General features: G+C 43.2%; 1 protein-coding gene and 1 long non-coding RNA gene across 3 annotated transcripts; one reads left to right on the top strand and one right to left on the bottom strand.

The window, feature by feature from the left end:
* Nucleotides 1–20,004: 20,004 nt before the first annotated feature.
* LOC130117695 (plectin-like) lies at nt 20,005–110,834 on the bottom strand. Of its 2 annotated transcripts, XM_056285853.1 has the most exons (35): nt 108,945–110,834; nt 74,630–74,691; nt 69,761–69,775; nt 68,949–69,038; nt 66,683–66,760; nt 66,382–66,474; nt 63,790–63,956; nt 58,898–59,013; nt 58,298–58,401; nt 56,665–56,784; nt 53,531–53,626; nt 53,315–53,442; nt 51,452–51,545; nt 50,628–50,782; nt 48,541–48,862; nt 48,101–48,178; nt 47,751–47,912; nt 47,492–47,596; nt 47,118–47,213; nt 46,850–46,975; nt 46,457–46,609; nt 46,146–46,300; nt 45,432–45,558; nt 44,649–44,832; nt 43,019–43,176; nt 42,743–42,921; nt 42,498–42,636; nt 40,893–41,249; nt 40,689–40,772; nt 40,506–40,610; nt 40,247–40,345; nt 34,904–38,257; nt 22,035–29,153; nt 21,705–21,818; nt 20,005–21,055 (listed from the first exon to the last, which is right to left on the bottom strand). In XM_056285853.1, the coding sequence occupies exons 1-33, from the start codon at nt 110,602–110,604 to the stop codon at nt 22,974–22,976; spliced, it is 15,141 nt and encodes a 5,046-aa protein (XP_056141828.1). In that variant the 5' UTR covers nt 110,605–110,834; the 3' UTR covers nt 20,005–21,055; nt 21,705–21,818; nt 22,035–22,973. The 2 variants fall into 2 exon arrangements, with proteins under 2 accessions (XP_056141828.1, XP_056141829.1); XM_056285854.1 differs by lacking the exons at nt 34,904–38,257; nt 69,761–69,775.
* On the top strand, nt 88,867–92,972 carry LOC130117697 (uncharacterized). The gene is made up of 3 exons (XR_008810708.1): nt 88,867–88,922; nt 92,223–92,331; nt 92,898–92,972. It is a non-coding gene; the product is annotated as an uncharacterized LOC130117697 (long non-coding RNA).
* Nucleotides 110,835–123,667: the final 12,833 nt, after the last annotated feature.

The following is a 123,667-nucleotide window of genomic DNA, read 5'->3' as shown; positions in this document are numbered from 1 at the left end:
GCTAGAATGTCATGAAGAAAAAAATGACATCATGTTATAACTATGTCTTCTTTTTCCAACCTGGGTCTTTTTTTGTTTTTGTTTTGTCTTTGCCATTATGTGCATCAGTAATGATATCATTTCTCTCAATAGCTTCATTTTAGAGATGTTGAATATGGGACCTCTGCTGGTCCTGTGTTAAAAGGACAAGTTTACACCTTGTGTTCTGTGGTAGTACCATAAGACGGCGTTGTAAGGCGGTGTCCACCAGTGGTCCCGTGTCCAAACTCTCCACACTAAAACCAGTGAGTAAAGTGATATCATAACTGATATGCACAATGGCAAAAACTATGACACAGGTTGTAAAAAAAAAAACAAAACAGAATTATTATTCGTTAAAGAGGTGTGATAGAAAGTGCAAGTGATTGAGTCCATGGACTAAAGATCAGAGGATTAGCGAAAGAATATAATGGATGAAAAAAAGGAAAATTAGCTTTGTGAGTGTTATTGACCTCAGTGAGTTCTTCGGCAACTCCATTCAGGACCCTTACAGTTCGGGTGACTATGGGGTCCCCTCCTTTTTCTGCTGAGGGATACTCAACAACCTCTACAATTTCTGTCACAATTGTCTCTGTCACCTCAGTCACCTCAGTGACCTCACGGGATGCCAGGGTCTTCCAAGACCAAGGGCTCCCTTCTCTAGAGTCTCTCCTATGAAAGCTAGCCCTTCTCTCAGCGGGGCACTTATCAGAATGAGCAAGAGGGGACCTGCCAAACTCTGGCGCCACTGATTTCCTTGTTAGTGTCCCATTTCGGGATGTTTTCATTGGGGAAGGGGTGCCATTCCAGGCATTATCCAGAGTACTAGTGCTCATAATTGTGGGGGCAGGGGAGCTGCGGAGGGTTTTGTCCGAGACAGGTGTATGGACAGATGCCTCCCTTTCTTTTTGCATTTCCCGCACCGCCATCTCTCTCTCCATCTCTTTTGTCTTTTTGGCATCTTCTCTGGCTTTGTCTAGGGCCTCTTCCTCTCTTTTGGCCTCCACGTGATGTTCTGAGGGCTGCCACTCTTTTCGCTGTTGGTAACATTCCTTCAAGAAATTCGCATCTGACTGCACATGCTTGGATTTCTGGCCCAGGCAGCTGGGCCGGCCGATGAGGTTACCCATAATCCTTCAGCCCAGGGGCTAGTGAGGTAAGAGGTGAGGAAAGGCCTCTTGGCCATGCATGCAGACGGTCCTTCAGCTGCCTAGAACAAGACAAGGGGCTATGGGTCATATCACAGTGCAAAATTGCTTCTTCTGTCTGTAGAAACTGACATCCCACAATGGATATCACATTTGTATTAACATCCCTATAACAAACTCACTCTTAGAACTACAGTTTGCAGCTATTTTTGTTGTTAACAAGGTTAATGATGAAAATTAAGGCTTAATTTCTACCTTTATTTCAGCAATCTGAGTGGCAACATCAAATCAAAACAAACACACAGCTTGGTCCCTCCTTCAACAAGCAAGACAAGCTCAATTTGAAAGGTGACTGATACACAGCTAATCTGCCAACATCTGCCATTTTCAAACACTCAGTAGATATTAGTTTGCCCTGATTTTGGTGTCATTCTCACAGAGGACTGTGAGTCTGAGCCAAGTCTTTGGCGGGTGGAATGTCACGGGCCTTCAAACAACAACAAAAACACTGGCACAATCTGGGGAGTGGGGGAAGTATGAGCTGTTTACTTCAGGAAAGCAAAGATTACTCCTTGCATCCTTAGCTAACGCTGCATCCTTTATCTGCTTATCATCTGCCCCAGTGCTGTCCTATTCTTGGCAATGAAAGACAAGGGGAGACACTTGGCCGGAACCTCCCCTGACCCTTTGTCTTCCTTGAGACCACATGCACAGATGCTCCCCTATCTGTGACCCCTGTCACCAGCTAAAATATTCTGGGTAAAGAAAACTGTCTGACAGGCTTGTCCATGGATCCAAAATCCTCTAAGATCCCACTGCTGAGCCTGGCACCCTCAACTAACGTCCTTTGCCAGCTCTGTCTGATCCAGACTTGTCCTGGGAAACCCATTTAAGGATATGATAAAATATGACAGCCATTAAAACTCTGACATTGCCTTTCTTTAACTGTGATGGGCACATTCTGGTAGGGGATGAATAAACATGGCCATACAGGGCAGCTGTGTTGGAATTGACATACTTATACACCTACAAAGAGCCCCCAAAGACCAATAGCGTTACCAAGAAAATGTCACTGAAGTTTATCTTCTCCATGATCTCACAATGATCATGGAGAAGATAATGATCAACATTTAAGGTCTCCTTTGAAGTACCAATCAATAAAATAATTGATAAATTCAATCTGAATTATCAGCAAAAATTGCACTTGGCCAAAATGAGTTTTATTTTACAGTTAACGTTAAAATATTCAAGTTAAACTTAAATTTTAAACAATGACTGTTCCAAATTTTGTCACCCCTCTTGCTTTACCCTTAAATCAGAGTCTTGATTATTTTGACAGAAGGGTTAAATGTGATTGTAATTATCCCGGTATGGAAAAGCTCGGTGAAGCCAACAGGACTAGTTAGAATAGTTCCCACATGTCACCCCATGTTGGCCTGGTCACAACAGGTCCATGGGGGGTTAATAGGGGTCATCGAAAGGGAAATTGGGAAGTTGGCTCCTCAGTCTACAAAAGGGTTTTATTTCTGGCTTGACAGACCAGAGGAGGGCAGATATACAGTGATATGTTTATGTGCCCCTCATTGATTTTGGTTACAGTGAGTTATAACTTCACAGGGTACCCTCATGCTGGAGGCAGTATAGATTATGCTTCACGGATGAGTGAATCCTTCAGTCTCTACTCGACATTAGACACAAAGAAAGTCTGCAGCACAAGAAAAACGCAGCATTATTGTGCAACTGTCAGCAATTTCTCATTAATTCATCCCCTCGTGTAAGCCTCGCTGTGAAGCCTCACAGCTATGAAACTACAACCTCACATTCTACCATTTTAGATTAAATGTAGGTGCAAAATGACTTAGTTTGATTAGCAATCTTCGTGTACATTAGGCTGGTAATTGGCTTCCTCATGCACATCTCTGCAGACCAGATGATGCAGTCATGGGATCCACAGGGGAGTACACAGTTAGATTAGAGAGTGGTGCCCAGACAAAGCCCCCAGCCCAAAGATCAATGATTAGCCAGTTATCTCAGATCACTGCTCAGCAGTCCTCTGTGCAGGGCAAAGAGAGAGGGTCTGTGCTCATGTCCACATGGGTTAACAATTCAACAGCAAGGGCGTGCCGTGTCTGGTTACTGCACCTGATGTGTGGTCCTACACTAAATGTAAATGACTTGGTTGCCAACACGAGCTAATGAGCGGCCTTTGGAATGTATCATGCTTAATTTTCAGTTAGATGCCATTTTAACAAATTAATACAGTATAGATAGGGTGTTATATGCTGGAGCATGGTGCACATATGTTTATATATTTTATTCTTATTTTATCTTCTATTTCTATTTATTTCTATTTTCTTGTTATCTTGTTAGTTTTTCTTTACTAGAGTGTGAGTGTCTGTAATAGGACCCAATTTCCCCTCTGGGATGAATAAAGTATTTCTGATTCTGATGTCAGCCAGCCTGGGACAATGTAACCAAGTAATGTATCATTATAGTGGAAGTGATTCAATTTTAGACAAAGTGATTCAATCGGTTTTTTTTGGGTTTTTTTTTTTACATGAAGTTATCTTCATCTACATCAAATAATAGAATAAAGCAACAGCTTCCATTATTCCACAACCAATACAAACCAGAAAATCACTCTCGAAAAACACGATTTAGACCTGTATCTGCCATGCCCACGTTCTGCATGCTGAAGCAGAAGCGTACTAACTAGTCTTCCATTTAATCCATATAGCACATGACCTAGCCTTCCCACTACTTAACCTGTCTTGAAATGGCCTTTGTTTGAAACCCAGCCCTTCTCCGCTCTCAACAATGATTTACAATATAGCACTGCAGTCCATTTACAGATTAATCTAATTACAGCCATGCTTCACAGGCTTTCTCCTCGGTCTGTTAAGAGGAACAAACAAAACAAAAACACCTTAGTTGGACTTACTTGGAGAAACCAAAGCTCATTCACTGCATCTTAAATAAATAAATAGATAAAAACGAACAAAGCTTTTTTTCAGTTGGAATTCTGTGCATGTGTGCTTACATGTTAACAATATCTGTGTTGAGCCTCACAAACAACCCCAAGATGCTCTGCAAGAAGACTGAAGCTTATGTTTCTGGTTTCTACTGGCTCATTTACATCATATAAACCCCAAATGCTTCTTGTTAGCAGCTTAACCATTAAAACAGGAGACACCCATATTGTTTTGCCAGACTCTCAGGGAGGTCCTACAGTAGTAATCACAGTAGTGGTCCTTAATCAACGATGACAGCTGTGCATTCACCCATGAGACTCATAACATCTCAGGATGAATGTCAAACAAGGTCACAAGTTTGACAACAAGACAGCCCCTCTGAGCATACACCACATACTACAATAGAATAAAATCAACTTCTGTACAGCAGCGAATGAAGAAGACTACACCTGCTGATGCATTGTTGGATATGTTCTCAGGATGTTTCTCAGGATCATATCCTGTCATATCTTAAGTTTATTAATAAATACTACATAGCATTAATTTCCCAAACTATGAGAGCCAAAGGAGTCGCATATAGCATGAAGATACTGTTTGCCTAGCAACATACTGGTGAACTGAAGACATAATGATCCATTCACACACTAATGAAGAAGTTAAACAAACAACAAAAAAAAGGAAAACTTCAGTAATTTCAGTGTTTGTAAAACTTTCATTTTTCTGAGCTAACCCCAGTGAATAGAGGACCTCAGAAACAGACTCACATGCTCTGATCACTGATCAGCAAACTCTAAAACCAGTGTTTTTTTTCTGCACCAATTCTGACCTACATCTTGAGTTTATACAAATCATACTTACCCTGAGGCAGATTTGGGCACAACAGCTAGAGTTAAGGAATTCAACTAGTCCTTAATCACCGTTCAAAATGGGGGGAGAGAGAGAGAGAGAGAGAGAGAGAGAGAGAGGGAGAGGGAGAGAAAAAAAAATCCAGCGTTGTTTGAGCATCCTTTGAACGGCCTCCCAGCTCTCTCATCCCAAAGTGAAGACTGCTTGTACACATGCATATTTCCCTCCCACGCCGCACTCAATCTAGACCACTCATTCACACATGCTCACACATACAAACACTTTTCCAAACACACTCGCACATGTCCTGATAACTCATGCTTTTCCGTTGCCCACAGCCACAGGCAAACAATGTCCTCCTCTCCCCTCACAGCGCACCCCTCCCCTCCTCTCACTTCTCCTCCCACCAGCTCCGCTCCTCTCTTTCTTCTTTGTTGTGAGAGCTGTGATAGAGGAATTCCTTCCTTGTTAACGCCGCCAATGGGACAGTGCGCCCAGATGGAGACAATGTACTCCAACGGCTCAGTGGCACTCCCACAGTTTGCCAGCCAAGAGTAGTTTTCACATGGAGGTCAGTTTGTGCCGGTTCCATATAACAGCAGGGCAGTGGCATTCTCCCCTCCGGACTGCTCATGTGGCTCTTGTACCGGGCAGTTAGGCGGCAAAGTGCACCTTCACCTTCACCAGTCTCTCTGTCGCTCTTCCCCTTTTCATCCAAAGCCCCTCTCCTCTAGGTTTTCTTTGGCCTCAAAAACTCCATGCTGCTCCTGGTGAAAAATGGGGGGAGCAAAAGAAAGAGTTTTCTAAAGACCCCCGGGCCGCCCTCGAAACATTCACATGTTAAGTGACAGCTGCCTCAACCCCTTCTCTCTCTCTCTCTCTCTCGCTCGCTCGCTCTCTCTCCGGCGCTCTCAGCGATGGCCAGGGAGAGCAGCGCAGGCCACAAAAGGAGGGATCCCCACCCACCCACCCAATCCCCCACCCAACCCACCCCCCATTTCCCCATTCAGATTCAGTGCAGCAGTCGTCGCAGCAGGAACAAAGACAAGTAATTACTGTAAAACATCTCACATTACTTTTCAACTCACTTGAAACCATTATAACGCCAACCCACAAACCAAGAGCCTGGCAACCAACAGAAAATAGAAAGCATCAGATAAATGAGTCTTTTCTCCGCCCCTGCAAAAGCAAAAGCAGGACCCCTAGGGTGTAATACTATCATTCTCTCTTTCTACAGTCAAAACATTTGCCTCATTAATGATGCAACATATGAAAATAAAATTAGCAATTCTGTGACCTAAATAATGCTTTTAGTTTTAAATTTTTTTTTTTTTGGATGAATCTATTTCAGTCATATGCCGCCACTGGTTTTGCCACCGGTACATCTCTTTGTTATTGCGCATGGTTTAAGGTCTACTGGGAATCCTTTGACTGATACTGGGAGAACAGGTGTGACGGCGGCTTCCCTGAAGCCCAAGAGAGTTGCACAATACAGGTGACTGTTTTATGCAGGAGCGTTTATGCCCTCTTCATCCCTCCGGTCTTTGTCTCTTTCCAACCAGCCAAATAATCCATCAATCAACCAACCCGCAAACCACCTGACCCACCAAACTCACAGTCAGCGCATGCTAACTCTCTCACGCTGTCTCTTCCAATCTGTCTTACAAAAAATACACACATGCTACCACATAGCCCGCCCCTGCACTTCCTTTATGGTCCACAAGGCCATTCATCTAAGCGTGAGGATTAGTCTGAGGAGAAAGGAGACCGATGAACCACACTGATTTGATTTGTAATTCACATTATGCTGCTCCAGGTTATGTTTTTCTTTCCAGATTTTCATATTTTTTATTCTTTTGTTTTCTTTACTGTTTTTTCATATTTGGTAAAGATATGCATTTATGTCAGACTTTTTCAGCCATCCGTACACCAACCCAGCCCCTTAATATATGTAAGGGGGAGGAATAGAAAAAGAAGAGTGGAAAAAACTGAAATGTCTGTCATCCTACCAGCAGAGAGAGAGAATGAACTGAATAGACTTGACCTTCGTGGGGGTCAAGTTACTTAATCACACAAGAGTACTCCAAACCCTCCCCTGTCTTTCTCAAGTCGTACTACATAAGGTTTCCCTGCACCTCAGCGGTGACTCCTGCACAACTGTACCATGCCCGAACACAGATAGCAGTTTGCTGGGCTCCTATGGGAGCTAATGATTTTAGCTGTTTAATGAGCAGTGTCAACCACATCCCCATACCCCCTCTTCCTCTCTTGTCTCAGAGGAGCTGGCAGAGATGGGACACCGCTGTGCCAGGACAGCATTGTTGAGAAACAACGACACCTGATCCTGGCTCTCAACATCCTCCAGCCCTCTCTCAACTAATTAAACCATTTTGCCAAAACCCTCTGTCCTCTCCATTTCACAGTAACCACACATGAGGTTGGTGCACAATGCTCCAAAAGACTAGAGCTGATGTAGTTGAAGAGCCACTGGCACAATGATTCACCAACGGGCCCCGAGCTTCACGGTAGTCAGTAAACACCATCCCACATGCTGCTCCTAGTGGCACTTTTCACCGGCTGGACTGATTTTACTTATGGTGAAATCAGTTCCTCTCTGTGAAGTTTTTGCTTTTTCTTCAGTAGCATCTATTGCCCTTCCAAAATGGAGTGACTGTAGGTTGTGAGATAGTAGAGTGAAAGCCCAAATAAACATGATTTCCAATTAGCTTCAAATTGGAGTCCAGATCTGATCACAGACTCCATGTGCCAGAGGAGCTGAAAACTCTGAGAGAGATTAATCTCACAGGCTTGTTTTCCTCCTCCTCCACCATTTCCCTCTCTTCTGCCTTCAAATTAGATAAGACCTCAATGGCTCCTCCACACAACATGTTAATTAGCCCTCTTCATGAGAGATGGAAAAAGGAAGGAGGTCCTTTTTTAAGGGGTCAAACCAAGAAGCACCATTCAGCACGCACACTGTCATTTATCACCGAAAGACATTGACGGTAGAGAAAAGTAGTGGGTTTGGGTGAAAGGATGATGGGCTTCCCTACTGGGTTGCCTGTACCCTGCTGGGTTGCTTGAATACTGGAAATCACCATCATGGGGAGGGGAGGGGGGGTTAACCATTTGGGGATGAAGGAAATAAACTACATCATAAAGCCCACATCTGACTAAGCAGTTCCCAGGAGGAGAGGATTTACAGCCATGAGTCCATATATTCTCTTCAGCAAGGTAACACGCCGGCCCTAAAGGGTCTCATTCTGAAAAACCCTGAAAAAATGTACGTGAATCGAAAACTTGATTTGAGGAAATCAGCTGTTTAAAGTACTTTCGAATTAGAATACATGTTTTATAAACTTGTCAAGCCCAGCAAAGGAAAATAATCCATTTTGAGGTTACATCTAATCCTATCTTGAGTAAAAAAAAAAAACAACCTTTATTTTCCTTCCCTCTATTCACATATTTATCATCCATTAGCTCTTGGTGATTCACAGAAACAGAGATGGGTCCATGGAGGAGTTACATCGGTGTCAGACAGCAGGGACGATGTTTGCTTGAGTTGTCATGAGGAGAGAAGAGGAGCTAAAAGGCTGTGCACTTTCACTCCTCTTCCTGGGCCACAGTGCAGGAGTTGTGTATACAGGCTCATTAGGGATGCAGCATCTGCCACAGGCCCGCAGAGCCACACAGCCTTCACACACAGACAGCCTTTATCCAGCGGGTCCTCATCAGAGGAGCTGCACTGCAAAAGCAGAGGAACTTCTGACCTCACTCTGCTGTCTGAATGGAGACTGCTTCATTTATGTCTCACTGACATCGTGCAACGTGTCTGACAAAAGGAAATGCAAGGTGATGACAAAGATTAAAAAAAAATAATACACAGACAAGTAGAAAACTTCACATTCCAGACTAAGTATTTCCTCTGAAATTGACATTACAATTAAAGATGTTACTGTTAAAGGTGCATTCTGACTGTAAATCTGCTCTTTGCATGTGTCAGGATGACACAGTCTGTAAAAGTAAAAAAACCCTTCTTTCTCTCTTAGTGAGACAGATAACATGGAAATATAAGACTGTGACAGTATCCAGGATGATTTTCCTTGGCACAACTTTTAAATGTCAAACTTATCGCACGTTTACAACATAAAACTCATTTAGATATACAGGTACCAACAAAAATTAGCCTTGGCTCTTTAATGTTTATGTTTATGAGAGACCTCTATATTGGAATATTCTTGTTTCATGTGATGTGCATTTTCAAATAAAATAATGTTATAACTAGAATGACCGGGATTTCACTCCTACCTAAAATGACCATGGGCAGTCAAAATGACCGCCGGTTTTTAAACTCCATATTCTGTCAAGATAAATACCCAATTGAGAGATTAATGCATTACATAGTATGTTAGTACGTCTGTTAAGAAATGACTGACACCAAAATTAACATTTTAATAAGTTTAATACTATTTTTTCAAACAATTTAAAGTGGCCGCAGTCCAACGTCTGTAAATACCGCAACGCCTCGGTGGTAGTCATGGTGCGTCTGAAACGGTGTCTGTAACCAGACATGTTGGCAATAATCAAAAGTCAAATTTAGACTAATACTCTGCACTGGAGGACGCTAGTGTGTTTCTAGGACAGAGCAATGAACTTCACGAAGGAAATGATGTGACCAACACACGTCATAAATAGTGACATGACGTGCACGATGACACACAAATTACGCGCAGCCATTTTAACTGCTCATGGTCATTTTAGGTAAATCTTACCATAACTTTTTTTTTTAAATGCAATTGATCTAAAACTAATTTTAATGCAATTTTTTGCAATTTTAAGAGCATTCAGGGAGCGGCAGGTCTGTATCTTTTTTTGAAAATCCAAAACCGTCAAAATCACCAGCTTGGTCGTTCTAGTGTAAACACTCGTGTTAATTTTATCCAAGCTCCGAGCTGCTTGACAGCCCTCAGTTTGGGCCCTTAATTATCTGTCGTGGTGCATATGGGATTGCTTATGGCTTATGGGAAAAACAGGCTAATGTGATGTGCCAGCAACGCCCTGTGTTAAAGAGAGAGGCAGGTGTGTGTGTGTTTTTCCCCTGTGTATTGTTGTGAGGGCTTATACAGGTTAATACAGTATATGGAGTGCGGGGGGGGGGCTCAGTAACCCACCCAGCTCAGTAACGAGTCCCACAGGCCCAGACTGGAACCAGCAGTGTACAAGTCTAACATCATTACCATGAAAAAGGTCCATGGCCAGACGCAGTATGATAGTGGCATGGAAGACACAAAAGACCCCCTCCTTTATTTCACACACTTTCACAGGGGGGGTGTAACTAAAGTTCCACAAGCACCCAGTCCTTCATAATGCAACAAGACATGCCCATGCACCATACACGTTAATCACAAAATGTAAAATTATATTCAACATCAATTAGCAGTTTAAACAAACACACTGCTAGTCAATATTTCTGTCAAATTCCTAGAATACTGAGTAGGTTTGCTTTTAGGCTCATTAGGTTGAAACACAAATGTTGTTGGATCATAGGGATTTTCCTAACCACACAATTAATAAACGCTGAAACACAAAAACAGGAAAATCGAACACATTTACAAAAGTGGACCATAGAACCTAATCACCCAAAAACAATTAATCCCAACTAAAAGATCCGATGACACATAACCATTTTGTGTAACGATTTTACAAAGCCGTAGAGAGGGTTTACTCATCGCTCATCATCACAGATATGTGGCCAAGTAATTCTATATCTCACATTCTCAGTGTGCAGCTGAGCTGTATCATCTCAATGTTGTGATTTAGCTGGTTGTACGGTGGATTATCTCAAATGAGAATATTTTCCATCTACAGGCTTGAATCCCTGAATATTAAGGTGTAACATCGCACACATGTATTCTCCCACTATCTTATTGGTATTAGCCAACATACAGGAAGAATCAGCAATAAATGAACGGATGGCCAGATCGGAGCATTCTGTCTGTAAGAGCCTGCCTTTTTTTCCCCCCATTTTAACTTGGCTCTTTTCCTCATCCTTCCATCTGAGTTTAATGTCTTTTCAGCGTGCTCGCTCATGTGTGCAGAGGGCCTCCAGTGCTGTGCAGCGCTCCACCCTGGTGATCCAGGCTTGCTACAATGGAGGCAGATTACCCAGCGCCTCTATCCCCCCTCGCTCTCCTTAAGAAGCCTCACTGCAGGACGTTGACGAGTACTACCTCCATATCCCTCTGAACATGTCTGCTTGTGCAAACCTCGACCATCCCCCTGCTCTTTTTTTTCATACTGACTACGTTGGTTTGTTGACTCATATCAGACATCACGCTGACTTTGTTGATTTCAGGGAACTGAAATAAAAATGGAAAGCCAAGATCAACAGTGCTGACCATTCACTTTTGCAGTACGCTTGTATTGCTGCACTGAAGCACCAGTGGTCAGTTTTGGGGCCCACAGAAGAATTGTGGGTGAAAAGAAGTCCCATGGGTGAGAGCTGAAGCTGTTGCTAGGACAGGTCTGTTTCATCGCCACCCTCAACTCTAATCAATAATGTCTAACTTTTGCTTCAATTCTCTGATTATTCAAATATATCGACATTTTTACTGTTCTATAATAATAAATAAACTTATATAGCGCTTTTCTAATACTCAAAGTCGCTTCTATGGTAACAGTTCTGTGGCGATAACTCAATGCATAGTTCATCAGAATAGTTAATCACATGGTTGATCTTATTTGATTTGTTAAAGGTTGCTCAAGGTTCAATGTCAGTATTGCAGGTGGTTATGATAACATAAAACAAACAATAAAAGCCCCGTCTCCCCAGTGTACCAATGTGGCTGTGTGCGTGAGAGAGAGAGACAACGGGGGGGGGGGGGGGGGGGTCACACTGGTGGATCTGGATTACTGTACTTTTAATCTCATACCATGGCTGGGCCCTCCACAAGAGTGTGAGTACATACACAGTAAGTGTGTGCCACAAATATTTGATTGTAAAAGTTACAAAAATATTAAAACAGGTATTTAAGTGAAGTTCAGTCTTTCTCTGTCTCTTACACACACACACACACACACACACACACACACACGCGCACCTTCCCCTCGCGCACACACACTCTGACTTTCTCTTTTTCCCTTTGCCAGTTTTCTATTGTTTAGACAGAATTTTTTGCCATGGAGTCTGGAACAGATTTGACAGGCATGCTCAGCCTTCACCATGGGGACAGTGAATGAGGATGAACACAACAGACTAACCCCGCTTGAAGTTTTCCTAATTTTTAACCTGTCCATGCAACAAGGCCTACATTGCAGCCAACATGAAGCAACACGAGTATTTGATTTACTGACCAGTTCATCACCATGGGTACAACATATACAATAATTTACATTACATTATTTAAGCACATTGCAGATTCTCTATAAAAATATCTCTTTTGTCCACATAGTATGACCCAGAATGATCTGGGCTCATTTCAATGAATCCTGAGAAAACAATGTAAACTGCAAAGCTATTTGTATTGGATAGTTAATGAGTATATATCTGCTGTTGTGTCAGGAGGAAAATGTGTGGGATGAAACTTAAATAAGACATTTAAAAATATTTCAAAGATATGTGATGGCACAGAAGGATACAGAGACAGAAAGTGGGGGATAAAGTAGAGTGACAGACTGAAAGTGAACTAACCATATGGTCCAGATGAGGCAGCCTCATCTCCATGCTCTTCAGCCATTGTCTCAGGGCTCTGATTTGACCCCTGAACTCACACTGCCATTGGCTCAAGTCTTCTGTGTGGCTCCTAAAGCAGAGAAACATTACATAGCATTTGCTGTGTCTTTACATGCAGGACTGCATGCTACTTAGGGTTGACCAGCACTAGTCATTTGTGGAATGGCTTTAGGACTTTGGATGCAAAATATTTGCACTCCTTTTTTATTTACTAATTCATTCTTAAGAGAAGCAAAACAAGAGAAAATAAAACTTTAATAATCCATAGATAATACAGCAGCAATTATGTAGAGACGCAGTGACATGTCCATGAATAATTATGAGACGTTTATTGCTTAAAGAATGTTCCTGGAGAATTGTCATTGTAAAATGACAAATAAGCCTGAGATCCTCAGTTGGAAATGTTAACAAGAGGCATTATAAGCTTGGTGGAACCTGCTGTCTCTGCTTGTTGGGCTGGAACCATGACCCTGTCTGACTGTGTTTCACCAAGACCATTTGGACTGTGTGTTCATTTCACATTTGTCTCCGTCTTTGTGCTGCTGGCAAATCCAGATGCACTGGTCCATAAAAGACGAAATGATTGACTGTCATCAAAAGTTGTTTATTTGACATAACCTAACTTCTTGGTGGTCTCAGGAAGCCCTTCAATGACTTGCTCTTCAAACATGACCGTTTCCACAGAAAAACGTTAAATTCATCATGCAGTGGCATGAAAAAGTAGCACATTCTATAGTCTGAATCATCTTATTCTGTCAACAAAAGGTCCAGACAATTTATTAGGCCAATAGTTTAAAGGTTTCCTGATTTATTTCAATTTTACTTTTCTTTTGTATCCTATGGCAAACCTGTTGTGGCTCCCCGTTAGCCAAACTCAGTGCCATGTTATTTGAACTGTGTACCCTATGCACGCACACGGGAGACGTTTGCCTTCAGGGTTTCTGCCAGAAAGCTTCCGGTCCAACAGAAGCATTCGGATAGAATTAGATTCGGTTAGGATTAGGTTGAAGGTGAGGTTAGGTTTACGGTTAGCTATCGGCTAAGGTTATGTTGAAGTTAGGTTAAGACTGTGTGAGGTTAGGTTAAATTTAGGCAAGTTCAATAAATTTGGCAGAAAGCCCTGAATGTTTCTGGCAGAAAGCCCTGATGGCAAACTTCTCCCAAGCGCCCAATTCCCCTTCACCTCGCCGCCATGTTTGGTTAGCTGACATCATGAGGGGGGGTTAACGCAGAAGTGCCATATCCACGGGCGGTGGGCTTGCAGCAGGCCCAACCTCCGCTATAATTCAAGAGTAGGATTAATCACAGTCACAGCTGTAAATCAACTCAGTAGCTACAATAAAACATTTCCCATTGCTGAGCTATGATTCTTACCGTTGTTTTATGAATGAAAGTCAATCAATCAGCAGTGTAGTATATGGGTTTGAACATACTGTAACGTGCATGGATAAGTAGACACGTTGGCCCTTGACTAACGGGTCGGACCCTTTAGTCGACCGGTTAACGTTGTCGCTTGCGGGGCAGTACCCGGGTTGCCCCCCGAATTCGCTACAATATACAAACCCATATACTACAAGCACAGCAGCCATTTGCATTGATTCACGTTATATAATGAAAACCGCGACGGCTAAACACATTTGAAGTATTTTAATAGGGGCTTTGAAATTATAATAATCTGATTTCTATGTCATTTTATTCAACATTACACTTGAAATAGTAATTTTATAGCAGAATTTTAACTTTGGAGTCTATAGCACTTCCGCGTCTAAGCCTCCTCATGACGTCAGTCAACCAAACATGGCGCCGAGGTGAATAAAACGTGGGATATTCACCATATGAAAGAAACGGTCTCGTCTCCTTTCTTTCATCCAGCCATGGAGAACGAAGCTAACGCCTTCTCGCTCAAACTGCGCGACTTCTGGGAGACGGCTGCAGCAGCATGGACCGCTCACATCGAAACCCAGTTCGCTATTAGGAACGTCACCGTGGATGAGACCAAGTACTGCTACGTCGTGGCGGCACCCGGAACATCTACGGCGTCGCGGATATTGGGCCTGCTGCAAGCCCACCGCCCGTGGATATGTGCGCTACAATTAAGAGACACTTGCTGCAGGCGTTTGAGCTAGCAGAGGTGGAGCGGGCGGACTGGTTGTTTTCGCTGCAAGGCTTGCGAGACGGCAAGCCATCGAAACTAATGGACAAAATGCTGGGGTCGTGCGACCCCGCCTTCCTTTTCGGCAAGCTGTTCCTCCAACAGATCCCCTCGCCCGTCTATGCTGCTTTAGCTAGCTCCAAGTTGTCCACCACCACCAACTTTCGGGAGTTGGCCGCGAAGGCTGACGGGATTTTTCTGGCCAGCCGACAGCAGTGTGCGGCCGCGCTGCTGCCTGCCCACGCTCTTGCACAACCGCCGGTTGAGGCTGCGGGCGTCGCCGAGGCAGCAGGCCTCAGGGGGTGCCGTCTACCATGCTAGGTTTGGAGACAAAGCCAAGTGCAGCAGGAACTGACGCGTGCACTCCTCGTGTCCTCTGGCTTTCCAAGTCTGTCAAAATAAAAGTCCTCATGGGAGAGCGTCACTACACCATAACAAACTGACATTTAAACTAGCCAAAAATATTACCAAATAACATTATGATTTACACACTTCCTCGGGCACCGACTTGCAAAGGACGGAGCACACCCCCCCCCCCAACAAGGTGGATGCCGTCGCCAGATTCCGACGCTCGAACACGGTGAGTCCCTGCATGAGTTCCTGGGCATGGTGAACTTTTACAACCGGTTCGTTCCCCGGGCGGCTCACCTAATGCGCCTGCTGTATGAGGCTTTGAAGGGTAAGGACCCCAAGGGCCCAGTGGTCTGCTCGGAAGAGAGAAACCAGGCATTTGAGAACACCAAGGCTGCGCTGGCTGACGCCGCCATGTTGGCGCACCCGTCAACAACTAACCCAGTAGCACACACCACGGATGCCTCAGATTACGCCGTGGGGGCAGTGTATGAGCAGTGGGTGGGCGGAGCCTGGCAGCCGCTCGCTTTTTTTCAGCCCACCAGCTGCGCAGCAGTGAGAGGAAGTACAGCACCTTCGACCGGGAGCTTCTTGGCCTGTTCCTCGCCACCTGCCATTTCCGGTTCCTGTTGGAAGGCCGCCGGTGCTCTTGTGTTTGTGGACCACAAGCCGCTGACGTTTGCCATGGGCAAAGCCACCGAGCCGTGGTCTGGGCGCCAGCTATCTTACATCTTGGAGTGTACTACAGACATCCGGCACGTCGCCGGCAAGGACAACTTTATCGCCAACTTCCTCTCCCGGGCGGCGGTGGTGGGGGCTCTCCACTTGGGACTCGACTACGCTGCCATGGTTGCAGACCAGGCTGCTGACACGGAAGTGTAGGCCTACCGGACCGCTGACACCGGGGTCACGCTTCTCTGTGACATCTCCGTGGGTCAGCCCCAGCCCATGGTGCCCACTGGCTGGCGACGGCAGGTTTTCGACGCCATCCATGGCCTTTCACACCCAGGCATGAAGGCGTCAACAAACATGGTGGGGTGGGGTTCAAGTTCGTGTGGCATAGCCTCAGGAAGGACGTCAAGGATTGGGCAGGCACCTGCGTGGCGTGTCAGCGCTCCAAGGTTCACTGCCACATCAAGGCACCCCTGGCGCTGTTCCTGGTGCCCGGGAGGCGTTTCGACCATGTCAATGTGGACCTAGTGGGACCCCTTCCCTCCTCTCATGGTTTCACTCACCTCCTCACCATGGTGGACAGGACCACCAGGTGGCCGGAGGCTATTCCGTCGTCATCCACCACGTCTGCTGAGGTGGCCCGGGCGTTCATCGGGTAGCCCGGTTTGCCACGCCATCTGACCTCACTTCTGACCAGGGCCCGCAGTTCACAAACGAGCTCTGGACTGCAGTCACTGAAAGCCTAGGGGTGAAGCTCCACCGCACCACGGCGGACAACCTGCAAGGCAACGGTTTATCTGAGCGATTTCATCGTTCGATGAACGCTGCTCTTCGGGCCAGCCTCACAGACAGCAGCTGGGTCGACCCATGGGTCAAGCTTGGCCTGCGGACCGCCATTAAGGAAGCCCTTCAGACCAGTCCTCGTCGGCCGAGCTGGTTTACGGCCAGCCACTGCGGATCCGGGGAGAATTTCTCCTGGGCGGCGCGGCACTCTGGTCTGCTGCCCGCCAACGGGCTGTGTTCCAGAATGTCACCGGCGTTTTCACTCCAGTCCCAACTTCGTGGCACGGCCTCCCTCAGTCTTACGTCCCCAAGGACCTTCAGTCGGCCGGGTACGTCTTCATCCGGCATGACGCCCACCGTACCCCCCTGCGCCCCCCCCACGACGTCCCCTTCCGCGCCATGGCGGTGGGGGCTAAGAACTTTGTGGTGGACGTGGGGGGTAAGCCGGAGCGGGTTTCGGTGGATCGCCTCAAGCCAACTCACCTGGACTTGGACAGGCCAGTTCAATTGGCCCAAGCCCTTCGGCGTGGATGCCCCCTGCCCCTACACCCTTCAAGAGGAGTCGTTTTGGCCGAATTATGCGGCCACGTTGATTTTTTTTTGTCATGGCGAATTCTGGGGGGGGGGGGGGTGCGTGTGTAGTGGCCTACTTTGCGGTTAGATATTCGCCATGTGAGAGACGGTATTGTCTCCTTTCTTTCATCCTCCACAAATTGTATATTTCCTTCTGTACCGGAAATGAACTCCTCCAGTCTACCTGTATCGCAACGAAGGAAACCCGAAAAACATAAAACATCTCATCGCCGTGTTGTTGTTATTTTTTTAATAGCTCTTAGCAAAACGCCAGCCGTTATAAAAACACGACTTCCACGTTGAAGCTAACTCCCGTCCACACCTGGGGCCTCATTTATCAATCGTTCGCACGGATAAATTTGTTCTTACCCACCCTTGGAATTCTTTCAGCTCTCAAGATTGTCTGACAGAGGAGGCAAAGCCTGATGTTTTTGTGTAATTATACAACATGTAGTTCCGACCAAGCAATCTGATTGGTAAACTAGACATTTAGATAGTGATCAAATCAATAAGGCAGCACACCTAGCCGCGCTCAAATTGAGAAGAAAAAAAAGCATCACTATAAATATTACTACGCCATCGGCGCTACTACCTAAAAATGCATGTGAATTTCGTGGAGGTAGTAGCTAAATCTGTCCATGGATTAAAAAAAAATCAGATATTTGAGTTACAACAACATTGAGCGAGCAAGAAAGTTTTGTGAAACTGGTCTCTGAGACAAACTTCAGGGCTAAAAATTCCGTAGGTGTGTCAGAACAAATTGGTACGTACGAACCGACTGATGTGTTTACCAGCATGCCTTTTCAGGCCGACCGCCAGCGGCGCTGTTTCGCACCTGAGGCAGTTTCAGTACGCAGTAAATCTATTTAACCTGCTGACGGACTGTTATAGTATCCTTGATTAAAAAGTGTAACATACTAAACCTGCCTTCTTCGGTAGATTGTACAAAAAGTTTACGCAAAACTGCAAACTCATTCGCATTTTGTACTTGCCCACTGCGGCTACCCATTAAAAACGAATGGGTTTACTTTATCCATTTCTTCTTGTTCATATTTAATTTTAATGTTATTTTATGATTCTTCTGTTTTACTTTTATTCTGGCCATTGTAATACATTTTGTGTATGAAATGTGCTTTTTGTATGATACTGCGGGAAAAAACCCTCATAATTACATGGCTGCTGGTGAGAATGTTGTATGACTGCTTATGTTTTTTTTTATTTTAACCATACCCATATCTCTGATCCTTTGATGAAGACGTTATTGGTCCAAATGAGGTGTCTCTGTCTTCCTGAAAGAGACAATTTATACAACAAATTAATTGCTAGCCTACATGCATCCTTTTTTTTTGCCCCCTGGCAATGCCATGACGAAACATTTCATCGAATTTCCCATGGCCAGGGACAGCTTCTTGCTCTATTTGCCCTGCACCATATTCTTTGTGCTCTTACCTCCCTGCTTGCAGCCTCGGACGCCGTGTAATATGGCAGGGAGAGGGACAGATCTGAGTAGCCAAGGGAGCTCAGTGAAGAATTCTGGGAGGTGGGTTTCCCATTACTGGTGATGGCAGGCTCTTCCATCAAGCCCAGTGGCTAACAATGGCACACAGAGCAAATATACACACAAGTGCAATAGAGAATCAAAGAAAGTGACTCTGAAGTATGCACACTGATGAAGAACAGTGTGCCAAGATTAAATCTAGCTTTAAACAACTGGCTTCATAGTTAAACTCAAATCTGTATTTTACTTGCTTGTCACGTTATATTTTATTTTGGTCTCAGGCTTTGAGAGATCAACCGATGTAACACTGCCCCCATGTGGAAACTACCGCAACCAACTCATAATCACGTTTACTAAGCTGAAAAATCACTTAATTGGCTAAGTATGATTCATTTAACAGAATTTTCAAAACAAGGATTTCATGTTTGCAATGGTGATGGACAGGTTGATGGATGAAATCAGGCAGGAGTCTCTGTGGACTATGATGTTTGCGGATGACACTGATCTGTGGCGAGAGTAGGGTGCATGTTGAGGAGAGCCTGGAGAGGTGGAGGTATGCACCGGAGAGAAGAGGAATGAAAGTCACTAGGAGCAAGACAGAATACATATGCGTGAATGAGAGGGAGGGCAGCGGAATGGTGAGGATGCAAGGAGTAGAGGTAATGAAGTTGTATGAGTTTAAACACTTGGGGTCAACTGTCCAAAGTAATGGGGAGTACAGAAGAGGTGAAGAAAAGCATGCAGGCAGGGTGGAGAAGAGTGTCAGGAGTGATTTGCGACATAAGGGTACCAGCAAAAGTTAAAGTGAAGGTTTACAAGACAGTTGTGAGACCAGCTATTTTATATGGTTTGGAGATGGTGGCACCGATGAAAAGACAGGAGGTGGAGCTGGAGGTGGCAGAGTTGAAGATGCTAAGATATTCATTGGGAGTGATGAAGGACAGGATTAGGACTGAGTATATTAGAGGGACAGCTCAGGTTGGATGGTTTGGAGACAAAGCAAGAGAGGCAAGACTGAGATGGTTTGGACATGTGTGGAGGAGAGATGCTGGGTATATTGGGAGAAGGATGCTGAATATGGAACTGCCAGGGAAGAAGAAAAGAAGAAGGCCAAAGAGGAGGTTTATGGATATGGTGAGGGAGGACATACAGGTGGCTGGTGTGACAGAGGAAGATGTAGAGGACAGGAAGAGATGGAAACAGATGATCCACTGTGGCGACCCCTAACGGGAGCAGCCAAAAGTAGTAGTAGTAGTAGATGATTCATTTAACAGAAGTGTTTTATCACCATTTAGGTCAGTTGTAAACGTTCATGTTTTGATTTCTTATTATGTTGTGAATTTTTAGTGTCAACCAAGAGACTGTAATGACAAATGTATAAATAGATATCCAGTAACACAAATTGTTTTCTTTTGTCTACTTATTGCAGCATGAATGACAAGATGACCTCATCATAGCACATTTATTTACATTGTAGTATCAGTGTTATCTTCAAACCATCCAATACAATCCACTCACCATGCCATTTAAAGCTATTATTTGCCCATGAACAAAACCAACATGTTAGTTTTTGACTAAATGTGATATTAATATTTAAGTCAGAGCTGAGCAAAAAAGAAAAAGAAAAAAAAATCTGAGTCTTTATATTTAAATTGTATCTCACATATATTTTCTCCCATTTTTAAGGTAAAGAACATATGCAAGGCAGACTGATATATCAAAAACAGGATGGAAAAACAAAAACAAAATGATTCACAGAGGTAAAACACATTTTTTAAGAAACAGAACACAAGTACTTGGCATGAAAAAAGAGCTGTAAGCCATATAATGATAAAGCTTCACGCTAGTTTTCGGTTCGCAAAGTAAGAAATCTGTAGCAAAATGAAATATGAAATGGAAACATTTCATATAATACATACATTCATGCAATGTCTTGTTGCACCAAAAACATTTCTCAAAATGTCATGTAGCACTTTGGTTTTGACTCAATTTACACAAAATAACTGCTTGGAATTTTGAACGTATTATAGAAGATACGCTACACTAGCCCTGTACAGTGATTCTTCATAGGCAACCATATGAAAGAATTGTACATACACACAGTTGTGTTGTATGTGTGAATTACTAGTGTTTTCCACAACATGTGGACATAATGGACATAACTTTTAACATTCAAGCAACATAAATGCAGAAAGATCACGACTGAAGACTGTTCCTATCAAAGCACCCCAAGTAGATGTCAGGATCACAAGCCTCATTTCTCTTCAAATGTGATGTGCAATGGAAGAAAGGACATACTCAATGGCAGATCTAGAAATGAAAGAAAAAAAATCATGAATTGAAACAAACCAACCCATGCAGCTGAAAATAAGAACATAAAAAATGAAAATGAAAAGGTAAATGATGATGGTAGTGAAAAGCTACTGCAAATAAAATGAAAATGTTGTGTTAAAGCCACATTAACTACATTTCTGACCACTGGATGTCAGGACAGCAGCGCTACAGAGAATCCAAAACAGACACTCACAGCCAAACCACTCCTAACCCTTCCCTTCCTGTCTCCACAGTGGCTGAACTGTAACAATGGGCTGGCTCACAAGACATTTTTTCAGCGGGATAATATTCTCAGATGATTTGAGAGTGACAGTGATTTTTCTCTATTTCTTCTGGAAATGTGTAAGTACACAGTTGTCCGCAAACATATTAGCCTAAGAACTTGCTAACGTCATACATGTTTCTATCTGATCGTGCTTGCTTCCTGTCCCTCTGTGAGCTTCACCCCAGACCGCATTCTGAACTTCTGAGCTTTGAGCAGTGCTGATTCTCAATGTGATTAGCAATACAAGCAATCCTTTCACATTACAGGGAGCCACTTGATTTACTATTAATAAGTATTCTGATTCTGATATCAAAAGTATTGCTAAATACATCTTTAATGTTGTGTTCAATGTTAAGTTACCTGCATAGCTGGATGATGATCCATATTCAGAAGACCATCCAAGCTGACTGGATCGTATTCTCTGACAAATTGAGTATTTGCACTACTATGTCTAATTCTGAAGGGCTGCAACACCTGTCAAAAAGACAAATAATCAATAAACAATATTTAGCAATGATAAAGAAATAAAATATCAGGTAAGTTGTAACAAAGAATTAATGGTAAAGGGAAAAGATACAAGGTAAAGAACATAATGAAGAGGGTCTGCAGCATGATTAAAATAAATGTAAATAAGTAAAAAACAAAACAAAAACAAAGCATGGAAAAGTGAATGAACTCATCTCAACTTACAAGGACCAAAACAACAGCAGGCAGCTCTGTGAGGGCGAACAGGATCAAGACTGACATCTTGGGAGATTTTATCAGGAACATCTGACTAAGGGGAACTGAGAAGGGATCGAGAACTTTGGGGTGTGTAAATTAAAGATGAAATGAAGGGGTGTGAAAATCCACTGAACATATGAGGCTATGAGTGCAAGGCAATAACAAATGGGAAATTGGTGTTGGAAGAGTCCATATAAATTTCATTTTTGGACTTGATCCAGTGTGTAAGGTCAATTTTTTAGAGTCTCATAGATGTATTCTATACTGCAACTAACAACCCAGATATTAATAAAACAAAACAAAATCTGGTCAGGCTCTATACAAATATTCAGAATTCTAAAAACATCTACATATTTTGGGAAATACAACACCGAATGTGTTTGCAAATCTCACTGAGTATTGTTAAAAAGATAAAAAAAATATAGGAATATAAATATTCCTAGGGGAAAAGGGAATATTGGAAAAAAAATCGCTTTTCAACATACATACAGTATATATTAGTCTCAGAGAGCACAAGTGTACAAGTTTAAACAATTGCAAAATGAAAACTATAAAATCAGTAATGGCGACTAAAAAAATGTAATGTTTTTGCTTTCAAAAATATAAACTGACTTGATAATCAATATTCATGAAAAGGAACAGAACGTTTGATTCAGCTAGTTCTTATTAGTTAAGGCTTGATATGTAAGGCATGTAAGATATGTTTAGATATCTACTGAGTACTGAAAAATGCATTTCTAATAATCTAGCCATTTTTATGTGAGAGAGAATAAATAAATTATGCTTTCTTTTTTATTCTAAACTATTATTTTCCGGTGAGTTACACAACTGTAGTGCATTGTCATGATTGGTTCTGAATCTAATGGCTTATCGAAATCTTTTAGGGGCAGGGTAAGCTAATCCTGGTTAGAATCTGCGACCATAACTGGTTGAGGAAGATGTGAAGGAGGAAGAGGAAAAGTTCATGCTGAAGCCAGAGCCAGCATCAAAGCTGCCTCTTCGAGAGCCTGATCTAGATCCAGTCCTGGATCCAGTCCTTGAACCAGCGGCAGATCCTGTCCCACTGACGTTGTAGGGACTGTACAGGCCTTTGCTAGACTGTGAAGAGGCTTCAAGCAACCTAAGGCCAGATCCTTCCTCCACCATGCTTCTGTCCATGGCATCTTTGAAGGAGATTTTGAGTTTGGTTTTGGGACATGTCAGATATTTGGAGTAAGCACTGACATCTCTAAGCTTCTGGGCAGTGCGGGCATCAATTGTGCCCTTCCTGATGGATTCGTCTAGCGACACCCTCCCCTCAACATCAGGCTCAATAAGCCCACCAGTGAGATACTGGACCTCCAGGAAACGTTGCCCAGCCTCATAATATAGCCAGCCCTTCTTTAGTGCCTGGGAGGCAGACATCTTTACTTTAGTTCTAGGATCTTCAAATCCATTGAATGCTTTTTGAGCCAAGTTAATGCGATCAACCATGATTTTATCCACAAGGTTTTTTCCAGTTGCATCTGTGACAGAGAACCTTTCTCCAGTTGTGGGATCAATTATTCCACCTGTGCATGCCTGGGCTTCCAGCAGTCTTTGGCCTGTGATGTTATCTACCAAGTTTCTGTGCATGGCTTCAGTGATGGAAACTTTCTCCAGAGTGTCTGTGTCTAGGATTCCAGCTACGGGGCCAGTCTCCTCTGTTGGGTCATTCCATATGGTTGCAGGGGGTTTAATGGAGGGTATGGGGCTCATAGGATAAGAAGAGGTGGAGCCAGTGGTGGAACCAAAAGAGGAAGAGCGAGAGCGGAAACCGCCCATGTTTCCAGAGAGCATGTCAGCAAATTCAGTGATAGATAGGTTTCCGGAGCGATAGGAATCAAGACCATTCTGATCAATGAAACCACGTGAAAGAGCATCATCAACATCATACTGTCTTCCTGACCGCCGGTCTATGATAATAGATTTTACAGTGCCTTCTGAGGAGGTTATTGTGATCTCTTCCCATTCACACTCCTGCTCGGCGAGCTCCAGGTAGGTCTGATGGTCAATGAGTCCTTTCCTGTAGGCCTCATACACTGTCATCTCTTTTCCTGTTTCTGGGTCGACAATAACAACTCTGCGTTTACGAACAGAGGATTTGGAAGATGTCTGCTTTTCACGCTTCTTCTCCTTCAAAAGTAAAAGCACTAGGCCAGTATCTGGGTCAGTTATGCACCTTTCCATGAGCTGGAGGTAGGTTAGGTTTTCCTCAGTGTTAGGGTCAAAAAAGCCCTTGGTATCATCAGATGGATCTGTTAGAATCTCATTCATTTCCTCGTCAAAGAGGCCACGTTTGTAGGCTACCTCCACTGGAAGACGGTGACTTTCCTCTGGGTCAATAATTCCACCAGTTGCAATCTGGGCCTCAAGGAGACGGATACCATGGTCTTTGAGGATGAGCCCCTTTTTCATGGCTTGGAACAGGGAAATTGTCTTGCCTGAATAAGGATCTCTGTATCCTGTCACTGCACGCTCAGCAGAGAAAAGCTTATCTTTGAATTCTGGGCCTACAATTCCCATCCTGACAGATTCATTAACAGTAAGTTTCAGGTTTTTGATTGGATCGATGACATACCCTGTGGCTGCCTGGGCCTCAAGCAGTTCAAATGCAGTGCCTGGCCTGATCATGTTCTTCTTCATGGCCTGGTAAATTGACAGACGCTCTTTGGTGGACTCTACAAACACTCCAGCAATACTGCTAGTGCCCTCAAGGTATCTTGATAGCCTAGTGCTAACCTCTTCCACTGAAATAAGCCCTTCATTCAGCTGAGTAACAGTTTGCTGGTCAATAATCTGTGAAGAGAGAAGCTCTTCCAATGTGATTTGCTTCCTCAGACCTTTAAACATCAACCTCTTATCTCCAAGGGAGAGCAGGCGTAGTCCAGCCTCCAACTTGCATCTCTTGAGCAGCTGAGCATAAGACAGTTTCTCCTCAGTGACAGGGTCAATGAATCCTTTGACATCATCACTTAATCTTTCATTAGTTTCCTTGTTGATATACCCCCTCTGCATGGCAACATCTCCTGGAAGGTGGAACTGAAATTCTGGATCTATAATGCCCCCAGTGGCAGTTTGAGCTTCTAACATTTTCAGAGCATAATCCTCCAGAACAAGATCCTTCTTCATGGCTTGGAAAAGAGAGATTATTTTCCCACTGTATGGATCCTTGTATCCTGTAACTGCCCTTTCAGCTGACAACAGTCTATCATGGATCTCAGGGCCAACAACACCCTTACGAACAGCCTCATCAACAGTGAGTGTTTCATTTTTCACTGGATCAATAATAAATCCTGTGGCAGCTTGAGCCTCTAGGAGACTGAGAGCTATTTCAGGCTTCATAAAGCCTCTCTTCATTGCTTGGTAAATACTCATCTTGGAGCTGGAGTCAGTCATGACACCAGCAACACAGCCTGTGCCATAGAGATAATTCTTCACACTGGTTATCTCCATTATGTCAAGGATTTCTCTCTTTCCCTGTTTAAGTAGGTTGTATGTTTCCAGGTCAATAATGCGGGCATTGTACAGCTCATCAATAGTTATCCTCCTCCTGATTGTCTTACATGTCATTGCACTCTCCCCTCTGATAATCTCTCTCTGTTCCATGATCTCAATAATGATAATGATCATACGCTCCTTGGTGATTTTACCAGAACGATAATCCTCCATGAGCCTCTGTCGCTCCTGCTCTGGAAGCAGATTTGAGTTGATAATATCCCAGAGATTTGTTGACTTTCCACCGAGGCCTTCAATTGGAATGTCGAGTTGGGTGTTGGTCAACTCACTCTGTGTTTGTTCCTCAGTGTAAAGATATGTTTTCTCCACAACAGTTGGAGACTGAGGCTTAGAGAGTGGGAGGAGATACAGGCCTGTCTCTTGATCTTTTGTGCACTTGTCTTTCAGCTGTTTATATGTTACATTATCATCAGTTTCAGGGTCTATGAAAACCTTATTGTCATCAGATGTCTCAGACAGGGCATTTGCAATTTCTTTGCTGAAAATGTCCTTCTGATATGCAACATCAGTTGGGACACGGTGGTTGTTAACAGGGTCAATTATTCCTCCAGCTACCATCTGTGCTTCTAACAATGGCATGGCATGTTGTTTCAGGATAAGGTCTTTTTGCATTGCTTTAAAAAGTGAGATTTTGTTGCCTGTAAATGGGTCTTTATATCCTGTGACAGCTTTTTCTGCAGAGAGGAGTTTTTCATGTAGCTCAGGGCCAACAAGGCCAGTTTTCACTGCCTCATCAACTGACAGATACTGGTTCCTCACTGGATCAACCATGAAGCCAGTGGCAGCTTGGGCCTCAAGGAGTGGAAGGCCTGTGTTGTGTCTAAGGAGCTTCTTCTTCATAGCCTGATAAATGCTGATTTTCTCCTTTGTTGGATCCAGATAGATACCAGCAATACTATCAGAGCCCCTAAGATATTTGCTGACATTGGGGTTTTCACTGACTTGTGTAGGTGTTGTTTTTCCTTTCTGCAGGAGGTCAAATGTTTCTTTGTCAATAATGCTGGAATCATACAGAGAGCTAGCAGGAACTGGAGCTCTGAGTCCCTTAAAGTTGGACTGCTCTTGTTTCATTGCCTCCTTCTCATGTACTATAGTGATAATAATCTTTATGATCTTTTCAATTGTCACTTTTCCTGACCTATACTGTCTGAGAAGGTCACGTCTTTGTTCTTCAGTGAGATATTCAGAGTTCATTATTTCCCAGATGGTCATCTTCTTTCCTTTGAATGGCCCACAGTCAAGCTCCATGGTTGCCTGAGTCATAGCCTCTTTAGTCTGGGCCTCAGTGTAAACCTGCTCTTCCTTTGAACTGATTGCTTGGTCTGACAGTGGGAGAAGCTGGAGACCAGTTTTCTCATCAGTGACACATCTTTTGAATAACTGGGAGTATGTGACATTTTCCTGTGTGTTGGGGTCAAAGAAGCATTTTGTTTCATCAGTGGGGTTGCTTAGAATCTGGTTCATTTCATCATCAAAACAGCCTCTCTTACAGGCAACGTCAAGTGGGATGTGATAGCTTTTGACTGGATCAATGATGCCACCTGTGGTCAGTTGTGCATCAAGCAGTCGGATTCCTTGTTCTTTAGGGATGAGTTCTTTCTTCATGGCCTCAAACAAAGATACAGTCTTCCCAGTGTAAGGGTCTTTGTAGCCTGTTACAGCTCTCTCTGCAGATAGAAGCTTTTCATGTAACTCAGGACCAACAACACCTGCTTTGACAGCTTCATCAACAGTGAACTTCTGATTTTTCACAGGGTCAACTACATATCCTGTTCCTGCTTGTGCCTCAAGCATATTCAAAGCAAGCCCTGTCCTCATAAATTCATTTTTCATAGCTTGATAAAAGGACAGTGTCACTTTGGATGAGTCAATAATTACTCCTGCAATGCAATTTGTGCCCTTTAGCGCTTTGTGGACTGGGTCCATTTCAGACACCTCTTTGATGGTCTTATTTCCTTTTTGCAGCTTGTTGCAAAGATCTTTGTCAATAATTTTGGATTCCAATAACTCAGTAACAGGGACAGGTGCTCTCAAACCATCAAAGGTAATTTCCTTCTTCTTCTCTTTTTCCTCTGCCACAGTAATCACAATCTTAATAATTTTTTCTATTGTGATTTTGCCTGTCTTGTATTGACGGAGGAGGTCTCTCTTCTGATCCTCAGTGAAGTACTCAGAATTGATAATTTCCCATATGGTGACAGTCTTCCCTTTGAATCTTCCAAATGGCACAGACACAGTTGTTTTGCTAAACACATCCTTGGTTTCCTCTTCTGTATATATACTGGAGCAGTGAGCAGCCTTTTCAGTGATTGGCAGGAGTAGGAGGCCAGTGTCAGAATCGGTGGTGCATCTCCCCATTAGCTCAGAGTATGTCAATGGTTCCTGTGTGCTGGGGTCAAAGAATCCCTTCGTGTCATCTGAGGGGTCCTCCAGAATCTTGTTCATTTCTGTGTCATATTGCCCTTGTTTGTAAGCTGTTTCAAGGGGTACACGATGACTATTGATAGGGTCAATAATACCACCGGTTGCCAGTTGAGCTTCAAGGATTCTGATGGCTTGATCACGTTCAATCAGACCTTTCTTCATAGCCTCAAAGACAGAGATCTTGCCTCCAGTGTATGGGTCTTTGTAGCCAACAACAGCCCTTTCAGCTGAAAGCATTTTGTTGTGCAATTCAGGGCCAATTATGCCTTCCTTGACAGCCTCACTAACGGAGAGTTTCTGGTTCTTGATGGGATCAATAATGTAGCCTGTGGCAGCTTGAGCTTCAAGAAAGATCAGCGCTGTGCCTGGAGTAATCATTTTCTCTTTCAGTGCTTGATAAATTGTTGCTTTCTGATTAGATGGTGTCAAGAGGCCAGCAATACAGTTATCGCCTTTTAGAATTTTTCTTAACTTCTCAAATTCGCTGAGCTCTTGCACTGTGGTTTTGCCCTTTTTCAGCTTGTCAAACTCTTTTTTGGTCAAAAGGCCAAGGTCATGAAGCCTGCTTGCAGGAACAGTGTCACGGATCCCATCGAAAGACAATGGATCTTTTTTCCCATCAAGTTCGTCTGCTAAATCTCCAGCACCATTAAACACTTTCTTTGTTGTTCCAACATGGACTGATTCAGTTACTTTATCAGTCTGAATGTCAATTTCTCTGCTGTGTTGTTCTTTCTGAGCATCCTCGAGCTGCTGCAACTTCTCACGCAGTTTCTGGTTTTCTTCTGCAAGTATCCTTTCTTGCTCAAGTCTCTTCTTTTCCAGATCCTCCATTTCTTTTTGTTTATTATACATATCTTTCTCAGCCTCTTTTTGCTTGCTCAGAGCAGCATCCATGGTGGCCTGGAGTTTCTTCTTCTCCTCATCCATCTGCTGCCTCTGGCGTTCCTGTTCATCTTTGAGAGCTTGGGCCTTTTTGACTTCCTCTTCAAACTGGCTCTCCAGCTTCTTTTTCTCATCTTCAATGAGCTTTTCCTTCTTCAGTAGCATCTCCTTCTCAGTCAGGAAGCTCTGCTGGAGCAGTGTCTTCTCTTGTTCAATTTGTTTCTGCTGGGCATCAGCCATCTGACAGTGGAAAAGTAAGAGAAAATAATAGTTACAACAAGTCTTGTTTGAAGCATATTATATTATTTACACACTTTGTTTTATTTTAATGTGATGAAATGTATTTTTGCAGTGCACTCTGCTTATACATGCAGAGATTTAAGGCAAATTTGTGCTTAAAATTTAAACGTAAAATTTTATGATTTCCCCAATCTTGTCATTTTCGCAATTACAGAAAGCGGTCCTCGAAGCTGTTAAATTCAGTAACCATTGTGTCTGAATTTTTTTCTCAATTATATATGTTCATTCAATATAATTTTGTGTTTGGAATATCATTCCTATAAAGATGTGCCATACATAATCAATTTATAATACCTTTAATTATCACACTCCTCCATTACAGTGAATCAGTTATATTAGCCCTTTCAAGATGGCCTTTGTACTATCAGGAAAGTTTAAATGAGTTTTTCCCCCCCTTAAATATACCACCAAATGTATCCTTATCTATAACAATTACAATGATTATCTCCGGAAAAAAAAAAATTCTGGATGAAATAGGTGCCACATCTACCAGTCACTAACATGGTAGGACATGGAGAGGTCAGTATTAGATACTTTGTCACCTGATGTATCAGATGACTGCACTTATCAAATATGTTTTAACAGGTGTGAATGACCACACACATGTGCCTCTTCATACTAACAGAAAAAGATTTACTTTGTTTGAAGTAAAACAAAATGGTCATAGTGTAGGTAAGCTTGAAGGTCCCATGGCATTTAGAGCACAGCAAACTTCCACTATTTGATGTATATGACAAAGAACAGTCAGGGGGAAGTTTATAATGGAGGGCGTTTAAGTTGATAACCAACCACAGCCGGGCATTTTTAGACAAATGTGGGCATTGATATGCTATTGGCTGGTTTCACTTTGGTGGTAGATCACCACTTGTCTTCCTTCCATTGGGTGGCACGGTGGTGCAGTGGTTAGCGCTGTCGCCTCACAGCAAGAAGGTCCTAGGTTCGAACCCCGGGGTTGTCCAACCTTGGGGGGTCATTCCAGGTCCTTTCTGTGTGGAGTTTGCATGTTCTCCCCGTGTCTGCATGGGTTTTCTCCAGGTGCTCCGGTTTCCCCCACCATCAAAAAGACATGCATGTTAAGGTTAATACTCCTGTCTGTGCCCTGACTGAGGCATGGCAAGACGAACTGGAGTTGGTCCCCGGGTGCTGCACGGCAGCCGCCCACTGCTCCTAGCTACACAGCTAGGATGGGTTAAATGCAGAGGAAGAATTTCCCCACGGGGATCAATAAAGTAATAAAACAAAAATAAATACCACACCCCATTCATTGGCCATTTTTTGTGCACTCCCACAAGTGCAGAATGACTTAACTAAAAATTAATGCATATTTCAGATAGAGAAAAACGCTATCTTTATGAGCGCAAAAATACCTTTTTTTGTTAATATCTGGAACATAGTGTTAAATATAATTAAGTGCAGATAAAAGAGTTAGCAAGAATTAACGTACAATTTTCATTTCATTTCAAAGAATTAGCAAGAATGAACGTAAATTTTTCTTTCCTCAAGAATAAAGTGTTTATCTTAAAATATAAGCAAAATGTTAAATCAAAGCGTCCCAAAATAATTCGTCAAACTAAAATTTTAGTGCTTTTAATATGGGCCTAATAACCAAACCAGCTAAAGGGATTTCACTTGAAATTACATAATGGACAACCCAGAGAACCTCTAAACCCATCCATTCATCCATCCATTATCCAAACCGCTTATCCTGCTCTCTGGGTCGTGGGGATGCTGGAGCCTATCCCAGCAGTCATTGGGTGGCAGGTGGGGAGACACCCTGGACAGCCCGCCAGGCCATCACAGGGCCACCTCTAAAAACATAGGCTTTTAACTAACACATTTGAAGAAAAATTTTTCCCTTTCAGGGATTGATCAAATTTGAAATGATGCAATCGAAAATAGGCAGAGATAAAATAACTCACTGAGTAATGTTAATGCCCTGTGGCTTCAGTTTTTTTTCTTAACACAATAAAAACGTAACTACATATTATGGTTTTTGGCACCTACATTATCAATTTCATCTATACCTATTGGATATATAGTTCCTTACCATGGCCTGGGAAAAAGCGTATTAGTTTTTTTTTTTTGGTTTTTTCGTTTTTGGCTGGAGGGTAGCCATTAACTTTATTTAAATTATGGTATAGTAACACAACTCTTACACAATTGTTTGAGAACTATTGTAAAACCACACAATTGGAAAAACTATGTTGATTAAGAGTTCGGTCTTTGTCTCATCCTGGGAAATGCGCCAGATGAACACATCAGTACAAAACAGCACAACAGCGCAACTTTCAGTGTACTCCTGGTGTCAGAGTTCTCTATACTTGAATGAAAGTAGCTTTTCAAATCATAGTAGAGATCAGGCACGTTGTCTCTCTATAGTTCAGCAGAAACAATGTCACTCTCGGGTATGTCTGGTAGTACAGTATTTTAGGAAAAATAATAACATATTTTTCACCAGTATCCCTTATAAAGAATTAAATATTGGGTTGTTGGCTGGTTATGTAAAAATTCCCCCTGTCAGATCATATCAAATGATTGGCAGTCAAAGAAAATGCAAAATAGTATCATGCTAGCTAATTTAGGTATTAGAAAACTCTCCATTGCAAGGCTGTTGCTTAGGTTGTTCTGTTAATGGAGTATTAACCCAGCGTTTCTGCTGTACGAGTCAAACAGCTCATTAGATATGATTGTCCTGCAGGTGGTAGCGTAGTTACCGGTAAAACAGACAATGGCAAAGGCAAAGAATGACCAAGAGAACTTAAAGGAAGTCTGCACTCAAAAACAACAAGCGGTTCCATAACTAGAGCGCGAAACAATCACAGACAATGCTGATTCGTTTGACCAAAGTTACTCCATGTACATAGACTAAACTGTTTTCTGTTAGCACTGCCTAAGGATAAGGCATCAAATGACGTCACATACTAAAAGACTCTACTAAAAGGGCTCTAGTTTCCGGGTCGTAGCGCAGTCAAAAGCGCAGGCACTAGCTTGCGGCGCAAATCAATCTAAATTGTGGCCAATACTTTTTTGCTAATTTCGGGATACGCTGCGCTGGCGGTAATTGGGCACAATGGCGGCACATTTGTAAAAGGGTTGGATTAGAAGGAATAAATGATCAGTAGGACTGGTGGGGGCTGTCTTCAATTATGGCCAATCAAATCAGTTCTTCTCATTCCCTTTAAAAAGCAGCGCGCGCTCTGTTATGGCGAACTTCCAATTTTGTGATTGACAGTGCAAGTCCAGACCAGCTAAAGCAGAAAAGCTTCTCCCGGGAAAACTAATGTCCTTGTTCGGGAGGTGCAGAGTCACCAAGTGCGCATACAACAGGCATTAACACCAATTCCAATGTGATATGAGACAGCACACAAACATGACTTCTTTTTTTTGTTGTTTTGATTTTCCCCTTTTCTCCCCAAATGTACCCGGCCAATTACCTCACTCTTCCGAGCCGTCCCAGTTGCTGCTCCAACCCCTCTGCCGATCCGGGGAGGGCTGCAGACTACATGCCTCCTCTGATACTCGTGGAGTTGCCAGCCACTTCTTTTCACCTGACAGTGAGGGAGTTTCGCCAGGGGGACATGGCGCGTGGGAAGGTCACGCTATTTCCCCCCCTCCCCCCAAACAGGCGCCCCGACCAACCAGAGGAGGCGCTAGTGCAGCGACCAGGACACATACCCACATCTGACTTCCCACCCGCAGACACGACCGATTGTGTCTGTAGGGACGCCCGACCAAGCTGGAGGTAACACGAAGATTGGAGCTGGAAATCCCCTTGTTGGTAGGCAACGGAATAGACCACTATGCTACCCGGACGCCCACAAACATGATTATTGGACAGGCTTATGTTTAACGTGTCTTCATTCTCACCAACATCTTTCTCTCTTTACTGCGCATTCTATGAATACAGCAGGAGACCTTAAATAGTTGTGATCACGGATCAATTAGCTGAGGCAATCAGCTCATTCTTTCTGGTTGAATGAGGTTAATTGAAATACTGAAATCTGTCACCATGCTGTTTTCCATGTGTAACGACACACATTGACTGTTTTATGTTGGAAGACTAAGAAAGAAAGAAGAAAGCTACTTTATTTTTGTCATTGTACAGTTGTTTGGTTACGATACATTTTTGTCCTCTGCATTTTACCCATCTTATTGTATAGGAGCAGTGGGCAGCTGCAGCGCCCGGGGACCAACTCCAGTTCTCCTTTCCATTGCCTTGGTCAGGGGCACAGACAGGAGTATTAACCCTAACATGCATGTCTTTTTGATGGTGGGAGGAAACCGGAGCACCCGGAGGAAACCCACACAGACAGGGAGAGAACATGCAAACTCCACACAAAGGACCTGGGGTGGCCTGGGGTTTGAACCCAGGACCTTCTTGTTGTGAGGCAACAGTGCTAACCACTGGGCTACTGTGCCCCCCCCCCACAAACAATAATAATAATAATAATAATACACGTGCAGAGTTTTGTTTTGTGATTAAAACAGGTAAGGACAGTAGTCATTGATTAAAATTGTTCGCAAAATATGGCAACATACACAAAAGTGGCCTGTGTGATTTTGGATGTCCATGCTTAGTGCACCTTCACTTAAAGCCCGGAAACTAACACACAACGCCTGCATCTGTGCTAAGATGTGGTCTAACCTGGCAGAGACGCAGGAATAATATTTGGTTTTATTTGACGCCAAACTATCATTGCGCCACCGTTTTTGACTGACATACCCTCTACTGTGCCCCCACACCCATTTCGGTGTAAGCAATGTTATGGCGAGCCAGGAAATTAGCAAACGTGTCCAGGCAAGAGAAAAATAACCTTGCACCCAATGAAATTGTCACAATGTCTGTGTTAATGCTTCCGCTGGAGTTGCACTGTCCGGAAACTAGAACCCTAAGAGACTACAGGAGAGAGTGAGAGTGTGCGAGCGTATTAGAAGCATTACAGCTGTGGTGGCCTGTCAAGACAGCTGCATTTTTGCAGTGCTTAGTGGAACAGGAAGACCATTTTCTCTGTAAATATGAGTTACACCAAAATGGTTAAACTAATAGACAATACTGACCATCGGTACATCCCAGATGTGCACATTGCGAATGGTAAAATGTCCCTTTAACTAGAAATGAACAATTTCACATATTTAAAAAAGGCCAACTTTGCGTGTCAATTCAAATTATTTTCCATACTAATTGATCATTTACCAGAGGTTAGAGATGTGTGACATACTTTGCATTAAATATTTGGCTGCAAACATCTTATTACTGTCTATTCCATTCTTTTTACTTACCATAATTTATATCAACCTATTTATAAGATGAAATGCAATGATTTAAATTGATGTCAAAACTTTTTTTTTTTGATCAGAGTTCTAGCTTTTTCTTTTCTTTTTTTTTTGATCGGAGTTCTAGCTTTTTTTTCTTTTTTTTTTTTGATCGGCGTTCTAAGTCAACTACACATGACATGAAAAACCTGCAGGGGACAGAAACATTCCAGGAAACAACTTGCATATGCACAGTGCACTGTAAAATGTTAAATTAAAGTTCAAAATTAAAAGGAAGCGATTTAATGATAATTAGATTAGGGAAGAAAGTAAGGATATCAGAAAATATTAAAATATATTTCAATAGAGTGTTAGTATTCGTATAGAGGGTGTACAATGACATAAGCAGCTCTGTTATGCCATTTTTGACAAAATACCTCTTTAGACTTATTCTGAAGTTCTTCAGCCTCCATTTTCAATCTAGCCTTCTCCTTCTCTAGGTCTGCAATAGCTGTGCGTAAATCCTCAGCCTCTTTGTTGCTGCTTAGTCTCTGGATTTCAAGTTTTTCGACTACAGTCATTTTCTCTTGGGTGGCTAGTTCTGTCTCATGAAGACGGGAAGCGATTGCATCAGCTTGCTTCTTGAATTTTTTAGCCTCATCCTCAGCTTTGCTTTGGGCTTCACTGAGTTGCGAAACCATAAGCTTGAGCCTTTCAGCCTCAGCTGTGATCTCCAATTGTCTCTTCCTCTCTGCCTCAAGTGACTTCTGGTATCCTTCTGTTTCCTCGTCAAGACGCTGTTGCATTAACTGCTTGTCCTCCAGAAGCTTTTGGGCCTGCTCTTGAGCTAAGTCTTTCTGCTTTTGGAGCAGTTCTGCCTCAGCTCTCAGTTTAGATGCCTCCTGTATGGCCTGCATCTTCTCCTTGAGCATTTTTTCTGCAAGGGCTCTTTGTTGATTGAGGTCAGCCTCGGCAATCTGTCTCATACGTGCTGCCTCTTGGGCCTCGACGCTAAGTCTAGCCGCATCCTCTGCAAGTCTTTTCATATTCTCAGCCTCTTCTGCAAGGAATTTTTGTGTGTTGTCTTTGTCTTTCTTGATGAGGCGCTGGTTTTCCTCCTCTATTCTGAGTTTCAGTTTGAGCAGCTCCTCCATCTGAACTTTGACTTTGAAGAGCTCTTCCTCCACCTGGGCCCTTTGTTTGATAGCATCACCAACTTCATCCTTCAAGCGTTGTAGCTCTTCCTCAAGTATACATTTCTGCTCGTCTGTGTCATCAAGCTGAAGTTTAACCTTGGTGAGCTCTTGTTCTACTTGGAATTTCTGCTTTAATGTTTGCTCTGCCAGTTTCTTGTGCTTTGCCATTTCCGCATCCGCTTGTTGTTTCTGTTTAAGTGCAGTAGCTTCTGCCTGTGCTCTTTTAGCAGCTTCAAATTCAGCCTCCTTCCTGAGCCTCTCAGCATCCTCCTGAGCTTTGGCTTGGTTTGCAGCCTCTTGTTCAGCAGCCAATTTTTGGCGTTCTGCTTCTTCTGCTTGTTGACGGAGAAGACTAGCCTCCCTTTCTGCCTTTTCTTTAGCATCTTCAGCCTCTTTTGCAAGCTTTTTTGCCTTTTCATACTCTTCTTTGAGCTTTTGCTGCATGAGGTTGTCTTCCTTCTGTTGGACAAGAACACTTTGGACTTTCTGCTCAGCTGCACTGCATTTCTGGGCTGCTTCTTTTGCCACAAGAATCTGTTTTTCTGCTTCTTTGTCTGCCTCCTCCTTCTGCTTCCTGGCTTCTTCTGCTTTCTTTTTAAGACGCTCAACCTCTTCCTGGGCTGCCCTGCGTTGTCTGGCTGCTTCTTCTTCTGCAGCAGCAATCTTCTTTACCTTTTCCTCTGCTTCCCTCCTCCTTTTCTCCTCCTCAAGGGCAAGCTTTCTTAGTTTCTCTGCCTCCTCCTCTGCTTGGAGTTTACTTTGCTGAGTTTCATCTGCAATGTTTTTCAGTTTGTTCAGTTCAAGCTCTAAATCAAGCTTTCCAGATGAGGCCTTTTCAAAGTTAAGCTTGAGAATTCGTATTTCTTCTTCAACAATCCGCCTCTGTTTGAGGGTGTCATCCACAATTGCCTTTTGCCTTTCCATTTCAACCTCCGATGATTTTTTAAGCTGGATTATTTTTTCATCAATGTCTTGCTTGTGTTGGTTGGCTTGGTCTTCAAGAGCTTTTCTCTGGTAAGCTTCATCCTCGGCTTGCCGCCTAAGTCTCTCATTTTCTGCCTCCTTCTCTTTCAGGGCAATTTCAGCCTCTGTTTTGAGGCGGGTGGCCTCATTGATTGCAGCTAACTTCTCTTTGAGAATCCTTTCGGCCTCTGCTCTCTGGCGAGCTGCTTCTTCCTCAGCAACTTGCCTCTGACGCTTAGCCTCTTCAGCAATAGATCTGAGCTTGCCTGCCTCTTCAGCTAACTCTCTCATTTTTGCAGCTTCAGCCTCAAGAAGCTGTTTGCTCTTCTCTGTATTGGACATGGTCTCTTTTTCTGCCTTTGACTTTAGTTGTAGGAGTACATCCATTTCACTCCTCACTTTGGCCAGTTCATCTTCCAGCTGTTTCCTTTGTTGTTCAGCTGCACTGACTTCATTCTTCAGACGGTAAAGTTCATTTTCAAGGAGGGATCTCTGCTGTTCGGCATGGTCAAACTCTGCTCTTAGACGGATTAGTTCTTGTTCTGCATTGAGTTTCTGCTGGGCTGTGCCCTCAGCCAGCTTCCTCTGCCTCTCAAGTTCTTTCTCTGCTATCTCCTTCTGCTTCAGGGCCGAGTCCTCAGCTTTAGCTCTCTTTCTGGCCTCACGCTCAGCATCCTCTTTTTGTTTCTCAGCCTCTTCCTGGGCAACACTCTTTTTGTGAGCTTCTTCTTCAGCTTTGAGTCTCAAACGAAGCGCCTCATTGGCCTTCTGCCTCCATTTTTCAAGCTCTTTTTCTGCCTCTTCCCGAGAATTTTCTGCATCCTCCTGCTGTTTCTTAAGACGTGCTGCCTCTTGTTGCAGCTGGAGGACAGTGCCGTGTTCCTGTTTGAGTGATTCCTCCAACTTTGAGGTCTTTTCCACAAAGGACATGCGCTTGCTCTGGAGCTCAGCAGCAGCACTTTTCTGGGCTGCCTCTTGAGAAACCTTGAGTTGCCTCTCCTTCTCTACCTCAGCTTGTTTCATTTGCCTTTCAGCCTCCTCTGCCTGCATTTTGAGATTTTCAAGGTCCTCTAAGGCTTTTTGCTTTTGTCTAGCAGCTTCCCTCTCTGCCTCAGATTTGAGTTTGAGTTCCTCTTCTGCCTTGCGCTTTTTCTGTGTCTCCTCATTGACTTGTTTACGGAGCTTCTCAGCCTCTTCTTGGGCAGCCTTTCTAAGTTTCTCAGCTTCAGCTGCTTTGTCACGAAGTTGCTTGAGCTCAGACTCTGCTGTACACTTTTGTGATACAGTTGTCTCAAGTTGGATCCTGATGAGGTGGATTTCCTCTTCAATCTTGACACGGCTTTGAAGAGCCTCTTCAACCTGTTGGCTTTTGTTCTTTATCTGTTGCTCTGAAAGGTTTTTGAGTTCATGCAATTCCTGCTGGATGTTGTGCTTTTGCTTCTCTGCATCTACAGCAACAATTTCTCTCCTGCTGACTTCCTCCTGCATTTTGAGCTTGAGCTCTTGAGCTTCTTGTTCTGCCTTGGCAATGGCTTTTGCATGAGCTTCAGCTAACTGCTTCTGTTTGTCTAACTCGGCCTGCATCTTGGCCATTTTTTTCTGCTCTTCCGCTTTGAGTTTCTCAGCGGCTTTCTGTATTAGTGGAAGCAAATGGCAAAGAAAGAATTACAATTAAACATGACAGGTTAAAGTTGGGTAACACTTAACATTAACCAGCTCAAAAGACTGTGGATTGACTATGTAATTACTATGGTAATTACAGCCTAATCACACTGAAATATGAGCAAATCAATGTTGTAATCAAAGTATTACCTTGTCAATGTTAATGTTAAAAGTTAGCTCAAAGAACAAGTCAAATATGGATGCAAATTCATGAAGGTGTTAAACTCACGATGCAGTTATAGTAATCATCAAAAGCAAGAAAATTCAAGCAAAATGGATAATGGTCATGTGTCAATTAATGTATGGAAACAAAAGATCACTTCACAACACAGCAACGAAATCATATGGCATGCAACTATAACTTTTTTGTAACACTGCCCTCACACTTTAATGATAAATGTACATGAGATCAACTGTACTGACATCATACTACATCAAATCAAGAATGCTTCATTGTAAAAACTAAATTGATAAATAGTAATGTGATGATACTGTCTAAATTATTATAGTAGCATTTAGATTTTTTTGCAGCACATGTACTAAACATGGCCCTTTCTACCATGCACAGTATTTATTACTTACTGAACTTTTCAATTTAAGACATGTATGTCTGCAAAATACTCTTGTTAGAAAACATTAACTTTACTTTCATACTTTCAATAACTTTTTTTTTACAATAGCTAACTGGCCTCAGTGTGTGTATAAGGGGTTCTTTTTAATCACCATTCACCATGAAACATGGTGGAGAGGAAAGGCAAGGTGAGAAGGCTAGTTAGTTTAGATTGTGTTAATCCAAGTTAGGAAGCCGATAAAGATCTTGGCAGTCTTTTCAAATAAAAGTGGCTATTGTATAGTAATGAAGTTTATAATCTTCCCTGGTATGATAATGGTAGTGAGAGATGGAGAGACTTGAGAGGTAAATTCTCTAAACTGTGAAAACCACAAGTAAATAAGTTATGTACCATGAGTGGAACTCATGTAAACACTAGAATAGCACAGAAGAAGAGAAAAGTGAAGGTGAAGGTGAAAGACAGAATGGGAGATATAGGTACCTGAAGCAGTGTATATAATTTACCTCTTTAATGCCAAAAACTGTTTAACATTCATCATGACAAAGTACTGGCAAGCAATTAAGAGAAGCAAAGAAAAAAACATTATGGTTAGAAAGGAATGTACGACTTTAAACTTGCGTTAATTCATAAAGGAGAATTGAGGACATATAGTAAGTAGCCTGAACCTTCCCCTGAAAATGCTGAAGACAAAGACAACGCGAGCAGTAGGAAAAAATAAATTGAAAGAAAGAACCCCTTATTCTGGATTTAGAGTGGCACATGACATAAAATGAATTGAGATGGAGTGGCTGATGCTAACATGTATTAATGCATAACTAATCTTTGACACTGGGGGTGCTCTGTAGCTTTAGAAAATATTCCATTTCAAGCTAATGTTAGAACTGATAACTTCACTTCAATGTAACTGCACCAACAACTTATGCATCATCTACATATGTTTGAAATTATGATTGTAATTAGTGTTTTTATTACAAGCACTTAGAAACCCTGAAATAAAACCCTAAAATTAAGCAAACCTACAAACCCTATTTCAACACAATCAAAAATATAATCAAAATAATAACATTTTGTGTCTATAAGTGATTTAAATCTCCCTCCAAAACAAACTCCAGAGCTAGCCACAGCATGCCAATGTTTCATGTTTTCACGTCACTGCAAAGCAACAACTTGTAACCAGTACATTAATTGTTTGTGCATGTGTATGTTGTTATCAGGTCTGTGTGAGGAAAACAGAGAGAAGTGAGTGTGTGTGCATGCATGCATTTGGTGGGTCAGCTGATTGGTTTGTTGTTCGACTGGTTGATTATTTGATTCAGTGGCAGGAGTTTTGGTTAGATCAATGTTAACAGTTTAGTCTGCAAATCATCTCCTGTCAGTTGTCACGCACCTCCTCATTCTCCAGACGACGCTGCGTGTCTGTGATGAACTTAATGTACTGACTGGTCAGAGTCATCAGCTCGCTGTAACGGGTCCTCAGTGTCACATACTGGTGGAAAAACCACACACATTAAAATGTTGATTAACTTTTTTTCAACCTGAGCAAAGCTTTGTCATCTCGATAGCTGTTGACTAGAATGGTCTCCATTATAATTAGTCAATTTTTTTCGTAAATTATCAGCATATCCAGCATATCGTAAGAAGCAAACCTCCTGAATGATGTTATCAGAGGCTGAATCCATCTTGGTTTTTTTCAGAGGAGAGGCAAGAGGTTCCACTTGAGCTTTGTACGCCACCAGCTGGAGTTCATAATCCTGACAAAACAAAGAAAAGCATTTTCCTAATACCACTTACAATAAATCAAAGTAATTCCTGTGTTGCACCATGTTTACCTTGATAGTGTCAATGTATGCCTTGGCATATTTTTGACACTCATCAACTTTCTCCTTGTTCTTTTCAATCTCCTCAAGAAGTTTCTGTTTTGGAAAAAGAAAAAAAAAGAAAGATTTGTTTTTTAGATTCTTTTTTTTTTGCAAAGGTGGCGGTCCTTAAGGATAAACTATATAAAACCCATCATGACTTAAAGCATTAAATACCTTCTCCTGAGCTAGTTGTTCCTTCAGAGTTTTGCTGTTGCTGATGGGCACAGCCTGGATATTCTCCTGCCTCTGCTTGGCATCGGCAATCCATCTAATGAGCCAGTCATAGCTCTCGCGATAGTAGCCCAGATGGCGGCCAAGCTGCTCCAGCTCCCTCAGGCGCAGGTCGATCTGAGTGAACACGGCCTTCCAGCGGTCCTGCAGTCCGGACAGGTGCTGGCGGTAGTGGTCCAGCTCAATGTCACGCTCGTTATGCACGCAGGTCATCTTGTTGCTCACAGCAGATGCCTTCTTCAGCTCAGCCTCTAGGGAATCAAACACTGGCTGCTCACCCTCGGCTTCAGCTTTCATTGTCTGCAAGTTTGCCAAAAAAAAAGAAAAAGAAAAAGAAATGAAAGAAAGAACAGTGTTCAGTTATCATAAATGCAAATATGTCAGTAGATTAATTTCAAGTGAGGCTATTATTATTATTATTGTTACATAAAATGTACCAATATCACACACACTATCAATACCTACAGGAATGTAGAGTAGTTGAAATCATGCTGTATTTTGTCATAAAGTTGTATAATTTGGCACACATTTGTGAACCCAAGTTGATAACATGTATTTAAATGACATGAGAATGTCTCTTTTCTGTTATGATCTAATATTGTATTGTCTTCTCTCTCTCATTCACTCACTCATTCACTCTCAATTCAACAAAATAGGTCAACAGAGTACCAAAAAAAAAAAGAAAAAAGAAAAAGGAATAGATAGAATTGGCAGAAACATAGAACGGCACTTGAAAAGCAACTGACAGTAATTGAGAGTGTTTCGGTTACTCACTGACCCTTATGTCCTCTCCTAAAATAAGTGGCCAAGCGCTTTGAGTGGCTGTTGCAGCTACAAAAGTGCTATATAAAATGCAACTTGATTGACTGATTGATTGTTCTTTCTCATCCAGGTGTAGAAAATTTGGAATATGATTTTCAAATTTCTCCTGGTATTTTTCTCTTATGTTCTGGAATTTCTCACAATTTAGGAAGAAGTGGATCTCTGTCTCGACCTCACCTGCCATACAGTGACCACATATTCTTTGCTCTTTTGATAGCCAAGATTTTTTTGTGTCTGCCCATTTCAATGGCTAGACTGTGGTCACTGAGCCTGCACTTGGTAAGGATCGGTCTCTGCTTACTGTCTCTGACAGTGGAGAGATAGTCAGTCAATTTGTATTCTCTTTTTAGGGCCCGATAACATTCTAATTTGTGTTGTAATTTGGTTTCTATGTCCCAATGTTCCAAATATGAGTTTTTGCATTGTTTGATCATTTGGTTTACTCTAATCTGTGGTTGGTTTGCAGTCACTCACTCACTCTCTCACTCACTCACACATACAAAGGGATGGGGACAGATTGGCTTCTGCGGTATCGAGCCCCTTATGATGTCAATAAAGGGCCTCAAACATTTGATTTTGAACAGTAAACAATCTCACAGGAAACTGGAGAGCAGTGCTATTCTCTCTGACTGCAGAGAAAGTGAATAAAGCCTCTGCAATTGATGGGAGTTGAGAACAGATTTACAAAAGTGAGACAAGGAAGTGGTGCTGACTAAATCTATTCACCTTTAACTTGGTGCGGAAAGTCTCCACTTCCTTGACGTCACTGGGCACAGTGTGCACCTCACGTAGATGATCTTCGTATTTCTTAAGTACTCCCTCAGCACCCTGTGTGTTACGTATGACCATTTCCACAGTCTTAAGCCTGTAAATGGGCAAGAAGGAAGGGGAGCGGTGGAGGGATTAGGAAAGACAAGATGCATTTTAACCAAACTGTTAAGATTGGTTTGGTAGGAGTAGCAAGAACTCACTTCTCCAGATAAACAGAAGACAGCATGTAGGCATGATCCATCTTCTGTACGGTGAGGTTGAGCTCAGACCGCAGGACGGGGGCCGAGACGGACTTCTGAGAGGAGGCCAAGACCTCCTGCGTCTTCACAGTCACGTCGTCGAGGTCAGTCTTGATGCCCTCAAGCTCCGTCTGCACTTTCTGTAAAACCAAAGGCATGGGTAAAATCAGTTTAAAATTAGTCATACAGTGAGAGAAAAACAAAGCACATTTGGATGTTTTAGAAGAAGTACAGTACCTTCTGATCTTTGGTCTTCTGAGCACATTCTTTCAGAGGGTCCTTGTCCACAGGTTGGCGTATGCAGGCCACGGTACGAGCATCGCAGTCTTCTATACGCAGACGCAGGTCTTTGAGCTGGCTGATGTATCTCTTACACATGGATTCATCCTGTTCACCTATGTAACAGCATTAGTTATTCATTAGAGGAGGAGAATTGAATATATGGCAAACTATCCCCCTGTGAAGCTGAGTATGGATGAAATTTCAATAAATTTGCCAAGAACATGGAAATTCTAAATAAAAATCAGAACAGATAATACAATATTATGTCAAACAACTTGAGGGGAAAAAAAGTTTTCAGTGAATTATACAGTATGACATGTTTTTGATCTACTGTTGTGGAAGTTTGGTTAAGCAAAGTCCATATTCTTTCCAGACAGTAATTACATGTCACACCACTGTAGTTAGTTGTGACCTCACAGATCTTTCTAAATGTTTTTAAAAGTATTCTTACATGCATATCATAATATATCATGTCAAAAAAAAAAACTGTCAGCAGACGTTCCAAGCATAAATTACACACATGGTGTATTTCCGTTCTTTTTGTTATTTCTCTCCAATTGTACTTGCCCAATTATCCCACTCTTTCAAACTGTCCTGGTCGCTGCTCCACCCCTTCTGCCAATCCGGGGAGGGCTGCAAACTACCACATAACTCCTCCGATACATGTGGAGTCGCCAGCCGCTTCTTTTCACCTGACAGTGAGGAGTTTCACCAGGGGGACGTAGTGCGTGGGAGGATCACGCTATTCCCCCCAGTTCCCCCTTCCCCATGAACAGGCGCTCCAACCAACCAGGGGAGGCGCTAGTGCAGAGACCAGGACACATACCCACATCTGGCTTCCCACCTGCAGACACGGCCAATTGTGTCTGTAGGGATGCCCGACCAAACCGGAGGTAACACGGGGATTCGAACCGGCAATCCCCGTGTTGGTAGGCAATGGAATAGACCATTATGCAGTCTATTCCATGATCTATTATGCTACCTGGATGCCCTACATGGTGTATTTTCAAAACTGTACAGTAACATGGATTTTGTGCATGACAAAGCAACTCAGATATACGTTCTTCTGAGCACTGTTGTGCCAAAAGAAAGACAAACTACCAAACCATTATGGAAATCTAAACACACAAATAAATAAAATACATATAGCAATTAAGTCTCACATTACTAAAAACAACAACAAAAATGTATCGTGCAGTCACTCAAAACTTTAAGAGCTATTGAAAAGCATAGCATTAGGTATGAACTCTGCCAAATGCTATGGGTAAAGTGAGGAAAAATATTAACTTTGGAGCATTCAATCCTTGACTAAAAGCATGGCCATACACTGGTTTGTTGAGCTGTAAGCTTAGACTAGTTTCACTCAGCTTTGCACCACTCACCTGGCTCTTTTACAACCATCAGTCCTGAAAGGTGAATTGAAAGTTAACTAATGTACCTACATAGGTATAATGCCTTGTTAGAAACAGGGGACATAGAAAACCACGAGTTTATCTCACAGGTGTTCTATGAAAACACTGTTAGATGTCTTTCAATGAAGTTCTGTTAGCTTACAACAAAGACAGATTGTTCGGAAGAGGCTCACCTTTCTCCATGGAGCGGAGCAGGTTGTCAAAATGCTGGGTCGTCTTGGTGTAGTCTCCCTCGACCTGCATGCGGTCATCGGGGCCGAAAAGCTCAGAATCCTGGCTGTCACGCATGAAGTCCTGATAGTGGAGCTCCAGGTTCCGCATTATCAGTCTGTACTCCTCAGACTTCATGGTCTTAAACTACAGAGGAGGAAGAAGAAGGAAAAACGGGTGGTTGGAGTTATTAAGAGAAGGGGACACATTAAACTGCTTTTCAGCTTTATGTTCTGAAGAATGTGTTACAAAAGTATCACAGACTTTCGTTTCTTTACAGTTATTTTGCTTTTGATGTAATTATCTATGTAGTTGTCACTCTATTACAACGTCATAGCACAAAGATGTCCTTAGTGTCCTTGCAGATCTTATAAGCTTTCTCTAAGGATGGAGAAACAGATTCTCGTGTGGTAATTCAATTTGAAAGATTTCTTGACCTCAGTAATGTAATAAAACTCTTTTTGCATGCCCTATTCCAAATACAATTGATTACAGGATTCTGTTCGACTCCAAAACAGCTGAATTACTTGTTGGTAAATAGATAATAAAGTAATTAGATGAGTGTGAAAACAAACACAAAGCCATGTTAAAAGTGCCTCAAATTTGCTTCAACGAGTCATTTAGAAATTGTTACTACCAAATTGTGCTATTGGTTTTATTTTGTGGCTAATAACATCATGTGCAGTAAACACATGCCATAACTAAAAATATCATCATTTTCCACACAAAGAGGTGATAGCACTCACCATGATAATGTTCCAGGAGCGAATCTGTGTGATGTCTCTCATCAGGTACTGCCAGGACAGCAAGCTCCTCATGTCTATGTGTAGCCTCTGCCACAGGGACAACATATGCTGGTGACCTGTGTCCAGACTGTGATAAAAGAATTCGGAGAAACAGCAAAACAACGGATCAGTGAGGAGGAGAACATAGTTCAAAAGCTCTACCAAACCAGAATGTAGGGCATAGAGTAGAAAGCATCAGTAATTAAAAACAATGGTTAATGGATTCCCTGCGACCCTGAGAGCAGGATAAGCGGTTTGGATAATGGATGGATGGTTAATGGATTTATTTACAGAGTAACTAAACCTTAGGCCATTTTTGTGAGTTATCTGACATCTACAAGTTAAAAACCATGTAAAGGTTACAACATGGAAGGCTAGTCTTGGTACTGTGTGATGTTAGTATAGCAGGATAAACTCAGCTACAGAACATTAAAAATGGCTCTGTATGACGTGGCGTCTCAAAGAACCAGCATTGACAGTGCCATTGACAATTGTTAGTGTTGGCTCTGTCTGTCCATTATTAATGTTATTCTCTGCAGCTGTGCTTACATCATAGAGTACTAAGACCAGCCTGCCATGTCTTTAACCTTTGCATGGTTTTTAACCTGTAGATGTCAGCAGACTCACTAAAATGGTCTAGGGTTTAGCAAGTCTTTAATGAAACTGTTTTCCCACCTGGACACAACGTCCATGGCCTCCTTGTTAACTGGTGGCACAAGGAAGCAGATGGAGGGAACAACCGCCTCATTACCAGAGCGGTTCAGCACCTTCCACTTGTATGGCTGGGAGTTGTTAAGGAGACCACACTCATCTCCTTTATGAACAGTGATCTGAAACACAGCCCAGGAATGATGGGTATTAGAGCCTGGATTAAAGGTAAAACTAGTACAGTATTTAAATTCAGTAGAGGCTCTGCCAAGGCTGTAACCATTCTTTGCATTATATTGGGTAATATAAATCTTTGCATTGGTGAGCCGTGTTCTAACCTCTGTTTGCTTGAAGTCACAGACAGCTTGAATAGGCAGTTTGCCTTTGATAGGGTTGGTGGGGTTGCGAGGTTTCAGCTGGATGATGGTCTTGGCTCTTTTGTTTAAGCTGGTCACGAGAGTCTTGAATTCATTCAGCTGCTCCTTTTCTTCCTATTTAGATCAAATCAAACCAGATCAAGATGAAAGATGACAATGGTGAAGGCAAAGAAGGGAAAGAAGAAAAAAATCCAAAGAAAATTAAGGAAGAGGAGGTGGGGTAGAAGACAAATAAGAATAAAAAAAAGGAAAAATGAGACTATAAAAATCATCTTCCATATTTCAAACATATGTCAGAGGAATTGGTCACCAGGCCTGTGATCTCCAGGTAAAAGGTAAGCAGTTATCACTCACCACTGCATCCTGCAAGAGATCCTCCAGACGTGTGGCTGTGGTGGAACGATCGCAACTGTACTTCTTTTTCATGTTCTCGTGCATCTTCTTCATTCTCTCCTGAGCATCTTTGGCATCAGCAAAGAACTGCAGGGCAAATATATCACAGGGGAGAGAATCTAACTGGCAGCCTCACTTCACAAAAATATTGGCACTTTTTCTGAATTATACTATGGCTGTCTGTTAAATAGCGTTTATTGAGGCACCTTTTAATGTCAATGCTCCATACCTGATAATAGGCAGTGTTTTCTTTGAGATGTGCTTCTATGCAACAGCACAGCTGCAGGATCCAACTCCACTGAGTCTGCAGGGCACCTGTGAAGGCCTGCCGGGGACGAGGAAGCCATTATTGGCGGCGAGTTAAATAACAAGTTAAAGCAGGCCGTGTTAATGCATATGAACGCCACTAGGGGGCAGTATCGCATTAATGTAGAGAACGTGTTAGAAAACAGAAGCTGGTCTTTTCATCTAAAAGGCTGATTCACACGCACAGAAGTAGTGTCAGACGTTGTCGAGACAAATTCTTTTTTTTTTTCTGCTTACGCTCGGGGACAATAGGAATGCACATATTCACTCCTTAGTTGAGAGCAGTGGCATAATCACCTCAACTGTCTTCCTCCCAGGATGTCCTTCTTTCAGAAGTTTGTCACCCATGGCCTGGATGTCATTGACCCGCTTCTCCCTCATCTCCAATTCACGCATGAGACCCTAAAGAATTAAGACATGACCACTAATAATTACCCATAGAGAATATTCATTCATTTCTAGACCCACTAATCCCTTAGTTTATTCAGAGACAAAATCATGAGGCCAGGGAGAAGCCACAAGAGATGCATATGAGAAGTACACTGCTGAGACACACCGAGTAGTTGTCTTTCTTGGCAGTCATGTTGGTATTTCTGTCACTCCAGTCGAAGTTGACCTCCTCCTCCTCTTTGTCATTTAGCCACATCAGTTCCTTGGTGGCAGCACTGACAAAAGCATGGAGGGAATCCAAGTTCCTCAAGCGAGACTTGGATGAATTCTGTGGGGAAAATGATGCAATCTCTAATTTCCAGGTAACTGAGGTCTTACTTTTGCATTCAGTGTAATTACTTTACAACACAATTCTATAATGTGATTTCTAAAATCTATTCATTCAATTTTGAATGTATATACAAACATAGAAATAAAATACATCCATCCATTCATCCATAAAAAAAATATATTTACCAGTAGTTTAGCATATTGAAGGTCCAGTTTACCCAGGTACTCTCTGTATGTCCCCTTGCTTACAGTAGATAACTGAGTCTGGAAAAAAAACCCAAAGAGATAATACATAAGATATACATGTACATTCATATATATATTAATAGCTCAAAGTTGTTAAATGGCAGAACAAGCTTGTTTTGTGCTCAAGGCATAAAAAATATATCTTTGCTTCTAATTGTTGAGCTCTTTTTTCTACATTGAAGGTTTCATTGCAACATCCTGTGGACATATATATATATATATATATATATATATATATGTCCATGTGTGTGTTTGTATGTATGTAGATGGGAAATGGTACACAGATGGTGTGCACAAATAATGCAGTCCAGGTTGGTTACTCTGAAGTGCTTGGATCATTAGGAAAGATGTGTGTGGTGGACTCTTTGATGGTTCACTACCTCGTCGGTCTTGGCCCGTTCAATCTTGTTTCGGAAATCCTCCACACTTTGGTGCAGACCTCTGTGACTGCCCAGGTGGGACTCAACTGAGGGCAGGTCAGAACCCCACTCTGCATCATCAATGCGGCGCTGGTTCTCCTCCACCCAGGCCAGCAGGTCTTTGGCGTAGCGCAGGGTCACCTCATCCAACTCGGGCCGTACCTTCATGGTAGTGCGCTGGCTGACTTGGACCATGGACACTTGGGAAGCTGTTACGGCGGACTTCAGGCGCAAGTTGTAGTCACTGCGCAGGTTCACCAGACGCTCATGGAGGCGATAAACCCTGTAAGAGGAGTGGAGAAAAACCTCCATTGTTACATATTGTCTTTCTTGCTCAGATGCAAGGTCCCATTTTGCTTTCAGTTCAAATATATTGTTGCATGTGATTTGATAATGTTTGAGGTGTGTGTAGAAGGATGACTTAGGGGCCATTCAGTTGTTGCATCTAAAAGAGAATGGAAAACACTAGCTGTGCTACTTTCATTTTTTTATCGAAGGTGCTTGGGAGGTTGCGGTACTGTTGCGCCTGCCGTTGCTATACAACCAAAAGTTTTGCGCTGAGATGACATTAAGTTATCACGACATGAAATGCAATAATTGGTCCAGTGGTCTGTGGCAGTCTGCTGATTTGGCCGTTTCATGTGGAAAAGTTGCGGTAATTTAGCAGTAAGTCTCACTGACTAAACTAACTTAACAAAGAAAAAAAGTCAAAACAAACATAGATGTATTTCCAGCACCGTAACTCCCTCACAGTACCTTTACTGCTAGATTTGTCCTTGGACGGAAAGGGTGAAGCAAGTCTTGTGGAGCTGATTAGTTAATGCTTGTTATTTATTCAACTATAGGGCTGAAGTTTAAGTTACTGTGACGTTTTTCATTCTTATCGATGACAACACACAGGTATGTAATCGTGTCCTTCACAGGGATACCGTTCACTTCTGATAGGTCAGAGGTCATAAGTGTATCTATCACTTTTACTTTAGCACTGGTTTTACTCTTAGATGCTTGTTTAGATGCACTTATGACCTCTGATGACTAGTAGTTCTCCTGATTTCCTACGTTAAATGCACTTATTGTAAGTCGCTTTGGATAAAAGCATCGGCTAAATGACTGTAATGTAATGCAATGTAATCTAAACAAGCATCTAAGAGCAAAACCAGTGCTAAAGTAAAAGTGCAAGAAGGAGATTTTTTTTTTAAGAGTGAATACAATAAGTGCTAAGAACAAGTAACGGGGTAGTAGTTCGTGAAGAGGTGAGTTTTCCACCTGCGCCGAAAGATGGGCAGCGACTCCGCTGTCCTGACATCAGTGGGGAGTTAATTCCACCACTGTGGGGCCAGGACAGAGAAGAGCCGTGACTGGGTTGATTGGCAGCAGGGGCCTCTAAGCGACGGGACAACCAGGCGTCCTGAGGCAGCAGAGCGAAGTGGTCGGGCAGGGGTGTAGGGCTTGATCATGGCCTGGAAATAGGAAAGAGCTGTTCCTTTCACTGCCCTGTAGGCTAGCACCAGAGTCTTAAACTGGATGCGAGCAGCTACTGGGAGCCAGTGTAGGGACATGAGAAGGGGACTTGTGTGGGAGGACTTAGGGTGGTTGAACACCAGATGAGCTGCAGCTTTCTGAACAACATTATATCCCTTGATGACATGGAATCCGGTAAATGGCAGAAGGCAAACCGGAAGTCATTATTGTGGATGAGAGCAGGACGGTAAAATCAGATGACACCAGCAAATTATGCCAACAATGGCAATGGCAGATGACACTGCCATCCAAAGTTAAAATATTTACAACTGCATGTTCTGTAGTACATCACAAAACAGAAAAGATGGCGGATTAATTTCATAGGTGTACAACTGACAGAATTGCTGTATACAGTTAAATAAAACAAACAAAAAACATGTGTGTATAATTTATTTTTTCACCATAGCAACCTATGTATATATTTTTTTAAACCGTCCTGCCTTTCCATTTGTGGTTTTCCCCGTTCCGTTTTGCCAACTGCCATTTATCGTCTCCCGGATTCCATGTGACTGCAGCATAGCACTTACCTGCGGTAAATCTGCTCAGCCTGCAGGTGACGCCCATCCTTGAGTAGCTGGACATCATTGAAGAGCAGTCGGATCATGCCATCTGCCTTGTCCAAGTCCCTCTCCATCTCTGCTGTGTTCTGAGGTGGTTTCCCAGCATTCAGCAGGCGAATGTCCTAAAGGAATATGAACAAAAGTATATTCCTTTTCTATTTCTCATGCAGACAGCAGCCAGAAGGCGAAGGAAAAGGAAAAAAAAAGGTAATGACAACAAGTGCAAGACCAGGGGGTTTGGTGGATTTTTATAACCCTTATTGTTTAAACACTATTAGGATTAGGAATGTTTATATAAGAGGGACCGCTCAGGTTGGATGGTTTGGAGACAAAGCAAGAGAGGCAAGATTGAGATGGTTTGGTCATGTTTGGAGGAGAGATGCTGGGTATACTGGGAGAAGGATGAGGAATATGGAGCTGTCAGGGAAGAGGAAAAGAGGAGGTTTATGGATGTGGTGAGGGATGACATGCAGGTGGTGTGACAAGAGGAAGATGCAGAGGACAGGAAGAAATGGAAACGGATGATCTGCTGTGGTGACCCCGAACGGAAGCAGCCAAAAGTAGTAGTAGTAGATTGTTTAAACGCTATTATCAATTTCACAATTAACTTAAAATGAAGCTTGTGTTTTGGTAGGTAACTCTTTGCAAAACACGGTGTAATTCACAAAAGTCCGGTGACCTGACAAATAATCCTTGTCCCACTCTATTAGACGCTTGTGTCTTGTTTGACGAAAAAAACAAAACAGTTTTTGTCTCTTCGATGTTGAATGTAAGACTAGTCTGGGACTCACTGTCTGCAGCAGAGTATCAAGCTGGTTGAGCTGCTCCTCACATGACCCAGATTCCATTTGAACTTTGCTGAAGATCCGCTGGAGCCTCTCGAGTCTGAAGGAGCAGAAGAATATTAAGACTGATATTGACACAATGGTTTAATTATCACAGAAGCATGCTCACATTGCACTATTTTAAAAGATAAACAAATGCATTGGATGTTTAAAGATGTCAGAAGATACAGAAATCTGACTAAACACGCCAACCCACATGAGGCAGCTCCATCCAACCTCCCAATCCCAAATCCATACAGTAAGTATAGACAGTTAGCCATGACCCTTCCAACATGCTGTGGAGCAAGTCACAAATGCTATGTCTAAACTTTCTTCTGCAGAGTTGAAGTCAAGTCAATTTTATTTGTCCAGCCCGATATCACAAATTACAAATTTGCCTCAAGGGGCTTTGCAGCAACAGAGCATCCTGTCCTTAGACCCTTGCATTGGATAAGGAACAACTCCATAAAAAAAAAAAAACCTTTAACAGGGAGAAAAAATAGGAAGAAACCTCAGGGAGCGGGAGAAAAATAGGAAGAAACTTCAGGGAGAAAAAATAGGAAGATCCCTCCTCTGTTGCTCTCAGGGAGAGCAACAGAGGAGGGATCTCTCTCCCAAGACGGACAATGTGCAATGGATGTTGTGTTGTGTTGTGTTGTGTTGTGTGCCTCTAGTAAAGGCATTAACATTTTGGAAGTTCAGCACTAATCGAGGTCACCGCATATCCTCCTTTCCCATCGCTTACACCACCCTCCCAGCTGATGTCCCACAACATAAGAGCTTTATCTGGGCTGGTGTCGTGTGAGACCTCTCCTGGCATTGGTGGACTGCCTCGGCTGGGCCAGGAAAAAGATGGCTTGGCCAGACTGGCTTAGCCTTTCACCAGTCACTTTCTGATGTAGCGCCATTCCCATGTTGGGGAATGGCTCTACATTAACTGAATCGCCTTTCTGGGATAAATAAAGTTATCTGAATCTGAATGTTGTACCATGCACTTTACAATGCTTTTGTCACAGTACCATTGTATCTTTGGAATATTCTCTGCAAACTGATGGTGGTTCAGAATGAAGCAAGCCTCTCTGTTTCCTGAGGTTGATTGACTCTCTGCTTATTCAGCCATTCCACATCTCTGAACCATCAATGAGACTCTCAGTTTACCAGACAATCTTGTGACATGGATGTGCCCATTCTCATGCATAACACACCACTACTGCAAAGCTACACATTTAACATATCCGAACTGCTCAGGTTATGGGTTACTCAAACATACAGTAAAAACACATACTGTTAGCTAAATTACCCATAACAAGAATATGGTAATGCATGCTCACAACTGTCGCTTTCTTTTGAAGTTGACAATTTTTCACACATGGATTTGAAATGACCTTATCTGACTAGTTTGATTTGATTTTTTTCTTTTTGATTTTGACATACTTTAATGATCCCCGTAGGGAAATTTTTCTCTGCATTTAACCCATCCTAGCTGTGTAGCTAGGAGCAGTGGGCAGCCGCTGTGCAGCACCTGGGGACCAACTCCAGATCGTCTTGCCATGCCTCGGTTAGGGGCACAGACAGAGTATTAACCCTAACATGCATGTCTTTTTGATGGTGGGGGAAACCGGAGAAAACCCACCGCGGACACGGGGAGAACATGCAAACCCCACACAGAGGACGACCTGGGTTGACCCCAAGGTTGGACAACCCTGGGTTTCAAACCCAGGACCTTCCTGCTTTAAGGTGACAGTGCTAACTACTGAGCCACCATGCCATATATCTAGAATACATGATTGCTATGATGTCATATATCTGGACATGAACCACTTCACTTGCCTTTCAAACTCTATCCTGAGCAGACGCTCTCTCTCCAGGATGGCCACATGCAGTCGGCCCCATTCCTTCTCCACATCGATGGGATGATAGCCTGGAGGGACCTTCACCTGACCAGCATGGACAGCACTCTGCAATCGGGATGAAGTCAAATGCATAGGTCATTATCAAATAAAACAAAATAGAATAGAATAGAAGCAAAAATTAGAAGCAGCTTGCCTCGAAGGATTGATAGATTTGTTTGGAGCGGTTCTTGTCAAACTCTTTTGCTGGGAGTTCAGTCTCTTTGAACTTCAGGAACTGTCGCCACAGAATCTTAGACAGAAAAAAAGAATACATACAATTAGGTTAACTCATCTTCTGTTTCAATAATTTTAGGATTTAACATCTAGTTATTATTTTATTTTCTGTCTTAATATGAAACTACATTTCATACTTTTCTTTCGAACCCTGCATTTTTTTCTGAATTGAAACTTGCTTCCCAAGTCAGTTTAGTTTCCCAAGTTTCCTAAATTGATCAAGCTAAGTGTGTTTATTGAGATGAACTCACAAGATTTGTCTGGCTATCAAGGCAAAATAAAGATCTAATATCTAAGATCTAATATTGGTCTAATATAGTATGACGTACACTATATGTGATATTTCCCCTTTCCTTATTCGTATGACTAGTAAATATCAGCTGAAGTTGCTGAATGACACTGATTAATACAAGATAAATGACTCACAACCCCTCCATTCCCCAGATTTCTATATTCAAAACCACATGAGCCAGATTTGATTTGTACTCGCAGACCGCTGCAAATAATGGAGAAAATGCTGTGTAATAGAGGTATTAGAAAATGGCAGCTGTCAGCAAACATGCTGTGTATCTGCTACTTTTCTACTTGAATTTGTTTGTTTTGTTTGCTTCAGATGTTGTTGTTCACATGGCTGATGGTCAGGATTCATGTTTAAACCCAAACAGCATCTGTAGAAACCCAATGGACCTGCTGCTTTCACTATGTGGGTTCTTTGTTGCTCTCCCTGAGACATTCATGTATAAACACATATACACTACCGTTCAAAAGTTTGGGATCACCCAAACAATTTTGTGTTTTCCATGAAAAGTCACACTTATTCACCACCATATGTTGTGAAATGAATAGAAAATAGAGTCAAGACATTGACAAGGTTAGAAATAATGATTTGTATTTGAAATAAGATTTTTTTTACATCAAACTTTGCGTTCGTCAAAGAATCCTCCATTTGCAGCAATTACAGCATTGCAGACCTTTGGCATTCTAGCTGTTAATTTGTTGAGGTAATCTGGAGAAATTGCACCCCACGCTTCCAGAAGCAGCTCCCACAAGTTGGATTGGTTGGATGGGCACTTCTTTGAGCAGATTGAGTTTCTGGAGCATCACATTTGTGGGGTCAATTAAACGCTCAAAATGGCCAGAAAAAGAGAACTTTCATCTGAAACTCGACAGTCTATTCTTGTTCTTAGAAATGAAGGCTATTCCATGCGAGAAATTGCTAAGAAATTGAAGATTTCCTACACCGGTGTGTACTACTCCCTTCAGAGGACAGCACAAACAGGCTCTAACCAGAGTAGAAAAAGAAGTGGGAGGCCGCGTTGCACAACTGAGCAAGAAGATAAGTACATTAGAGTCTCTAGTTTGAGAAACAGACGCCTCACAGGTCCCCAACTGGCATCTTCATTAAATAGTACCTGTTAGAGCCTGTTTGTGCTGTCCTCTGAAGGGAGTAGTACACACCGGTGTAGGAAATCTTCAATTTCTTAGCAATTTCTCGCATGGAATAGCCTTCATTTCTAAGAACAAGAATAGACTGTCGAGTTTCAGATGAAAGTTCTCTTTTTCTGGCCATTTTGAGCGTTTAATTGACCCCACAAATGTGATGCTCCAGAAACTCAATCTGCTCAAAGAAGTGCCCATCCAACCAATCCAACTTGTGGGAGCTGCTTCTGGAAGCGTGGGGTGCAATTTCTCCAGATTACCTCAACAAATTAACAGCTAGAATGCCAAAGGTCTGCAATGCTGTAATTGCTGCAAATGGAGGATTCTTTGACGAACGCAAAGTTCGATGTAAAAAAAATCTTATTTCAAATAAAAATCATTATTTCTAACCTTGTCAATGTCTTGACTCTATTTTCTATTCATTTCACAACATATGGTGGTGAATAAGTGTGACTTTTCATGGAAAACACGAAATTGTTTGGGTGATCCCAAACTTTTGAACGGTAGTGTATGTATACATGTATAACATACATGTATAATGTATCTGTATATATGCATAATATACATATATACACATATAAAATGTATACATATCTGTATACATATTATACATGTATGTATACATGTACTATAAACAAAGTTTCAGAGGTCTTTTTTTGGTTGACATTTAGAAAGTGGGGTAACAGTTTACACAACCGTTATTCTGCTTTGCCCTGTGTCTAGTCTTGTCCACCTAAATGAACAGCTTCTTTCACCAGCCTTTCTTTTTCAGGAACACCTGCAGCTAACAATATCTAATTGAAAAGATTCAGTGTGCCATTGCCTCATAGAAGTTATTGGGCTTTTAAGTCAAGTCTAGTCAATTTTATTTGTATAGCCCAATATCACAAATTACAAATTTGCCTCAGTGGGCTTTACAACAACACAACATCTTGTCCTTAGACCCTCACATCGGATAAGGAACAACTCCCTCAAAAACCCTTTAACAGGGAGAAAAAATAGGAAGAAACCTCAGAGAGAGCAACACATTCATGTATAAACACAAACAGCATCTGTAGAAACCCAATGAACTGGCTGCTTTCATGATGTGGATTCTTTTGACTTCAAGAGAAACAAATTAGAAACACCTACTGAAGTGAAGGCTTGTTTTATTTCTATAATTGCAAGCTTAAATGGGATGTGGCAAAGGAAATATCACAGTATATATATAGAACAATATCTGACTTTCAGCTGTTTTTTTCCTCAGCAAAGAGTTGTTAAACCCAATGTCTTCAAACTTATCAGACAATGAACAGCTTAGATTTTTTTTTTCTCGTCAAATAGTTCTATTACAACATCCATCCATCCATCCATTATCCAAGCCACTTATCCCAATTGGGGTCGCAGGATGCTGGAGCCTATCCCAGCCGTCATTGGGATAGGCTCCAGCATCCTGCAACCCCGATTGGGATAAATGGCTTGGATGATTTACAACACATTAATATTAATATTACAACATATTTCAGTACAAAGTCAACAGTGCACTTAAGACTACACACCCATGGGACACACACACAAGATAACCACTGTTAATTATCACAGCCTTTATCTCACATTGTCTAATGGTGCTCTAACCTCTATCTCCTCGTAGCTGGTGGGGAACGTCCTCTCTTCGAAGATCACAATATGGTGGCGGATCCACTGGAGCAGGACGGTCACCAGCTCGTAGTACTCCTGCCAGCGCAGCTCCAACTGCTGAGAGCAAGCACAGCACACAGAGAGAGATGACGTTAAACCACAGTAGACAGGAGGACGCTTCTCCTCTTGCTGCTCCACGTTCAGCAACTCCAGACACCACGCTACATCAATTAAGCACTCACAGCCCCGGTTCTTGTGTAACTGGATAAGGAAAAAGAATGTATGGTAGGGGGTGGGGGGGTGGGGTGTATGGTGGGGGAGTCCTCTGGTTGACTATTTGTCCCCAGGTGTGTGTGTACTGCATAATCGTTCCAAAAATATGCTCGATGTCGAGAACATACCGCAATATTCCCTACATCTGTGTAAACTTTTCTTTTTTTTGTGTGGATTTCCCCCCCCTTTTTCTCCCCAGTTGTATTTTTGGCCAATTACCCTACTCTTCCGAGCCGTCCTGGTCGTTGCTCCTTCCTTTCTGCCGGCTGCAGACTACCACATGCCTCTCCTCCGATACATGTGGAGTCGCCAGCCACTTCTTTTCACCTGACAGTGAGGAGTTTCGCCAGGGGGACGTAGCACGTGGGAGGACCATGCTATTCCCCCCAGTTCCCCCTCCCCCCTGAACAGGCTCTCTGACCGACCAGAGCAGGCCAGGACACATACCCACATTTAACTTCCCATCCACAGACACGGCCAATTGTGTCTGTAGGGACGCCTGACCAAGCCGGAGATAACATGGGGATTTGAACCACCGATCCCTGTGTTAGTAGGCAATGGAATAGACTGCCATGCCACCTGGATGCCCACATCTGTGTAAACTTGCTACCCTTTCTTCTTTACCATAACTTTCTTGTAATGCCGTGAGTACTGTACACTGCTGTCCCAACAAAGTATATTTAACTATTGTTAACTTCTAACACTGCCTTGTACAGTTCACATATAGATTTTGTTGGCATATCTAATATCCTTAACAATTTTACACATACAGAAATCTGTTTTTTTTTATGTGATTAACTTGAGCAACCTACCAAGTCAAATTATTGGTATGTAAAAATGTACTTGATAGATTCCCTATAATGGTTCTTACAATGACAAATAGAATTTTTTTTTTTATTCAGATGCAATTCCAGTTTGGCATCCAAGAAAAGGGACTGCACCAACATCACTAGAAAGGTGCCAGCTATAGAAATGAGGGGAAGGATGGCATCCTTCATGTTTTCAGTAAGGTAGATGACATGGAATAACAAAACACTGAAGTTCCACCGATTTGTGTAGGAGGAAAAAAAAAAAACACATGTTGCTGATGATCTGTCGTACATAGGCTCATTGGACTTCTATTTCTGTTTCAACCGCTACTTGCTTTGGAAAAAAAAACCACTTCTCAAAAGCTTATTTATGGGTTCAGTCATTAGCCTTTATGTAGTTTTGATTAAGTCTGATCAAACGTTCAATCATTTTAAGTAGGTTGGAATCGTAGTAACTTCTTTTACCACCAGGGAGAAGCATACTTCATTAACAAACTGGAACTGTGTAGCAACAAAGAATCATGCAATGAAAGATAGTTTCCACTAACATGAGCGACGCCATCCTGTGCATCAGGAACACGAGGCATGGCATCATACAAGGATGACACATAGGTGATAATGGACTTCTCATCCGGGTGTGGAACATCAACATCTGGAAGAACAATATGAACATCTGACTTATTAAAAGGTCATTATTACACTTTGCATATATGATCCAAAAACGGTATTTCACACACACACACACACACACACACACACACACACACACACACACACACACACACACACACACACACACACACACACACACAAAAGCTGGATAATAACCAATTCCTAACCATTCCCATGCAAACATCTTACACCACAGCTTCCAGCTAGGGGTAGGATACTAACAATAAATGGTTTCTTTGCACATAATTGAGTGTGGTACTGATTTAGCCTCAGTTTTTCTGATCTGATCTTCTGACCAGTTTATCTTGTTTTCCACACTTTCCTCTTTTGTAAGACTAATGCCATTAGTAGAGGACACCTAAAATTGCATAACAAATCTTAAGGAATCAGGGGAAACTGATTCATGGACTTAAATGAGGCTGGCGGTACATGCGTATTGCCGGTCAGTTTGAGGACATGTTTTGTCGCAGTCTTACCCTCAGGGTCCAACAGGCGGGTCACTCCCAGGTCTTTCTCAGCCACAGTGAAAGCCTGCTCCAGGTTCTCAAGGTTGGTCTGCCGATACACTCTTCCCATGTCAATGAGTCTGGGACTGGGGGAAAAGACAAGCACGGGATGTGGGTCACTAATAGTGTTTCAATGAGAAGATGAAACTCACCTTAAGGGCCACTTCAGTCACAAATGCTTACTTATAGTACAATAAAATACAATATGATACCTGTAAAAGTTTGTTTTGCATGATGAAAATGAGAACATATTCCTTTTGCATATTGTATTACTATTTTACCTTGTTTTGATTTGTAACTAAGATTATTAATTACAGGAATTACAGTAAAAATGAGTCATTGGTTAGTAGGTTTACACACTAGACATCAACTCATGTTGTTAGTTCATATCCTTCCAGACCTTCTCACTTATGTGCTAGGCTCTAAAACCATTAGCATAACCCCAAATGGACGGTCTGAGTTTAGCTGTTTGTGAAGATCCTATACTCAAAGCTATGTCAACAGTGAGGTTTTTTTTTTGGGGGGGGGGGGTTCCCCCCCCTTTTCTCCCCAATTGTACTTGGCCAATTACCCCACTCTTCCGAGCTGTCCTGGTCCCTGCTCCAACCCCTCTGCTAATCCGGGGAGGGCTGCAGACTACCACATGCCTCCTCCGATACATGTGGAGTTGTCAGCCGCTTCTTTTCACCTGACAGTGAAGAGTTTTGCCAGGGGGACGTAGCACATGGGAGGACCACACTATTCCCCCCAGTTCCCCCTTCCCCCGAACAGGCACCCCGACCAACCAGAGGAGGTACGAGTGCAGCTTCCCACCCGCAGACACGGCCAGTTGTGTCTGTAGGGACACCCGACCAAGCTGGAGGTAACACAGGGATTTGAACTGGCGATCCCTGCATTGGTAGGCAACGGAATAGACCGCCAGGCTGGTGGTGGTCTATTCCGGGGGGAATAGTGGGGGGAATTGGCGAGGTACAATTTGGGAGAAAAGGGGGTGGGGGGAATCAAAAAAATAAAAATAATAAAAAAAGAAACCTTCCTGCCCTCTCATGAATTCAAGGTAGCACACCTGCCGCAGGTGTCCTTTAGATGTTTGACTACTTCTTGCAAATGTCAAACCAGCTACTGTAGATATGTAATGTTTATAACAGCAAAAGGTGCTATATAAATAAACTCTTACTACTTACTAACTTACTTACTTACAGTAAACACAAAAGGTTGACACATTTCTGAACCATTTGCCAACCACACAGTTTAACCCCTGGATTCCATGAGAGAGGGAACAGAACCGGAAACTGAATGCAACATAAAATCCTCAAACATTGCTTGTTATTAAAAAAGTCACTTAACATTCAGTTTCTGTGAACTAAACTAAACTGAAATCCAGTAACATTTAAAGTCATTGAATTAATCTCAAATGTCCCATGAAGCCCATTATCAGGGTTGGTTCTCAACGGAGCCACCGATGTTAGAACAGTATGTTCTAATCACATTACATCATTACATCACATGTTTATTCAAGCTCTATTGTACTAAATTAAGTATGAATACTGAAGAGGACTGGAACAACAACCCAGGATGGGAACAGACTCAACTGTTGTCTTATTTGAAGAGTAGAATGGGCAGGGGGCCAGTGGGCACCCTTCCCTAAAGGGAGGCTCCTGGAGAAGCTTTTGACGACCTGGTCATCTTTGCCACTGGGGTCACAAGACATCCATTTGTGGCTGAGCTCATGGTCCCCTGAATGATGCTCATTGCTGGAGCAGGCCCCTGTCCAATGGGACCCATGAACTGAGTCCCAGGAGGAGCCCTCTGAGGGGATGTCCTCACACAACATGACCACTCGCTCTTCTACATCACTAACAGAGCCTGAACTGCTGCCCATCAAGCTGTGTCTCTGCTTCTTCAGCTTCTTCTTGAAACCAAGCATCTTAGTATTTGACAGGAGCAAAAGGTCCTCTTCAAATAAATGAGTCAATGCAAACCGTCTTGTCTAGCGGTGACATACACTGACATTTAAAAAAAAACCTCTTTAAAGTCTTGATGCTTAAATCTGAATCCACCAGGTCTGGACATGGATCCCGTTTGCGATCTCAAGCCTTCGCTCTCAGGATAGACTCCTTTGATTCAATTCCTCTGCAGGGAGTTGTTGCTGAGATTGAAACAAGCCTTCCAGTGGAAAAGCCAAGGTACTTTTGTCATCCTGCAGTTTGTCGTGTTTTAAAATCTACATCCATGTGCAAGATGAAAACCTCCACAGAGCATTGTCTGATTTTCCAGGCTGAACATGCAAAGTGGACATGCTGCAGCAGGATGCCTTGGAAAAATGGTACTACTGTAGGTAAAACAGCACTATTCAGGTAACAAGCACAGCACGCTACAGCAACACCCACACACCACACCTGGAAAACCTTTATAAGGAACAGACGCACTAGTCCAGCCCCACATGGTGACTGAAAAAACAAAAAAGAGAAAAGTCTCTCTCTTTTTGAGCTGCAGGTACACGCTGAGAATTAAAGGAAGCTTCTCCTGCAGGCATGCTGTGAGGCGACAGCGCTAATGGTTGAAGAGTCATTTATAATGACTCTTCAACAAGAACCACACCTTGCTGAGCTTTTATACTTCATCTATTGTGCCACTTTCTGCTCTTCTCGTGTTCTTCTCATCTTCACTGGACAGTGCGACTATTCCTTTTGTTAGAGATTCTATAAAGAAAGTCAACTGATAGAAAAACCTACAAGAAAAACCCCAAACCATCCATAAGCAGTCCATCAAGTTGACTGTGAGGACACAGAACAGCCTTGGGACATGTAGCATATTTGATGTTCAATATAATTTTCAAGTTAAGGCAAAGTACAGAAATCTGGTTTTCTCTCTGAAAGAACACAATCCATCAGTTTAATAACCTCATTACATCTACTACAAAAATGTTGGAGAATGCATCCATCATAGAGAGCCAACACCCACTAGTGGTATTCCGAGGTTCTGACAAGTTCAGGGAGATTTAATCAAAATGTATTAGAGCCTACAGACCCGTGTTGTCAGGCACTGTAAGTAAGAAGACAAGATAATAATGATAATTTTTCTTCTTCTTCTTTCAGCTTGTTCCCTGTTTCTCAGGGGTCACCACAGTGGATTTTACAGTTTCCGTCAGTACCCTGTGAGGGCACAGCACCAATGGCGGCCGTTGTTAATGGGCCTCATCCGATCCCACATGGAGCCTCAACTGAACCGGTATGGTCAATAACAGTCAATACCGGTCAATAACAATATGGTCAGTATGGTCAATGCCGTCAATAACAATGATAATACATTGGATTCTTAAGATGACTGTACTGTCTGTACACTACCAGCATGAACACCAGTGCTTTTATAGCAAATAATCTACCAAGAAGCATCAATGAAAATGTCATTTTCAAATTAAGAACTCTCTAAAACATGATGTGATGCTGGATTGGCCAACTAGTCTGCTAACTAATAACAGGGCTTTCGTTTTAAATAATTTCCAAGAAAATTTGGAATGGGTTTTTAATACAGATACTGTAACTGAATATAATGTAACCATAGAGGAGGTTTTAACTGGCAGGGTGAACTACTTTGCAAGCGTCCTGATGTGCCGCTCCAGCCCCAACACACACACACACACACACACACACACACACACACACACACACACACACACACACACACACACACACACAGTGTAATGTGTCATGACAAGCCCCTGCTGGTAGTATCAGTATCACTGTCTGCAATGAATGAATGAATGAAGGTTCCTTTATTAATCCCCTTGGGGAAATTCAGTTACTGCAAATTAACCCATCCTAACTGTGATCTGTGTCGCTAGGAGCAGTGGGCTGCTGCCTTCATACTGCCCCCTGGGGACCAACTCCAGTTCTTTTCCCATTGCCTTGGCCAGGGGCACAGACAGGAGTATAAACCCCAACATGCATGTTTCTTTTGATGGTGGGGGAAACTGGAGCACCCAGAGAAAATCCACCGCAGACACAGGGAGAACATGCAAACCCCACACGGAGGACAACCTGGGATGACCCCCAAGGTTGGACAACTCCGGGTTTCGAACCCAGGACTTTCCTGCTGTGAGGCGACAGCGCTAACCACTGGGCCACCATGCTGCCCATTAGATCAACTTACATGTAATGGGTTGAAGTAATATTAAGGTAGAACAAGTGTTAGTTTTGTATTCCTGATATCTGAAAAAAATGCATATTAAGGAGCTACAGTGTGTGGACCTTCATTTAGCTTCATTTTTGTTTCATTTTCAGCCCAATAACGTACATAATAGTTGTATCTGACATGCTTTTTGCTGGACTTGTTCGCTTCCATCCATTATCCAAGCTGCTTATCCTGCTCTCAGGGGCGTGGGGATGCTGGAGCCTATCCCAGCAGTCATTGGGCGGCAGGTGGGGAGACACACTGGACAGGTCGCCAGTCCTGTCCAGTGTGTCTCCCACACACACACACACACACACACACACACACACACACACACACACACACACACACACACACACACATTTACACCTAGGAACAATTTAGTACGGCCGATTCACCTGACCGACATGTCTTTGGACTGTGGGAGGAAACCGGAGCACCTGGAGGAAACCCACGCAGACACGGGCAGAACATGCAAACTTCACACAGAGGACGACCCGGGAAGACCCTCAAGGTTGGACTACCCCGGGGTTCGAACCCAGGACCTTTTTGCTGTGAGGTGACCGTGCTAACCACTGCACCACCCTTGTTAGCTTCCTTGTTTAAAAGATTCATGATATCGTTTTTCAGTCATATACTGCTGCCATCTAAGAAGGGGTCCAAATGCACATTATAAATCGACCACTCACTGGTGTTTGTGGATGACGGCATTAAAGAGTTTGCCATCCCTCCAGCTGGTTGTGAAGTTGTCACAGCGGATGCCCTGGTAGCCCTCCGTCATCCTCTGCGACCAGAACAGCAATTTCTCCTTGGCGGACATGTCATCTGACTGGCCGTTCACCTGGATATCCGAGATCTGAGGAGGATAAATGCACGGTTAGCAGGCAAAGGGTGGGACATGATGCAGAATATATTAACTATATGCCATGAGGAAATATGGAAGAAATTAATCATTAGTGGAAATCAGAAATTGGAATTTGAACTTAATCACAGAAAGCCATGTGTGGTTAATTTATTTGTGAAATAAAGAAGAGTAGATAACCATGTCTTTAAACTAGGGGGGAGGAGGTGAATATGCTGCCATTGTTGCAGCATCATCAGTTAGGAGTCTCAAATCTAATTGAATTCCCAAGGCTTAAAATCTGCATGTGACCAAGTGATGGAAGGCAGATGTAAAAATGAACATTGTATAATCTATGTTCACTTTTAGATCACTGTGGTAAAATGTTACTGTAGAACACTTTTGTTTTAGGTCACAGGGACCAGCAACGCTTCTGTCTGCTCATACCTGGAAAACTGCCATTGTGATCTCAGATTACTTTTTATATGGGCAGTTTGGAGATCAGAAACGGGATGAGTCATAGTCACCGGGGCTCCCCTTTAGTGTTTAGTTACACAGCTTAAGTGCTCTTCTCACTGTTCGTGTGTGTGTGTGTGTGTGTGTGTGTGTGTGTGTGTGTGTGTGTGTGTGTGTGTGTATGCAGTAATTAAAATCCTCCGCCCTACAAGGTTCCACCCTATAACCCAAACTCTCTTCTCTCTGACAGAAGGCAGTCCAAAACCTGCAGATTTTTGAGCCTTCGTCGACCATTATAGCCACTGTCCACCTCGTTATCTGGCTTAGGCAACATAGCAGTTATTTTGCAGACACAATAGTGTGCTATCTTCACAGCATACTTCACTTCACTCCTTTTTATTTCGTAACATTGCAAAGGGTGTGGCACCGGCTTAGTCACTCGTTGAAGAGGGATTTCTGGCTATGGTTCGGGCACAGTCAGGAAAAGGAGTAGGCTTGTCCTGTATGGTTTAACAGGAAGTTGCTGGGCGTGTTGGTTGTCGTTATATTGTAGCCCTGACCACCCCCCTCCCCCGAGTGCCAGGCACAAGGAAAGTTACACATGCACCACCTTAACAGAAAGTAAAACTGTATACAATGGCACACTAGAATGACCGGGAAATCCCTCCCACCTAAAACGACCATGGGTGGTCAACATGACCGCAGGTTTTTAAACTCTATATTCTGTCAAGATAAATACCCAATTGAGATATTAATTATCGATTAATTAACATATGCAACTAGCTTTGCATATATTAGTATGTCTGTTAGGAAATAACTGACACCAAAATTAATATTTTAACAACTATAATACTATCTTTAAACTATTTAAACTTCAGAGAGACATGGTCGAACTTGAATAGCAAAATTGAAAAAGTGAAAATATTACCTGAAAAACAAAATGGAAAACACACATTGCTAATCTAACAAACGTAACAAGGCCTATAAAACATCAACTGTAAAAAGAACTGAAAATAACCATTGAAACAGTCCCAAACAAGGATCGGAACTTAAAAACTACTAGAACGACTGCCCACGGTTTTTAAACTCTATATTCTGTCAACATAAATACCCAAATGAGATATTAATGCATTGCATATGTTAGTATGTCTGTTAAGAAACAACTGACACCAAAATTAAAAAATGTTTAACTTTAATTTTAATTTAATTTAATCTTTAATACCATCATTCAAACAATTTAAAATTGCTGCTGTCCAACGCCTGTAAATACCGCAGTGCCTCGGTGGTAGTAATGGTGCGTCTGAAACGGTGTCTGTAACCAGACATGTTGGCAATAATCAAAAATCAAGTTTAGACTATTTCTCTGTACCTGAGAACACTAGTGTGTTTCTAGGACAGAGCAATGAACTTCACGAAGGAAATGATGCGACCAGCACACGTCATAAATAGTGACATGACGCGCACGATGATGCGCAAATTACGCACGGTCATTTTGTCCACTCATGGTCGTTTTAGGTGGACCTTATAACTTTTTTTTGCAATTGACAATCTAAAATTAATTTTAATGCAAATATACGCAATTTTAGGAGAATTCGGGGAGTGGCAGGTCTGTATCTTTTTTTTTCTTTTCACAAAGTTATTAAACTTTGAAAATCCAAAAGGATCAAAATGTCCGCCTTGGTCGTTATAATGCTTACTTTGAATAGACTGGTTTTACGTCTAAACAGTGGCAAATGTTTCAAATTTGTATTTTAGCATGAGTTTGAGCGTGTTTAGATGGCTCTCCAATAGGAAAAGGGATAAAAACAGTATAATCAACCGATTTAATACAGAAAATGAAGAATCTGTTTTCAAAGACTTCATTTTAACCCCATCTGATTGGTTTGGAGGAGATCTGTAGAGGCAGCCGATAGGTGGAGAGCCCAGAAAGTGAGGAGAGAGGGCTATAACGGTAATGGAACCAAACACTGACAGAGTAGGACACCTGGAAGTGAAGAATGATGGTCCATATCAAGCCCAGGGTCAGCTTGGGGTTCCCGTCGGCTATGTCGTCATTTCTGATGTTTACCAGTTTGACCTTTAAAGAGATTTGGAAAAGAACATTAAACAATGAGTTGAGGTTAAAAAAAAGCCAATTTAGTAACATTATTATCAACTTGTTACAATACTGTCCAAGCACACATCCAGCAATGAGCCATCTAAACGCGCTGGCAAAAATTGTTTTATTAACATACTTCATCTTTTTTTTTCTTTTTAATATTTCTTTCAAATTTAATATCTCCTACCTGCCGGTGTTTTAGGAAGTCCAGTGCAATTTGTACATTCTGTAGTTTGTGGAATCGCATGCGTCCCTTCTCCCTGGGCTGAAGAGACCAGAGAAGAGATATAAAGTCATGTTGAGGCAGATTATAGACAGCAGCAACAGATGCCAGCTTCAGAGATGATCCTGTTTGTGCAAACAAACTGAGGTAGAACGAAAAGCACCCAACAAAGAGGGAGAAATGAGTGGCAGGAAAAACTGAAAGGCATGAGTCACACAGTACAAACATGACACAAAGACATATACAAAAAAAAAAAAGCAGGGGAATTTCAGTTTTTTCAAACAATGTAAATGGTTTTTTTTTTTTTTTGTAGGGCTAATTTTTACAGATATACATGAGAAAACTCAAAGAGATACTATATGTTTCTGAACAAAATGAGGTGCTTTTTTAAAGTACAAATCCTGTTTTTAACAACCAAAGAATGTAAAAAAAAGAAAAAGTGTCGGCGAGGAAATAATGTAAAAAGAATACGGTTTTAGAGCAACTAAATTAGGGAGAAAATTCTCATGCACTTGGCTGAACCAAAAATACAGTTGGTTATTAGCTCGACTGTTTAAAAGCCAGTAAAAACGATCTATTTAACACGTTTGACAGTGAAAACATATTAGATCTTGAGCTTTTAATTTAAGTTAAACAGAGATATGATGAACACAATGCAAGTTCTGAGAAACAAAGCGATACAAGAATATTCCCAAACTATCATTTAAAGACTCATTCCATATGCCAGAACAAAGCAAAAAAAGTGTTCCATAGCTTGCCTCATTAGTCAATGGGTCCTGCAAGTGCTAGCGACACCAACTCAAAACCAAATATTTCTTTGTCTAGAATCCAACAAATGGATACTTAATGCAAGCCCTGCATTGACAAATATCACAAAAATAAAAGCAAAAGTAATAATAAATTTGCTGCCGCAACCGAGGATCATGCACAGCCACAACACTGAGGGAGTGCACATTAAGATGAAGGTATGCTAGTTTTTAACCCACTCACCAATCGTACACTCCTGACCAAGTCTCTCTCTCGCGGCTAGCCCCAACAAGAGCAGTGCGAAGAGAGGAGGCCAAGGCCAAATGGAAAATTTGAGCACACAGAGACAACAAACGCAACAGTGAGAGAAAGGGGGGAGAGTAGGAGGAGAAGATAGAGAAGAAGAACCACGGTTAAGGCAGGAGCACAGTTCACGAAGCCTTAAATAAGTAAAAGTGGGGCTCAGGTGTTGAGGGCTGTCAGAGGCGTTTCAGATAAAGCAGAGCTGGAGGCAGCACAGGGAGCATCATAGAGGCACACAGCTTCTGTGCATAGCTGAACTTGCGGTCCTCTGTTTTACTGATATGACAATCTGCCTATGACTTTCCAAGCCCTGTTACAAGTAAGAATTTGACCCAGCAAACCTTAAAGTTAGAATCCTGAAGATCAACACGCAAATTAATTAATTTTGTATTTATGACAAAAGTTAATTTGAGAGTATGAATAATGATTTGATTTTTTTTTTTTTTTTGCTGTTGCTCGTTTTCATGTTTACTATCAGGAATTTCCAGGGAAACATTATACAGTACGTAGCATTTTACATCTTCAGCACAGCGGCCAAATGCAGACGAATGAGGCAGGTAGCAGCAAGTTTGAAAGATGCAGAAGTTACTGTGGCTAGCAAGCAGATATGGCAGAACAAGCTCGATTATGATCTTTACCAACAGATAGCATAACACCAAGAACCTAAACCCAGGTTCCATCACCTTTGTGTTTGTCTAGTGCTATGGGTGATACTGACATAATAGCACAGGCGTCCTTAACATGTTGAATAGATCTCTAGGCTTTGGAGTGCTTAAATGCCACTACATTACCAAGCATCGCCATAGATCTCAGGTGAGTATAACAAAAACATCTTTCTTCAAGGTTTTAACTTTAGGTTAATGTAAGAAAGTCTAAAACACGTACAATATACTTATATATTGTTGCAGATCATAAAAACAGTAAACAGTCATCAAAGTCAGTTGATAAGTCTTTTGTTTATGTCTGGATATCTTGGAACATTTGGCTTAGATAAGGCCTACAATTAACAGCTGATGTGAGTTTGCGTATAGCGTCATTGCCACAAGAATGCCACTTGAGGTTGACCTGTAATAGGTATGATAAAATCTCATTAGTCAAGCTTGGTTTACAGGTTGGAAGAACGCTGAGGTAGCAGATTGGTTCCATTTTCAATTTAAGTCTAAGGTTAGGAGCCACTCACCAGCGTTTCCCCAGAAAGGACCTCCAACAGAGAGATTAAGTTATGTCCATCTCTAAGATCCTCATACAGGTCAGTCACATGACGCTGTGCCTGGCAGTAGAGAAGGGACAAAAAGACAATAAGACATAGTCGCAAAATTTCAAGAAGAGCATTGATGTTTTTGACAATTAAGGACTGTGAATTAGAAATCCTTCTAACCCTAACCCTTTCTGAATAGCACTGTAATTGAGCAACTGTTATCAAAAGCCTAGATAGTTTTTTCTTGGAGCACTCCCAGCCAGTACAACTCTACACAGGTCAGGAATGCATAGCAAGCAGCCTGACTTATATTCTATGACACCTGAGGCAAAATGTCAAGGCACATCTACCATCCTTAACAGTTAACATAGATGGTAATAAAACAAGATCTGTTTAAAAGAAAAAGTAATGCTTCTATGAGGACGAACTTGGTACAGACAAAAGCAGCGTGTAACATAAAGGACCTAAACAGGGCCTGGTGATCTCGATATTAGCTGAAGAACACATTGCAGTCTGTTCCAAGTCACTTTTGAATGTTTCATTTGCAGGCACACTTAAGTAGTGGTGAAAGTTGTGGTATCCCTCCCTTATAGAAGTGAGGCGCCATGTGATTGCAAACAGACAGAAAAGCAAATGAAAGACGGTAGATTAAGAGAACAGGGTGATTAATGTGAGGAAAGAGGGTGTGTAGAAGCTGGAGGGTTCAGTCTACATGCTGGTCAAACACCGAGCACACAAACTGGCCATTTAGTGTGGTAAGACCTTGCTCCAACCTGCTTGCAGCAAGTACCTACCTCTGCTCTCAAATGCTGAGTAGAGAGGACGAATGAGGGATAAAAGGCAGAGGAATGACAAATGAGAAATGGGAGAAAATACCAGAAAACAAACAGAGAGAGAGAGACAACAAGGAGATAAGAGCAGATAATGACATTGAAAGATTTAGCCAAGGCCTACAATATTAATACAATGACTGTTTAATTATCAATAACCAAATAAATGACTTCAAGATAAAAAGATGAAAGTCAAAATGATCCATTTCATTTCCATGACAAAGATGAACAAATACACTACAGAAGTGGTTCTCAATCAGGTCCTTGGGTATCCTCAGTACAGCTGGTTTTCTATGCAGCCAGGTAGTTCACTCCATTCGCCTGTTGTGCCAGGTCTAAAACCTTCCTGACTGGAGGCTGGAAAAACTGGAACAACATGTGAATACAGTGAACCACCTGGCAGAATAGAACACCAGCAATACCAGGGGCACCTGAGGACTGGATTGAAAACCACTGTACTACCACGTTGGGTGTAATTGTTATTGTATGAAAAATGCTTCAAGAGGCATGAAAGAAAATTTCCCCTGCAAGTTACAAAAGTGTTTGGTTTATTTTGGCCTGAAGTGCATGACACTATCTGACATTACCAACACTAGCTCACTTGTCCCTGCAGGGCTGGACTGGCCATCTGGCAGACCAGGCACTTTCCCGGTGGACCGATGTGAATTTTCGACCGACACAACTGTCTTTTTTTCCCCCCTCCTATTGTATAGGAGCAGTGGGGAGCTGCAGCGCCCAGGGACCAACTCTAGTTCTTCTTTCCATTGCCTTGGTCAGGGGCACAGACAGGAGTATTAACCCTTAACATGCATGTCTTTTTGATGGTGGAAGGAAACCCATGCAGACATGTGGAGAACATACAAACTCCACACAGAAAGGATTTGGGATGGCCTGGGATTCGAACCCAGGACATTTTTGCTTTGAGGCAACAGTGCTTATCTGGACCACTACGCTGCCCCATGGGTTCGGTTCTTGGCCCGCTACTTTTCTCTCTTTATATTTCACCTCTTGGCCAAATTATACACAGTCATGGAATATATTTCCATTGCTCTGCGGATGATGCTCAGCTTTATGTGCCTTTAGGGACTGATGATCATACTCAAGTGACTAATTTAGAGGCCTGCTTGGCTGCTGTGGAAAATTGGATGTCATTACATTTCCTGCTTTTAAATTTCAATAAAGCAGATGCTAGTCACTGGCCTTGCTAGACACAGACACCAATTTGATCAATTAACAACAACTTGAAATGTACTTCAGAGTTGGTTTAAGTTGTTTAATGCTGCAGTGTGTGTTGGTCAGCTGGCCTAATTTGTTACTGCTGGAGTTCCCCACTCCCCTCGTCTCTGAGTGATGGCGTAGAAAGTATACACAATATACTTCATGTTTGTCTCGCAAAGGCAATTAAATATTTGCAACTGCTGCCTTTTTTGAAGACGAACTAACTACAACTCTAGTGTGTGCACGCTAGACTGTTCAGGTGCTGCACTCCTCTCAGTTTAGCATTTTTCCCCAAACACAATCATTCAGTCTCAAGGGTTGAGACTGAAGAGGTTGCTTAGATCAGTGATGATCAGTTTCTCTCTCAATAAATGTTGTGTACAGATGAACTGATTTTTCTTTGATTTATCCCATTCAAGTTAGCAGAGGAGGGCTAAACCGGAAGTTGGCCAGCTCAGCCAGCACCACGGGCAACCTAGCCGGCTAATGCTGGTGCACATGTTCTATAGGTGCTGGGGCCGGTGGGGATTTCTCAGGCTCTGGGCTACTGACTCAGTGACTTGAGTAACCCGAAAACCCGACTCTCTTTAGTGAGTGACTCATACAAACTCGAGTCAGTAAAAAGAGTTGAACCTTCCATCACTACAGCAATGGGCAATAGGGAAACTCCCATCTCCATGTTTACCAGTGATGTCATTGGTCGGCCTACCAATCGTGTAACTTCAGTGACGTCGATGGTCACCTCATCCAGTGGCCTAATCGTGTAACTTGTTCCCTCAGTCAGTATACATATTCAGGGGAGCGAAAATATGGGTGGCGTAGGATCGATCGTGGTGAGCCGGTCTGGGCCAAAATGCCAGGGCCGATTTTTCTTTGTCCCAGTCCAGCCCTGTCTGCAGAGCACGGATATGCGCAAGGGACTGTGGATTCAAGTCAATTAACATTGTGGCCACTAGAGGTCACTGTTTACCTTTTGAAAAAGTCTTACACAATTGTTGCAAAAAAGGGATACCGTACCGTCTGGCTATTTTGTGTTACTATTATAAAGTATAGTTGTGATGTAGAGCCTCCATAATTCAGTAATAAACTAAATTATTTGAGAGTTATTTTCAAAACTTTCTCCAAAATAGTGCTTCATGTTTTGCCTGCTGCAGGGGTATCTATTCAGCGCCTATCAGACTCCGCTGTCCAGCACTGCTGCTCAACTGTTCTATACTGGAGGGGATTTTCACACATCCTCATTGTTGCTGTTGACATACTGAACGTACTGGGCATCAAGTTTCTGGAGAACAAAACAAAACACCTCAAAAGCTATAGATGTGTTTTTACACAATTCCTCTAAGCTTTGTTCTCACCACCTGAAAAAGTGACACTTTCATAATCAAATATATCACTCGCTGGCGATACAAAGAAATAGGAGAAATGTGTTGGGTAACGCCTTCGTTCTGCAGCCTGCCTGACTTCCCACCGCTGTCCATAATAAGATTTATAGAGCAGGGGAAACTACTCAGCAGCCCATTACAGCTACTCAAAGCCGAACCCAACCTAGAATCTGCCCCAAGTCAAGCCATGTATTAAAAACCATCAGGGGAGGAGGCTTCTCTACAGCCAGACAATTAACACTTACCTCCCCACATGTGCTACTTCTTTGTAAAGAGGAAATTCTATTACTGGCCACTACTGGAGACAATGTTAAGACATTGTTATGTATACAATATAAAGGATGAGTTACTTTTTTTTTTAAGTATGTCCTACAAATTTACAGAATTGAGCCATTTTTCAGTAATATAGATGTGATAAGTCAGAACTTATGCAACTTGTATACGCCCACGCACGGGAAGGTTTCTTTTAGTTTGAGCCAGGCGTGCATGCAAGCAGCCTCCCAGAGCCGGGGGTCTGTACAGCACATGTGCTACTGTTGGCCCAATCACCATGGGCCCTGGCCCAGATCAGAATCTGCCTTTTCAGAGGGGCCATAAGCGAGTCCAGATGTCTATGACTCATCCTAACATATTCGCAGAAAACTCCTGGAAGAAACGAGGGGTGGGTGGAGTGTGTGCATGTGTGTGTGTGTGTGTGGGGGGGGGACTTGTTCCTATATACAAGTAACAGAATATGTTGACACATCACAGTCATGGAAAGGAAAACACTCAAATCGCACCGTGCTTCAATTTTTTTCCCTCTTGTCCCATTCATTTGGAGAAAGAAAGAGGAATGGCTTAAAGTCCCTAAAGTGAAGACGGAGAATAACGCTGAGGGTCGTTATGCCTTAGGCATGTAGTATTTAGCTGCCAGAGGTCGTTTTATGGATGAAAAATGAACAAAACAGGCATGTGTGTGCGTATGTGTGTGTGTGTGTGGGGGGGGGGTAATTTGTCATTTCTAATGAGAAACTCCAGAGTGAATTGTTTGGCTTGTTAAAGCGTACTCGCTCCTGACATGTATACCTCCCTGAATGTGAGATAGGTGTGATGAACTGGTGAACTGGATGGTTTTCAGGCCTACGTGTGGGTACGGTGAGGGCGGTAAGGGCGGATGGAATGTTTACATTGTTTCCAGGGTGATGACAGACGGGACTTCTGGTAAGCCTCGCCATCGCAATATTAAGTGAATAAGTGTGAGAGAATGAGTGACTAGCTACTCTGTTTGTTTGTTTGTGTGTGTGTGTGTGTGTGTGTGTGTGTGTGTGTGTGTGTGTGTGTGTGTGTGTGTGTGTGTTTTAGCGGTAGGGTGCAAAAGGTACGAGGTGGGGATAGCTGGTTTCACACAGACAGCAACACTGTTTGGGTCTGGGCTCACACAACACACTACAAACTGTGATGATGACCAACTAATGTAGACTCACAACAAGCAATCTCATTATAGTGTGATACAGCACTTGTGGGTGTGTGATGAGGGATCCCATCCTGCTGTCATAATATTGTGTTGCCATGGTAAACCGCATACACAAGATCATGACCTCAGTGCTGAGCACGTTAAGAATAAATGGGCCAGAACAGACCTGGGTCCCAGTAATGAATAAACCACACAATCTCCTCTGCACACCAGGGTAGAGAGCTACCCTCAAGAGGAAGGCAAGCAACTTTGGTAGGAGTCTCAATCATAACTGCCTTGATTATCTTTCATGAGTCCAAGTTTTAAAGAGCATTAGATCCAAACTTGATGCTATAAAAAATAACTTGCCAATACTGCAACAAATAATTCCAGCTGTTTGATACATTATCTAAAGGGTGTGTAGCTTTTATAAGGAGTAAATCAATGCCCTCTGAATACTTGAGTCACATTAAATAAAAATAAAAAAAAACAAAACAGTACACTGTGGTAAAAAGCCAGTGAATAAAATAATGGTCTGAAGAAACATTTAATTTATGCCTTGTCCTGGGCCAGAGAAAATTCAATTAACTGCTCTCGACAACTTTTGGGGTAATTATGTAAGAAACCAGCTAACCAGATGAAGTGAAAGGACATTCGTGGTTTCTACTCATTATGGTAAATCATCTACAAATGTAACTATTTCCTACAAAAATTATTCAAGAAATAGACGTGTGTGTGTCTGTGTGTGTGTGATATCAGGAGGTTTTGTGGTCAAAGATGAAGACAAGGATGGGCTCGTACCTTTATCAGGTGCTTGTTCACCCATTTTGTGAATGTCTTCTTCTGTACTCGATCCCGTTCATCTGCAAAACACACACACACAAAAAAAAAACATATTTGAACATCAGTTATGGATAAAACACCAGCTCCATAGCCATGGAAAATCAGCAGGGGTGCGGGGAATATGTTTTTTTTTAAATTTAGAACAGTGTGCCTTTGAGGTAGTTTTTGAAAAGAAGCTTATAAAACAGCCTGGCTCTGAGATCAGAATGCGGGGTATTACTTGAACACAGAGGGTCCAAATACTTTAATGTTTCACCCATAGAAAAATCAAACTTCAACAATGCCAGAGGCCCCCCCACACACACACTCCATAAGAGAAGAAGTCGTTACTTGCAGGAACAACGTCATAACTGCAAATGGCTTGGCTATGCATGTCTGTATCTGAGTAAGGCTGCATCAGCGAACAGTCACTGTCGGCAGATGTGCCTCTATTGTCTGGTTATGTTTGCAAGGACATGTCTGTCATGAAGACATCCCTGCATGCCACGCCTCAGGCAACTTCCAGGGAGACAACCACTCAAACAGACTGAAGTGCTGTGAGGCTTGAAGGTATTTTGGATGTGCGTTCTTGAAACAAAGTCATTACACACTAGAAATATACTACCACTGACAGTTAAAACCCTCAAAAGCATTTCCCCCCTTCTCTCTCTCGCATTCTTGCAGAACAACAAACGGCAATCTCTAAACCTGATCTGAGCAGGGCACACCCACTAGAACAACACACACACACAAACACACACACACACACACACACCACATGTTACTGCTGGTGCTGCAGGTTCGACACTGGCAGGAACCACAAGGCCTGTTAACTATGATAATAAATCAAACTTATATAGCACTCTAACACTAGGTGTGTGTGGGGGGGGGTCGAGTCACGTAAAAATCGCGATTCTTATCTTCTACGATTCTGAATAGATTCACAAATTCCACAAATCGGTTTTAAAAACTTTTTTTTTTTTTTTTTTTAGTGTTAAGCGATCTCCTCGCAGCTGCTGCCATTGTTGACCTGCCGCAAACTTGTTCCGGCTTCCGGAAAACACGACAGTGGCTAGCCAGTCGCTGCTAACGTGTTAGCTCTGGTTGCCTTTCTAAAAACGGAGCAGCAACAAATTCAGCCAGTACCATCATCACGGAAGGCAAGCGTTTGGACGCATTTTGGATTTTACAGTCTCCGGGGAAGAGGGAGCTTGACATGACTCACTCAATATGCAAGGTTTGCAAAACGAAAGTTAAGTATTTCGGGTGCACTACAAATGTTGGGTCTCACATCACACGCCATCGCCCAGAGCTGCAAGAAGTGGAACAGCGACCTCCTGCAACGTTAACAAACAACCAACGCAGACTGCGCCACCTTACCAAACTCCCAGCCAGGGCTGGGCGTGCAATCAATAAATCAATCGCCTGTTTCATAAGACCTACGCCCCTACATCATAGTCTACAATGAAGGCTTTAGATTTATGATCAGACAATTGAGCCAAAGTACGACATTCCATCGCGTCGTTCTTTTTTGTTTTGTTTCCTGAGAAAGGTTAGGCTTGCCTTCGTGTGTCCATGTTATTGTAATCAATTGATATCTTTTACACATTTGAGTCTGCTTTCGTGCCATGATTTGGCACACTCCCTTTCTTAGCGCACAGCGGACTGGAGTAGATCCTGAAATCAGCATCCCTATTTACCAAATCTAGAATCGATTTTGAATGGGGAATTATTTTGAACTGAAAATCAACTTTGAATCGAATCGCGACCCCAAGAATCGAAATCGAATCGAATCGTGAGAATCAAAGATCCATTATTCAACCAGGACAACAGTACCTACTACTACTACGACGACGACGACGACTACTACTGGACAATAAAACATTTTAAGAGTCACTGTTTATTGGTATGGCGTGTACTTGCTTTCCCTTCGCAATGGTGCCTTTAAATGGGACAGTCACCTTTAGTGACTCGCATGGCAAAATCCCATTCCAACTGTGTTATCCCATAACGAACTCTGCAGCCAACACAAAGTCCTGTGCCCTATCAATCAGTTATTATGGGAGTGACACGCTGCCTCACTACCCACGGTGACACACCCTGCCATGAAAAGCTATGCAGAACACAGGACACCGATTCACTGCCCCAATAAAACAAGACATCCGGAGGCTATGCTGGGTTTGCGTGATTAGGTGGGCGTTGGCAGCTGTGGAATCGTGTTGCCATGAAAACATCAGATGATGCAGAAAACCATCATAACTTTGACGTCCTTGTTCATCAGTAAAACCAGGTCGGGTCCCTGAGCTGCTGTGTGACCTCATTTCCTCTTTTTCTTTAGGGTTGGTAATATATGGATCATCGATCAATTCAGACTGAAAACAAAAAAAGATGGACTGTGTCCCAAAGCCTCTTGTCTGCAGGGTGCAAAGGTGATCCCCCCCCTGCACATTACTCCTTGACCTGTGGGTCATTCAGGCCAGTGAATTCCATTCACACCATGCTACTTAATACTGTGCTCAGATGAAGTGTTTCACCTTTCTGGAATTTCCTTACCTGGATTATTGAGCATGCATCAAGACATTAGTACTGCTGTTTCAGCTACTGCAGAGACAGCCCTTTGTAGACAGACTGCTCTTAAGAATTAAAGTTAAGGCAAGTGGACAGGGCTGGCTGAACTTTTAAGTATCAAATGTCACTAAAATACAAACAGGATTAAAATAGGTCTGGAGTCAGATTCCATTATTCCACTAATTTTTCAACAAAGTGAAATAAATTCATGACAAATTGTTTATCTGATATCAATTTTCATGCAAAATCTGCAGCAGCTATGCCATCACGCCAATGAAAACCAAACAAAATGCTAATTGTAGCACACCATGAAACAGACAGCGCATCAAAAAGTCTTTTTTAGGAGTTTAGGTTAAAGCAGTATTTCAATGCAAAGATCTGTTGAGTCACCATGTGCTAAATAACCATTATTACAGGTTGGAAACAGGGTTTGCTGCACAACAAGATGTGAGAATGCTGCAGAATGCATTAGAAATTGTCACAATACAGAGAATGTTTTTTAGAAACCAAAACTGCAAGTGATAGATTTTCCCCCAGATTATATCATTATGCACCAGTACAACAACAGGAGGCTCCAAACTAATCACACACCTCTTTTTTTTTCTGCTGAAATAACAACACCTTCTGAGAGAACCTGATACAGATACACCGGCATATGCAGAATGAGTCCTTTATATTATACTGGCCATTTGTTACTTCTTGCTCTCTGCCATCTGACATCATTAGGAATGAACACATTAAAAGTCTGCAACCATGTAGTTGTCATGGTAAGTACTTCCATACCTTTCCTGCCATCCATAGCTTTCAGCATCCCTTGGTAGTACCCTTCATCTGAAGGCACCCTGTCTCTGCCTGTGCTGTCAGAGGAGAAATTCCTGTACCTCCCCTGCTGAGAGTTCATTGTCACTGTGCCTCAGTGATGCTTTAAACACTGAGTAATAGTGACAAAAAGAATAAAAATAAGAACAAGAATAAAAGTAAAAATGAATCTGATGGCTGTTATCCCTTTAGCATCTGCTTCTGTAGCTGCTGTGTGTCTCTCCAGTCGTTGGTCCTGTTATTGCCGTCTCTGAAGGAGCAGTCAAAGAGCATGGAGTCCGTAGCCACACTCCAAGTCAGCACTTCCACAAAACCTATGATTTCTTTCCCTCCTTCTCTTTGCACTTGGCTCTGCCCTTGCTTTTCTTCCTGCTTCCTTCGCTTTCTGTTCGCCTCTGTGTAAATGGTGCCCCGGGGCTAGGGAGTCTGGGCCTGTCCTTGTGTGTGTGTAATGTGCGAGTGTGGATTATGTGGTGATGCATTTGGAGGACATTGTGGGTAGGGCGCTGGACACACCCCTTCCTCTGCTCTGTCATGCTGGTAGACTGAGGGAGAGGAAGGGGCAGGTAAAGACAAGGTGTGGTAGCTAGCAAGGCTCCTGCATTGGGAAACACTCTGCCTGTATGCACTCTCACTTAATTGTTTGGCTTGTGCAAGGACTCAGACCCACATCCGTGCATAGCTGGCACAGCACACAAACAATCAGTGTGAAATGTTCTGCCTTCTAGAAGCCATGATATTAAACAACTTTATAATATTAGCATAACAAACACAGTGCTTGATAACACACAGGTGTAAAATACCTGTTCATACCTGCTCATTCATCACCTGTTGAAAATTCATATTCATTCTTGCAAATCATGAAAAGGTGACAAGGTGGAGGGTGCAATAGACTGAATCAAGCACACACACACATCACTGCAGTTAATCATTTTGCAGTGGCCTCATGGCTGGGATTACTCATGGTGATGACTAAAGAAGGAATTGGGGTGGGGATAGTTAACGGAAGGGCTAATATATACAAAAGCACGTCTATGTTTCCTCAGCCCTATTTCAATGAACTTACCTAAACTTAACTTAACCTAACCTGCCTTAACCTCTACCTAACCCTAACCATAACCCAACGCTTACCTTAACCTAACCTTAACTATTAGCTAACCTATTAAATAGCCCACCTACAGTGTTGAGGGGGCACAGGGCCGACCCCCTATAAGAGTGTGTGACGCACGAAACAAGCTTGTTGTGCTATCTATTAAAGTTTTTTTTCCTACATCTATCTTAATATTCCACTTCTCATTTGTTGAGCACTTTTATCAACATCATTAATGGTTTCCGGAAAAAAACCCGCTACAGATATAGTACAACATCTGATTCATCACTACACCCAGTGCACATCACATTTTTACACAAATCAAAATCCTCCATTTCTATTATTGTAGGTGCACTCACACTATGTGTGTGTTAAACAGTCCAGTGGCAGTTCAGAGTAAAAAGTCATGTCCATGTCCACGTGTCATGTCCACTGGTTCAAAGTGCGTGAGATATTTAGGAAGTACAGCAGCGTCACAGAATGATTAGCTAGGCCATGCTTTACTCATAGGGTTACCTGCGAGTTAACCTGCTGACCAACAAACTGTCTCCCTGCTGAGCTTTTCTAGGTGCTGTTCTGTAACCCTCAAGGAAAAGTGTGACTGCTAAAATCTAAAATTAACTGTTTTGTGCGGCCTACATAGTAATATAATTCAGTGCTCATTCAGAATCTGAGCAGAGACGCAGTTTTATTGTTAAATAATTGATTGTGTTTTGTTTTTCCTATAGCAATGAATAAATAAATATGGACAGACAGGGAGACAGACAGACAGGCGGGCAGATGGGCAGGCAGGCAGACAGACATACAGATGGGCAGGCAGGCAGGCAGACAGACAGACAGACGGGCAGGCAGGCAGACAGACAGACAGATGGGTAGGCGGACAGATAGACAGCCAGTCAGATAGATAGATAGATAGACAGACAGACAGACAGACAGGCAGGTAGACAGACAGCCAGACATACTTCGATATACACAGCACTGTCTATGCAGAATAGAAAGTGTCTTTATTATAAGAGCAACATGTAGGTGAGGAGAGCAGTCAGGGTGTCAGAACATGTCTGCATGGAGTCAGTGGGTCTCTGACTCGGTGATGTGCGGACAAAAGGCTTCAAAAATGTATCAGCCCAGTCAGACAATAGGGGTTGAAGGGAGTTTTGTGTGTACCGCAATAGGGTGACCAGGTAGATCAACCATAGATTTGTGAATTTTAGGCAAAAGGTACACAGTACCAGCTGAACGGGGCTGCTGGCAATACAAAAAGTCAAACACAGACTTGGAAATGCAGCCGTTCTGTCGAGCATTACACAGAAAGGCAAAACTCTGCTGTAAGAGTGAAACAATGGGATAACAGTTCAAGTTTTGTAGAAATGGCTGGGAAGAGTTTGCCCATGATATTTACACGGCTCCTGGTGGACTAAGGCGCCACGCTTATCAGCGTGTTTCACAACGTGTGTGGCATCCATACGCTCAGATAAAACCAGCCTTTCACCTTGTGTTATGGTTTGTGAGGTTCTCAGTGAGCTTTTCAACCTTCTCTGCAAATCAGTGGAAGCTCTGTTATGAAACGTTTCCTTTATGAGTAATTTTAATATGTATAGTGTGCGGATATTTATATATTTTGTTCAGTATTTTCTGTTTCTTGAAAAATTTAAAGTGTCTGTTCTGGCATCCCAACAACGTATGCAGGCAGACGGGAGCGTGAGATGAAGACTTTTTTTTTTAACAGACTTTCCAATGTCATGACAAAATTCCGATTACTAGTTAACTAAATCGTCTTTCTTTGTGGACACCTCAAGACAAGATAGTTTCAGGCAGCATTTTCTTTCCCCCATTTCAGGAGGATCTTTACATGTAACCCCCCCCCCCAAAAAAAAAGAAAAAAAAAGAAGAAAAACAGGAATGGATAGCATTTTGCATTCTTAAACAAGATAAATAACTGGGGCTTTGTCGGGGGGGGGGGGGGCTTTCACCGTGTTTGCAGGGAATTCTTCACACAAAATCCCTTCAGAGAGTGCCGAGTGAAACAAAATGAAGATTACCAAAAAGCAGGGTGTGGACCGTATCTGGTAAATCCCTCACCCTCCAGGCACGAGGAGGGTGTCCCATTTCCCCACCGCGTCTGGCATCACATGGCTGCAAACCTGAAAGTGCTTCTTCCTGCATGTTCTACTGAGGATGGGTCATTGGTAACAACCTGTGGGAGCATGAAACCACTCGAGTGTTGGTAACGAGTGTGTGTGTGTCTTTGTGCATTCACTCATTTCAAGCCAGGCTTGCACATTTGTGGACACACCTTTCAAACTCCATACAATGTCTAGGCAAGCTAAGGAATTAAGGAGTGGTGAGCGGGAATCTGATTACATCCTAAAAAGGAAAGAAATCGGCATATACTGCAGCAAACAGACACACCTTGATGGTTTCACTGCCCAAATCCAACGCAAACCGAGTTCAACAACATCCCTCAGAGGTATTTATGAATGAGACAGACAAACTGCCCACAGACCATTTCATTTGGGGTAATTGTTGTGAAGTTATGTCTTATTAATTCTGTGTAGTTTATCTTGATCTAATACTAACTCTGACACCAAAGGTATTTTGTGGGTCCGCACCACAGAAGTAAACATGAGCACTGCAATCAATTTTTTGGATCTTTTCCATGTTCACCTGAGCTGATGTTGCTCTATTTCATCCTGCATGAACGATTCTCGTTTTCCAGGAAGTGTATCTGAGAATGATGCAGACGGAGTTATAACAGCTGCTAAACTAAATATGATTTAAAGGGGGAAAAAAAAACACCATCGAACAGTTGGAAACAAAAACACTCAGCGGCCGCCTTCTTCTTTGGCCTGGCAGGGGCACACCAAGGAACACCTCCTCCAAATGCCTTTTCAAAGCACCATGGGAAATACTGCAGGAGGAACAAACCCTGCATGGGAGCGGGTGAGGACACAAGCTATGGAACATCTCAGTCATGAGGGTTTTTTTTTCCCCCCTTCCAAAGACAGACATATCATTAAGGTCTCAACATGCTTATTACTCTGCTCCCTCGTCTAGCTTCATCAAAACCAGATGGAATACTGCGCATTGGAAAAGCAGAAAGACCTGGGTGAATGTGTGAAGCACGTATTTGTAAATAACATGTTAAAGGCTAAATAACTATGTTCCCACGTTGTTTTGCAATATTTCTTAATGAGGAAATGAATCAGGCAGGTAACAAACAGCATCTGTCTTGAGGATAAGACGTACATTATGTAGTCATGATTACTTATGTGGTTCGCAGGGATGTAACATTAAATCTAATACGGAAGATTTATTTATATTCCGAATCACAACCAAAACTTAGTTTGCATTTTTCCATTCGTAAATTGTTACACAACATACCAAGAGTGGTTAAAAGCAAACAAACAAACAAACAAACAAAGCACTAAGCCAAGTTTTGCTTGAATGCTGGAAGTGATATCTGAGGTGGTTGGTTGTTCTACTTTCTCACTGCTTAAAAAAGGCATTGAGCTTTACATTCATAAGGTATCTGGATACATGATAGTATCTCTAACTTATGTTTTTTTTATGGATGTTTTCCCCCTTTTTCTCCCCAATTGTATCCAGCCAATTATCCCACTCTTCCAAGCCGTCCTGGTCGCTGCTCCACCCCCTCTGTCAATCCGGGAAGGGCTGCAGACTACCACGTCTCCTCCGATACATGTGGAGTCGCCAGCTGCTTCTTTTCACCTCATAGTGAGGAGTTTCACCAGGGGGACGGAGGATCACACTATTCCCCCCAGTTCCCCCTCCCTCCCTGAACAGGCGTCCGACCGACCAGAGAAGGCGCTAGTGCAGCGACCAGGACACATACCCACATTTGGCTTCCCACCTGCAGACACGGCCAACTGTGTCTGTAGGGACGCCCAACCAAGCCGGAGGTAACGGGGATTCAAACCACCGATTCCTGTGTTGGTAGGCAACAGAATAGACCACTACACTACCCAGATGCCCTCAGTATCTCTAACTTAACTTTGTAAATCTTTAAATTGTGAATTAATAGGATGCATGTGATCTTTCATCGTAAAGGGGGCAGTCCCTCATGTTTCGTCTCTGGTGCCATTCTATCTATGGTTATATCATTTTATTTATGGTTATATCATTCTATCTATGGTTATGTCATTCTATCTATGGTTATATCATTTTATTTATGGTTATATCATTCTATCTATGGTTATATCATTGGTCTACATGGCGCTGGGATTTGTCTTGTTTCCTACCAATATTATGAGACATCCGTTTGATGCAAGTAAAGTGAAGTGACAGGATATCTCGTCCTACAAAAGACTTGATATGCTTTTTGTCTGCTCTTCTTTACTGCAGTGTCCAGGGTTCTACGTAATTTTAGGCAGGGTTGCCAACTCTGACACGAGCTTTCACCTTCAGCCTCACGCTCTCACACTGCCCAAACAACTCTCAGGCCAAAACACCGTGACAGCAGCAGAGATGAACAGGTGAACGTATGGCCTTTTCAGACGGTAAGTGGTCCTCCACCTGAGTACCCGCGTGGATCCGCGAGTCCCAATGTGTTGCTGATGTGAACAGACAGCCAGACAAGCACTCCGCGAGTAAATGCCAGGCGCTTGACGCGTAGTAACCATGGAAACGGCTTCTGTGAACTACCGAATCCCTGCCGGTACAACTGTATTTTCTTTTTCTGTATTTTTGCCTCCCAAACTAGCTGCAGAGAAGGAGAGGATACATCACCTGTTTGTACACTCAGCTGAAGAGTTTGGCCTTGTGTCAGAAAGTGAGACTGCCTCATCAAACACCACTGAAGAGAATGAAGATGATTTCTTCATCTTCTCTGACCAGGGTACGGGTAAACTACGCTCATTTCTGTGTCTTAAGGTTAAACTGCAATTTCATGACTTAATCATCAAAAATGAATATACATCAATTAAAAAATAAATGAGTAGCTAGTTTCATGTCACGTTTTTAAATATTTTTGTGATATTAAAAATCCTTGAATTTAAAGTAAATTCATAACAACATTGTTTCCCTGTTTGTCTCTACTGTTTCCAATCCTGACAACAGGAAGTGAGAGCCATTTGGGCAGAGAGATGTTGCCCAGCCACAGCAATGCAGAGCTGGAGACCCTTCACTTTCTGGAGGACCCCAGAAAGGACCTTTCCTCACTGGATTCATATCCACTGATCAAGCTATTTTGTACTGTATTATACTCTGCTGTAATGGTACTGTTATGTGTCTTTTGCACTCGTTCAATCGGTTGCTTGTAAAGTTGGAGATCTCAGAGATTTAGTTACTCCTCTGCACTTATATTCATCTCTCTGGAAAAACGCATCTGCTAAATGCCCAGTCTTACTGTCCTCTGAAAGAACTAGTGCATCACTGTGGCCTAACTGTTCAGTTCCTCCACTTGCATTTCAATTGGCTGTTCATTCAGTCAGTCAATGGTCGCTTTGACCGACAGAAACCACCCAGCATGCACCCCTAAATTCACAGCCTCCCACCTCCAAGATATCCTGATTGGCCACTTCAAATCTATGATGTGGGGAAATTAGCAGAGCTCATCTTTTCAATGTAGGGGGGTTAAGGTCAGACCCATATTGAGGCTACTAAATGTCTAAATGTCACCTGACAGTGAGGAGTTTCGCCAGGGGGATGTAGCACATGGGAGGATCACACTATTCCCCCCAGTTCCCCCTCCCCCAGAACAGGCACCCCGACTGACCAGAGGAGGTGCTAGCACAGCGACCAGAACACATACCCACATCTGGCTTCCCACCCACAGACACAGCCAATTGTGTCTGTAGGGAAGCCTGATCAAGCTGGAGGTAACACGGGATTCGAACCAGGATCCCCGTGTCAGTAAGCAACAGAATAGACCACTATGCTACCTGGACGCCCCGATGAGCAAGTATTTGTAATGTGTAACGATACTTTTTGATGTATTTGTGCCCATCTCTGCTCAGTGAAAATGAATTACTAAGGTGCATCAATCGCTCCCCGTGGTCAAAATCTTTATGGTATAGTAATGGTTAAACCAAGCGAACAACTTTGACTCTAGAAGATACCCAAGTATTCAAAAACCAGACGTTTCATATCGGTGTTTCCAGGGAGCTGCATCTTAAATTACTCTCCGATTGGTGTGTGATGCTTATCTCCGTGTTGATTGGACAGCTGATCCAGTTCACAGCCGCATTGAATGACGTTCAAGCAAGCCAGCCAGACTCTAACTAACCTGGCACGAACCAAGCCAAGGTACGATTTGGCTGTGTGTGTGTGTGTTTGTGTGTGTGTGTGAATTCATGTATTGGCTGTGTCTGGAGTAGGATCGGTTCATGTGTTCTTTTGTTTCCTTTTATTTCTGGTTCTTGCTACCATTTTGATTCTCCTCTCGCTGTCAACCCTTGTTACTGCCTTTTTAACTTGCGAACATTAATAAAACATAGTTTTAATATTGGAAACACGTCTTTGACTTTCATTAGTGAATGAACCTGTGTGCCTTTTATTGGGTTAGTTTATGTGTGTGTGTATGCAAGAAGGTCCTGGGTTCGAACCCCGGGTTTCTCCAACCTTGGGGGTCATCCCAGGTCATCCTCGAGTTTGCATGTTCTCCCCGTGTCTGCGTGGGTTTTCTCCGGGTGCTCCAGTTTCCTCCCACAGTCCAAAGACATGTAGGTCAGGTGAATCAGCCGTACTAAAAATTGTGTGAATGTGTCGGCCCTGTGATGGTCTGGCGGCCTGTCCAGGGTGTCTCCACACCTGCCCTCAATGACTGCTGGGATAGGCTCCAGCCTCCCCGCGACTCCAATTGGGATAAGCGGCTTGGATAATGGATGGATGGATAGTGTATGTCTAGTGTATGTAGTAGTAGTATGTCTAATATTGTGAAATTGTGAGTATTTCTGCAGGTGGAGGTCCCGGGGTAGGGTAATCAGACTATATCTTTAAGTCTTAGCCCTAAGCTCCTGGTCCCGCCACAACCACATGTAAGCTGCATGCTTTGCTAAATCCTGATGGTGAACTGAGTCCAAATATGTGCATGTGATAAAAGTGCATGTACTCATGATTAAGCCCATGGCATCAAAATCTCACTCCAGCCAGGTACACAAACTTGGTAACCCTGTTAGGGATTCAATTGTAAATTCCTGCTCATTAAATGCTGTTATCAAAATCAACACAATGTTCCATCAAACATTAATTCAGGTTATTATTTAGCCTGAGAACCAGATGGCTCTGCAATCTCATATTTTACATTGGCTCTGGCATATACACCGATCAGCCAAAACATTAAAACCACCTGCCTAATATTGTGCAGGTCCCCCTTGTGCTGCAAAAACAGCTCTGACCCATTGAGGCATGGACTCCACAAGACCTCTGAAGGTTTCCTCTGGTACCTGGCACCAAGACGTTAGCAGCAGATCCTTTAAGTCCTGTAAGTTGCGAGGTGGGGCCTCCATGGATCGGACTTGTTTTTCCAGCACATCTCACAGATGCTCGATCGGATTGAGACCTGGGTAATTTGGAGGCCAAGGCGACACCTTGAAGTCTTTGTCATGTTCCTCAAACCATTCCTGAACGATTTTTGCAGTGTGGCAGGGCGCATTATCCTGCTGAAAGAGGCCACTGCCATTAGGGAATACCACTGCCATGAAGGGGTGTACCTGGTCTGCAACAATGTTTAGGTAGATGGTACGTGTCAAAGTAACAGCCACATGAATGGCAGGACCCAAGGTTTCCCAACAGAACATTGCCCAGAGCATCACACCACCTCTGCCGGCATGCCTTCTTACCATGGTTAATTCTGGTACCATCTCTTTCTCAGGTAAATGACACACACACACACACACACACACACACACACACACACACACACACACACCCGGCCATCCACATGATGTAAAAGAAAACGTGATTCATTAGACCAGGCCACCCTCTTCCACTGCTCCATGGTCCAGTTCTGACACTCATATGCCGTGCCCATTGTAGGTGCTTTTGGTGGTGGACAGGGGTCATCATGGGCACTCTGACCAGTCTGCAGCTACGCAGCCCCATATGCAGCAAACTGTGATGCACTGTGTGTTCTGACACCTGTCTATCATAGCCAGCATTAACTTTTTCAGCAATTTGAGCTACAGTAGCTCTTCTGTGGGATTGGACCAGACGGGCTAGCCTTTGCTCCCCACGTGTATCAATGAGCTTTGGGTGCCTATGACCCTGTCACCGGTTTATTGGTTGTCCTTCCTCGGACCACTTTTGGTAGGTACTGACCACTGCATACCGGGAGCACCCCACAAGACTTGCCGTTTTGGAGATGCTCTGACCCAGTCGTCTAGCCATCACAATTTAGCCCTTGTCAACATCACTCAGATCCTTACGCTTGCCCATTTTTCCTGCTTCCAACACATCAACTTCACAAGTGAACTGACTGTTCACTTGCTGCCTAATCTATCTCACCCCTTGACATTACAATTGGATTGTAATGACATAATCAATGTTATTCACTTACTGGTCAGTGGTTTTAATGTTTTGGCTGATCAGTGTATGTCTAGCCATCCTCCCGTTCAGACAAACTTCCAGACAACCTGGCCTGGGTTGGGCCAATCATGACCGTTTATCTAATATGGAGTAGGTATGATACGATGACGTACAGCCCCCCCCCCACCCCGCATTCTGGGAAATCTGCTTCTGATTGGCTAGCACTTGTTGCCTCCTTTGGTTCAATTGGTTAAGGTTAGGGTGGGGTTAACAAATCAGAGGCAAAGTAGGGCGGGTCTTCCCTGAATGCGGGTGGGGAAAAATAACGCTGACATGCAGAGGAGCGCCGTTAGCTGCTGCTGATGTGGAACGGTCTGTTGAATCTGCTATCATGACAGTATTAAACAAACTGGACGGTACATTTTCTCTAAAAGAAGAACAAACAACTGCACTTAACACTTTTGTTGATAAAAAAAAATTAGTGGACATCCGACAGGATTTGGTTAAGAATTACATCACACGTTTCACTGCTGATTGGTTGTAGGTCTATCCAACTGCGTCTAGAGGCACTGTGGTCTGCGCCCATTGATAACGCCCCATGGAAATCGAAAATGAACTCAGAGGAGCCAGACTAATTAGCATTTGCGAATTCGTCTGATTGTCGGGCTAGTTATTACCGCAATTAAGGAGAAAATCACTTGAGCGAGATGTACAGGCAAAGATTGCCGACCTGATATGCAGCAAACAAAAATAAAATCTATTTGGTTTTTCCCACAACTCCAATCTCATTTTACAACATATCCAGCGTATTGAAACACACACACACACACACACACAATGGAGCACACAGTCTTTTGAGGCCAAAGCAATCTGTTTTTAAGTGCTACGGGGTCCGTCATTCCCAAGGAAAACAAACAGACGGAAGAAGAGAGAAAGATGTAAAGAATGTGCCATTACGTTTTTTTTCTAGAAGAGCTGAGGTCACAGATGGGTTCAAAAAGACCAACACGTTTGACTATAAAGGATGTAAAAGAAGGACAATAAAACTTTGCATGGTTTGGTAACAGCTTTCCTTCTAATTCTCCTCTCTCTTTCTGGCTCCCTCGCTCTTATTATCTCAATCTCTCTTTGCATGGCTGGCACTGGCCAAGAAGGTGCAGTGTCTGGCTGCCACACCCCACAGAGAATGGAATGTTATTAGAACTAGGAGCAGCCCTGGCACACCTAATCTGCTCACTTCACTCCTTAACTCTTACTGGACATGACCTGGAGGACCAGGAAATAGAGAAGAAGATGATGGCTGAGAGAAAGGTAACTAACTATATGGCACATAATCACATCTCGCATAGCCCTTGCACATTTAAGATTGCCAAGGACCAGAAGTAGTGCTCTGTAATGACTTATCACAATTTTTGTATATATATATATATATATATATATATATATATATATAATAAAATAACAGACATAAAGGAACATTGTACTTAATGCAACTAGTGTCTCAGGAGCACACAAGTTTAACAAGCATAAAGTTAATTCAAAATACCTGAATTGTTATCTGAGCTAATTTAGTCAAAGGGGATGCTGTCATAGCTGTGTGTTGATTCACTGCTCAACTTAATGCAAAGGGATCATCCGCCGAACGGCAGATTTTAGATGCTGTAGTCGGGATTAGATCAATGATGAGGCAGCAAACCTCACCTAACTTAGATTGAATGTGCCTCTAAATTTATTCAGACAGCTGAGCATTAAAATAACTCGGTGCTTCAGGGTCCTATTTGGGGAGTTCCACATCTGGTAATCCACCATTGTGTCCGTCCCTCGACTTTCATTTTGGCGGATTAGAATTCACTGGAGCGTTTTAGGATCAGATGAGGAGGATTTCGTTTTACTGGCAGAGAGGACAGGATGAGAAACACAGCTGTCGCCATCTGTAGGTCATACCACTGTACTGCACATCACACCCTGACACACAGAGCCACAATATGTATCTTCTTTACTAGTTTTTTTTTTTACAGTAGATTTTATATTCCCTCATGTTCCAGTGAGAAGTATATTTTGTCATGGTATTTTATCAAGGGAGTTTATTCTTGGAGCTGAGATTATTCAAACCTTCCATGTAAATGTGGAAAAAGGGGAACTGGAGAGGCGGTGCTATAGCAACGTCCCTAAACACACAGTGCTCAGTGTGGTGGTAGCAGAGTTACCGCTTTCTTACTCATACTTTATTTTTAGACATAAGGATGTTGGAATCTCCCATGACTGACTACCGTTCCTACCGCACACTGGTCCTATAGTGCAGTGGTACTCAACCGTGGACCATGAAGGGCCATGTGTATACAGGATGTTTTCTTTTTTTTCAATCCAACCCGACACTAGCTGATTTCACTGATAAACATACATTCAGCCGAAGTGGAGGACTAAACAGTGAAATCGCCTATTGTGGTCCGGTTGAAATTAAAACTTGGCGTGTGTCCTCAATGAAACTTGGTTGATTGACCACTACTATAGAGCTATAACAATGCAATGACACATGCTGAGCATTAGATGGCGCCAAACCACTATAACGTCCAAATGGCTTTCCAGGCGGTCACGAATGTAAAGCATGGTTTTTGCAACAATTGTCAATTAATGCATAATTGGGGAAAATAGTAGGAACCATCTGATCAGTATAGAGTAAATTATACGGGTCTAAAATCAAATAACAGGCGCCATGATCAATTGTAACGTGTAAAAGCACTGAGGGCAGTGATGAACCCAGTGTCACTGCTGACTCGCCCTCTATCAATTAAAGAAAACTGGGCAATCCACGAGGAAACGTTATTAGTGAAAAAAAAATCTTAATCTGACTACCATTCGCATACTGGTTCAAGGAGACAATAGGAAAACGATTAATCTAACACCACCTGAGTTACACCTCAAAAGGATTAAGCTCATATAGTTATCGATCTATCTGACCGCATTTCTCTATTTGACACGCTTCACTTCCAACACGAGCTGTTCTGGCTATGACAAACTGTAGGCTGCTGTGCAGTTTACTACTGCCTATGGCCATTCACTGCGCATGCATAACTGTTTGACCGTCCTGTTGTGGAGTCGTGTAGATAGATAGATAGATAGATAGATAGATAGATAGATAGATAGATAGATAGATAGATAGATAGATAGATAGATAGATAGATATCAAATGTGAATGAGTCCTTTGAGTGTTTCTCCTGACACACTGCAGGAGGCTCAGCCTTTATCCACTGGTGCGAATGGTTGCAGGCGCTTTGCTGTCTGTGACAATACAAACAGGTTGAATTTAGCGGTACAAATCAGCTTCTTCACAATTACTTCTAAGACACGTTTACGGCGACCCAGATCAAAAAAACAAAAACAAAAAAAAAAGTTTTATTTTCAAGATCCAACCGATAGAACTGGGGGCAGTCTTTAACATCAGTTTTGGTATTAAAATCACAAGAAGGAAATAAAGATCCTGCTCATGTGATTGCTTGTCTTCGTTGTACAACTTGCAACGCCATCACGTGTGACTCCTCCACAAGTCCGATCTCGCCACTCACCTGCGCAACACATCCTATAGTATAAATGCCCGCTCCTGCCCACATGGCTCATGATATTCACATAGCACTCCTGTTCACATCTTATTCCGAGACCATAACCCCCACCGATGGGCACGTCGTGTCCTCAGGCCATTATTCCAACCAGTCAAATCCTCGAGATGCGCACTCTGTACACTGGAGGCCCCTGATCTGAGCACATGCAGTGGACACACTATACGATACCAGCTGGTGTAGAGAGACCAAAAAAAGAAAGCAGATCAAGGGTGCATGGTAGCCCTGTCCCAGTCTGTCCATTTCACAATCCACACTGTGCACATTTTTACTCATAAAACAATATACTATGACAAATAAAATACAACTGAGGGGTCAGTGTGTCCATGCGTGTGTTCCAACAAGTCATCCTGCACACGAGTAGTCAAAGAGGGGGGGGGGCATGTAAAAAGTATTGGAGTGTGGTGGCTTAGACAGCTTGTTATCCAGATTCTTGGCAGTTTTTGTGGGGCCCTGCAGCAATGCAAGCAAAAACTTTTTTTCTTTTTTTTCTAACTGAGTGATAATTACTAGCCATCAATTTCCCAGAAGCTTCCCAGAAACATGATGCAATTTCAAAGAGGCATTCAGTAGAAGTTACCGGAAGGAAGAACGAAGGAATGGATGAGGATGAAATAGGGGCTATCAATGCTCATTTTGTGTACAAAAAGGGATTAATCCCATCTCCAACTCTTAGGCTTTATGGTTACAAAAAAATGCTGCTTAATTATAGTGGGGTGGGTTAAGTGAGACTACTGTTGCATAACAAATACCTGACAGTAAATCTGTCATCTTGCAGTACCTGTAACGTATACTGGGTGTTTTAATGTCTCAGAGTTACTGCAATACTTGTTAAATGGCTATAGGGGCCCGATAACGGCATGCGTATACACACATACAGCTACCATTGACAGTCACCTCGAGGAAGTGAAGATTTATGACAGGTCACAGCTGAGCTGATCACAAGTCACATTTACGCAAGACAGGGACCTGAATATGCTGTCTTCTCCTCTTACAGAAGACTGATCTATACAGATGGAAAGAAAGCAGCTGATACAGACCAAAATCTTATTCTGGTCACATTTGTCAACCAGAAAATCTTGTCAGCACCCGTTTCCAATCTAAGGGTAAGTTTGCAACTCTAAAAGTAAAATTCAAGCTTTATCAGCAAACACTGTCAGTGTCATGATGCTATACTGGACCACATAATGTCAGTATATAGAGCTTTTCCTATTATTAACTATTCGCTCTGTAGTATGTTTCTTTTCTTCACGGCCATCTTCTCAAAGGTCCATGTGTACTATCAATCTCCAGTATTTCTGGATGGCAGAGCCACAGAAACAAAGCACTACTGACTATCTTAATGGCATTTGTATTCACCCAACAGTCTATTTACAGTGAACAAGTGTGTTGTCTGCACATGAGCGTAACCGGGCCACACAAAACATGAACGCATGCATGATTTGCATTGTACTTTGCATCACCTTCAATAAGGGAAATTTACAATGTTGGAGAAGACTTTTGGTTTTCTGACTATTTTGCATATAACCATCTATTCACATATCAGCAACATCTAATAGAGTTCAGAACAAGCCTTTCTTTGTAAATCAGTCCAGACATACAGTGGGCCTGCTGGTTCTGGAAGTCCCCTGCATTTAATACCATTGAAAATCTCATCTCATCTCATCATCAGCTGCTTCTCCGGGGTCGTGTCACCGTGGCAGCAAGCTAAGTAGGGCACTCTAGACATCCCTCTCCCCAGCAACGCCCCCCAGCTCCTGTTGGGGGGATCCCAAGGCATTCCCAGGCCAGATTGGACATGTAGTCCCTCCAGCGAGGTCTGAGTCTACCCCAGGGTCTCCTCCCAGTTGGATGTGCCCGAAAAACCTCCAAAGGAAGACGCCCAGGAGGCATCCTAATCAGATGCCCAACCCACCTCAACTGATCAGTGGCAGCTGGCCAGTATAGGGCACTGGGGCACCGCCCCCTTCAAATATCAAGAGGTGAAAATCTACTTAAATATGTTAAATATAATTTAGTTGTATAAGGCAAGTAATTATGAAATAAAAGTGTTTTTCAGTCTGTGAGTGCCTGTCAGCAGCCATTAAATATTGGTTCCAAACGGTATTTGGTTGATTTCTGTCCGAATACATTCCTGGATGAGGGGCACCGGCCAAATGATACCTTATGTAAGCCCTCAAACTTTTGGCAAGCAGGTGACCTGAGGCTGCTGTCTAATTGGTTTCTACAGATTTTCCATGGGGCGCAGGTCTGTGCACCCAGAAACTCCCACTTTTATTGGCAGCGAATTGCTTTAATGGTTTTTGATCTAATGTGATTGGACAATTTTTGTGGCTGCCAATCATGTTCGCACCCACCATGATGCCTCGTCTCGACTGTCAATAATCCACCATCTACGAACCCTGATAAACTCTATAGGCTACATTGTCCTTCTTAATAACTCTGTGACTGTGTGGACATTAAAGCAGCTGTCAGGTGTGCTGCGCCAAGGTAAATTGCGCCCCCCCCCAATTTTTTTTAGCACCAGTCGCCACTGCAGCTGACTCCTTTCGATGCGGAGGAGCAGCGGCTCTACTCCGAGCTTTCTGCGGATGTCTGAGCTCCTCACCCTATCTCTGAGGCTGAGCCCAGACACCCTACGGAGGAAACTCATTTCAGCCGCTTGTATCCGGGATCTCACCCTTTCAGTCACTACCCAAAGCTCATGACCATAGGTGAGGGGTTGGAACGAAGACTGACTGGTAAATTGAGAGCTTTGCCTTCTGGCTCAGCTCCCTCTTCATCTTCCAGAAGATGTGTAAAAGTATAATTTGGAATGGTGAAAAAATGAGAACAGTCTACCAAGTTTGTAAATTAACTCCCTATCATGAAAAAGCATGTCTACAACATTCATACACATGAGAGAGATGGAGATTTAAGAAACAAAATATGGTGTGTTCAACATCAATTCACCGTGCTCAATCATTTACTGGTTTCATATAAACAAAGCAGCCATGATGTGGCACATTGTATGGGAGACACATCAACATGTTAGCAGGGCTGTGGTGATGTCACTGCATACTATAACTATAGATGAAGGAGTAATGAGAAGCCCTGGCACTGGCCAAGAGAGGTATAAATAAACTGTCAGTATGAGACCGGATGTGTTTCCATGGCCCTAGCACTACTCATAAATACAACTCCACATAACTGCCTACATGTAACTATGTCTATCTCTCTATGTTCAGTAAATATTTTTGACATACTGTCAAAGCATCCAGATGCAACTGGAATTCATCCACCCACCCACCCATCCATCCATCCATTATCCAAGCCGCTTATCTGAATTCGGGTCGCGGGATGCTGGAGCCTATCCCAGCAGTCATTGGGCGGCAGGCGGGGAGACACCCTGTACAGGCCGCCAGGCCATCACGGGGCAAGATTATAATATAATATAATATAATATAATATTGAAGGGTGGCACGGCGGCGCAGTGGTTAGCCCAGTTGCCTCACAGCAAGAAGGTCCTGGGTTCGAGCCCCAGAGTACTCCAACCTTGGGAGTCGTCCCTGGTTGTCCTCTGTGTGGAGTTTGCATGTTCTCCCCGTGTCTGCGTGGGTTTCCTCTGGGGGCGCCGGTTTCCTCCCACAGTCCAAAGACATGTAGGTCAGGTGAATCGGCCGTACTAAATTGTCTCAAAGTATGAATGTGTTTGTGGGGGGGGGGGCTGTGGAGCAGGATAAGCGGTTCAGATAATGGATGGATGGAATAATACTGGAATTATGGAATTAATCAAGGAACAGAAAAAGAAGACAAATGAGAGCAAATGTCACTCTGTATCTCATCATGGACTGCCCTCACTTCTTAGAGGACAGATGCATATTGGTAACCAAAGAGGGGGCATAGAGGAATACAGCATGTTCACTGCTCATCTTGTTATATGAGTACTGTAACAAAATACTGCACCACACCACCAAATACTGGCAGTCAGAACGGTGAGGAGCTGAGTCGTTCCATATGCACCCTGCATGCCTTAGACATCTTCAGGAGTAGGAGTAGCAACTGCTTCCAAGGAATGCACAGGCTTTGTTCGGACCAACCCAAAAGAGGAGCCAAAGTTCAGCCTCTTATCTGTGATCTAGCCCGCTCAGTGCTGTGACAGCCTTCATCTCTGAGTCAACAAAGAGAACAACTGTTGGGAGTCTGCGGCCTGTGTGGTCAAATGGAAGCAATGACCTTTGGAAGTCAAGTAGCAGGAAGTTGAACCTTGCTGGCAACGTAAAAGTGACTTTACACATTCCATGCCCTAAAACCCCATGAGGAGAGGAGCTGGGGATGAGCTTACTTTAGAATAGAATAGAATAGAATAGAATTCATTAGTGGTCATTGCACAGAGTACAACGAAATTGAATAGCAATCCTGATGGTGCCTTCACACATAACAAACAGCAATTACAAATAGAAAAGAGTGAGGCGTCCGGGTGGTGGCATGGTGGTCTATTCCATTGCCTACCAACATGGGGATCACCAGTTCGAATCCCTGTGTTACCTCCGGCTCAGTGTCCCTACAGAGACAATTGACCATGTCTGCAGGTGAGAAGCCAGATGTGGTTATGTGTCCTGGTCGCTGCACTAGCGCCTCCTCTGGTTGGTCGGGGTGCCTGTTCGGGGGGAGGGGGACTGGGGGGGAATAGCATGAGCCTCCCACACGCTATGTTCCTGTGGCAAAACTCCTCACTGTCAGGTGAAAAGATGTGGCTGGTGACTCCACATGTATTGGAGGAGGAATGTGGTAGTCTGCAGCCCTCCCCGGATCGGCAGAGGGGGTGGAGCAGCGACCGGGACGGCTCGGAAGAGTGGAGTAATTGGCCAGGTACAATTGGGGAAAAAAGGGGGTCCCCCCTCAAAAAAAAAGAGTTCAAACTAGCTAAATTAAATATGTATACATTTGTTATTATCTATAACACACACACACACACACACACACACACACACACACATATATATATGAGTCAAGTAAATTCTTTATGAGACAGTACAAGCCTGTTTCATGCCATAAGCAATCATCAGTGTCAATAAATAATTTATTGACAGCTGATTTTTCATTTCACTGCACTCGGGACCTCTACTTCTGTGTATGTGACAAATAAAACTCTCGAATCTCTTGACTCTTGATGATTGCTGATGGCATGAAACAGGCTTGTACTGTCTCATAAAGAATTTACTTGACTCACTGGATTATTTTGCTCCTTATTTGTTGAGCACTTTCCCTACCGTTGATTTTTTCTTTAAACAAAGTTATATATATGCTATATACATATACATATATACATACATATACATATATATAAAACATATAAAACAATGTGATAAAAAAAATAAAAAATTATTAGCAGCCGAGATATTGCACTTCAGGATATTGCTATCGTACTGTCTTGTCGAGCTGTGGTTTTTGAATTGGATTGCTTTGCTTTGGTGGGGGGCCTGTAGGCTATAAGCCATGCTAGAGCCGACAGGCTACCTCACCATTTTTTCTGTCTTGCCTATATGTGTTTTAAAATTTAGTTGAATTTCTTGTATCTTGTGTTTTCTTCTTGTTCTAATGATTAAGTATATACGTATCTGTGCAAATAGTTTAAAAAAGGAAGGAAACATTATGCATGTTTTTTTCATAATTAAAAAAAAGAGCATATTGCACATTTGCTGAATTGCAGTGGCCCTACAGCCCTTGGCCCTGTGGCCCCTCAGGAGGATATACATACAAAGGTGCAGTAGGACTGCAGACATCTATGCAGTGCTCTATAAAAGTAAGTACGTATTGTAGTACTGATAGTCACACAGGTCCTGGGCTGTCCGTGTCAGACTTTGGCAGTGTTTCGCAGACCACCACCTGTTCAACTCGTCACGTCTGGGAAATCCTGGCTAGAGAACGCTTGACTGTCTGATTATGCAAAGCAACCTTAACGTCACATCAACAGCCTGGGGAAAAACCCAACCTTTATAACACCCTTCACTGGACACGCATCGACAAGATGTATAGTCGTGTATATGGGTTGCGACTGAACTGACGAGTAAAGATTTATGCTCGGGAAAATCTGCCGTTACTGGAGTCCTAAGAGTTGTCACGCTAGGTATGTGTGGCTAATGTGAAATGGTCAAAGGTAAGTCACAGGAGGATGCCCCTGGTGTGTATGTAGGAGTGTTTACAGTTTGACTTGGCTACGCCCTCGTCCTGGTGACCTTTCCAGCCATGAGCATTTCAAGATGGCGAATGGAGCGTATCAGTTTTCCTACTTGCACATTGACAGCACAGCGTATGTGACTGTGTATAACTTATCACAATAAGAGGTAGATGGAGTCCATGTGGTGTGATGTCTACTCTCGCCGTCGTAATAAATGGCAGCTGTGGATGAGGACCTGTGAGTCGAGAGAGTAGAGAGTGAGAGAAAGGGGCTGTCATGCAGAACTGGTGCTGGTGGGCGTCACTGACGACACGCACTGAACAGGGTTGGCTTGACATGGTCACTACAGACCGAGGGCAGAGGTCAGCCACAACAGCCGCCAGCGGTTAGGATAATGTATTATTACTACATAGAACTTTTAGGGGGGGGGGGGATTTTCCCTCTCTTTTTTCCCTCAATTATACCCAGTCAATTACCCTACTCTTTCGAGCCGCCCCTGTCTCTGCTCCACCCCCTCTGCCAATCCGGGGAGGGCTGCAGACTACCACGTCTCCTCCGATACATGTGGAGTCGCCAGCCACTTCTTTTCACCTACAGTGAGGAGTTTCACAAGGGGGACGTAGCACGTGGGAGGATCACGCTATTCCCCCCCAGTTCCCCCTCCCCCCCTGAACAGGCGCCCCCACCGACTAGTGGAGGTGCTAGTGCAGCAACCAGGACACACCCATATCCAGCTTCCAACCTGCAGACGGCCAGTTGTGTCTGAAGGGACGCCCAACCAAGCCAGAGGTAACACAGGAATTCGAACCGGTGATCCCTGTGTTGGTAGGCAACAGAATAGACTGCTAAGCTACCTGGATGCCCAGAACATTCTTCTTTTTAAGTATCATCCTAGCAGCTGTGGCAGGATGATTTTTTATTTAACGAAAACTAATGCCTTTTGCAACAAATAAGCAGGGGTGGCATAACAACAGTCATCTGATTTCTCCACCTAGTTTGCCATGCCGAGCTGAAGGCTGGTGTTCATTAGAATCAGCTGGTTTAGCATGTGGGTGGAGACAATACACGGTTAGGACCTTTCCTTTCTGGATCTGGCTTTGCCACCTCTGTGAATAAGAGAACGCATTCAAAGTCTTTGCTGAGAGCGAGCTTAGAGATCTACAACCAGCATGTTGTGTTTTATCAGTCTGCTGCGTGTCCAGCCAGTGCTGACATAGAGACATGTCAGAACTGCTGCTGAATGGACCGGGACACCTGGGGAGCCATCCCTTTGAGTTTTCTGTTGTTTCAAGGTGTGCCTGGCATAGGGGAAACAACTGTGCCTAACTGGACAGTTGCACTAACTCTTTGAGAAAGAGTGATAATTAATACTCAACAGACAGAAAGAAAAAAAAATCACCGGACTATGACAACGGTCACACACACACACACACACTATGACAACGGTCACACACACACACACACACACACACACACACACACACACACACACACACACACACACACACACACACACACACACACACACACACACACACACCTTCAACAAATAATCAAACATGAATCAGAAGGTGTTGGAGGGACCCTAAAAAGGCTAAAATAAGGGGCTGTCGAACAGCAATCAACAGCAGACCTATTCAGTACAGCTAAAGGCTCTAGCTAAAGGTCTGTGGGGCGGTTATGAGAGCGTTGCTCCCAGGTCGCACAAATGCCTGCAACACAAGACCATGAGATGGCCTCCCACTGTCTCATGCTAATCCCCTGCAGCTGCAGTGAGGCCAAGCACTCCACTCATCGGTCAGCAATGTGCATGGGATTTGCATGGAAAGGTCTGGCTGGGCACCTTCACGTCCTGATAAAAGACACCTCGTGAAGTTCAAGTGAATTTCAAGGTTACACGGGGCAATTATGAGCGTGACTGCTGCACATGCAAAACTTGCCACACATGAAGGTGTCTGGATGTAAAGAACTCGTGCATGACAAACAAATATATAAAATATCTAGAATTACTGCAGTGAGAGACGGCAGAGTCAGTTTTGCCTTCTCTGAGATCACATACAGGACCCAACTGCCAGGAGAGCATCTCCTCTCTGTCCCCTTTAAGCTTCCCAATACATATATATAAAAAAAGGGGGGAACAGGCTGCATGGTCGTTTGTAAAACGTTACAATCAATAGAATATAGGCAAAAAGAAGTTTCAAATTAAACTATGTTTAATGAAATTGCTTTGTTAAGCTAAATACACATCTGCAAATACACTGGCGACCACTGCTACCCCCATCTACTGACCATGTAATGGGTCATATATATTGATTAACACTTACAGGGTTATATTATGAGAGCGAGAGAGCGAGAGCGAGAGCGAGAGCGAGAGCGAGAGCGAGAGAGAGAGAGAGAGAGAGAGAGAGTGAGAGAGAGACACAGGCAGCGAGAGAGAGAGAGCGAGAGAGAGAGCGAGAGAGAGAGAGAGAGAGAGAGAGCGAGAGCGAGAGAGAGAGAGAGAGAGAGAGAGAGAGAGAGAGAGAGAGAGAGAGAGAGAGAGACAGATACAGAGAGAGAGAGCGAGAGCGAGAGCGAGAGAGAGAGAGAGAGAGAGAGAGAGAGAGAGAGAGAGAGAGAGAGAGAGAGATGCACTGGCTATGTCTCAGTCCGTTATATCTCTCTGGACATGTGACCTGTAAACAATTCTTACATCCAGCAGCTCTCTCGCCTTGCCTCCACATTTTTTTTTCCGAGTGCCCGGCTGTGATGAGGATGACTATGTGGCCCAAAGCAGCAGGGCAGGAGCGTGGCTCCTGGGGGACTTGGCAGCATTACGATGAAGACAGATAAGCTGGGGAAAAGTTTGGTGGTGGTGACAGGTGGTTTGGTATGGGGTGAAAGGGGAGCGGGACGGCATGGAGTGTGGTGGGAGTAATTGGGGTGGGTGACCGAAGTTGTTTAAAATAAGGACAGCCTTTTATACGTTTTCTCCACATACTTGTTTGATATGAAATTCATTAGTAGCTTTTTAACGGGCTGTATATAACTTTTCCTGCTGCATCTGGCTGCTCTAACGTGTCTACCTTTACTGTCCTCGAAAATGTGTATTTGCCATGTTTAGCTCTGCAGGACAAAAAGCATGTGAGATTTCACAGTGCACAGTGGTGCACTATGTTTAAATGTACACAAGTGAGACAGATTGTGAGTAAAACGCTTTCAATTCCTCATTAGTCTGAATTATATCGTAAAGTATTTTAACATAGTACAGTATTAAACAGAACCTTTTGTGCAAAACAGTACTGTGAATTTACTGGTCTTTTATGTTCGCTCTCTTTTTTTCTGTTGGCTCGATCATAAATCCTGTTCCTCATACTGTAGTGTATTGTAACAGTCTAGACAATGCTGCAGAGTTGTGACACGCTTTCAAACAGAAATGAATGACGCAACTTGTGAATTGGCAAAATACCTTTAAACTTGTCTACCGGCATAGCCTTAAGGATAAATACGCTACGACACCATGAGGCCTTTTCTCAGCAGAGCCAAACCTCCACAGGCCTCATGAAATGTCTTCATGCAGGAAGCAGCTTGTTAACATGGAAAACACCACATGATCGCTGAACGAAATACACAGCAAGTAGAGACGTTACACCTTGCCAGCTACATGGGAGATACGTTAAGGGAAACGAATATAAACCTTTGTCAACATCCTCTCCATATGCCAACACACAGCAACAAAAACAACACGCATGGTTTCATAGACGCAGTTGGCTAATGCAAAAAAACCAACAGGTGGTCATGTTTTACCAGCCATCTCAAATAGCTCAGGGACACACACACACACACACACACACACACACACACACACACACACACACACACACACACACACACACACACAAATAAACAACCATAGTTTTGAATGAAACTCTTTCTGAAGAGTCTTCCTGCGTGTGGATGCCCATGTCCATCAGACCGACAGGACAGACCGACAGCACAGACTCTTCCTCAGATTAGGGGCATGCCACCGCCCACCCCTGTAACGTTTACTACAGGACGAAAAAATGAAGCCAGCTGACATTTTAATTCAAGTCGCAGTGTGAACAAGTCTAAAAATGGAATAGAATATGTGCTCCATCAGCTTAAAGTTGTGGTTTAGTATCTTTGAGTGTTGCTGCCTGTGTGCATGTTGACTATGTACCGTTTTGTGTATATGTGCAACACAGCAACACGGTGTGTTTGCCAAAAACACATCAACAGCCATCAGCGAGGTAAATAGGCAGGCACACAGACGGACAGACGGACAGACGAACAGACGGACGGACGGACAGACAGACAGACAGACAGACAGACAGACAGACAGACAGACAGACAGACAGACAGACAGACAGACAGACAGACAGACAGACAGACAGACAGACAGAGACACATGGCGGCGACTCCACTTTTTCAACCTACCGGGTATGATCTTCATCTAAGAGGTGGGAACGGACAGGAACAGGAAGATGGAGACAGAACAGGAAAGAAAGGGGGAATGAAAAGACGCGCCCGTTTGTTCTCGCCCTGTTGCCTCGTTTCTCCCCCAGCCAGATTTTGACAGCCTGCGCCTGCTGCTTAGATTTGTCAGCCTGCTCACTGTTGTTCTCACAATTAGCCCAGGAGAGGAGGGTCCCGTCAAGCCTGGGGAGGGGGCAGGAGCTGGGGGCCAGGAAGGCTGAGAGGGGTGGGTGACCGGGGGATAGGGCTGGGGCTGACGGCGGGTTATAAATATCCACCAGAGCCAGATGATCCCACTGTGTCGCAGTTAGAAACTGATGGAACAACTCTGACGGCCGGCAGAGATGCCCCCCACCCCCACACCACCGCCACCACCCACCTCCCCAGGAACACAGGCACCGTCTCTGCTGCTTTGATGATGATGGTTGGTTTATTCAGCGCAGATGAGTCACCGCTCGCAGCCGGGCCAGAAAATAAGAGATGTGATCCCCCTGAGGGCCTCGTCTAGAGGTAGATCATGACAAACATGCTAAAGCCAGCCTTTAGACCAAATACTGTCATCACATACTTACAGTCATTACCTGTCTCCATTACTGAAGGTAAAAGAAAAAAGAAAACATCGACACTATACAGCCAGACCACTTATTTATGAGATTTTAGGACTCTGATATCGTCGTTTGTCATTAAGGGGAAAACTATTGGTGGCGAAACTAAATGGAGTGATACGATAACCAAGCAAGGAATTATAAATGCAAGTTATATAAACTCAGTGAACTTCTGTGGTATCAAAACTAACATACCTTAGAGGTCTAGGGCATACGGAACAAAATGTCAAAATAACCGCCTGGATACCAGCGGCCACAGGTTTTAGTGAGGATAAACTGCTAGAGAGCTTAGCTCGGTCTTACATCCAGATCTCCCTTAATGCTGATCCACAATTGCTTTTGGGAGCTGGGCAATGCACAACATTGTCTAAATATAGTATGTTACACTTATTCACATGCCATTGCGTATTGAAGTGTTGACAACATGTTCCATTTTGTTGTAATGTTAAATGTAACTCTAGCCAGTGTCTGGAGAGTAGCAGTTGGGATTTGCTTCTCACATGAAATATGGACACTATAGATGAGCGTCAGCTGTTAAATAAAGGGGGCTATACTGTAATCCTCATGTGGGGGGTCTTTTGAGAGGTTTACAGAGACAGCTTCCATTCAGATGCTCATTTAACTTTATGAACTCCTGAACCCCATTAATGCCTGAGCATCTTGTACCAAATCGTTTGTATTTGAACTCACAACTTAAAAAGTAATCCAAACTCAAACCAGGGGAAAAAAACCACCTCTGGGATCAGTTATGCACCAAAATGTCTTGATGCATGATCAATGATCCAGGTAAGGAAACCCCAACTGAACCAATTCAACTTTCTGGAAAGTTATGTACCCATCTACAAACCTGTCAGGATACAGATCAGACAGTGTCAAACTTTAAGTCTAACAAGTCTTAATTAACTAATAACTAATTCTGAACTGCACGGCTTATCCATAGGGGCACCTCAAGGGTCAGTGCTTGGTCCCTTTCTCTTCTCAATATACACCACCTCACTTGGTACAATCATCCGCTCCCATGGTTTCTCATACCATTGCTATGCTGACAATACCCAGCTCTTCCTATCATTCCTGCCAGATGACCTCACAATCTCGGCACAGATATTGTCATGCCTTGCTCATATCTCTTCATGGATGAAAGAATGCCACCTGCAGCTTAACCTATCTATGACTTAGCTCCTTGTCATTCCAGCCAGCCCATCCTTATAACAGATCAATATCCAGCTCGGACCAACCCAACTCATGCCCACAAAGTCTGCCTGAAACCCAGGTGTCATGATTCATGACCAACTAACCTTTAAGGTTCATGTGGCCTCAATTGATCGGTCATGCTGATTTGCCCTGCAGAACATCAGGAAAATTAGATCCTAACTGTCTGAACATGCAGCACAACTTCTGGTACAGACTCTTGTGATATCACGCATTGACTACTGCAACTCCTTACTGGCAGGTCTCCCTGCATGCACTTTCAAACCTCTGCAAATGATCCAGAATGCGGTGGCACGTCTGGTATTCAACCAACCCAAAACAGAACATGTCAACCCGCTGTTCATATCCCTCCACTGGCTCCCAGTTGCTGCTTGCATCAAATTCAAAACCTTGATGCTCACTTACAAAACAGCAACTAAAATGGCTCCCGCCTACCTGAACTCCCCTATTCAAGTTTACACTCAGTCCCGTTCACAACACTCAGCCAATGAAAGGAGCTTGGCACTTCTGCCACGACGGGGTCCTAAGTCACTAGCCAGACTCTTCTCTTCTGTAATTCTGCAGAAGTGGAATGAGTTACCAAACTCCATTCAATCTGCTGAGTCCCTCTCCATCTTTAAGAAGAATCTAAAGACCCAGCTCTTTCTCAAACACCTCCACACCTGATGGTATTAATACAAATACCACAAAAAAAAAGAAAAGAAAAAAAAGAGGCTTCTATGCACCCTATGCATTGCCTTTGTGCACTGCCTGTTGACACCTACGTATGTGCTATCAGACTTGAACCTCGTTTTTTGGCACTTACTTGCATTGTCACGTCCTGACTAGATCCTTGCTTGTGTTGTATTAACTATCAGTTGCACGTCACTTTGCATAAAAGTGTCTGCTAAGAGAAATTGTAACATTGTAACTAATCGATCACAACTAAGCGGGGGGGGGGGTTCAAAATATATTACATGAGTTATTGAAAAGGATAAAAACCCTGTAACTTTGAAGCAAACCCACCTTAAAGAATCTTTGATATGTGGGAAAGTCATGAATGTGTGTGTGTGTGTGTTTACTGTATGAATGCGATCCCACTCACAAAAAGCTCATCAGGCTACAAAACTCCTCCTTCTCTGGGAAAACTGGATCCATCGACAGTCATCGCTTACAACCACAAAGCTTGTGTAGTGTGTTGACAATGGACCAAACGTTGTCCTTGGAAGTACCATGGAAAATGACTGACTAACATCACAATCATCTTGGCCAAATCCTAAATCTAACCCATGTGGTATTGAACTTTCTGTCCCAGAGCATAGACTGCATTGATTTAACAGTTAGAAAGATTCAGCAGAAAGGTACTGCGTTCACTTTATCAGACGGCCAGTTAATCTGGTCCCAGCAACTTTTTGTATCATGTGTTTGAAGCTTTTTAACGCTGGTGGCTACAACAGGGTATTGGGGCGAGATAATAAATGAAAGAATGAAAGAAATTTTATTTGACATTGTAGTCTTACAATGAATTCGTTCTCTGCATTTAACCCATCCTATTGTATAGGGGCAGTAGGCAGCTGCAGCGCCCGGGGACCAACTCCAGTTCTTCTTTCTATTGCCTTACTCAGGGGCACAGACAGGAGTGTTAACCCTAACATGCATGTTTTTTTGACGGTGGGAGGAAACCGGAGCAGCCGGAGGAAACTCACACAGACACGGGGAGAACATGCAAACTCCACACAGAAAGGACCTGGGATGGCCTGGGCCTTCTTGCTGTGAGGCAACACTGCTAACCACTGGGACTTCGTGCCAAAATAAACACATTTAAATTTTCAATGTTTTTCAAGAAATAAAGTTGGAATTTTGATAATGAAGTCTGAATTTTGATATTAATATTATGATATTTAGAGAGTTGACAAAATTTGGAAAAAAAAGTTCAAAAACTCTCTTTTCTGAGAGTACACGAGGTTGCGTGCAGTCTTGATGGAAAGTGCAAACCACTGTCTAAAAAACCACGAGAGCAGAATAACTAACAGACAGACATTTCAACTAAAGACATTTCAAAATGTTGACCTATCTTTATATCATGACACTTTGACATTTCTTAAAGACGATTTTGGAATGTTGTGCTACCTTTTCGTTAGTTATCTGATGTTGTGCTGTTCTCATTGCAGTTATCGGAAAATGATTTGCATTTCAATGAAGTTGTGTGACTTCACAGAATGTAGAAAAAAAGGTTGTGAACCCCCCCCCCCAAAAAAAGTTCTCTTAATTCATAAAACAGCATGTCAAGACTGATCTCCAAATTCTAGCCATATTCACAGATTTTCGACTTCATTCTCAAATTCCAATTTTATTCTATTTTTCCAACACACATATACGTATATGGGTGTGATGTCAACAGTAGCAGATACAGTCTGCTGCCGAGCTTTCTATCTTTGTTTTGAGCAAAACAGAGCCAGGGGTCAGATTGCAGTACGCGCTTGTGGCTGAAGCAGAACAAGGCTATTGATAGATAGCCAGCGTTTAACAATTAATACTCGACGCCCCCAGTATATTCTTTTTCCAAACTCGTAAAGGTCAGGCTCATAATTGAGGCCCCCAGAACTGAGATGGGTTGCAGACAAGTCACGCATGGCACCAATGTCACATACCACTGTAACTGAAGGCACCAAGCTGGAGCATAGCTGTCCTAAATGCATGACAAAAAAAAAAAAAAAATTAAATGCTGTTTCTAAAGATTGTAGAAGCACCCTTTATTCAACAATAATACATTTTAAGTGTTTCTTGAAATGCTAAACAGCTTTGGGAGCCATTTTATTTGCTCTGAAAAGTCAAAGCATCATTGCTCGACAACTATTCAGAGCCACAAAAGAAATGTAATTTATCTCCCAGGCTTCCTCAAACCTATCACTGACTGATGCTGCAGGGAAGAGAAGGGTTGCAACAAGAGAAAAGCAGATATTCCACAACGACGCAAGAGACAAGGATGTGAGTGATTCTGTCATAATTATTTATGAGTCAACATGGCACGAATGCCCCACGGACAAGGATAAGGGTGTATCCCGTATCCTTGTCCCACTGCACTATTTGATATTGATGGTCAAATTTTTGTTGGCATCAACAGGATTTCTGGATTCCCCCCCCCCCCATATAACACTGATCAGCAGCAATGAATAACCCAGCTACTACTAAGAGAGATTCACAAAGTGTAAAAAAAAAAAGAAGAGAGAGAGAGAGAAGAGAATATTTTTACTGTATAATCTGAAACACAAATCATCTGCAATTACTAAATTTGTCGGAGTAAGTTTTGGGGGCATTCACTGTAGTCTCATCTACAGGTGGCTAGAGACTGACACTGGCCGTCAATGGGCAGTAGAGGTCAGCAGTGAGATATCAAACACGGTGGTCATCTGCACCGATGGGATGGCCATGTGGTGTCCTTGTTGGATCTGACCCAAGGGACGGCCTCGGTCATTAGTGACTCCACATCAAAGACCACCCGTCAGCAGATGTAAGCAGATTCAAACACTTCACATGTCAGAATGTTTCATTATCTCATTTGTTTCAACGCTATATGGATTTTAAATAAACGAATCTTCCCATCAAGCACACTGGATGAAAAATCCCCATGACATATTGTGCTTGTTGATCATGTGCTATTTATGAGTGTACTTTGGTTTGAGCTTAAGAATGAAATTATTTTCCTAAATTGCTAACACCAATTGACTGTAATACATTTCTTTTAATTGGATCCAGACCTGCTAAAGTGTCACATGTGGAGCCAAACAAACGTACCCATACAACTATGAGCAAACGCTCCCAACTTCCTGACTCTATCTCAGTCACACCCACTGCAGACAACACCCATGTGTCTCTGTCCGGGTGTTTCTAAAGGGCAACAGATGTCCAAATGAAAAGCAAAATGATTGTTGTCATATGTGAAAGTTGTGAAATAACAGGCAAATGTATTCAAATCTCAGCTCTAGTGAGAGTGATTTTCAGAAATTGTGACTTGATATTTGCTGTGTAATGTAATAAAGAAGAAACTCTTGTTTTTACATGAGCAGAGCCAACTGCAACACGGGAGTGTGTTTGCATTCTTTCCCCAAGAATCTTGAATGGTCACGTTCCCGTTCCAGAGCAGACGTGGGGGGGCATGCAAGAATGTTAAGATAACATACTGTCAGCATAGCTCCCCTTTCCTAAGCAAAACATTGCATAATTGTGCAAAAAGGCATACAGCCCCTACTCTTATCTCGCCCATGAGAGAGTTGGGTGAGGGTGGGGGCTGTGGAGAAACCATAGAACACAAGACAGTGCCAAGAACACAGCCTCACTGGAGCAAAGAGGAGAACGGCTCCCAAAAGCAGCACACACCCCTGCTCTCATTCATTCTCACTCGAACACAGTCATGCAAGCCTATCTCTGCAGAGACTAGGTGAGGTTGGAGCTTAACTTACAGCCCCACCTTGTTGGAATAGCTGCAAATCCGGATTCTCTCAACTGACAAACCCATGAATATTTCCCCAGAGATTACTCATGTGAGAATGTGCTTAATTCAGATTGTTAACTGCTGAATTCCTACTTCACTTGGAATGCAGTCTGTGAATAAGATGTCTTGTATGAAATATAATTGTCACTACAGCAGATCACCCTGCTAAGCAGAGCTGGTAGTGGTCAACATGTTTAAATGGTATCTGTACTGCAGTATGTTAGTAGCATGAGAATAATTCACAGTCTGTGATTAATTACAGGAGAAGGGATCCGTATCAGATTGCTTTTGTTAGAGTTGAGTGTATCAAATCTATAACAGGGCATAGCTGATTATAGCAGTACATAAGTATCACTTATAATTGATTGATTTTAACACAGAGTTGATTAAATCACAGCGCTGTCTAAAGGGGTCCTTAGCAGTTTATCATCTCAGAGAAACTATGCCCCGGCAGAGGCTGCCCGTCGCCCACATCAAACAATGAATGCACTCTACTATATGGCTGTGCTCCACCACAATATGCAACTTCAAGCTACAGTAAACGGTAATCAAATCATCCCAAATAATCATTTGAATGAAAAGTCATGGACAAGTGATTACAGCATAAGAATGTCCTGCAGACTGAAGGAAAAACTATGAATATATGACAGTGTAGAAGAGAACCATCATCAAATCTTTTAACTTTAGCCTCCCACACTTCAAAGAAGGCTGGAAACCCTGGCAGCAGCAATGACATCACATGCACAGAGACCATGACATGGCAGGAAGTAGGTTAATTAGCAAGCGTGTCAAACAAACCTTCAATGAAATTGGGCCATGTCTTCTCCTCTGGTTCCTCTAGTGAGTGGTCCCAATCCTGCTCAGGTGAGGCTCCCTTCACAGTGGCCACTGCTGCACCGGACAATAGTGCCCGTTCGATGGCCAGTTCCTCCAGAACATCCAGGTCCAGCTCCTCGGCTTCCACCTCAGGATTTACTGGTGCAGGACAGGATTGCCCCTCAGATGCCTGAGGGTTGGCAGTCTGCTTCACTTCTACAATCTCTTCCACCACGACAATTTTCCTCCGCATGGCTGCCTCGTCCAGTTCAGTGGTAACAGACTCACAGGTTTCCCCCAGATGACTGTGGTTAGGCTGGGCAGGCCTAGGTGTGGCAGTGGCAGAGTGTGAGCTGTCCTCTAACTCTTTCTTCTTCTCTTCCTCCTGCTCTGGGGCCTGGCGAACACAGAGCAATTGCCCTCCTCTCTCTGCGCTCTGCTCTGCTGCCTGAGTGTCTGACTGTTGTTGTGCAACTTTGGGAGGCTCCCCTTGTTCAGTGAGGGGGCTGGTCTGTGCCTCGGCCCAAACTGCCTCTGCTGGTGCCGCTGACGCTAATTCTCCAGCTGCGGGCGCTTCCCTCACAGAGGAGGATGTTTTTGGTTTCAGGACCTCCCGCTTGATTTTTTCAGCAAAGAGCAGCGTTGGCTCCTCCCCTCCTTTGTCTGCAGGGGCCTCAGTGAGCACAGCCGTCGCCTGTTTGATTTCCTCGCTGCACACTCTTTCAGGAGTCATCTTTCGATGATCGTCCTTTGTTGCCAGCTCAGAGGGCATGACAGGACTATCATTAACGGTGGCCTTGGGCACTGATGTTACTTCAGTGGGTGATAACGGTTCTGCCTCAGGTGGAGAGATGGGCTTTTTGGTCTTTTCCTCTGAGACTAAGGCTTGAGCCTGCTTTTTTCCTTTCCCTTTCTTCTTAGTCTTAGAAGATTCCTCCACCTCGTTGCTAATATTTAACTCGGCCGCAGCTTTCTGAGATTCTGATCGCAATGCAATGACTTTTTCTACAGGTTTGGGGCTTTCATGTATGAGCTCCACTTTGATTGTCTTAAGTTCTGACTCTTTCTCCACCTTAGGTTTGACTGTTACTTCCATCTCGGATTTCACCATTTCCAAGGAAGTCACTGAGGTTGCCAAAGAGTTGGTGTGCTTATCTGTTGAATACGGAGGTCCCCCAATCTCTTTTACTTGTGCAGAACCTGGAAGCTCCACCGGGGGCACTGCAGTGAGCTGACCTGGTGGCAGTAATGCCGGTTTAGAAATACTCATTCTGTCATTCTCTGGCAGCTCTTCAGGGGCCTTGTCTTTGGAGGATTTTTCCAGAGTAACCTTTGTGTCAATGGGCTCCTCAACATTGATGGCTTTGGCTGTCTCACCCGGGGATTTCTTTTTCTTCTTTTTTGATTTAGATCTCTCTTCAACCACTAGTTTTGTTTCAATATTCATCTCAGCAGAGACAATATCATCACTAGGCGGAGGAGTAGAGGAGTGCTTTTGCGGTAACTCAGGCCCCTGCGCTGAGGGTTTAAGGGTTTCTTTAGACACTAACATCTGTACAGCTTTCTTGACATTTGGAATTATTTTTGCCTCAAAGGCATTTTCTTCAACAATCCTCATCTCTGTGGTTTTCACCATGGCCATGTCTTCTGGTTTCACAGTCACCTTTACTTCCTTTGCCTTCTCTTCCTTGACCTCTTTAGTAACAGGTGTTGCGATAACAGGCCTATTGGTCGCAATAGGGGCAGGATGTTGGGAGGGTTCCTGAGTGACAGCAGTTGCAGCAGCTTTTTTTGCTTTCTCTTTAACAATTACAGTTTCAGCTTGTGTTGCGACTTCTTCAGGTTTGAGTGGTTCGTCAATCACTGTCTTAATTTTCCCCTTTTCTTCTTTGACCTCTTTAATGGGAGCTATTGCTGTAGCTGGTATGCTGGTGGCTATTTCATGAGGATGCATGAAGGCCTCTTCTTTGGCTTTTGCTGGTTTTTCTTTTTTTGTTGTGATTGAGGTGGATTCAGCTAAAATCTTTGCGACTACACCTCCAGCCACCGTAGCCACAGTAGATGGTATAACAGCTTTTGAAGGCAATGATGTCAGGGTGGTCTGTGAAACTTCCTGGACCAGAGCTATTTTCTGAACATGGACCAGCCGAGTCTCCTCCTTTTGACCTTCAGAGGCTCTCTTCTCATGTGATGCTTTGACCACCTTGTTACCAGTAGAATCAGCATTCTGATGAGAGAAAGTTGAAATAGGGACTCTTGTCATCTGTCTCTCCTCCACCATCACTGTTTCACGGTTGAAGCTGCTCCCTTTCCTGAGTGGAGCTAGAGGCTGCGCCTCAGTTTCCCTTGATGCTCTTGGTCTGAATGGTTCTGCAGCCAGTGGGCGGCCCCTGAACCTGGGTGTCATGTAAGGGAAGTCATCTTTTTCTCCAGGGCCCATCTTCTTGTGACGGTAGCCCTGACGCTCAGCCAGTGCCTCATGGCTCTCTTCCCCAGCCCTGCTTCCAGGCTTGGGCACATAAGACGTAGGGCCTTCAACAGACTGGACCCGTGCAGCCCTGTGGGCAATAGCCAGGGTTGCTGCTTGTCTCCTGACCCTCTGAAGGGAGGCAGGCACAATCTCAGGGGGCAGGTGGAGGTAGTCGCGGAGGTAAACAATGCCTTCATTGGTGAGGTACCAGTAGAAATGTCTCCAAGCCAATGTCTCCTTCACATAGCCTCTTGACTTGAGGGATCCCATGGCTCGAATAACTTGTAAGTTGCTGATGCCTGGTATCTCAGGGTGCTTGGTCTGAGGCCTCTTGTCTTTCTTAGCCACCATGACGCCATCTCGAAACAGGAGCTCATAGATGGCCCTCAGTTCCCTGAGGGGCATCACCATGCCAGCAACCATTGTTCTTTAATGTCAGTGTTTGTCTGCTTCACAGAAAAACCCAAAAGAACTACAATGGAGGAAGACAAGTTAATGAATGACCTCACTCTTGGGTCTGTGAGAGGTTCCAGTGGCAAAACCAGCTTCCACGTGCTCCTCTGTTCAATTGAAAAAAAAAAAGGTATGAAATAATCCTTTTATTCAGTCGTCTTGTTTTCTTTTCCTTCTTCCTTCAGCGTCTTCTCATTCCTTTGTTTATTATGAAGAAAAGCAACCTTCCTACGTGAAAATGTTCCAAAGTGTTCCCTCTTATAGTCCGGCAGCAGCTGGGAAGTGAACAGTCTCCGCTCTGCCCAGACGGCAGTGACAGAATGGAAGAGAGAGCGCGCGCGTGTGTTTGAGAGTGTGTGAAGGAGGGAGAGAGAGAGAGAGAGAGAGAGAGAACACCGCACACTGCTGTCCAGCTCCTCCTACCTTCCTTCAATTCTGGGGAAAAAGTTGGTATGGAAAATAAGTCATGAAACGAAACCAAACAGAAGCGGAAGCCAAAACATAAAAAGAAGAAAAAAAAGGTGACGTGCCAATGTTTTACTACGATAGAGAGAGACAACGAGAGCTAAGTCAAATGAATGGAGCAACACACCTACATGAAGTGTGCCCAGGCACATGTTCTGTAGCTTTGTGTCTTGTATGGAAACGCCCACCCTCGGATGAAAGCACCCGCCTTCACAAATACACACAAACTGAGGCTGACTAACTAACACACACACACACAACACACACAACACACACCCCTTTACATGTTACACGCTTCATCCTTAGCAGTGGGCTGTTCCAAAGACAGATTAGTGATCGGGAAGGGGCACGCCCATTTGGCATACTGAAGAGACACACGCACACATACACATACACACCGGGCAATCATGTACTGTAAGTTGTCAACCACAAGGCGTCTAGTTTACACATTTCAGATTAGGTATCACTGCAAATGTTATGCACTACACAGAGAAAATTCCCGGGTTAAAAGATCAGATCATGAGATGAAATGTTCAAAAATTTGCCTAGGCTTGAAAAATGATTGTGCATGGCATCAGTTTATGTCCGTTTCCTTCAATATATGCAGAAGGGTTGAGGTATATAACAAAAAAAAAAATAGCAGTTGTGTGACAGTTTTACTCAGACACCTATAAACCGATGCTAGCCACTGAGGATTTCTCTCACAATAGAAGCAGCATTAAGGTCAAGCCTATTTATGTCCGATTATTTGGAGGGTTACCGAGCCACTGAAAGATGGAGGAAACTAGAGAGACTGACTGTTTCCTATGGTGGCTGATTAAAGTGATGCAACAAACTGCAAGAAGCACTAAATTTGCGTTCCCCTGCTGCAGACTGCTAATATCCTGGCCCTGTGTCTTGATATAGCTGCAGACCGAGACTCCTTCTCTCACCAACTATATAAAGAACTGTGCATTATAGCTAACCTTCTAAGCACTCCCAGGAACATGATATCAGATTTCTATGGCCTGGATCACTTCTCTCTTTTCTGTGCATCTGTCTCTCGTTCATCCATGTGTGTGTCAGTGAGAGTCCCTTGACCTGAGGAATATGTGGCAGCCAAACTGGGAGGAAGACTGACTGACCAGTGCAAGTTAGGATTGAAGGCAATGTGTATGTGTATTCCCCTCTCTCATTAATAAAGAATGATATACAGACCAGAGTAGAGCGTGCTGGAAGTATATATATATATATATATATATATATATATATATATATATACATATATATATATATATATATATATATACATACACACACACGACACATGGGTAGCTCTGGCACGGGCGGCCAAAAGATGATGCATTCTGCCGTTGTTGGAAACCACAAACTATTACACATCCAAACACTGCTGGAAAGCTGTTTTTACTTTAAATGCCATGGCAACAGTCAAATAAAGTCTGAGAAAGTTGACCTCTTCCATGGCTGCAGCGGAGCAGCAGGTTGTAAATGTCACCCTGGACAGCTGGACTACACCGTCACTTTTCAGACAGCTGTCTGGGAAAGGCAATGTGATCTGACACAGACTATGTAATCTATTAGCACATTATCAGCCTTTCATCGGCGATAAGGTAACCGGGAATAATCTGAGGGCAAAATTACAGTTTTTACATAGGTGCTGTAAACTCAAAACATCCCAAGCGTAACAGCCTACAATTAAATCCAAGTCATTCATTTCTGAGTTGCATAATGAAGAAATGACCATTTTAGAGACTTAAGAGAGTTTTTGTGTATCAAAAAATGCATCAAAATCCCTCCTTGGACCAGAAAAACACACACAGAGAAACTGCACCGGTCTATTCTGTTGCCTACCAACATGGGGATCATTGGTTCGAATCCCCGTGTTACCTCCAGCTTGGTCGGGCATCCCTACAGACACAGTTGGCTGTGTCTGCGGGTGGGAAGCCGGATGTGGGTATGTGTTCTGGTCGCTGCACTAGCACCTCCTCTGGTCGGTCGGGGCGCCTGTTCAGGGGGGAGGGGGAACTGGGGGGAATAGCGTGATCCTCCCACGTGCTACATCCCCCTGGCGAAACTCCTCACTGTCAGGTAAAAAGAAGCGGCTGGCGACTCCGCATATATCGGAGGAGGCATGTCGTAGTCTGCAGCCCTCCCTGGATCGGCAGAGGGGGTGGAGCAGCGACCAAGACAGTTCAGAAGAGTGGGGTAATTGGCTGAGTGCAATTGGGGAGGAAAAGGGGGACCCCCCCCAAAAAAAAGCTTTTGTAAAGTTTGCTAATGCATATGCTTAGACCATTGTGAGACAGGACTCTTTGTCACAGGCTGTATCCTCATGAACTGTTTCACTTCTGAAATACTGCCTCAGGGCTTTGTCATCAGCTACCCCATCTTTACAAGACGTGATATGCAGAGTCTCTGATAGAAGGAAATAAAAAGATCACTCAAAGAGCACATACAATAAACCGAATGATTCTCAGTCTATATGAGCTATGAGACCGAGCCCTGCAGCATTGCACAACAGCCCTGGCACCAGTCAGTAGTGAGGTGGGTGATTTCTAGAGGTGCATTGCACGACGGAGACATGCCTTAGAATTACGAAAGATATGTTTTAATGGCATTCTTTGGTTGGCTGACAGAGCGCATGTAGTGACAGTGCTGGTACTATGTGTGTGTCCTTTCCTGTTGAATTGATGACTACATTTGGGGCCTGTTGATATATGCTTGAGACCCTATTAGCTAATACTCTTTTGGCTGTTTTAGGGAAGGATATACTTTCTGCAGGTTGTTTGTAAGTTTTACAGAAAGATGGAGTTAGGTTGAATACAAAAAAATGTCATTCAGCTAAAATGCAAAGCAAACAAATCGACACCGATAATGTGCAAGGCTACCATCTGAAAGAACCAAACTCGGGTGTTGTCTCATTACAGATAATTTGCTTCACCATGCCCAGTGCCTTGATTGCGAATAGGCTTATCAGCATGATTTCATGCACTGTTTGCGCACAAAGTGTTCAGTGAGCTTAAAGTTTTCTGCAGCGAACCATAACTTGGCCTCCAGCCTTGTCCCTTTAATCATCAAAACGCTAAATATGCCCACTTCCTCACATCTATCCTAGTATAAACTGTCACCATAGTGTGCTGCTGCGCTGGTGCCATTGATGCTGCTGCTGCTACCAATAGCTCTTTATTGGCTGGTTGGTAGACTGGCATTATCAGCTGAATGTGTGGTCAGAAATAGATGTCCAGAGAGGGGAGGAGTACTGTGCTTTTTATATGTCTACAATATAACTTGCTAATTTTTGCCACACTAATAGAAGTGAATTTAGGAAAGAACACAGCCAGAAATAGAAGGATAACATGATGAGTGACTGAGACAGATTAATGAAGACATAAAAAAAAAGACTTAACAGAGGTGTGACTTGTTATATTCCTGGTATGAATCCCCTTCTGCTTCAATGTCTGACTGCCACACGGCCCAAAATAGACCTGTCATCAACAACAGTGGGTGGCTGGCTTCTGGTTCAATGCAAAGGCCTGGTTTGCTGGGGCTTTATGATCCAGCACACGTGCCTGCCACTCCGACACCAAACCTATGCCGTTGCAGCAACTTTCAGAGAGGGCAAAGGTCAGCGTTGCTGCCAGTTATAGTATAAGGTAAAGAGTGGTCTTCGGGATTCATCTGAACTCATCCTACACATGCTATAGGACAAATGACTAAATGTGCATCAGCTGCGTGATTTGAGCTAAAAGTTGTCTGCACATGGGCTGGTATTTCTAATAGGATGATGTAATTCACCGCTGTCCATTGACACAAGTAGCTTTGATAAAGACTGAGTCAGCCACAAACTATGCGATATGTCACTGAGAGTGATTTATGGCTACTCACAGTAGAGTAACATTTAGCAACTACTTTTAGAGCAGGGGTAAACATGATTTCAGCACCATGTATGCTAATATAAAAATGTGTTTCAATGAGAGAAACAACCCTTGACAAGATGTAAAATGAAAGCATATTAAGCGGATAATGCTGACACAAGATGAGATTTGAACACTCGTTTGCATGGCAAATGAGAAGTGAGGTGGCCCTCGGTGCATTCCACATGATGACCTGCACTTTTAAAGTTGCAGTGCAGACAGTTGCACAGCATAACAGAAGACATGTATGAAGGGAACTGTTTCCTGGCTGTGTCTATGTTGTAGACTGGACCCGGCCGTAGCTGAGGAACAGCTGTCCACTCTCAAAGAGCTGACACACGAAAGAGGACTAACACCTCAAACCAAAGAATCTCTCTCCATTCAAGAGCACTGCTGAAAGGGTACCGTGAGGTGTATGACGAGTTGCACCACCCTGAAAACAGCGGGTGGAGACGGAAACAGTTAAACAGGTGCACTGAAATGACACAAGTGTTTCCCGAGTAAATTATTTTCTGCCTTGCAATGATTCTGTCAGAATTGGATGTCTAGTAGGGTTCATCCATGTCAGCTTGACAAAAATCAAACCAGATTTGGAAAGCGACTTCTGAGCCACTCTCTTAACTGATATAGTCAAATGTTTATTATTGCTTGCTTTCAAGCAGGCTGCAGGTTAAAAGGTATCATCAAGCACGTTAGAATGACACTGCTGCAGCTTGGACCAGTGAGTCACGACGGCACCACGTGACACAAAGCAAAGCCCCGACGTCGATCTTTACAAAATCCCTGAGGGCACCTTGGTATATTTTTGCCTGTTGGCACCACAACTAGTGGTGCCAATTAGAGCTTGGTTAGGCCTTGTAAGTAGGGAGAAAACAGTAAGGATCAACCCCCCCCCCGGCACTGTCGGCAAAACTAAATTAGGATGATCTTGAGAGTTTAAATGTGGAGGACCTAACAGGAACTGGTGTGCTTGGCAGGCACTGTTCAAGGCGAAGAACCGACAGAGGAGTGCAGGAGAGGACGGAGCAGGCTCGCAGAAAGAGAGGAGGGGGAGTAAGTTGGCAGAGAGGAACCTCTGTGTGCACACTTCCAAACATAAACCCAAAAGAAGTGTTTTGAACCACAGAGTGCCTGCAGACAAAGATGCACTGTGTTTTGGGAACTGATGAACAGAGGGGAATAGAGAAAAAGACAGAGAGAGACAGAGAGAGAGAGAGAGACAAAGAGACAGACAGACAGAGACAGAGACAGAGAGAGAGAGCTAGACAGAGAGACAGACAGAGAGAGACAGGGAGAAAGACGGAGACAAAGAGAGACAGAGACACTTTAAAAAACATCTTTAATACATTGTCACACATTTACAGCAGCTTTGAAACAAAGACTCGCAGACATAACATTATCTGAAAAGTCACTAAAAATTAACGAGAGAGAGAGAGAGAGAGCGAGAGAGAGACATTGATAGAAAGAGGTTTCTTTAGTATTCCTCATGCTGTTGTTGACGTAAACAAGCATCTGTTCTTGAGTAACTGTAACTGAGATAAAAGCCGAACATAAATACAAGTCTAACAGGGTAATATGCTGTCATGAAAATGTGATGTTGGGCGCTGAGGGGCAAGAGAAGAATGCATACAGCAGTGTCCTAAATCACTAAAGCACTACATGAACTGTTCCCACAGCTCAGCCCATCTTATCTTCATACGAAGTCTCATAGATTTCTATAGAATCATTTCTGGCTCGTAAAAAGTATCTAAACTGAGCCAAGCTTGGCTTTATTATACCAGTAGTGGGTTTGTGGACCAGTATTCATTAGGTTTCTTGCTTTGGGAGAGGCAAAAGATGCCAGCAACGTTATAATTTCAGCCAAGACATTTTGCCTTATAAAACATTTGGAGTGGAGCAATATAGCACTGTAATGATGTAAGACGCACAATTGCCCACTGTGCAGGAGAGGCCAGCACTTGGCTTTTGTCAGACCGATGCACACACAAAAGCACATGGAAAAGCTATAAAGTGGGGAGAACTTGGGGTAAAAAAAAAGAAGAAAAAAAAGACAAGCCTCAATTGTGCTCTAAACTGTGTGAGCCACGGATCATACTCACTTCTCCTTTTCCAGAGTGGAAAGAAATGAAGTCACAGATAATCCTCCCCTTCTAACCCACCAAAGGCTGCAACGCCAGGTCCCTCTTTTTTTTATTATTATTATTCTCGCTCTGCTAACCCGTCTGACTGCACCTCCGACATCCCCTGGACTACAGGGCAGGAGCCCAGTTGGAGCTCAGTCCCATACAACGACACATGATGATAGGCTAGAAGCTGCAAGCTCACAGATGGTGTGACCTGATAGATGTAGTATGTCATTTTGAATAATGTCTAACATTAGAAACCTCCATGATCATGTCAAATGCACACCAGACCCAATTCAAGCTTTGACCTGAACACAGCATGTGTGTAATCTTAAAAGTGCTGTTTCTGCAAATCCAGGAGTGTCCATCCACCTTTCCATCACGATGAACAGACTGTGACTGCCACTTTAAGGCGTGGATTTTTCTTGGAGCAACTGAAATCTAAAGATGTGTTTTGGAAGAGCATCACAGAACATGTCACCATCAGAGTGTGCAGAGTCTGTGTTTAATCCTGTTGAATCCTGTCTAAAAGTGTTCTGATACATACAGCCTCAATCACTGGCCTGCAGTGTGTTCTGAATGTTGGTTTGTTGGTTGGCAGAGCTTGATCCCACAATTGTGTTATGCCAGGTAAAACAACACTCTTTCCATCCAGGTAGCAGATACTATGTCAGCTGGACTTGGACGTTGTTGGAATATCCCTGGTCTTGGTCTCAGCCTTGCTGGCGATGAGACAGACACATTGATGATGAGGAGTACATGTACTGCCTGGACACTGAAGTACAAAAATGCATTTAAAGGGCAAATTCCACATGCAATCTTTTTGTGCAGCAGTCACAAGCTTATCGGAATAAAAGCCGCACAGATTTAAAGGCGATGGTGTGACTGGCAAATTTGACAAGTATAAAAAGACGATGTCCTGATTTTAGATCATCCTGGAGGGAAGGACAAAGACACCAAGGTTTTGAATAGCTCCACCAATCCCCATCCCCACGTCATGAACACTGTGGCTCCCAGCCCTCGTGAGAGACTGTATGTTGTTCCATAAAACTGAAGTCAGATACTGAGCGGAACATGAGATGGCTAATATCCTCAAGTCACACCTGCAGAGCATGGAGGAAATATGAACCATCTGGTATCTACATCAAAAAATTTACCTTCCTCCCCCACAGGACGCATACAATCAGTGGTGAGCCAAACTCCCAAGTCAAACTCAGTGCTGCACTGTTGAAGAGGTGCTTTAATGCCTATCATGACAGTGGTCATGCTCGGAAGTTTGACAGGGATATCGAAACAGCCCTCAGCTCTCTTGTTTTATTGTCAAAGTTTGCAGGCTATTCTAGTTCAGGTCATCAGGAGTTAAGGGTAAGGACCATCATGCTTTAATATGGCAAGGCATGAAGGCTCATTGTACTTCTTGATGCGCACACGCACACACACACACGCATGCACGCACACGCACACACACACACACACACACACATCTGCAACCAGGCAACTGAAATAATGAGCAGAGTTATGACTTTGCCTCTTTATGACACACAAACTTCCAATGCAGATAAATAGTTTATTCATTTTTATGCCCTTTCCAACTGCCAGTTGTGAAGAATTATTCCCTGAGTGAAGTACCACTCACCTTTTTTAGAGCTACGCCAGAAGCGGTCCCCGAGGGGGTCCCCCATGTCCATGCTGTTTTGATCTGACATGTTATCCAAGGCCTCAGCGCCCTAAACAGAGCTCCACACAGCTCGCCACTTTCCCCAGCCAGTCAGAACCACACCGCTACTCCTTCTCACCCATGTGAAACCCGCCCGCCGCCTGTCCTGCAGACCCGCACGGGGTGCAAAATGGGACAGGAAGAGAAAGGAATTGGAATCGGAGGGGTACATCGGAGTAGGAGGGGGCTGTGGATAGAAAGGAACAAGGGAGTCTTTTCATTTCCTTTCCATAAACGCAAAGCTACATCTACACCATAAATCTGAGGCCTTAACGCGCCAGAAACATCCCCTCTGCAGCCCTGACTACCCAGTCCAATGTTCCGGCACATCTAAGGGCACCCCACACATTGTTCTGCCATTACTAACTGGTAGAAACACACTGGGGGCTTTGTTCAGGAAACGCCACAAATTTCAACTACCAGTGATTAAGATGAAGGGTAGAGACTGTAATAAACAAGTGGAGAACAAAACTAGAGAGGAAAAGAGAGAGGATAAAAACATGCAGAGACTCTGTTTACTCCACCTCAACAGTTAGTCAGCAACAGCAAAGCAACAAGAAGCCCAACTTTGAATCTGGGATTGTGTCTCGCATACTTATTTTATGGCTTTTGAAGAAAAGCTTTATTTCCAAAGGCTTTATCTTGAAGTTAGAGACAGAGAACAGAGAACCAAGGAGAAGGCTCTAAGCAACCCAAACCACACGTGCCCTCAGTTAATTTGCTGTGAATGTGCAAGTAAACAACTGTAAATAGATCAGCATTTTTCAAGAGAGAATTGGTGTAGAGATGGCAGCAAAGAAAAAAACAAAAAACAAAAAACATTGTTCTCAGCTTTGCTCAGTTTTTCAAGATGAGGTGGTTGCCTCCCAAACTACTGCATAGAAGAAGACGATACATCATATGTTTCTGCACTCAGCTGAAGAGCTTGGCCTTGTGTCAGAAAGTGAGACTGCCTCATCAAACACAGCTGAAGAGAATGAAGACGATTTCTTCATCTTCTCTGACCAGGGTACGGGTAAACTACCCTCACTTCAGTATCTTAAAGTTAAACTGCAATTTCATGAATTAAATCATCAAAAATGAATATCTCATCTCACATCATCAGCTGCTTCTCCGGGGTCGGGTCGCGGTGGCAGCAAGTTCAGTAGGGCACTCCAGACGTCTCTCTCCCCAGCAACACCCTCGAGCTCCTCCTGGGGGATCCCAAGACGTTCCCAGGCCAGATTGGACAAACAGTCCCTCCAGCAAGTTCTGGGTCTACCCTGGGGTCTCCCCCCAGTTGGATGTGCCCGTAAAACCTCCAAAGGAAGGCGCCCAGGAGGCATCCTAATCAGATGCCTGAACCACCTCAACTGGCTACTTTCGGCGTGAAGGAGCAGCGGCTCTACTCCGAGCTCCCTCCGGATGTTTGAGTTCCTCACCTTATCTCTAAAGCTGAGCCCAGAGACCCTACAGAGGAAACTCATTTCTCCTTTCAGCCACTTGTATCCACGATCTCACCCTTTCAATCACTACCCAAAGCTCATGACCATAGGTAAGGGTTGGAACGAAGATTGACTGGTAAATTGAGAGATTTGCCTTCCGGCTCAGCTTCCTCTTCACCACAGGAAGTGAGAGCCAGTTGGGCAGAGAGATATGTTGCCCAGCCACAGCAAAGCAGAGTTGCAGACCCTTCACTTTCTGGAGGACCCCAGAAAAGATCTTTCCTTGCTGGATTCATATCCACTGATCAAGCTACTTTTTGTGAGACTCAACATCCCTTTCCATCATCGACACCAGTTGAGCATCTCTTCTCCTTTGCAGGCATGGTTTACCACCCTCACAGAAGGCGATTAACAGCTGAACTGATGGAGAAATGAGCTGTGCTGAAAGACAACTACAACTGAAATGGAAGGACTGCAGAGTTAGGAGGTGCACAAATGAGTATAGTCTTTTTTTAGGTTTTTGTTGGCATTGGGGGAAGGAAGGGTGCTTCTCTTTCTCTTCTATTATTTTTCTACTGTATTGTACGCTGCTTTAATGGTACTGTTATGTATCTTTTGTACTCACTTAGTTGGTTGCTTGTAAAGTTGCAAGACGTATATGCGACATTTCAAATGACCTTGAAGAACAACTCATTGAAAACCTGAAAGACAAACGTTTCACCTGAAAGGTGGACGAGGCTACTGACAACAATAAAGACTGCTTGTTATTGCTTAAGTTCGGTTTGTCACGTCAGAGTCACTGTGTGGGGATTTGCTGTTTTGCAAGTACGTCCCAAGTAGAGCGACAGCTGATGAGCTCTTCAGGCTTCTTGACTGTTACTTGACAGAACATGGGCTGAAATGAATGAATGAATGATTTATTTCGGTCATACATTTGTGTTCATATGCGACAGACAGAAAAAAAAATCATTGTACATATTTACATCAGTCCATTTCACACAACAAAACTCAGTCAATCAATGACCGAAAAAAGGAATAGGCTGAAGTCCAAGGCTTATTGTTGCCTATCCTATAAAGTCGTTAAGTTAACCTAGAATATCAGAGTTACAAAAGGAAGAAAATTATACCAAATTGTAATCCTTAATTATCTTACATTTTAAAGATTTTCTGAAAAACAACGAGCTACACAATTTCAACTCATCATTAAGAACATTCCATCGCTTGACTCCCAAAACTGAAACACATCTGTATTTTACATTTATGGGAGAACTGTTTGAGCATTTGGATGGATGATGCACGGGCCATGGCAGGGAAAATGAAGGGATTGCAGGCAGTAATCAAGAGGGTCTTGCCAAATGCACAATGGATGCGCTGTGTCATACACAGAGAAGCACTAGCATCAAGACAGATTAGCCCTGACCTAAACAAGGTTTTGACCAATGTTGTTAGCGTGGTCAATTTCATCAAAACAAGACCCCTGAGACTGCGAATGTTCTCTGCACTTTGTGAGGAGATGGGAGCTAAACATTTAGCTGTGTCGTTTCACAGAGAGGCTAGGTGGCTTTCGCGAGGTAAAGTGCTGTCGTGAGTCTTTGAGCTCAGAGAGGAAATTCTGGTGTTTCTGGAGGAGGAGCGTATGCACGAAGTTGCAAGCAAGTTTAGTGATGATTTCTGATGAAACTGGCCTATCTCAGCGATATGTTTGGAAAGATGAATGAATTAAATCTTCAGCTTCAAGGAAGAGACAAGCATCTTCCTCACCTGGCAGACAAGATCAGTGCTTTCACTCGAAAGCTTGAGATGTGGGGCAGGCAACTTGATCAAGGAAATGCTGATTTCTTTGAGACTGAGTGAATTTGTTGAAACCAATGATTCTGGAGCCACCACAGTGATTTCATGTCTTAAGGAGCACATCGCTTCCCTGAGTGGGTTCTTTCAAAAATACTTCCCAAACAGCAGTGCTCAGTATGACTGGGTGACAGATCCATTCAATGCATCAATGCAGCAGCCCTTGCTGATTTCAGCTCTGCTGAAGAGGACCAGTTCATTGAGATGACATCTGACTCCACCCTGAGGCTGAGCTTTACAGCTCAGACACTAAGTGAATTCTGACTTACTGTGGAGAGGGAGTATCCACTC

Source organism: Lampris incognitus, chromosome 9 (genome assembly GCF_029633865.1).
Source record: "Lampris incognitus isolate fLamInc1 chromosome 9, fLamInc1.hap2, whole genome shotgun sequence".
Classification (NCBI taxonomy): Eukaryota; Metazoa; Chordata; class Actinopteri; order Lampriformes; family Lampridae; genus Lampris; species Lampris incognitus.
This window is presented reverse-complemented; position numbering and strand designations above follow the sequence as displayed.

What these genes read in the sequence shown, in the direction of transcription:
- LOC130117695 (XM_056285853.1), bottom strand. Translation starts at nt 110,604, where the DNA reads ATGGCCATGGTGAAAACCACAGAGATGAGGATTGTTGAAGAAAATGCC. An exon ending in ACTTCCTAAAACACCGGCAG is followed by an intron (nt 66,475 to 66,682) that starts GTAGGAGATATT and finishes ATCTCTTTAAAG; the next exon opens with GTCAAACTGGTAAACATCAG. An exon ending in GCTCCTGGAACATTATCATG is followed by an intron (nt 44,833 to 45,431) that starts GTGAGTGCTATC and finishes CCTCCTCTGTAG; the next exon opens with TTTAAGACCATGAAGTCTGA.